The sequence below is a fragment of the Lithobates pipiens genome, unplaced genomic scaffold (genome assembly GCF_037356315.1).
Source record: "Lithobates pipiens isolate NorthernLeopardFrog02 unplaced genomic scaffold, aLitPip1_a1.2 Scaffold_10, whole genome shotgun sequence".
Lineage (NCBI taxonomy): Eukaryota > Metazoa > Chordata > Amphibia > Anura > Ranidae > Lithobates > Lithobates pipiens.
Window position 1 is genome coordinate 225,112,004 of NW_027507686.1, and position 144,179 is coordinate 225,256,182.

Consider the following 144,179-nt stretch of genomic DNA (forward strand, 5'->3'; position numbering starts at 1 on the left):
TAGGCACTCTTTATCACATGGCGTGGAGTTGTCCCAAATTGGGGAACAGCAGGGGTCACCTTGAGCTACAGCAAGCGGGTCCAAGCAACAGAATCCATTGATCTGCTTACCTTTAAAGTTCCTCTAAAGCCCCATACACACTATCAGATTTTCTGCTGAGTTTTTTTTTTCCTTCAGAATTACCAAAACCATGTAATATGAGGTCAAACATTAGGAGTTTCAATTTGTATGCAATCAGGCAGGCCCTTCTACTACATGGTTTTGGTAAATCTGATGACAAAAATCAGCAGACAATCTGATAGTGTGTATGGGGCTTAAGTCTCTGCTAAATAAAAGAGGAGCCAATCTTCAAACATGCTGCCTGTAAAGGGTGGGTCACAGGTGGTGCATGTTGAGTGGCTCACCCATGGGTGGCCTCAACTGAGCCACTCAGCTTGCTTTCGTCTGCATCTTTCCTTTACAGCTTCCATAGACAGGGGGGAATGGGGGTTTTACCTGGACTAGCACATTGCACCCCTGGATGAGAACTCGCTCATTGCCAATGCTTACTAGCCCACAGCATTGCAGTAAGTAAATGTATCACTGTTATGCAGGCACAATCACTGACCTTTCCATACAGGGACGCTGGAGAAATCAGCAATGACAGGGGAGTTCTCCACTCTTCTGTCACCATTCACACACCTGTACACAGCACTTCCTCCCACTCCAAAGAGCTCATCCTCAGGACTCCTGGGGCTTGTAGGATTGTCGCATCAATTTCCATGAAAACCAAGAAAAAAACGAAACCTATTTGTGTCAAAATACTTCATTAAAAGAGCTTACATAGATATAAAATGTTTTTATATAACATAATTATAAAATGACTTCAAGCATTTCAACACATACACCAAAGACTAAACTGCGAGGAGTTTCCAGAACAAAATACTAAAATATTTAACATCCATACACTAACTTTTTTTATAAAATAAATTCTAAGCCCTACAGCAGGTCATACAGTAACCACTTCAATACCGAGGACTTTCACCCCCTTCCTGCTCAGGCCAATTTTCAGCTTTCAGCGCTGTCGCACTGTGAACGACAATTGCGCAGTCATGTAACACTGTACCCAAATGAATTTTTAAATCATTTTCTTCACACAAATAGAGATTTCTTTTAGTCCAGAGAATCACAAGAGAGATATACACCACTGCTCAAACGCAGGTCCTGGGAACTCAGAGATAATTGCTCCAGGTGAAGGGATCCGGGTGCGAGCCACAGCATGCAGATAACGTGGATAATGACAGGACTCTGGACGGCCGCACTCCAATGCTAAAATGATGCTTTGTTCAAATAATATTTAGGACACAGCAAATTACATCACAGCAAAAGATGCTAACAGTTGACGCGTTTCGCACTAAGGCTAGTGCTTACTCATAGCTGGTACCCCATAGCACACTGCATGTGTCCCCATATACTCTCCATAGCACACTCCATGCTTCCCCAATACACACTCCTACACCCCAAAACACACTCTATGCATCCCCCATATACTCTCCAATACCCCATAGTGCACCCCATGCATGCCCCATACACTCTCCTATACCCTATAGCGCACTCAATGCATCCCTACACACACTCCTATACCACATAGGTTTAATCAAGTACATAATTCCAGATCTAAGCTACATTACATGATGTAAATCACTTTTTTTTGCACTGTATATTCTTCCCTGCTTTCTTGTGGGAAACGATGATGCCACATGTTGTACCTAATTTGCAATCTTTGTTCTGTACTTGGAACTTTTCCATTGTATGTTACTGTTTACCCAATAATACCTTTGTGCAAAAAATAATAATAATATCAACAGGCAGTTGAATACTTACATGGAAATTAAATGCTTAACATACAACAGGGGACATGAAAATCCAGACAGATATGAAATTCAATGACATTGCTTTGATTTAGACCATCATTTTAAGATGATGAGGCTCCCCTTAGACCTGGTTCTATACAAATCTCCGCAAATTGACAATTGCTCACCATGTGTCAGGAGCACCGGCAACCACTCCCTTTATGCACATTGTGGATACAACATGGGCTGTTCCTTCCTCTGACGGGCCCACTGCACCTGAAGAAATGTGCAACCCCAATGACATGGAACATTTCTTCTTAACCACTTGCCGCCCGCCCTATTACAAATTGACGGCGGCAAAGTGGTTTCATTATCCTAACCGGACGTCATATGACGTGATTAGGATAATAAGCCGCTGCGCGCCCCCGGGGGCGCGCATCGCGGCGATCGTTGTTGCGGGGTGTCAGTCTGACACCCGGCAACTACGATCTCGGTAAAGAGTCTCCGACGGAGACTCTTTACCATGTGATCAGCCGTGTCCAATCACGGCTGATCACAGTGTAAATGGGAAGAGCCGGTGATCGGCTTTCCCTCACTCGCGTCTGTCAGACGCGAGTAGAGGAGAGCCGATCGGCTGCTCCTCTGACAGGGGGGGGTCTGTGCTGATCGATTATCAGCACAGCCCCCCCCGAGGATGCCCACACTGGACCACCAGGGACACCACTAGACCACCAGGGAAAAGGTAATAACAATTCATAATCCTCCCTAGACCACCAGGGTGCCAGTCAGCACAATGGGTGCCAATCAGTGCCCATAATGGATGCCAATCAGTGGCCACAATGGGCATCACTGATTGGCATGCATTATTGTTTGGCACTGATTGGCATCCATTACTATAACACCGATGCCGCCTATGAGTGCCCACCTGTGCCGCCTATGAGTGCCCACCTGTGCCGCCTATGAGTGCCCACCTGTGCCGCCTGAGTGCCCACCTGTGCCGCCTATGAGTGCCCACCTGTGCCGCCTATGAGTGCCCACCTGTGCCGCCTATGAGTGCCCACCTGTGCCGCCTATCTATGCCCACCTGTGCCGCCTATCTATGCCCACCTGTGCCGCCTATCCATGCCCACCTGTGCCGCCTATCCATGCCCATCCGTGCCGCCCATCCGTGCCAGCTATCAGTGCCAATTTGTTCCACCTATCAGTGTCCGTCCGTGTCGCCCATCCGTGTCGCTCATCAGTGCCGCCTATCAGTGCCACTTCATTGGTGCCACATTGGTGCCCATCAGTGCCCATCAGTGTAGCCCCATCAGTGCCCATCAGTGAAGGAGAAAACATACTTATTTACAAAGTTTTGAAACTGAAACAAAAAAACATTTTTTTTTTCCAAATTTTCGGTACTTTTTTATTTGTAGCGCAAAAAATAAAAACCGTAGAGGTGATCAAATACCACCAAAAGAAAGCTCTATTTGTGGGAAAAAAATGATAAAAATTTCATTTGGGTACAGTGTAGCATGACCGCGCAATTGTCATTCAAAGTGCGACAGCGCTGAAAGCTCAAAATTGGTCTGGGCAGGAAGGTGTTTAAGTGCCCTGTATTGAAGTGGTTAAACTTCAACTAAGGTGAACCCGTGCAAAACAAAGCAAAAGGTTCTTTTTTTGGTGACCATCCACAAGTTGGCCCTGTTTGTGTGCATTTTATATCCATAGGCGGATAATATAATGAAAGACGGGTCATACAAGAATTTTTCCGCCTGGGTGTATGAATTTACAGTACATGTAGAGAGGGATAGACTGGTGGGGTTAGGTGGAGTTCTGCAACACAAGCGGGGCTGACAATGCTGGTTGGGATTTTTAGTGCAGCAGAGGAAGGAAGCTGGGAAATCTGGAATTCTGTCAGATCAATAGCTATTTTTTCTGAGAGATGTGCATGCTCTGACAAGATAAAACAAAAAACTTTTGGATAAAGTGGTGAGTGTTTGGAACCCGGGTCTGGTTTCTAATGTTCTCTCTGTCCCTGGTGGGCAGATTTACACTGTGTGTTGGTAACCATTTACACCAGGATTGAAAGTGAGGAAAATTCTAAATCACGAGCTGTCACCAGAACAGGAATAGTGACATTTTCCAATGGGAATACTTTTTCTATTGACAACGAATAGGAGGATTTTCCCCTTGCTTTGTAGAGATTTCCTCCTGTTTTGCCGACAGGAAGTGAAAGGAAATCTCCCCAATGAGACACACATGGCAAAAAATAACATAAAAAAACCCCAAAAAAACAGCAGTTTACCTTTCACGCTATTAAAAGGGGTGGCCTTTGGATATTCCTTATTTTTGTGAGCCTTGATTATCACAGGAATTACACCGTACTATTGCCTACAAGGAAGATTGGACCCCCCAGCCTTTCTTCTACCCAACATGCCCCAGTCCTGTGGTAAAAAAATACCAAGGGCATGAACAAAAACATAGGGCTGGAACTGTGTGCCCCAATGGACCCCAAGAAATTGATTTTATGGCATGTAAAAAAAATATATATATTAATATAATATTTATATATATATATATATATATATATATATATATATATATATATAAATATAATGTATATGATACATCCAAAAGCAGTCAAACTTGGGCATTTGGAAACAGCTTAAAAAAAACAAACAAAAAAAAAGACTAGGAACTGCCTGCAGCCCAGGGTCTATTTGGATTACCAATGCCCGAATCTGAATGGATGAGGTGGGGTGCCAATACTACCACAGGCGCGAGAGTATTGAGGATCAACCTTATGCTCCAGACCAGGATAGAGATGGTAACCCCCAGAGGTAAACGTGGCCAGAAACCAACCCCGAGTCAGTAAAAGCTGAGCAACCAGAAGAAATGGAACAATAACAATCTCGGGCATGTTGGGTAGAGGAAGGGTTAGACTGGGGGGCTTGTTTTGGAAATGATCAAAAGTTGCAGGGTGCCAAGTCAGGGGGAATAAAGGGAAAAAGGTGGTTTATTATGTTAATCACCAGGGGGTCCCTGTCCCCAGGTGAGTAGCCAAGAGGGCCCCAGTCCTCAAGGGAGTCCCTGTCCTCGTGAAAGATAGAGTGTGATATTGGGTGGACTCACCATGACCAAGTCTGCAGGTCCCTCATTTATGGTTGTCTGGGCTCCCTCCAGCAGCACGGATAGGAGATCAGCATATCCCCAGGGAGCACAGCTACAGCTTGACATGCTCTATCTACAGCACACTTTTCAAAAGAACAAAGAGTACACAGAACAGTGGCGTTGCGTCCATAAGGGGTGCAGCCCCATCTCTCCTGGCACCACTCTTTATGCATAGATAGATTCATGCATTGCATTGTAATCCTGAATTACAGTGGTGGGGTATTTTTTTCAAGCACCTGATTAGAGCCATAGGCTCTAATAAGATTCCAAAAAAGGTGAACAGGGGGCGTCATTCTGTGCGTTCGCTGTTCATTTAGAATTGTGTTAGCAAAGCAAAGGAATTTGATTTGCTAACACGGAACCGCCTCTTAGCCAATCAGGTGCTCGGGTCTGTTACCTGATTGGTTGAAACATCAGGAGCAACGTCAGGCGCTGTGATTGGATGCCTGAGAGAGGATGGAAGACATGGAGGAAATTTATGGGTACAGTGGCTGCGATCGTTTTATAGCAGCAGGAGTGGCACTGTCACGAGCAGACAGGCAGGAGGACAGAGGAGAGGAGAGCTTCGGATGACAGAGGCAAGTAAACTGACCAGGGTGTCAGGGCTCAGCAGCCACGATGAACCGTGATCTGTTTCACAAAGGGGAGGGCAGAACAAGGTATTTCAGGTGATATGGGGGGTGGGGGGGCCAAATAACACAGCACAAACACTGTGCTGCATAACATGTTTTAAACTGAAGTTCCACTCAAAAGTGGAACTTCCGCTCAAGGTAAGGCAAGGGCTCCCTCCTCCTTCCCCCACCGCCGGGCCAGTAAGAGAGTGCAGCGTGCTTCACGCATGCACAATAGAGACCAGGCCCTGAAGCCGCAATGCTTCACTGTTGGGTTACCTTACCAGCAATTGCGGCAGCAGCAGCACCCCATAGCTGACGGAAATGTCACCTGCGGCGCCGACATCGCTGGACTCCAGGACAGGTGAGTGTCCTAATATCAAAAGTCAGCAACTACAGTATTAACACTTTTTAAAGAGCGATTATGACAGCTCCTTATTTGTATTATCCCCCTCCCCCACCCGAAGATTACAGAGGTGGGGGAGGCATGGAGGATTTCTACTAAAAGAAGAATCAGCACAATGGACACATCTTAAAGTTGTAATCTCTTGTGTTATTTTCACCTCAATGCATCCTAATTATTTATTTATTTATCCCCCCCTCCGGTGCTGTGTGTGATCTTCTTTATTTAAAACAAGCTGTTGTGTTCATTGAAGATGCAATCCAGGTAAGGATAGGAGTATGAAATATGCTCTTTTGTGTTGCACAGATTACAGTTCCTGTTTTGGGTCTACATGGAATCTCTCTGATCGCTGGAATCAGGATTATTTAGTGATGTGAAGCGCAGGGCCAGCTACAATTCAATGTCTTTGGTCCACTTTTAAGTGGTAACTTCACTTTTGTGGGGGAAAAAAAAGCAAAAAAAAACAATAAATAATACAGCGTGTACTATTGCGATACAAGTCATGTTGTACTTGAATGCTATTAAAAACAACCTTTCCTTTTCAATCTGCAGCCGCTGTAATATTCTATAAATGCAAAGCAATATGGCTGCATGGAGTTGTTCTGTACACAGAATGTGTACTGACCCCTCCCCAGAGACATCATTTCCTGCTTGTGTGATTGGCTCACCAGCTTTCCCAGAAGTCTGCACCAAGATACAAGTCAGATTTCAGGCATCCCCTGCAACAAAAATGTCATTTTAAGTCTGGGTTCACACTGCAGCGGTTTATGAGAACGGATGTGATTCGCACCGCACTGCAGTGCACATCACATCCAATCTCTGTGCGATGCGAGTTCAGCCATACAGATAGTTTGGCTGAATTCGCATCGCACACAGCCCAAACTCGCACAGGACCCTTTTTTTTTGTCCGCAGCAGAATCAGATCGCATGGGTGTTCACACCATGCGATCCGATTCCTGTCCGAGTTTGCAGATCGCACTGCGATATGCGAACTGATCTGGGGGTGTCATTAACATTTCACTGACACTCCCAGCAGTTCGCATAGGGCAGTGTGAACTGCTGCCGGGAGGTATGTGATGCGGGAACCCGCCGCGGATTTGCGGAATTCCCGCATCGCTGCAATGTGAACCTAGCCTTAATGAGATATTTCCAATAGGAACACATCTAAAGGGATGCAGGCCCAGCAGCTTTCCTAATTAGTGCCCCACAGCTGACTGATAATTATGAAACCACTTTCATTAGACCCACTCAGTACAGGAACACAGACAAACACACATGGGATTTCTTCAGAATGTGAATGGATCATGCAGCTGTGTGCCAAAATCAAAGAGACAGGAGGATATATACAAAGATATTTTATATATATATATATATATATATATATATATATATATATATATATATATATATATTTTTTTTTTTTTTTTCAGACACCCTAGAGAATAAAATGGCAATCGTTGCAATACTTTGTCACTCCGTATTTGCGCAGTGCTCTTACAAATGCAATTTTGTTTGGAAAAAAGATGCACTTTTTGAATAAAAAAAAAAAAAAAATAGGACAACAGTAAAGTTAGACCAATTTTTTACATTGTGAAAGATAATGTTACGCAGATTAAATTGATACCCAACTTGCCGCGCTTCAAAATTGTGCCGGCTTGTGGGATGGCGACAAATTTTGATACTTAAAAAATCTCCATAGGCGAAATTTAGAAATTACTACAGGAGTGGGATGTGAGTTGGGAGGCAGGATTGGGGGACATATCTGTAGTGTATACTATCACTTTGAATTTTTGAATTGGATATACTGATGCCAAGTGACTCGCTGCTGCAGGCACCTTATAGCTTATCCGTATCTAAATGTGATTGGTGGGGCTGCACTGCTGTAGTGACTGTCAAATTAATTTATGCAAGAAAGCTAACTTAACATTGGTGTGCAAGGATGTAAATAATGGTAATTCAAATAATGTGACATTGAGCAAATAAATATATAAAAACGTGAGAACTCATAATACAATCCATACCACTTTAGGTGATGATTACAGTGCAATAAATATTTGAAAAAAGAGGCAATATTCAATGATTGCTATGAAGACGGCAGAATATTAATTATGATTTATAGACTGTGATATTGGGGTGTTTAGTTCAAGTGGAAAGATGCATTTTGGTGCAAGTGAGTCCACATCAGACAGGCATTTATAGTTAAGGGCCTGGTAGCCCATGTTTATTAAAGGGAAAAACAAAACAAAGGTCCATCCAGGAATCCCACGCAGGGGTCCAAGCTTCAATTAAATACACAAAATCAAAATCTCTTGTACTATGTCTGCAGTCTCTGACCATCTCCTGTAGTCCGTCTGCAGTCTCTGATCATCTCCTGTAGTCTGTCTGCAGTCTCTGATCATCTCCTGTACTATGTCGGCAGTCTCTGATCATCTCCTGTACTATGTCGGCAGTCTCTGATCATCTCCTGTACTATGTCGGCAGTCTCTGACCATCTCCTGTAGTCTGTCTGCAGTCTCTGATCATCTCCTGTAGTCTGTCTGCAGTCTCTGATCATCTCCTGTACTATGTCGGCAGTCTCTGATCATCTCCTGTACTATGTCGGCAGTCTCTGATCATCTCCTTTATCTTGTCTGCAGTCTCTGATCATCTCCTGTACTATGTCTGCAGTCTCTGACCATCTTTTGAACCATTTCAGCACACTCTCTGACCATCAAAATATTGTCATTTTTTCAAAATTGTCGCTTTTTTAGGTTTATAGTGCAAAAAATAAAAACCGCAGAGGTGATCAAATACCACTAAAAGAAATCTCTATGTGTGGTAAAAAAAAAGGACTTTAATTTTTTTTTTGGGTACAGTATCGCATAACCACTTAGAAAAAAATTTATATTGTTTGGGGGTTCTAACACCCTAGAGAATAAAATGGCGGTCATTGCAATATTTTCTGTCACACAGTACGTGCGCAGCGGTCTTACAAGCGCACTTTTTTTGGAAAAAATACACTTTTATGAATTAAAAAATAAGACGACAGTAAAGCCCAAATGTTTTTTTTATTTTTTTTATATTGTGAAAGATAATGTTAGACCGAGAAAATTGATACCCAACATGTCACGCTTCAAAATTGCGCCCGCTTGTGGAACTTTTACCCCTGAAAATTATTCTCGCTCTACCAATCGCAGCAATAACACACGTGTGGTTTGCACACTGTTTTCATATGTGGGCACTGCTCACGTATGCGTTCGCTTCTGCACATGAGCTCGGCGGGACAGGGTGCGTTTCAATATATTATATATATATATATATATATATATATTTCTAATTTATTTTACCTTTTTTATTTTTAAACTGTTCTTTAAAAAAAAATGGTATCACCTTTTTTTCCTATTACAAGGAATGTAATCATCCAATTCATGTATGTGTTTGTTAACCCAAAAATCTCCATTTTTTTTTTTTGTTTGTTTTTCTGTAAACTAGATAACAGGGCCATTTCCTAGTGGATGTGTATTGATTTTTACTATAAAATAAGGATATTGTTTAGCGTTGCAAAAAAGAAAATCCGACCTCCTCCTCCCCTTATAGTCGGCCAATACCTCTCCTTCTTTGTAAGATGTTAAATAAATGACATCAAACTCTGGTTTAAAAAAAATAATGTGTTTTGCCATTTCATTTTTTTTCTTATTTTCTCCAGACCAGGACTATAAAACGTAGCTACAAACTCAAAATATAAAGTGACCTGCCTTGCGTGCGCAGAAGCGAATGAAAATGTAAGTCGAATGTAAACATCTCTTGTAATAGGAAAAAAGCATGACAGGACCTCTTATATATGAGATCTGGGGTCAAAAAGACCTTGGATCTCATATTTACACTAAAATGCAATAAAAAAAATGAAATAAAAAAAAAATAAAAAAAAAAAAAAAAATATTGCTATTACGTTTTGACGTCGCTTCTGCCCAGCAATGGTATGGAGATGGGTGGGGGCCATCTTCCCCTCACTCGTTTCCATGCCAAGCCAAAAGGAGGACTCCATCGTCTCCACCGGTACCGACGGCTCTGGTAAGTGGCAGAGACCACCGGAGAGCGGCGAATCCGCCCACAGAGACCACTATTATCGGAAACCGGGCCGCTCACTGAAGAAGAAGATACGGGTTTTTGGCAGCTATCTGCTACCATAACAACAATATCCCTCTTCAAAATGCCGACGTATATCAGCGTGAGCCGGTCCGGAGGTAGTTAAGCAGCGCCATCACATGTTACATATTCATAACATTTCTGTTGTTGATGTGAGAACACATAGGTGATAGCAGCAACTCTCTGTTCACTTTCCTCTTTTACGTTTACATTTTATTTTATTATATAATATTTGTTTTTGTTGATAGATACAGATATATCACGTACCATTAGGTGGCAGCGCGCAACTTGCATATATGTTTATTTTACTGTTATATTTTGAGTTTGTGGCTATATTTTGTACTCTGCTCCTCCATGGATGATTAGCTGTCATTGTCATTCTGTCTGCTTCTTGGATGGTACAGCCCTGAGAAATTGGCACTTCTCTGATCTGTCCCAGAAGTACTTCAAAAAGAAGGTGAAGGAGACCGAGGATATCGAACCCCCCCAGACCGCTACACTTGCTGAGTGAGCGCTATCAGCCCATCACCCATGGAGGTAAGTACAGTGGGGAGGGTGCTGGGTGTTCATTTACCTCTTCATTTTTTCTGACAAGGTTGTCATTTTATATAATAGATAACGGTGAGTGTTTTTCTGTTATAATTTGAATTTGTGATCACATTTTGTAGTCTGGTCTGGAGTGCTCACTTGAGACCCGCTGGCACTTTCCGAATTAAATTTAAAATGTAAACCAATGCCCTATACTCTCACCCCACCTGCCCTCCTTCCACCCCCTGCACTTGCCCCGAGGGTGAATAGCTGTCATTGCCCACACAGCCAGTGAAACTGATTTGAAGAGGTCTCTCTCCAATCTCCCCCCTCACTCTCCTCTCAGCCCCCCTCCTCCCCCCTCTCTCTCACTCCCTCTCTCAGCAAGACCTCTCCCCTCCCTCTCTCTGTTCCCCCCTCCCCTCCTCCCCCTCTATCTGTTCCCCTCTCTGTCCCCCTCCCTCTCTATCTCCTCCCTCTCTCTCTGTCCCCCCTCTAGCTCTCTCTGCCCCCCCCTGTCTTCCCCTCTCTTTCCCCTCCCTCTCTATCCCCCTCCCTGTCTCTCTGTCCCCCCCGTCTCTATCTCCTCCCTCTCTCTCTCTCTGTTCCCCTCTCTCTCTCTCTCTGTCCCCCCTCTAGCTCTCTCTGCCCCCCCCGTCTTCCCCTCTCTTTCCCCTCCTCTCTCTTAACACCCCCTCTCTCACACACACTCTCTGTGTGGAGCACTCAGTAGTGATATAGGTAGAAAACTTCAAATTCTATGAGGCTGCAGAAGTAGTCTTGGTTGTCTTTGATGAGAGTAATCGTGTACTCTAGCACCTCCTGCACCCTTTCATTTGGGTATCCTTGTACACCAGTGATGGTGACAGTCTTGTCTGGGGAGAGCACCCATTCAGCAGCTTTGACACAGCAGATGGCCTGCAGTGATGGAGGGATAGAGCAGTAATAGTACTCTGTCAGGCAGAGTTTAACGACTGCTTTTGCACATCCCATCAGCATATGGTTCTCCTTCACTGTCTGTGCGGTGAGCTCTGCACTGGCCATCCGCTTCATGATGAGATGCTCCAAGAAAAAGTTGGTGGTTGGAACAATTAGCCGGTACTGGAGTTCCCTCATGATCATTGCCTCCATAGTCCACATAGTGGTGTTGGTGTAATACGTGTAATATGTGCGAAAATTCCGAATCAACTGGTGCACTTCGTTGGTATATGTTTCTGATATTTTCAAGGCAAGTACCATTGAGGTGACGGCCATGATGTTGTAGGTGGACTGATTCACCGTGAGGTTAAGTAGGAGCCTGTCCATGTAGTTTATGGCCAGACACAGGGACTCCAAGCTCAGGGATTTCTTTGAGTGTGATTTGATCAGTCTGAGCACCATCTTCCTTCGGTCTTCTTCATCCAGTTCTGTATAACGAAGACAGTTGTCAGGTAGGAAGTAGTGTTCAATGCTCCGATTGTAGGCATAGCTTTCATTTCCATATTCCATAAGGTACTGCAGGTCTCTTCTCAGACTATGGAGGTTATATGGTTCCACACATGGGTTCATTGTGCAGATAGGTGATTCATAGGGACTCAGCATTTTGAAAGCGGGTTCAACAGGAGAACTAGACTGGCTAATTGCTCCTCTGTCATCCACTTTTCTTTTGCTTGGCTGAGTGAACTCCTCTAGTTCAGATGTGACCTCCTCTCCATCGGAATAGCTTACAGTACTGCTAAGCTGTGAGCTGCTGGAGGAATCAGACTGAACAACTGCGTCTTCATCAGAATAGGTCACTCCGGGTTTCAGCTGAAGTGTTAAAAGTGGAAAGGTCACCTCTCCATCGGAAAGGCTCACCTCTCCATCGGAAAAGGTCCTCTCTCCATCGGAAAAGGTCCCCTCTCCATCAGAAAGGCTCACCTCTCCATCAGAAAGGCTCACCCATCCATCGGAAAAGGTCACCTCTCCATCGGAAAAGGTCACCTCTCCATCGGAAAAGGTCACCTCTCCATCGGAAAGGCTCACCCATCCATCGGAAAAGGTCCCCTCTCCATCGGAAAAGCTCACCTCTCCATCGGAAAGGGTTTCAGAACTGTCCAGCTCTGAGATTATGGCTCCATGAGACTGAACAGCTTTGTCTTCAAAGGCATAGGTCACTGTAGTGTTCAGCTGAGATGTTTCAAGCTGAAAGGACTCCTCTTCATCAGAATAGCTTACAGGACTGCTAAGCTGCGAGCTACTGGAGGAATCAGGCCGAACAGATGTGTCTTCAATTGAATAGGTCACTGTAGTTTTCAGCTGAGAAATTTCAGGCTTTGACCCCTCTTCATCAGAATAGCTTATAGGACTGTTTAGCTGAGGGCTGCTGGCTCCATCAGACTGAACAGATGTGTCTTCATCGGTAATAGGAGTGTTCAGTTGAGGACTACTGCCTCTCTCAGAATGAACAAACTCCTTTACATCAGTATAGATCACTGGAAGTGTTTCCAGCTGAAGTGACTCCTCTGGTTTGCCATTAGTGACAGTTGGACAAGCGCCACTGGGCACAATGGGCACATCATGGTGGAGAGAGACAGCAGACTGATATGTCTGTTGTGTTCCAGTCACTAAAGGCTTAGATGTAGATTTTGCCTGTGACTTGGGACAGTAAGCTGTCTCATCAACACAAGTGCGTTTTTTTCTACAGCAGTTTCCCATCTTTTCAGGAAATAACAAAGAAATTGCAAAATAACCAACTCGCCAAGGTTCAGAACTAACAATATGCTGCTAACTCCTTCTCCTGTCACTGCTGATCTGCTCTAGTGGCTCTCCTGCACAGCTGTTTATAGCCACAGACCTACTATGATGTCATCACCAACTGTCACAGTGGGCTTCCTACTATGATGTCATCACCAACTGTCACAGTGGGCTTCCTACTATGATGTCATCACCAACTGTCACAGTGGGCTTGTTGCCATGGTGACAGTAAAAGTGACCTTTGCTTTCAGGCAGACACTGCATTTCAAATAGAAATAAAACTCCAATAGTCTCTGATGGTTTATTTGTAATAACCGCATAACACAATACTAGTGATGCACCGAAATTTCGGCCGCCGAAACATATCGGCCGAAAATGCCCTTTTCGGCAATTTGCCGAAAGAGAAAAACGGCCGATAATGGAGCCGAAAATGGGGTGTGGCCTGGGTGGGGGCGGGGCTCCGCCCCCGCCCTGGTGACGCCCATCATGGGGGGTGTGAAGCGCAGGAGAGCCACCTCCGCCGCTTGTTGGATCACAGCGCCGGGAACATCACAGCTTTCATTTCAATTGCTGTGTGTTCCCGGCCGCGCACCGTCACACGCAGCCCCTCCCCCTTGTCCGGGCACTTAGATAGACAGATCATCCGCAGGATTGGACGGATGATCTGTCTATCAAAGTGCCCGGACAAGGGGGAGGGGCTGCGTGTGACGGCGTGCGGCCGGGAACACACAGCAATTGAAATGAAAGCTGTGATGTTCCCGGCGCTGTGATCCAACAAGCGGCGGAGGCGGCTCTCTTCCCTACACAGGCTGCAACAAAAGGGGACACACAGGCTGGCTGCAACAAAAGGGGACACACAGGCTGGCTGCAACAAAAGGGGACACACAGGCTGGCTGCAACAAAAGGGGACACACAGGCTGGCTGCAACAAAAGGGGACACACAGGCTGGCTGCAACAAAAGGGGACACACAGGCTGGCTGCAACAAAAGGGGACACACAGGCTGGCTGCAACAAAAGGGGACACACAGGCTGGCTGCAAAGGGGGGACACACAGGCTGGCTGTAAAGGGGGGACACACAGGCTGGCTGTAAAGGGGGGACACACAGGCTGGCTGTAAAGGGGGGACACGCTGGCTGCAAAGGGGGACACGCTGGCTGCAAAGGGGGACACGCTGGACACAAGGGGACACGCTGGCTGCAAAGGGGGACACGCTGGACACAAGGGGACACGCTGGACACAAGGGGACACGCTGGACACAAGGGGACACGCTGGACACAAGGGGACACGCTGGCCGCAAAAGGGGACACAAGGGGACACACTGGCCGCAAAAGGGGACACAAGGGGACACACTGGCCGCAAAAGGGGACACAAGGGGACACACTGGCCGCAAAAGGGGACACAAGGGGACACACTGGATGCAAAAGGGGACACACTGGATGCAAAAGGGGACACACTGGATGCAAAAGGGGACACACTGACTGCAAAAGGGGACACACTGACTGCAAAAGGGGACACACTGGATGCAAAAGGGGACACAAGGGGACACGCTGGATGCAAAAGGGGACACAAGGGGACACACTGGATGCAAAAGGGGACACAAGGGGACACACTGGATGCAAAAGGGGACACAAGGGGACACACTGGATGCAAAAGGGGACACAAGGGGACACACTGGATGCAAAAGGGGACACAAAGGGACACACTGGATGCAATAGGGGACACTGGCCTGCAATGGGGGACACTGGCCTGCAATGGGGGATGCCTCCTGTACCACGTCCTCTGTCTCTGACCATCTCCTGTACCGTGTCCCCAGTCTCTGACCACCTCCTGTACCGTGTCCCCAGTCTCTGACCACCTCCCGTACCGTGTCCCCAGTCTCTGACCACCTCCCGTACCGTGTCCCCAGTCTCTGACCACCTCCCGTACCGTGTCCCCAGTCTCTGACCACCTCCCGTACCGTGTCCCCAGTCTCTGACCACCTCCCGTACCGTGTCCCCAGTCTCTGACCACCTCCCGTACCGTGTCCCCAGTCTCTGACCACCTCCCGTACCGTGTCCCCAGTCTCTGACCACCTCCCGTACCGTGTCCCCAGTCTCTGACCACCTCCCGTACCGTGTCCCCAGTCTCTGACCACCTCCCGTACCGTGTCCCCAGTCTCTGACCACCTCCCGTACCGTGTCCCCAGTCTCTGACCACCTCCTGTACCGTGTCCCCAGTCTCTGACCACCTCCTGTACCGTGTCCCCAGTCTCTGACCACCTCCTGTACCGTGTCCCCAGTCTCTGACCACCTCCTGTACCGTGTCCCCAGTCTCTGACCACCTCCTGTACCATGTCCCCAGTCTCTGACCACCTCCTGTACCATGTCCCCAGTCTCTGACCACCTCCTGTACCATGTCCCCAGTCTCTGGCCACCTCCTGTATAAAAATATTTTTTAAAAACAGTCATTTTCGGTATCGGTTTCGGTTTTCGGCCTAGTGTATTTTTCATTTTCGGTATCGGTTTCGGCACCAAAAAACCCATTCGGTGCATCCCTACACAATACTGCTTACATTTTTAAAAAGCCGCAGTGCTTTCCCTGACAATGATTTCCTTATGATATCTGTGAATGGTAATTACATTTCTGTAATTTGTGATAGTCTCCCCCCCCATCCATTTCTCCTCATATACACCACATTCCATACTAATCCTGGGATCTATTCCATCCATTCCCCTCCCCCATCACACCACACTGACCCCTCACCTATATATAGTATGGGGGCTCATAGGAAACCCGAACCCCCCCATCTCCTCTACTGCACCCCCTGTGTGCTCCTTATATACTCTCCTATACACCATGTTTCCTATTCCCCATACACTCTTCTACAGCACACTCCATGTGTCCCCCATGCACTCACCTATACCCCATAGTGCACTCCATGCGCCCACTATACACTCTCCATAGGTTTCCTATAGACTCTCCTATGCTTCATGTGCTTCCCATACACTCTTGTATACCACACCCCATGCATCCCCCATACACCCCGCTGTACTCACAGCACACTCCATGCAGTCAGTTGTCTTCTGTACTTCTCGTTCTCCCGGGGAACCTCCAGGCTCCGCCCCCTCCTCCCAGGCTGTCTCTGACATCTGGCCAATAGTAGTTCTTCCCTGACACGTGACACCCCGCCCCTTCAGCTGAACAAGCCACTCACAAACTTCTTGAAAGTTTATGGGTTTCAATAAAGTTTTCCTGATACAAGCTCTTGCCTTCTGGGAAGTGTAGTTCGCAGCTGTGCCGGCCGCCCCCCACACAGAAGAGGATCTGAGCCCGGAGGACTACATCTCCCAGAGTGCAGCGCGCCGCCCCGTGTTCTGTATTAGGCACATAGGCAGCAATTGGGGAAAGGATTAGTGTCGCTGTGCCGGGATGGAGTCGGACCCTCTGCTCGGTCCTTTGCATCGGAGTTGGTGTGCGGAGCCGGACTTCATCGCCTCCCTGGAGAAGAATCACCGAGACCGGAGCGGATCCGCTTCTTCCTGTGGACATGGGGAGTCCCGGGACAGTAATGGTGAGAGCCGCCCTGTGATTGGAGGCTGTGCGATCCCAGACAGACCATCTACACACTGCATGACTTCTCTATTCCTCTCCTATTATACTAGAGATATAATAGTACATACAATAATGTCATCTATATGTAATATTATACTCTATAATGTCATCTATATATAATAATATACTCTAGAACCTCATCTATATACAATACACTATAATCTCATCTATATTTAATACACTATGATCTTGCTCTATATATCATTTTATTTCTCCTACAATGTCATCTATGTATAATATAATACTCTATATAATGTCATCTACATGTAATATAATACTCTATAATGTCATCTATATATAATATAATACTCTATAATGTCATCTATATGTAATATAATACTCTATAATGGGCTACACAATATAATGTTGCTTTTGCACAGTTTCTTACACATAAATAATGTGATCTGTACAGCCATAACATTATGACCACTGAGAGGTAAGGTGTATAACACTGATTATCTTGTTACAATGACATCTGAGCATCTGTAGGATGTGCTGGAAAAACAAACCCAGTCCATGGAGGCCATACAGCACAACTTACAGGATCTGCTACTGATGGCTCAGTGCTGGACACACAGCATGGGTGCCCAACCAACTACAAGTCTGGAGGGCCGCAGGTTGAGCATCTGTACAGCACACCTTCAGAGGTCTAGTGGAATCTGTTGGATCAGGTCAGGGCGGTTTTGGCTGCAAATGGACCTATTCAGTATTAGGAGAGCGGTCATAAAGTTTTGGCTGATTACACCAATTTGTGTATATTTTTAATTTTGCATAGGCTTTAACCTAGAGGGGTGTATTTTATTTATTTTCAATTTTACCCACGGGGGGGGGGGGGGGGGATAGGGAAAAATAAATATAGTCATACAGAAACTATTGTTCACGGCTCCCAGAATCAATTTTCTGAAAATCGCTCTACTCCAGAGAATAATTTATTTTGCTGCGGCTAAAGTTCCTTTAAGGCGGAGTTCCACCCAATTTGGAGAAGTGGTCTTTACCGAAAGACCTCCTCCACCCCTCGTTTTTGGATATTTAACATTTGTTTTACTTTCTCTCGTACCCTTTTATAAGTGTATGTGTGTGTGTGTATAAAAAAAGGTAAGTACCAGGGGAGTATACACACACACATACATACATACATACATACATACATACATACATACATACATACATACATACATACATACATACACACACATACACACACACATACATACACACACACATACACACATACATACACACATACATATATATATATATATATATATATATATATTTTACTTTTTTATATATACCATATTGGGACAGTGACAACAACTGGAGTTTTGTCTCCACAATGGTTCTTCCCAGAGAATCGTTTTTAGAAGTACTAAGTGTACTTCCAATCCAGCCGCCGGGCCGTGGCCAAGGATGTCGCATCCTCTTCTAGGACCTGTGTGTGTCCCAGAAGGCAAGCTGGCCATTCACAAAGCGCTGCGCACATGCAGAAACTGGCAGTGAAGCCGCAAGGTTTCCCTTAGTTGGAATGGTGGCACCTGCACCCAATCCAATGGACGGATCAGCCTGGGGGGAGGGGGGGGTCACATAGCGGGCTCCCTGGACAGGTAAGTGTCCTTATTAAAAGTCAGCAGCTACCGCGTTTGCAGCTGCTGACTTAAAAACAAAAACAAAAAAAAAACAACATTTCGGCTGGAACACCGCTTTAACAAGACAAGGGATTTTGCTGTCTATCAATTTGTACTTTCAATTATTTTATTTACTTGGTTATTAGCCCCTAGCCAAGTGCTGTCCACTTGGTCTTAATATGTTACTAAACCCAGGAGCCTGTATTCACTATATCTGGTCTCCCGCAGTACACAGAGAATGGAAATTTAATTATTTCTGTAAATATGAACTGCTAAGTACCTTTTCTCATTAGCAGTATATAGCAGTCTTGTGACTTCTATCAGTGTCTGGTTAAAGTTTTTTATAGGAGGAGTTTTCTTTTGGCTCTGACTGTCCTATGAGGCTGCAAGACCTCTGACCTTCTGTCTGGCCAGTGCTGATTGGCCCTGTGCTGATCACATGAACTCTCCCAAGAAAAATAATTCTGTTCTATCAGCCGATGGATTGGGGACTGTGTAAGAAGTGGAGGATCAGAAAAAATAGGGTCAAACATCCTTTTGCAGAGGATGATCACCTTTTAGAATCCACAGCAAGTAGAACAAGCATGCTCTGCTGCATATACAGACTGACTTTAATGTTGTGGGTTTAGTAACACTTTAATCAGCCCATAGATGATTAAATTTTCTAGAAAATCTCTTTATTTCCCCCATCAACACAGTCTGTGTTAATGAGGGAATGCCTTCCACAGAGCTATTGTATTCTGCCAGCAGGGGGCGCGGGGAGCCTTCCCATCCAGCAGACCAGCGCTTACTGGTAGCGGCTGTAGTCACCAGCAGTAATCGAATCTAGTTGTACCCAATTTGATGGATGGATTGACTTGGGTATAGGGCTGAAACAGCTAATCGATTAATTGACAATTAATCGATTACTATTTTCATAATCGATTAATCGGCCAGTAACATAATGGGTTAAAAAAAACCTAAAGTGAGCCCTTTAAAATACAAAAATAGCAAATAATCGCTACTGCAAATATTACTTTCATGTTCTACATTAAAAAAATGAACCCCTTTTACGTAGTGATTATCTGCTTTTTCTACCATAAAGGGTATGTTACTAAACATCTTAGACCTGATTCACATCTATGTGTTTTTTGTTGCTTTTTGCAGAAATGCACTACAGTTCATTTACATGGTTTCCTATGGGACACATTCACATCTGAAAGGGTCAGGGACTTTTAACGCAAAATGGTGCTTTATTGGTTCAATATACTTCAATGGAGAAGCTGCAGAAAAGCATGTAATGCGTTTTTGCAGCAATTTGTGTTTTTTAATCTGCCCAAAAAAATGCAAATTGCAGTAAAATCACGTGCGCAAAAATCAAAACGCACGGCAGAAGCAAACTGCATAGGTGTGTACCGAGCCTTATTCTGGCCTCACAGATCAATTTTCGGATGAGAATATTCAGACGAAAAATCTTTGTACATTCGCTGAATGAAAGAATTTTGTTTGAAATTTTCACTTGTTTTTAAAATGAACGTAATATCTGAACAAAAACCACATACACTGTCTGAAAATTCCTTTGACTAAGAAGTTTTCTATTATTTCTAAATTTTCCCATCACTGTGGTTGAAAATGAACATCAATTTTACCCACTTTTTTTATTTTATTTTTTTGTTAAGGTTATTAATCGATTAATCGAAACAATAACCGGCCAACTAATCGATTTATAAAAATAATCGTTAGTTGCAGCCCTACTTGGGTACAATCAGCCTGCTCATACATGGATCAGACCTTGGCTGATTTCAGCAGGAACAATTTCAATTCGTGTATGACCAGCTTTATACTCGCCAGCAACCTTCACTGCACAGCACCACACATCCTGTCCTGCAGAATGGGCGGCTCTGTACTGCATGTTTGTCCTGCAGCCCCATTCATTCCTATATGGCAGCCTCAAGTAGTCCCTCCAGAGTGCTTTTTTTCCATGGGAAAAATACAGATCGCTTGGCCAACAGTGTCGTCCTCTGTGGCACCTGACACATAGACAGTAGTGTAGTTAATGCAGTTTTAGGACAGATGGATCCCCACCCTTCCTTTATCATATGACAGTGGTTATGACATGTATGTCTGCTGGCTGATTATAATTATACACAAACGCTGAATCATTATCTCCACATGAGCACAGCTCTCATCAAATGAATATAATTATATTGTATACTGAGGAGGGGCCCATGGAGCGACGGCTCAGCACTGCGATTTCCACCGATCAGACAGAACGACTATATATTGGGACACAGATATGTCTTGTATGTGAAATGCTGCGTGCTCTCTACATATTAAAGAGGAAGTAAACCCTGATGAGTTTACTTCCTCTTTCATTCCCTGTAAAGGCAAAGCATAATGGACTACTATGCATCGCATAGTAGTCCATTATGTGTCACTTACCTGACACAGGAGCCAGCGAAGTCGCCGCTGTCCCCTGTAGTCCGCCGCATCCATCTTCTTGGTGGGGTCTCGCAGCTCCGCCGCTGTCATTTGGCGAAGCCGCGATGACGTCACTCCCGCGCATGCGCACGGGAGCCAACACGCGCGGCAGCTCCGTCTCTGAGAATGCCGCGCTCAGTGCGCCTGCGCGCCGCTGTCTATGGCGCATGCGCCATAGACAGCGGTGCCTGTTTTCGGGCAAATATCTCCTAAACAATATAGGTTTAGGAGATATTTCTTGGCCCACGTACACACGGTCGGAGATTTTGGCAACCAAATCCGTAGAATTTTGCCTGTCGGATTTAGTCCGACGGATTGTGTCCGAAACTGTTGCATACACACGGTCGGTCCAAGTTGGCGAAAAATCCGATCTTTCAGAACGTGATGACGTAATTTCGTTACGATGGGACTATATTCAGGCTAGTAGCCAATAGCTTTGATGTAGGAATTTGATCTGAGCATGCGTGGCACTTGGTCCCATCAAAATGCTCTACACATGATCGGATTAGGTCCGTCCGGCCCAGTTGGTCGGGAAATATTTCGGGAAATATTTCCAACATGTTGGAAAATTTGGTCGGACGGAGATTCGGACGGAATCGGTCCGATGCATACCACACACAGTCGGATTATCTGACGACACGGTCCGATAAGACTCATTCCGACAGATTCTCCGACCGTGTGTACAAGGGCTTGGACCTACAGGTAAGCCTTTAATCTAGGCTTACCTTTAGGTCAAAGTGGTTTGTAAGGGTTTACAACCACTTTAAAGGTTCCAGTCAAATCCTTTATTTTAGATTTGAGTACAGTGTGATCCGAGCCTATGAGTACACCCATGCTGGGGACCATATTCGCCCATGCAGGGATGCACAGATGTTCTACACATCCCCGGGTAGGCAGTCCCACTGATGTCTATTGGGGTACAGACGTACGCGTGCGGGTCTCTGAATACAGACTAAGAACAGGGCATTACAGGCTCCAAGAGTGCCGACTATGCCCTCCCCTTCAGCCCAGCTCTTCCAATCATAGAAGCTGTACTACAGCTTCTGTGATTGAAACGTGATCTATGAATGGAGGGGACAGACCTATCAATCAATCTGCCTGTCCTCCATTCATAGAGCCTATACCTTTTCAGAGAAATTGTAGTATGGCTTCTGTGATTGGAGGAGCTGGGTAGAAGGGGTGGGCATAATTGGGCACTCTTAAAGTGGTTGTAAAGCCACTATCATACCATCCTGCCATCCCTTCTGCTAAATAAGTACATGCGCCGCCCGATATGTGTTTTAGAAAAAAGATGCCCATTTCTACCCGATTTCAGATCATCTCCTGGCACTCCCTTGACTCCTCGGCTCTCTTCTCTAAGGGGCTGACAGCTCCAGCGGGCACGGTCAAGAACTCCTGATGTTGACCAGGAGGAGAGAGCCGAGGAGTCATGGGAGTGCTGGGAGACGATCTGAAACCGGGGATGGCATGATAGTATGATAGTTTTATAGCGACAGGAGTGGCACTGTCAGGAGCTGCGGATAACGGAGGCATGTAAACTGATGATCTGTTTCACAAAAGGGAGGGCAAAAAAAGGGAGGGCAAAACCAGGTATTTCAGGTGATACGGGGGGGGGGGGGGGGAGCAAATTACACAGCACAAACACTGTGCTGCATAACATACTTTAAAACGAAGTTCCACCCAAAAGTGGAACTTCTGCTCATCTGTAACCTAACCCCCCCCCCCCTCCTTCCCCCGCTGTCAGGCCAGTAAGAGAGTACAGCGGGCTTCGCGCATGCGCAGTAGGGATCCGGCCATGAAGCCTCAATGCTTCACTGCTAGATTCCCCTACCGAGAATGGCGGTGGCAGCACCGGATAGCTAATGGAAACGTCACCTGCGGTGCCGACATCGCTGGACTCCAGGACAGGTGAGTGTCCTAATATCAATATTCAGCAGCTGCAGCATTAACACTTTTTAAAGAATAAAGAGACCATATGACAGCTCCTTCTTTGTATTACCCCTCCCCCCCCCCCCACCACCATCACACCCGAAGATTACATAGGTGGGGTGAGGGGGAGGCATGGAGGATTTCTACTAAAAGAAGAATGGACACATCTTAGCCACTTGCGGTCCGCGCTATAGCTGAATGTCACACAGTGCCGACCTGAATTTCCGGGAGGCCACTATAGGACGTCCTCCCCTTTACACGCTCTCCATGTGCCCCCTGCAGGGTCGCGCACAGTGCACGCTGTGATGACCGAGCCACAGAGACTCGGGTGATCACCGATCCGAGTAAGGAGCCTATCCCGTCCCCTTACCACATGATCAGCTGTCAGCCAATGACAGCTGATCACGTGTGTAAACAAAAGCTTGGTAACTGGCTTTTTTTTTTCTCTGCGTGAGGAGAAAAAATGCTCAAGGGGCATCGGTCCTGAAGAGGAAGGAGGCACATCTGCCAGTGCCCACCACTGCCACCTATCAATGCTCATGAGTGCCACCTATCAGTGCCACCTAGCATTATGGTCTTTCAGTTTAACCCATCACTGCAGCCTCATCCGCGTACATCAATGAAGGAGAAAAATTACCTGTTTGCAAAATTTTATAAAAAAATCTAAAAATATGTAATTTTTTTTTCTCTTTCTTTTTTAAATTCGGTCGTTTTAACAAAAAATAAAAACCGCAGAGGTGATCAAATACCACTAAAAGAAAGCTCTATTTGTGGGGAAAAAGAAAATTATAAAAATGTAATTTGAGTACAGTGTTGTATGACCACGCAATTGTCATTCAAAGTGCCTCGGCGCTGAAACTTGGCCTGGACAGGAGGGGGGTTTAAGGGCCCAGTAAGCAAGTGGTTAAAGGAGTTGTAAGCCTTCATGGGTTTTTTTTTTTTTTTTTCACTTTAATGCATCCCCCCCTTTTTTATTTATTTATTTTTTTTTTCTTTCCCCCCCCCAGGTGTTGTGTGTGATCGTCTTTATTTAAAACAAGCTGTTGTGTTTATTGAAGATGCAATCCAGGTAAGGATAGGAGTATGAAATATGCTCTTTTGTGTTGCACAGATTACAGTTCCTGTTTTGGGTCTACATGGAATCTCTCTGATCGCTGGAATCAGGATTATTTAGTGATGTGAAGCGCAGGGCCAGCTACAATTCAATGTCTTTGGTCCACTTAAAAAATTGCAAATAAAGAAAAAATAATACAGCGTGTACTATTGCGATACAAGTCATATTGTACTTGAATGTTATTAAAAAATTACCTTTCCTTTCCAATCTGCAGCCGCTGTAATATTTTATAAATGCAATGCAATATGGCTGCATGGAGTTCTGCACACAGAATGTGTACTGACCTCTCCCCAGAAACATCATTTCCTGCTTCACATAATGGGAAAGGGGAAAATATGGAACTTTAAATGAGGTCATAGCCTCCATCCCTATCAAATGTAAGGCAAAAATTAAAAGCGAGCTGGGCGGGACTTTATATGAAGTACGGGGTTAAAAAGAGAAAAAATGGCTATTGAAAAGATTATGGGTGCTTTGTGGCTTCCGATACGGCGCCTACGACTGCATGGTTATGTGTAAGTGACTATTAGGTGGGTTTTTCAACCTCCCTATGTTCCATTATTGCAATTATTAATTTACTACTACTCTGTATTTTCAGACCAATCACGAGCTTGCTCCTGATGAGCGGCAGTAAGCCGCTAAACGCGTAGAGCTACTAGTTGCCGTGTATTCTGGTACCCCAATTCCAACAGCATTGATTTTTGAAATACTGTACAAATCATGTTTTTTTTTCATTAATTCACTGCAACAACCAAGAAGTCATAGATTCTTGTAGTTGCCATACTTTATGAATTGTCCATTCTATTATTATTATTATTGGTTATTTTATGAATATAATTGAGGTGCGCTTTTATAACTTATTCTGTATCTGTCATTACAATATGTATAAAGTGAAATGTTGATGTCAACGATTTGTCTGCCCGCGTACCTCTCCAATATACATGTAATCATGCCTTGCTAGATAAAAAAACTAATAAATAATCTTTTCAATAGCCATTTTTTCTCTTTTTAACCCCGTACTTCATATAAAGTCCCGCCCAGCTCTTGTTTTTAATTTTTGCCTTATAATTTTCTGCTTGTGTGATTGGCTCACCAGCTTTCCCAGAAGTCTGCACTAAGATACAAGTCAGATTTCAGGCATCCCCTGCGACAAAAATTTCATTTTTGGTGAGATATTTCCAATAGGAACACGTCTAAAGGGATGCAGGCCCAGCAGCTTTCCTCATTAGTGCCCTGCAGCTGCCACAGCTGACTGATCATTATGAAACCACTTCCATTAGACCCACTCAGTACAGAGGCACAGACAAACACACATGGATCACTTCAGAATAACAAAAGGTAGGAATTTGCAACACAGCTTGTTATAATCCTTGCAATATAAAGAGATCACCCAGAGGGAGTGTATTTTTTTATTTTTTTTTCTCAACAAAAGTGAGTTACACTTAAACTACTTATCCTCATGGCTCTTTGATAACTGCATAGGATAAGCCTTTTGTTAAAAAAAACAATAAATGCACCCATGTAAGGAAAAAAAAGTGCATTAATTGTTTTACATTGAACCCTGCAGAGTGTTATCACTGTTGCAATGCATTGTTTACATACGAGCCCCAGGTCTGTACAGAGGTAAGCACCTATTGTGAGGCTGGAGGATGAAATGAATGGAGTACAAGTACAGTGACACCACCACATAATGTTCTAATTAGATCCGTGAGTTCCTCTGCTGTAGTGGAAGATGGGACTTGTAGTTTTTCCATTCTCAGATCCCTGTGAATGGATCATGCAGCTGTGTGCCAAAATCAAACGGACAGGAGGATGCAGGTAGTAGCACCCTGAATCAGTGGGGGTGCAGTTCCAAGATGATGGGGGGGGTTTGGGTAATGTGTCCTTGTTTTATGTTACACCCTCAATATAGTTATAATATGAAATATGGTCAGAAAGATAAACTAAACCTTTCACGCTTTATTTAACCCCGTAGCTGCCACTAATTTATGACATACGTCTGTAGCAATATACTCCCTGCTGGCTGCTGTAGAGAACATCTGTCAGGTGGAAGCGATCTGGTGGCTGTACAGCTACTGGATCGCTTCCACGGGTCCCTGTTAGTGCGACCGACCAACCACCACCATGTAGAGCTGGGGAGACATCAGGGGTCTAATTGCTGGTTGTCTTATGTAGGGAACCAACAATAAATATTATAAACTGATGAGAGAGATGACAGTATTGAGCGATTAATAGAATGTGTGCATGAGGGGACTGCTTTGTATTGCTGGAATGGGAATGCTTTGTTTAGTATTTATTTTGTGACCTGTAAGTGTTCTTTCTTCTCGCAGTATCGCTCCATAGACCATCGTGTTGATCTGTGTTCTCTGCAGCTCTATCGATGGTATTATTCTGATCTGTGCCAGTGGTAAGTAGCTCTTGTTTTCCATTTATTGCTTCTTATCTATCTTACTTACGGTCCCATTGTGTCTCCTTCCCCATTATTCACTGGGCATGCTCTGTGGGCTGTATGTTTCGGCACAGTAATAAGTGAAGATGGGTTTTAAGTATATCTTCAAACAGATTTTTTTTTTTTTTTGTTTTTTTTTTTACATAGAAGTGTTAAGACATCTGTTGAGTTTCTATTAACGTTTTACCACAGAAATTTCACTTCCCGTTCCATAACCACATAGGAAGTTAGGAGGTTAACCATCCACAATATGGACAGCAAAAAAAAATTAAAAAATCATGGAGATATCTCAATCGCTTCCTGTTTCTTTGACCATGTTGGGGGGGGGGGGGGGGGGGGGGGTCCATTTTAAAGACGTTGAATCTGACAGTTCCCCCCAGCTGGTTGTCATGGAGTCATACCAAAAAAAAAAACCTGGCTCCTAGATTCAAAGAAAACTTGTCAAGACCTGTTTTAAAATACCATTCCGCTCCAGTTTGTAATAGTGCTGATTGCCACTTTAAGAAAGCTGCTGGCAAAACTCAGCCCTGTTTGAAGTTTGTTGAAAGCCTGCTAGCAGGTTGCATAATCTCTCTGCTTCCATGCTACAGCCGAAAGACAGCTACAGTGCGGACCTAAATTGCTGGGAGGGCGTCCATGTACAACCTCCCAAGCTTGCGCTGCCTGTGCGGCCCCCTGTGTGGCACGGGCGGCGCACTCTCTGATCAGTGAGCCCCTTACTATATGATCAGCTGTCAGCCCCTTACCACGGAAACAGAAGCCAGTAGCTTGAGGTGAGAAAAAAAAAAGCTGATTACCAGCTTGTGCAAACAGGACATCGGTCCCACACACTCCACACCCACTGCTGCTAAGTAGTGACCACCAGTGACTGGGACGATGCGGCTCGGCTGTTATTACAAACAACGAGAGGGGACACCCTTTCTCCCCCCGCCTTCTGCCGCTCACCAGGGCTTTCCCGTCCCACCAAGAGGACAGAGCAACCAGCCGGCACGTCAACCAGCTGGCCGAAGACTTCGTTCGGGTCTCGGATCTAGTAATCCGGAAGCAATGTCATGACATCACTTTCCCGATTACTGGCAACTTAAAGGCGCCAGTTTAAAAAATAAAGTATTTAAAAACGCCGATCTTGACGTTTTGAATCCTTTGAAGTGCAGAGGAGGGGTTTTTGGTATTATAGACCCCCCCCCCCGATCTCTCCATAAAGAGTACCTGTCACTACCTAGTACTGTCACAAGGGATGTTTACATTCCTTGTAACAGCAATAACAGTGATAAAAAAACAATGTAAAATAGTGTAAAAAAAAAATTGTTTAAATGAACAGATCGGCAAAAAATATCGGCACTGGAAAAACAATTTATCCGTCGATCCCTACTGTAAAGTTAAAGTGATTGTAAAATCTTTTTATTTTTTATTTTTTCTATTAAAATGACAAGCATGTCATACTTGCCTGTTCTGTGCAGTGGTTTTGCACAGGGCAGCCCAGACCCTCCTTTTCAGATTGAGCTCCTGGTCCCTCCCTCCCTTTGAGTGCCCCCCACAGCAAGCAGCTTGCTATGGGGGCACCCAAGCCGAGCTGCAGCTCTGTGTATCCATTCAAACACAGAGCCGCAGTTTGGCCGCGTCCCTCTTTCCTGATTGGCTAACTGAGTTTGACAGCATTGGGAGCTAATGGTGCCGCTGCTGTGTCTCAGCCAATCAGGATGGAGAATCCTGGATGACCAAGGCAATCGTGGACATCACTGGATTGAGATGGGGCTCAGGTAAGTATTAGGGGGCTGCACACAGAAGGCTTTTTATCTTAATGCACAGAATGTATTAAGATAAAAAATAACTTTCTGCCTTTTACAACCACTTTCAAATTAAGCATTTAAGTTAAACTTTAGATTTTGACATTTCTGTTTACTTTTTTAGGATACTGAATGTGACCATATTTGTGAATTTGGCTCTTGCCTTCATTGAGAAGCCCTCATCTCTAACTGTAACCTCAGACGTTCGTTACCGCAAAGCAGCCTGGGAACCACCCTGCGGAGTGACTGAAAGCGTGGAATTTGTGACTTTTCTTGTATTTATTGCTGACTTTTCTGTAAAGGTAATAACCATTCCTGTCTGGCTCGCCTAGAATGTACCGTACTGGTGACCCCACAATAGGGATAAAACTTTTTCGCAAAAGGGAGTTTAACAAGACACGTGGCCACTCATTAAAATTAGAAGAAAGGAGGTTTAACCTTAAACTATGTAGAAGGTTCTTTACTGTAAGAGCAGCAAGGATGTGGAATTCCCTTCCACAGGCGGTGGTCTCAGCGGGGGGCAGGGATCGTTTCAAGAAACTATTAGATAAGCACCTGAATGACCACAGCATTCAGGGATATACAATCTAATACTGACATAATCCACATAGGTTGGACTTGTGTCTTTTTTTTTTTTCCAACCTCGCCTACTATGTAACTATGTAATGTATACATACATTTATAACTTTACAACAGCAATGGGTTATTAAAGTGAACTTGTCATCATAATGAAAGTCCATTTAAAGTGAAAGTTTACCTTTAGTAACTTTGTACAAAAATCCCCCTATGCAATTCCAGATCCCAACAGTACATACCAGCGTCCTTTATTTGCTCCTGGTTTCCTTTTAAACATGCAGTCATGGGGGGGTATTCCACAGAGATGGCCCCTCAATCTTCCTCCCTCATGCCATTTGCAAGTCAAGCTGGATGCCGCATGTCCAGGCATGCGTTTTGTAGTGGTCAGACTATGCGCATGTGCAGTGCGCTCTTGCCTTCTCAAGTTGCAGTGCTTGAGCTTGGCTGCTGCAACCATGGGCATTAAAATTAATATGGAGTTGCCTTTGTGATAACACCAGCTTCTACTCTTTTGGGAAGGCTTTTCACAAGATTCTGGAGTGTACTTGAGGAATTTATGCCTGTTGGGCCAAAAGAGCTCAGTTGCTGATGGTGGATGAGAAGACCTGGCTCACAATTGGTGTTCCAATTCTTCCCCCAAGGTGTTCAGTAGGGTTGAGGTCAGGGCTCGGTGCACTCAAGTTTTCCACACCAAACCCATCAAACCATGTCTTTATGGACTTGGGTTTGTATACCGGGTCACAGTCATGCTGGAACAGAAAAGAACCCTCCCAAACTCACCACAAGGTTGGAACCTCATAGTTCTCTAAAATGCCTTTGTGTGCTGGAGCATTAATTGTACCCATCATTGAAAACTAATTTTGAAGGGGTGCCTACAAATGTCTGGCTTTGTAGTTTATGTATTATTATTTATTTTTTATTTTTTTACGTAAAATTTAATTCCATCTATGTCTCTTTTTAGAGTTATCTAATTGGCTGGAATGAGTTTATCAAGAACAAGTGGCTGCTGTGTTACATCCTGGCGCTCTCGGTTTCCGTTGTAGATTGGACAGTGTCTCTATGCTTCATGTGCAGAGAGGTAATGGACATAAAAACTGCATCAAACTATAATTTCTTATCTTGAAAGTATTATTATTTTTTTTTTTATAAAGTAGATCTCCAGACAAACTGTTAAATACACAGTAAGATGATTTGTATCTGTTAGATGCAGAGATAGATGCAGCCCTGTTAGACAAGTTGGTGTCCTGACATTCATGTACTGCAGCAAAGCAATAAAGCTTTGTCCCCTCCCCACTACAAGCATGTGATTGGGCCGAGAAGGAGCAGCGGTAGACTGAGTTCATCTTTGTTCTCTCCTCCTGTCCGCAAGTTCTTTGTCAGCACACTCCTAATTGGCCTCTAATGCTACCCCTCCCTCTCCCAGCCTATGTTGTACTGTGCAGAGGTTTGCAGGAGGATGGTGCCAATTCAAATGTTGGCACTTTTTACTGTATTACAATTTACAATATAATTTTAAAGGGAATCTTCACCCTCAGTAGAGACTTCTTCTTTCATAAACACAATTTACGATGCTCAGTGACCGCTATGAATGAACAAAGTCAGTGATCACTGAAAAGGAAGGAGACGGTAAATGACAGATTTACCGGCTCCTTCCTCTGCTCTACTTCCTGAAAGGTCAAGCACGGAGGTTGACAGTCGGGGATGATCGGTGCAGCACTGGGGGGGGGGGTGGGGTTTACAATCGCTGATCTCCCTGTATAGATTTTTGCTTTATTAAAATCTATACAGGGAGATCGGTGATTGTAAACCCCCCCCACCCCTGCACCGCACCGATCATCCCCTGACTGCCCAGTTATCGGATTAAGCATCGGAGCATTTGCCCGAGTACGAATACCAGGCAATTGCTAGGTATTTGTTCAACTATACTCTAGATTATAACATAAGTGCATTATTTGAGAGATGTCTATCTATATCTATATTACACTTGGAGTTGTGCTTTTTAGTATGTCAAAGCCACTTAGAAACGAAAGGTTCCAGCATTCTCACATTCTGTTTATAGTAGTAATAAAGTATAAATGTGTTTTACTTTTTTTTTTTTTTTTTTTTATGCAATCTCTGCATTAAAACACCTGGCTCCATGTCACCGTTGCAGCGTCGCTCTCCTTGCTTCCTGCTTTTGCTGGAGAAACTAAAGACAGCAGAGCCGTAAGCTCCTGCTGCCGTCAGTCAAACCCCTGTAAGGTGGCAGCAGGGGCATGACTTACTGGTGCTGTGTGTGTCTATAGACATGACTTTAATGTCACTTTAAACGTTTGTAATCAATTACTTAAAATGCATTGGATCGCAAAATGTGTTCTGTGATCCCATGTTGACCACTAGTGTATCTGAAGCACATCAGTATTATGGGTCACACTGTTATGTTAAAGTGGTTTTGTTATTTGAATAATACATTTCTCTCTGCCATGTTCTTTATGTTCGGGATTTATCATTCTCAGGGAGTGAGAATTAGAAGACTCCTGAGGCCTTTCTTCCTTCTCCAGAATTCATCTCTCATGAAAAAGACTCTGAAGTGCATTAAGAGAACCCTTCCAGAGATGGGGAGGTAATAAAACCAGACATTGCTCTCCTACTCTACTGTTTAAAGTATATGTAAACCTCTGTCGGGTTACTATTGCTGTCTGTCCTCACTGGGTATATTCCCTCTTTCTCTTTTATCTTGGTGACCATTGTCCACAGGAATAGGAAACTAAAACTTCTATTGATGATAAATTACATACAGCCCAAGTATGGTGTACCATCATCCAATTTAGAAGGGAAAAGAACTGGGAGGTCAGTCCCCAACCGATCACCCATAAGGGGAGTTTTAAAGGACTATCTTGGTGCCAACTTATACAGCATATACTTGAGGTTTAATAACAATATTACATTCTTTATTAATGCAAAAAAACTGAATATTCAAATACTTAATGATAAACATCATAAAATATGCATGGTAACAATCCATGTATATCACCAGTATGCATGTCCCCTGCTAGGGAGGATCAGGATATGGTGGGTTTCCACTGATGCCATTTGTTCTCAACATGTCTCACAGATTTTTATTTTATATATATATATATATATATATATATAATTATACTCATAAGTTTTTACATACCCTGGCAGAATTTGATTTTCTTGGCCATTTTACAGAGAATATCAATAACAACAAACTTTTCTTTCACTCATGGTTAGTGTTTGGCTGAAGCCATTTATTATCAATCAACTCTATTTACTCTTTTTAAATCATAATCACAAAAAACTGCCCAAATGTCCCTGATCAAAAGTTTACATACCCCAGATCTTAATGCAGTGTATTGCCCCCTTTAACCTCAATGGCAGCTTGAAGTCTTTTGTGGTATTAGTGGATGAGGCTCTTTATATTTTCAGATGGTAAAGCTGCCCATTCCTCTTGGCAAAAAGCCTCCAGTTCCTGTAAATTCTTGGGCTGTCTTGCATGAACTGCACATTTGAGATCTCCCCAGAGTGGCTTAATGATATTGAGGTCAGGAGACTGAGATGGCCACTCCATAACCTTCACTTTATTCTGCTGTAGCCAATGACAGGTCGATTCGGCCTTGTGTTTTGGATCATTTTCATGTTTGAATGTCCAAGTACGTTCCATGTGCAGCTTCCTGGCTTTTTTGATAACATACTGCATTCATCTTTCCATCAATTTTAACCAAATTTCTTGTGCCTTTGTAGCTCACATATCCCCAAAACAGCGATCCACCTCCGTATTTCACAGTAGGAATGGTGGACCTTTCATCATAGGCCGTGTCAACTCCTCTCCAAATGTAGTGTTTATGGTTGTGGCCAAAAAGCTAAATTTTGGTCTCATCACTCCAAATGACTTTGTGCCAGAAGGTTTGAGGTTTGTCTCTGTGCTGTTTGGCGTGTTGTAAGTGGGATACTTTGTGGTATTTGCGTAGTAATGGCTTTATTCTGGGTGACTCAACAATGCAGCCCATCTTTCTTCAAGTGCCTCCTTATTGTGCATCTTGAAACAGCCACACACCACATGTTTTCAGAGAGTCCTGTATTTCACCTGAAGTTATTTGTGGGGTTTTCTTTGCATCCCAAACTATTTTCCTGGCATTTGTGGCTGAAATTTTAGTTGGTCTACCTGACCGTGGTTTTGGTTTCAACAGAACCCCTCATTTTCCACTTTTTGATTAGCGTTTGAACACTGCTGATTGGCATTCTCAATTCCTTGGATATCTTTTTATATTCCTTTCCTGTATTCTACAGTTCAACTACCTTTTCCCGCACATCCTTTGACAATTCTTTTGCTTTCCCCATGACTCAGAATCCAGAAACCTCAGTGCTGCACTGGATGAAAGATGCAAGGGTCTGTCAGGAGTCCAGAAACTCACTGACCTTTTATATACACACACACACACACACACACACACACACACACACACACACACACACACACACACTAATTACAAGCAAACAGATTACAGGTGAGGATGGTTAAATTTAATAGCCATTCCTTTGTGTCAACTTGTGTGCATGTTATCAGGCCAAAATCACCAGGGTAAACTTTTGATTAGGGTCATTTGGGTAGTATCTATTGTGATTATGATTTAAAAAGAGTAAACGCAGTTGATAATAAATGGCTTTAGCCAAACACTAACCATGAGTGAAAAATATTTTTGTGTTATTCATATTCTCTGAAAAATGAAAAAATAAATCATAAAATTCTGCCAGGGTATGTAAACTTATGAATAAAAACAAATAATGTGCTAGATTTCAAATATATGCTTCATAATAAACTCCAATGAATAAGTGACAAATCGTGATCTTAAAAAAAAAAAAAAAATATATATATGTTTAAAAAAAAAGTCCACATGCACAATAATAAACATAAATGTACAGCTCTTGGATGCTGAAAGAGATGTGAATAAACTCAATCCGTGCTCCGCGACAGTCTCTGCAAGGAATAAGTGCTGACAGATAATCACCACCACCTCCGTGTGCAATGCCTGTTCACCTCAAAGACCCCGTTTGGGTCTATTGGCACATTCAGTAGTAATCCACACTAGAATCTGCTCGATTGTACACAGGTTTTCAGCTCATGGCTCCAAGATTACCAGGACTTCTCCATAAGACATAACTTTCTCCAAATTAAGATATAAGGCTGGATTCACACCTATGCATTTTTAGCGCTTTTTGCATTTTGCAGATTTGCACTGAAGTCCATTTACCATGGTTTGCTATGGCGCACATTCTGTAGTGCAAATATGCAAAAAGCACTAAAAATGCCATAGGTGTGAATCCCAGACTAAGTGGGAGTCATGCTCATAAGTATGTAGTCCTGGCAGTTCTACTGTGTCCCATGGGCTCCTTGCACTATCCCGGGTAGCTGGGAAAGGTTCTGGTGTGACGTTGTCCTTCTGCTGCTATTCAACACAACATCACTTACCCGTGACCCAAGAGTCGCTGCACCACTGGGGTTCCCCCACGGCAGCTAAGGGGGGCGTGCAAAAATGAATGGACGTCTATATTAAATAATGATGGTGTATCAGTAGATAATATATAACCATGAAGGGACAATTGGGAAGAGAGAAAGGGGGGCGGAAAAAAGGAAGAGGGTGGGGTGTGTGTGTGTGTGTGTGTGTGTTGTTGTTTTTTTTTTTTTTTTTTTTTTTTTATTTATTACTAATAAAGAATTGAATGTTTTTATTAAGCCTTGAGTATATTAGTTGGTACCGAGATAGTCCTTTAAAACAATTGGTTGGGGACCATCAACAGGAATAGAGTGGAAATATTGAAATGGGGACACATTCCGATGCCAGCTGTATAAGAGGGGATTTCCCCCTTCATTTTTGCAGATATTCCCTTCCTTCCTACTGTGTCTTTAGGAAAAGAAGTGAAGAGAAATCCCCCTGTTCTCACATGGACAGGAAAAATACTGACCAGGGTATTAACCATTTCCTCCAAAAACAAAAAAAAAACAAGCCCTTGGCTTTATACACACATGAATCTGATTTGCATGTTCAATTATATCTAAACACAAGAACAAAAATGTAGTGGTATATTGCAGCTTACCATTCCTCAGACTCTGAAAATGTTTAGCATGTACAGGAAAATAATGTTCTCTTTCTTGTGTAAACTACTAATCCCATCACCCCCATTTGTAATGGAGATGCACAAGGCCTGTACATGTTTTGTAGTCCAGCCTGGGTGACAACCATGGCTCCCTCCGTGGATACAGTAGAGAAAAAATGGAATTGTTATAGAATGGGAAGTGTGCCATTTTCAGGACTACCAGAAAAAAATCTGGGGAAGAAAAGCAAAAATGAATGCAGCCCCCAGATTTTAGGACACTGGTAAGCTGCAATATATTAAATTTTGGTTTTAGGTTTAGATATGCTTTAGGCCAGGGGTTCTCAACCCTGTCCAAGTACCCCCAACAAGCCAGGTTTTGGGAATTTCTCTTAGATGAAATAGCTGTCCAAAACACCAAGCCATTGACTCTGATTTAAAGCACCTGTGCAAGATAAAAGAAAACCTGCAAACATGGCCTGTTGGGGGTACTTGAGGATGGGGTTGAGAACCAGTGGCCCTCAAGCTGTTGCAGAACTACAAGTCCCATGATGCATTGCAAGGCTGACAGTTACAAGCATGACTCGCAGAGGCATAATGGGACTTGTAGTTCCACAACAGCTGGAGGGCCACAGGTTGAGCACCCATGTGTTAGGCTGCCCACCCACGTGGCTATCAAATTGGGGGAAGCAGCTGTTGTTTTCCCATAGACCTGAATGTCATGCCTGCACACAGCACCTGGTGGCTCCAGACACCTAAAGACATGGCCCACAGACTACAGGTGTAAGCACCTAATGTGAATAAGTTCTACAACTGCATTATGGGTAGAAGGGTGGGGCTTAGCAGAAAGGGAGCAAGACTTTGGGGGCTGTGCGTTTTTTAGATGTTGCTTAGCATTTCAAATGTGCTAGGAATGAATTGCTGCAGTGGGACTAAACGCATACCATTCTGGTAAATCAGTATTGTTTATGTCAAGGGAGGCTTTTTCAGTGTAATTGAAATCTTAAACTCTGACTTCTTCATATAACTGTTCCTAAATCCCCTTGCTTGTGACGACTGAATTCAGCAAAAGGTGTTTTCAGAGATGCAGGAAAAAAACATCTGCCATACTGTCTCTTAAATTTTTTGATTAGACCACTCATTGCTAAATGTTATGGAGGTGTCCTTCTAGGTCAGTGATGGTGAACCTTGGCACCCCAGATGTTTTCGAACTACATTTCCCATGATGCCCATGCACTCTGCAGTGTAGACGAGCATCATGGGAAATGTAGTTCCAAAACATCTGGGGTGCCAAGGTTCACCATCACTGATCTAGGTAAATAGATATACTGCAGTATCCATAATCCCCCCTGAAGAGGGAGCTGAAGTTCCCTGTTAAACTGCAGCTTCCTGGTGTCCAGAGGGATTAGGCGATATAATGCTTCAGATTTTTGCCCCCACAATATGAATTTCAAGGTGTATTGCATGTTTTCAAGGTAATTTTTTGTTTATATGGTTATAGACTTGCTTAGCTGAAGGTAATGCTTTTCATTGGTGAGCGGTGTAATTATGCATGTGTGTTATTTGTAATGAGACTAATGCAAAGATTTGTTTCTGAATAGTGTGATGCTGCTGCTGGCTTTGCATCTGTGCCTTTTCACCATGTTTGGTATGCTGCTGTTTGCTCATGCAAAGGTAACCAACTTACTAATGAGATATAAGCTCCTACGTTCTACTACAGTTTTAGGATGATGGCCTATTGCTGACCCATAAGAAAAAAAAATGCCATAAGCTACCAGGTGTGAATTGTAGGTTAAGACTAGGATTGCACCAATACCACTTTTTTAAGACAGAGTACAAGTACCGATACTTTTTTTCCAAGTACTCGCTGATACGTTTTATGTTTTGTGACAGTTTTCAAAACACAATACAGACTAATGATATCTTTGATATGCAGCACTTATGGGCAATGATGGGTGGAACTGATGGGCAGGCAGTGGCAATGAAATGCAGCACTGATGGGTGGAACTGATGGGCAGGCAGTGGCAATGAAATGCAGCACTTATGGGCAATGATGGGTGGAACTGATGGGCAGGCAGTGGCAATGAAATGCAGCACTTATGGGCAATGATGGGTGGAACTGATGGGCAGGCAGTGACAATGAAATGCAGCACTGATTGCATGGGCAATTGTTGGCAGCCTGGCGGGATAAACGAACGAAGAGAGGCAATCAATAACCGTCACGTTGTTCAATCTGTGGCGGAGACTGGGGGCCGTCAATTACGTTAATGAATGTGATGGCCCGGATCACACTGCTTCCCCCGGCCAGCTTACCTTCCGCTGCTGCCAACCTGACTGTTGTATTAAAATGGTGACTTTAATAGGATAAGATTAAAAACGCTTACAAGATGATAGAAGCTGCATGCTCGTCAAAGTAAAGTGCAATCCTGGCATTTCACATGGCTCTGTGGGTCCCACTGCTGTTCTGCATAGCTGGAAAGGATTGAGAAGCCGGCTGGCATGGATCACAATGTATCTCCAGGAGCAAAGGAACCAAACAGCTACTTGGTTCCTTTTGCTCCTGGATGAACACGTTTTGATGGTGTCAGTGGAGGGACGTTTGATCGTTGGTGTCGGTGGAAGGAAGTGTAAGCGATCGTTGGTGTCATTTGGAATGGGTCACCCCGTTCAGATCGGCACATGCCGCACTCCACGGTCTTAGGAAAGGCCGCGGCTTCGGCCTAGTTCCGGAGCGGCGGCCATCTTGGTGCACCTGTCGGTGTTTACAATGTGATCACTCCATCAAATGACAGAGCGATCACTTGTAAACCGGCGTCATGATGACGCTGGTTCCTCTCTCCCCTGTGTACAGATCTGTACAGTGGAGGGGAGAGATCGGATGGAAGCAGCGCTGTGGGCTACATCTGTAGTGCCCACAGCGCTGGTCTGTGACAATTGCAGTAACAGCCATCCCTCCATACTCTGCCCATACTCGGCGATGCTCAGCCAATATTACATTGGGGGAGATTGTGGATGTTACAGTGGGGACTATATGGTGGTGGAATTTTCACAGGTTTTTGAAAATTCTATTTGCTGATCCGAAAAATGATCCGATCCACAAGTTTTTTTTAATCTGTTGCACCCCTAATGTTTGGCCAGCTTAAGTGTCAGTGGACAGAAAATTGTGCCCCATCGTTGGTGTCACTGGGGGGAATTGTGCCTCAACATTGATGTCATTGGGAGGTACTGTGCCCTATCGCTATCGCAATATCATTTGGGGTATTGGGCCCTGTTGATGGTGTCAATGGGCAAAATAAGTATCCTGTTGATGTTGGTAACAGGAAGTTTTCCCTATTGTTGGGGCCAGTGGATAGAATAGTGTCCAAAGGGCCGCAGTTTGAAGACCCCTGACCTAAAGGCAATATAAGGGACTACATACACTTTAAATAGAAGGAAATCTGTATTAAAGAGTAAGAATGTTTGAAGTGTAAGTGTAAGTTTACTGAGAAACCTGAATCCGGGATCCTTGTTTAAAGCCGAGGTTTCCTTCTTGTGGAAATGACTGTCGAAGTTTAGGTGTTGTCTCTAATTGGTCCATCTGAAGAATGGCAAACAATATAGTCTGTTTCGGTGTCTAGAATAGTTTGCACACTCCCTTATTTACGGTGCTGACGTGTTGTGAATAGTACGATGTCTGACCTTTCTATGCTCTGTATTGCTTGCAGGATTCCAGTCTGGACGTGGAGTGGCTGAGATATTTCCGCAATCTGCCCGACTCGCTTACGTCACTCCTGGTGCTGCTGACAACCGCCAATAATCCAGACGGTACGGTCTTATTTTTCATGTCTCAACGATCTGAGACAGTAGAACAAATTCAGAATAATTATGTGCAAGAGGCATAGATTCATGTAAAACTGAGACGTAGGATACTGTTGGCATTTGCTTTTGAATCGCTGTATACCTGAAGGCCCCTTTCACAAGGGCTTGAGCATCCAATCAGATGCGCCTGAAAAACGGACAGGCGGACCTGATCGGATGCTCAATTCATCCCTATGGAGCGGCGGATGTCAGTGGTGACACCCGCTGCTAACCAATCCTGTCTGCCAAATGCAGACGGATAGTGGTCCTATTTTCCATCCGTCAGGCGGATCGGCTTATAAATGGACAGGTGGTCCATTTTCATCCAATCTCCCCATAGAGGAGAGCGAGACTCTGTCCGTCTGCACAGTGAGCGGACATGGATCTGTCATCCAGCTGCTTAGCAGGGATCCCGTCCCATGTGAAAAGGGCCTGAACCCCCTTCAATCTCCACAATCTGTTTTTTTTTTTTTCTAATACATTTCCTTCTTTCATACTTACCAGTCCACTCTTTGCACATCTCCTAAATGTCAAGTCCACTCCTTTTATGCACAAACCATCAGGAACCAATGGGGTCCTTTCACACAAGTGTTCTGTTTGTTTCATCAGTTAAAGCGGAGCTCCACCCACAAGGGGTACCTCTGCTTGTTTACTTCCCCTTCCTCCCCCACGCTGCCACATTTGGCTCCTTTACGGGGGGGTACCTGTTTCTGACACGTACCCATCCCCACTTCGGAGTGCCGCAAAGGTCTTCCGGGCGTTCGGCCCCCTTCTTCCCTCGCCGCCGACCCAGTCACAAAGAGCAATGCGCATGTGCAGTAGGGAACTGGCTGTGAAGCCACAAGGCTTTGCTTTTTGTATTTTATTTTTTTTACATCCACTCCCAATGTAAAATGGACAGCTTGTCTGTTTTTACATCCCTTGTTCGTTCCATTTTTTTTTTTTTAACAGAAGAAAAAAAGGGCTTTGATCCCTTCCAAAAAACAGATTTTGAAGGAAGCGGATGTAAATGGATGTGTGTCTTTGTCCCTTTTTTCTTTCTTTTTTTTTTTTTTTTTAATCTGTCAACCGTACACACGATCGGAAATTCTGCCAGCAAAAGTTGGATGTGAGCTTTTGGTCGGAAATTCCAACCGTGTGTATACTCCATTGGACTTTTGCTGGCGGAATTCTCGCCAGCAAAAGATTGAGAGCAGGTTCTCAATTTTTTGGTTGGAAAAAGTTCCGATCAGAAATTCCAAACGTCTGTACCAATTCCGACGCGCAAAATTCCTACGCATGCTCGGAAACAATTTGACGCATGCTCTGAAGCATTGAACTTCATTTTCTCGGGCTCGTCTTAGTGTTGCGTGTCACCGTGTTCTTGACAGTCGAAAGCTCCGAGAACATTTGTGTTACAGTGTGTATGCAAGGCAAGTTTCAGTGGGATTCCGTCGGAAAAAAACATCCACGTTTTTTCCAACGGAAAATCCGCTCGTGTGTACGGGCCATTAGCGTGGTTCCCCATAATATGAGAACTATGGCGGCTATGACACAGATCATATACATGCTGGAGGCTTTATTTAGAAAAACATTGTTTCAGCTTGCAGAAGCCACTGCAGCTTGTAGCTGACAGGGGTGCCTCTGTTTAATACTGTAATTGCCTGAGACAATTACAGTATTAAGAGTTTTATTAATACATTTTATTTTTTATTTTTTTTTGAATGCTATGACTTAAAAAAATAAATGATTTAGGAAATAAAATTTATTTTCAGCAGAAGCTACTTTAGATTCTTACTATGAACCTTTTAAGGTGAACTTTGGCTTTACAGCACACCTAATTCTAGCATACTATAGTCTCATCATTGACCTGCGATTTTTGTTTGCATTAGTACTGAGAATGTAAAATGTTTCTGTCTTCTTTTTATAACAGTGATGATTCCAGCCTATTCCTACAACAGAGCCTATTCCTTGTTCTTCATCATCTTCACAGTTATAGGTGAGTGTTCAGGGTGGAATCACAGCATTGGGAGGTTTTATTGCTGTGCTGCTAATGTTGCTACAATTACACCCTGCCATTTATGTGACATATAGGTAACCGGCTAAACCAGTAACGCCACTTATATAAAAAAAAAAAATTGATGTTAAGAGGCACGTATTTCCTTGTAAATTAGAATGCAGAAGGGTGTTCTGAAATGTTGATGAAATCTTGTCACGCACTCCCCTCTACCGCTTAACATTAATACATATCCAGCCAATCAAAAGGTGAAAGTGCATAACAATGTAGTGTGTGGGTGTTTTATTTTTTATTTATTTTTATTTTTTTGTAGCAAGAATTATCAGGAATGTCCCGTGGATGCATATTTTGTTGGGCTAAAAATGTGGTTAGAACCAACGGCCATCAACTTATCTATAATGTCCTTTTTCTTTTCATTATAATGCACAGAAGTAAATGTGAGCTTTTCTGGTTTTTATTTTTTTTTTATTTTTATTTTTTTATTTAAATGTAGAGTTTTTCATTTACAATGTAACATAGAAACAAATTGTCACAGGATACAGATGATCCATAAAAAGAGGGAAATGAGGTAGGACCAAAACCACATTGTTACCCAGGAGAGAGGCCATTAATAAGCATTTTAACCACAATCCGTATTGACAGAGAAGTATAGCCAAAGCTGTTTTGGCCCTACTTCTCCTGTGGATCGCATGAGTGTAATTCCCTCTGCGCTCCTGTGACCCATTTTCAGTCGACAGCGAGCTAAAGTCTCCGGATGTTGTCATAAGGCACTGGATCAATCCCAACGTTAGTCAGGATCCACCCATAAGCCTGAACCAGCAGCTGGCTCAGCCCCTCAGCAAGGTGCTGGGAGACTCAGCCAGCCACTCTTGCCCCCTCCACAGCCCAGCTCTCCAGTAAGCACTGGAGGGGCAGAGAGCCACTAACTATTTGGCACTGCTCTCCACACTGGGCGGAGGGGGGGGGGGGGGTGGCTGTGTGATCAGGCAGGGGACAGATGCAGCATTGATCCACCTAGGTAAATATACATTTTATTTTTTTTTTATTTTTTTTTTTAAACTTGAACTTCTCTTTTAAGAGGAGATTCTCAACAGTAAGCAATAGAGGGGTACATCACCTCTATCCATCTGGACCATATTACATCAAATGCATGCATGGTGTTTTTGAAGGAGGTACTGTCTGTATGCTTTTTCAAATAGAGTAGACATATTTAATTCTGAGTACCACTCCTTCAGTTGGTGGATGGGCAGACCCCCACTTTAAGGCTAGCATCTTTAAAGCTACAAAGAATGATCTAATGGCTAAAGGTTAAAGGATACGTTTACCTTTGTACAAAAAATAGTAAAGACATCTTTGTGAGGATGCCTCACAGATGCTCAATTTAGGTCAATGCTTGGCCAGTCCATCACCTTTACCCTCTGCTTCTTTAGCAAGGCAATGGTCGTCTTGGAGGTGGGTTTGGGGTCGTTATCATGTTGTAATACTGCCCTGCGGCCCAGTCTCCGAACGGAGGGGCTCATGCTCAGCTTCAGTATGTCACAGTACATGTTGGCATTCATGGTTCCCTCAATGATCTGTAGCTCCCCAGTGCCGGCAGCACTCATGCAGCCCCAGACCATGACACTCCCACCACCATGCTTGACTGTAGGCAAAACACACTTGTCTTTGTTCTCCTCACCTGGTTACTGCCACACAAGCTTCACACCATCTGAACCAAATACATTTATCTTGGTCTCATCAGACCACAGGACATGGTTCCAGTAATCCATGTCCTTAGTCTGCTTGTCTTCAGCAAACAGTTTGTGGGCTTTCTTGTGCGTCATCTTTTAGAAGAGGCTTCCTTCTGGGATGACCAATTTGATGCAGTGTGCGGCGTGTGGTCTGAGCACTGACAGGCTGACCCCCACCCCTTCAACCTCAGCAGCAATGCTGGCAACACTCTTACTTCTATTTCCCAAAGACGGGGGAGAGAGTGTTTCAAATGTGCTCTAAGCCTAGCCATACATTATGCAATTTTCTTAACCACTTCCTACCCGTCATATAGGAAAATGACGTCCGCAAAGTTAAGTTATCTTGATTTGGCGTTCTAAGACGTCAAGCAGAACTAGCCGTGAGTGCGGCGATCAGTAGTTTGGTGTGTTGCTCTGACACCGCATGTCCGATCTTGGTAAAAAGCTTATGACGTAGGCTCTTTACCATGTGATCAGCTGTGTCCAATCATAGCTGGTCACATTGTAACCAGGAAGTGCCATTTATCGACATTTCCTCTATTCACACTGACAGGGCTAGAGTAGAGGAGAACCGATCGGGGGGCTATCCTTACAGGGAGGGGTCTGCGATGATCGGTGCAGATCCATCAGGTTTGCCTACGCGTGCCCATTAGAGATGCCCATCAGTGCCGCCTATGCATGCCCATCAGTGAAGGAGAAAACTTGCTTATTTACAAACTTTTAATACAAAATTCTTTTTTTATTTTATCTTTTTATTTGTTTAGCAAAAAAGAAACCCCGCTGGTGATCAAATATCACCAAAAGAAGGCTTAATTTTGGGAAAAAATTATAAAAATTTTGTTTGGGTACAGCGTAGCATGACTGCGCAATTGTCATTTAAAATACAACAGCAATGACAGCTAAAAATTTGGCATGGGAAGGAAGGGGGTATAAGTGCCCAGTATTGAAGTGGTTAAAGAAAATTGCTCGCTTCCCCCATCAACACAATCATTGTTGATGAGGGAATCCCTCCCACTGCACTATTTGTATTCTGACAGCAGGGAAACCTCCCTCTGTCAGAACACAATGATCAGTGCTGCTGTCTATAGCCAGCAGCAGTAATCCGTAAAACAAAAAAAAACAAAAACAAAAAAATAATCGGCAGGCTGGTTGTACTGAAGCCAATCTATTTTAGTACTACCAGCCTGCCCGATGGATTGCATGGATGTAAACCCACTCTCATTGTTTCTAAACTACTGCAATATTGGTAATCTAGAAGGATATACATGCCTCCTGCATGTATACTTATCTGTCAAATGTCTCCCCTCTGTCTGCTATGGGACCCAAAAAAACACAGATTTTGTGGGTGGGTCTGTTTTCCAGGGCTCAGTGGGTGGAGTTGTGATGTCAGTAGACTCCTGCCCACCTCTACACTCCCCTAATCAACATGCATTTTCTTCTGTGTATTTCTTACACTGAACTTCTGCTATGATCTCTAACATCCAGTCAAAACCCAGAAAAGTCCCCACATGACTTCAGCATGTCAAATCGTGCTGAGGTGTTGAACAACCAATCCTCGCAGAGCAGCAGAAGAAAGGAGTGGGAGGGAATTAAAAAATAAAGCATGTCTCTTAGGCCAGTGCACGAGATATGTAAATCACCTGTCACTCACGGCAAGGGGGAGGATTTGACAAAGTTTTTCTGTTTGTCAAGATTTATCTCACTGAACAATAAGAGGATTGCTAAGAGCTGGATTAATTTTGTGACAAGACTGGGCTCAAATGATAGGAAATCTTATACTCTACATTATGACATAAAAAAAAAAAAAATATATATATATATATATATATATATACCGTATATACTCGAGTATAGGCCGACCCGAATATAAGCCGAGGCCCCCAATTTACCCCCAAAAAACTGGCAAACTTATTGACTCGTGTATAAGCCGAGGGTGAGACATGCCTGTCCATCCCTGTGTGTGTGTCCGTCCATCCCTGTGTGTCCGTCCATCCCTGTGTGTCCGTCCATCCCTGTGTGTCCGTCCATCCCTGTGTGTCCGTCCATCCCTGTGTGTCCGTCCATCCATCCCTGTGTGTGTGTGTGTGTCCATCCATCCATCCATCCCTGTGTGTGTGTGTCTCCATCCATCCATCCATCCCTGTGTGTGTGTGTCTCCATCCATCCATCCATCCATCCATCCCTGTGTGTGTGTGTGTGTATCCATCCATCCCTGTGTGTGTGTGTGTCTCCATCCATCCATCCGTGTGTGTGTGTGTGTGTGTGTGTGTGTGTCCAGCCTACCTGTGTCCCGAGCCTTTGTCCCGAGCCTCCGTCCCGTGCCTTGCCTCCGTCCCGTGTCGTGCCTTGCCTTGCCTTGCCTCCGTCGCGTCCCGTCCCGTCCCGTGCCGTGCCTTGCCTTGCCTTGCCTCCGTCCCGTGCCCTCTTCGTCGGCGCCTCGGCGGCCATTGTAAAATTCAAAAGCCGCGCCTCCGCCTTCGCCTGTGATAGGCGGAACACTGAATTTCCCAGCAGCCTGTGTTCCGCCTATCACGGACATCGTATCATCCTCGTCCGTAGTACGAGGATGATACGATGTCCGTGATAGGCGGAACACAGGCTGCTGGGAAATTCAGTGTTCCGCCTATCACAGGCGAAGGCGGAGCCGGAGGCGCGGCTTTTGAATTACAGAATGGCCGCTGTCTGTCTGCTCGACACGCTGATCGAGCGGGCAGACAGCGATGACTCGAGTATAAGCCGCTCAAAAAAGAGGCTGAAAATCTCGGCTTATACTCGAGTATATACGGTAATTTTTTTTTTTTCGGGTTTACATCCACTTTTAAGTGTTCTTGGCTGATCCAAAGTAAAACGTCTTATAACCACTTTCTGCTTTGTTACCTGGCTTTAATTTTTTTAATTTTTTTTTTTTTTTTTTTTTTTCCCATTGCTTTCTGTATTACACAGGCAGTCTTATTTTGATGAACTTGCTGACAGCCATAATCTACAATCAGTTCCGGGGCTATTTATTGGTGAGATTAGTGTTACAAATTTTATGAAAACTGTAACTAAGAAAAAAAATAATTTTGTATTATAATAGATTACTGAGCAAGCGCTAAAATGTGATCTGAAGGTTCATGCCACAGTATTCATTTGCAGATCTGGTGCTCAACAACCTTGTAGAATAGAGCAGGAATGGCTTGTGATTACCCAACAGGGCCTATTCACAATTGTTTGTTTTTCTTCATTAAAACGCATTAATTTTACTGCATGAAAATGCAATTCTTTGCGTTTTTTTTTTTTTTTTAAAAGAACTGGGGTGCGCATGCATGCGGAGGGTGAATGGAATGGTGGATGTTGGAAAGCCTTTCCAGAATAGTGAAGGCTTTTCAAGCTTCAAAGTTAGGTGTGTGTAGGTGAGGGCCCATGATTTTGTCCCACAAGCTCATTTAGGTGTGATGGTCAGGTGTCCACAAACCTTAGGCTGTACACTGGGGTTGATTTACTAAAGCTGGAGTGCAAAATCTGATTCAGCTGTGTATGGTGGCCAATCGGCTTCTAACTTCAGCTTGTTCAGTTAAAGAGGAGCTGCACCTTTAAAAAAAAAAAAAAATATATATATATATATATATATTAAAAGCCAGCAGCTACAAATATTGCAGCTGCTGACTTTTAATAAATTGACACTTACCTGTCCCAGGGTCCAGCGATGTCGGCGGCAGATAATAAGCAATCGCTCGTCTGTCTGCTGCCCCCGCCGCCATCCTCTGTCAGGGAATCGGGAAGTGAAGCATTGCGGCTTCACTGCCCGGTTCCCTACTGCGCATGCGCGAGTCGCGCTGCGCGTCTCTACTGGTCCCCGCTGTGTCCTGGGAACTGTGTGTTTCCCAGAACACAATGGGGGGGCATCTGCGGCTAGCTTGTCCCGGAAGTGGGTGCAGATACCTGGATTATCCAGGTATCTGCACCCCCCTCCCCCCTGAAAGGTGCCAATTGTGGCACTGGAGGGGGGGGGGGGGGGGGGGAGGGATCAGATGAGCGGAACTTACACTTCAGGGTGGAGGTCTGCTTTAAGCTTTGACAATAAAACCTGGAAACTGATTGGTTTCTATGCAGAGCTGCCCAGATTTCACACTCTCCAGTTTTAGTAAATCAACCCCATAGTATGTTTGTTTGCTTTGGGCACACTGTGTGAAATTTCAGTTTTTATTTTCAGTCAGCCAATTTATGTTCACATTGATTCTTTTTTTCTTTTTCTTTTCTCTCCCTCAGAAATCTGTTCAGGCCTCCCTGCTTAGACGACGGTTAGGAATTAGAGCTGCCTTCGAAATTCTTTCCTTCCACAGAGAGATCACATCGCACAATTGTGATCAGGCGTAAGAAATTACATTTTTAACTCCTTATCGTAGACTTGCTTTGCCTTTGGAAATGCAAACTGATGACTAGTCAGCGGTTAGGCTTTCCGTGGCCCTCAGAGTGGTAGGCGGCTTGGGGGCGCCCGGTGCCACAGATGGGGATGCCCAGCGCACTACACTGTTGCTGATGTTGTATCCATCCCCATTGTAGAGATTTTCTGTTACTTCCTGTCCCCTTGATTTCCAATCACTCAGACGGGAAATGAGGTACAATCTGATGTAGGTTCTAGCCTTCCACGCTCTTGTCTTTAGAAAATTAAAAGAAGTATGGCCAAAGCTTTTTAGGTCACGCTTCTCTTCTGAGTCACAGGAGTGCACTTGCTCTCCTGTGACCCAGAATCAGCTAATAGCGGGCTATTAATTAGTTATGTATTGTTATTTACAGCAATTTATTACGCTGTGGTAATGATGTGTTGGCATTTAGCATTGGGTAGTGCTTTTATATTCTGATTTTCATATTGCCTGTGTCAGCTGATGTCACCGAGCAGCTCCATGCTCTGGAAAGATCCCAACCATATTGTAGGGAGCCACCCAGCTGCCTTATTGACATCTGGATTTGGCTCTAGGCAGCTGATCATCTGCTTTAGACATCTGATGTTGCAGCTGTTCCCCACTGGCTCCAAGCCAGAGAACTGAGTGATCGCATACAGTCAGGTCCATAAATATTGGGACATCGACACAATTCTAATCTTTTTGGCTCTATACACCACCACAATGGATTTGAAATGAAACGAACAAGATGTGTTTTAACTGCAGACTTTCAGCTTTAATTTGAAGGTATTTACATCTAAATCAGGTGAACGGTGTAGGAATTACAACAGTTTATATATGTGCCTCCCACTTTTTAAGGGACCAAAAGTAATGGGACAATTGGCTGCTCAGCTGTTCCATGGCCAGGTGAGTGTTATTTCCTCATTATCCCATTTACAAGGAGCAGATAAAAGGTTCAGAGTTCATTTCAAGTGTGCTATTTGCATTTGGAATTTGTTGCTGTCAACTCTCAATATGAGATCCAAGGAGCTGTCACTATCGGTGAAGCAAGTTATCATTAGGCTGAAAAAAATAAAACCAACCCATCGGAGAGATGGCAAAAGAACACACCGGTGAGCACAGCAACCCCAAAAGACCCGGAAGACCACGGAAAACTGTGGTGGATGACCAAAGAATTCTTTCCCTGGTGAAGAAAACGCCCTTCAACAGTTGGCCAGATCAAGAACACTCTCCAGGAGTATGTGTGTCAAAGTCAACAATCAAAAGAAGACTTCACCAGAGTGAATACAGAGGGTTCACCACAAGATGTAAACCATCGGGGAGCCTCAAACAGGAAGGCCAGATTAGAGTTTGCCAAACCTCTAAAAAAAAGCCTTCATAGTTCTGGAACATCCTATGGACAGATAAGGCCAAGATCAACTTGTACCAGAGTGATGGGAAGAGAAGAGTATGGAGAAGGAAAAGAACTGCTCATGATCCAAAGCATACCACCTCATCGGTGAAGCATGGTGGTGATGGTAGTGTCATGGCATGGGCATGTATGGCTGCCAATGGAACTGGTTCTCTTGTATTTATTGATGATGTGACTGCTGACAAAAGCAGCAGGAAGAATTCTGTTTCCAGCAATATTATCTGCTCATATTCAACAAAATGCTTCAGAACTCATTGGACAGAGCTTCACAGTGCAGATGGACAATGACCCGAAGCATACTGCGAAAGCAACCAAAGAGTTTTTTAAGGGAAAGAAGTGGAATGTTATGCAATGGCCAAGTCAATCACCTGACCTGAATCCGATTGAGCCGGCATTGCTGAAGAGAAAACTAAAGGGAAAATGCCCCAAGAACCAGCAGGAACTGAAGACAGTTGCAGTAGAGGCCTGGCAGACCATCACCAGGGATGAAACCCAGCATCTGGTGATGTCTATGCATTTCAGACTAATCGACTACAAAGGATTTGCAACCGAGTATTAAAAAGGGAAAGTTTGATGGATGATTGTTAATCTGTCCCTTTAAAAAGTGGCAGGCGCATATACAAACTGTTGTAATTCCTACACCGTTCACCTGATTTGGATGTAAATACCCTCAAATTAAATCTGAAAGTCTGCAGTTAAAGCACATCTTGTTCGTGTCATTTCAAATCCATTATGGTGGTGTATAGAGCCAAAAAGATTAGAATTGTGTTGGTGTCCCATCATTTATGGACCTGACGGCTTCCACGGCTGTCACTCAAATTCAGTCAATCAGGCGAGAGGGGGCAGGGTCAGTTCGGGGCTCTGTGTCTGAATGGATACACGGAGCTCTGACTCAGCTTAGGTGCCCCTATAGAGCTACTTGCTGTGGAGGCACTCGATAGCAGGGAGGGGCCAGGAGCAGCCATGAGGGAGCCGAGAAGAGGAGGATCAGGGCTGCTCTTTGCAAAACCAACTGCACAGAGAAGGCAAGTATAACATGTTTTGTTATATTTAAAAAAAAATTTTTTTTTTTTAAAACAAGACTTTACAATCACTTAAGTTACAACTAGCATGCTTAATCGGCTCGTTGCTCTCCATTCCGAGCTGATTAAGAACTGAGAGATCAACTGTTATGTGATTGCTCAGTTCTTGGTCTTGGAGCTAGTGTTGAGGCGAGTATGTTTGTTTTTTTTTTTTTTGTTTTTTTTATATATCCCTACTTTTCAAAAAAATGTTTTGGATGAAGTTCAGCTTAAACTGAATCCGTGATCTAAATAAACTTTCTCTTTAGGGCCTCTGTCGACTGTGTGACCTTCATTAAAGTCTTACAGGATGTTAAAATGGATGGCTACTGCAAACTAGCAATCACCGAGGTAAAATCAAGAGGTGGGTGGGTGGGTATGATTGGCAGTAATGTTTTCTTTTTGTTTTGTTTTTTATTTAAAAAAAACGTGCTTTTAATTTCATTGTAGAAAGCAAGATGCTGCCCCAGCGGTGTCCTCTCTGCAGAGCAATTTCAGAAACTATTTGATGAACTCGATAAGGATCCGGTCAGACAGGTGAGTTGTATATAGGTTTGGGAGGACGCATGCAATCCTGATTTTCTCTTATTCATTAGGGACACCATATTACTTTTGGATATATGCCCTGCCTGTGAGAGGGAAGACATTAGAAAAGTTTCTTCCTTCTTTTAAGCTGTACCTCTGGTGTTGCTTTTACTTAGTGGTGCAGCAACAAGGGTCCCTGTCCTTCTCCCACAAGATACCATATTAACTTTCATTCATTCATGAGAGCAAAGCATGACCTGGTTGTCGCACTGTATACTCAATCTCCTGCGCTCGAAAGTGGCGCCAAGGGTCTAATGGTCCAGCTCAAAGCGGAGTTCCACCTTTTTTTTGTTGTTTTTGTTTTTTTGTTTTTTTAGTTTATTAAAAGTCAGCAACTACAAAAAGAATAGCTGCTGACTTTTAATAAACCAACACTTGCCTGTCCCACAGTCCTGCATTACACCCCCCCCCCCCCCCCCCAAAATAAATAGAAAATGACATGCCAAATGTGCCACTTTTGGGTGGAACTCCGCTTTAAAGGAGTTGTAAAGACAGATGTTTTTCTTATCTTACTGCAATTTATGCATTAGGATTAAAAAACAAAAAACCTTCTGTGTGTAGCAGGCTCCTCGGCACCCCCCAATTACTTATCTGAGCCCCATATCTCCAGCAATGCCCAGGAGTGTCTAAGCCGCCTGGGACACTCCTCTTGATTGGCTGAGACACAGCAGCGGTGCCATTGGCTCCCGCGTCTGTCACTCAAATTAAGTCAGACAATAAGGGGAGAGGGGGCGGGACCAGTTCGGGGCTCCGTGTCTGAATGGATACATGGAGCTCTGACTCGGCTTGGGTGCCCCTATAGAGAGCTGCTTGCTGTGGGGGCACTCGATAGCAGGGAGGGGCCAGAAGCAGCAAAGAGGGACCTGAGAAGAGGAGGATCCGGGCTGCTCTTTGCAAAACCAACTGCACAGAGGAGGAAAGTATAACATGTTTTTTATTTTTTATTTGTTTTAAAAAAAAAAAACCAAAAAAAAACTTTAAGCTAACATGCATTGCAGGCCTCCAGGGACTGTGGATATTTGTTTATGTACAGCACTACAAAACAACAAAGCGAGGGCACAGCAGCCTTATGCGTTATCAGAGAGCCTACATGTGTCTGTATCATAATCTATATAAATGTCATTGTATACCTTTTTTTGTCTTTTATGACTTGGTTCTTTTATTGAACAGATTGCTTTTGTAACATGTTTTTTATATGATAGAATCATTTTCTGGTCACTTTCAAAGTCCCAAGTGTGTGTGTGTGTGTGTGTGTGTGTGTGTGTGTGTTTGTTTTTTTTTTTTTTTTTCTCTATGTTCTTGGGATGTTAGCCGCAAACATTTGATACTGCAGGTCTTGGATTTTCCCAACGCATTATCATAATACACCATTTTATTAGTGAATAAAGGCAAATGAGAAGATAAATACTTTGTCATTGCAACACAAATTACAATGAACTTCTATAAAAGCTCCACATGTATGTAAACCTATAACATCCTCAACATACACACATGTAAAAAGTTTGCTCCCCCCCATATAAAAAGCCTAAAAGGAGCCACCGCAGCAAAGTCAAGTGAACTGCAGTTGGATAATATTCAAAATGTCCATTTAGAGCAGGGGTCTCAAACTGGTGTCCCTCCAGCTGTTGCAAAACGACATGTCCCATGAGACATTGCAAGGCTGACAGTTAGAAGCATGACTCCACAGGCAGAGGCATGATGGGACGTGTAGGTTCCCAACAGCTGGAGGGCCGCCAGTTTGAGACCCCTGATTTGGGGCCTTTATAGCTCTTGGGAAGAAACTTTCCTTAAATCAGTTTGTCCTCTCCTTTTATGTTTCTGAACCTCCTGCCAGACAGCAGGAGCTCAAAAAGATAGTTTCCAGACTGGGACGGGTCACTCACTATTTTGCCTGCCCTGCTGATACAACGAGACTTTCAGTTTTATAGAAGTTAAACTACACCCCACAACCTTCTGCGCAGTATTTATTATTTTTTTGAAGGGAAGCTTTTTCTGCTAGTGTGCAGTTGGCATACCAGGCTAAAATACAATATATCAGCATGTGATAGACTGACTCTAAGATGTTTTTTTCCCTAGGCCATTTTTACTGTGAAGTCTCAGGAAATATAACCATTGCTGACACTTCTTGGTGACAGCTGTCATGGTTGACCAGGATAAATGTTCTGAAATATTAATGCTTCAAAACATACCCGCTCTACCAATTCTCTCACTGTAAATGGAACCATGTCAGTCTTGCTCTTCCTATAATCCATTATTAATTCCTTGGTCTTCCAAGTGTTTAGGGACAAATTGTTTGCCTCACATCACTCTACTTGGTTACCTCTTCTCTATGCTTCTCATCTCCTCTTGTGATGCAACCTACTATGGTGGTATCATATGTGAATTTGATGCTATTTGTAAAAAAGCAAGGAGTACAATCACAAGTGTATAGAGCGTAAAGAAGGGGGCTCAGTACACAACCTATGCTGACCACACGCTGGGAAGAAACATGCTTACCCAGTTTGACCAGCTGTGGGCGGTCTACCAGGAAGTCCTTTATCCAAAAGCAAAGGGAACGGGGCAAATTCAGCTTCAACATCTTCTCCACCAATAGATCTGGGACAACGGTGTTAAAATCTAAACTATAGTCAATAAACAACATTCTGACGTAGTTGGCAGAGTGTTCCAGATGACCTCAAGCCACATGTAGTGCAAAAGCAAGAGCGTCCTCAGTGCTTCTATAGGCTCTGTACGCCAATTGATGAGGGTCAAAACTACCTGGTAATGCTCTTTTTATATGTTATAATCCTATGCATTAAGTTGAAAAAACTTCTGACACTGACCAGCCTCCTAAATCCCGCTCCCCCCGCCCATTTTTCTCACCTAAGCCCTTCGATTCCTCAGCGGAGACGCACTCTTCCTCTTTGCCCGGGGTTCTCGGCTCTTGATTGGATAGATTGATAGTAGCCCCCGCTGCTATCAATCAAATCAATGACGCGGGGGGCAGGGCTGAGTTCAGCATTCTGTGTCAATAGAGGCAAACACTGGCCCGCAAGGTAACCACAAACCGCCCCAATTTTATTATTTGTGAAGTATATGCACGGTAGGCTTCAGCCTTGGTATATGTATGGTTTAGCGCAGCTTATATATTTTTTCTTTTTCTGGTGTTTAATCAGCCCTAATTCCTTATTGAGAAACCAAACCATGCATCTTAGGCATTGCTAAAGATGGGCAACGCAGTTTTGCTAAATCTCACAATAAATGCAAGGACGTTGTACGGTGTGCCATATCTTGTTTGCCAGTTGGATAACTGCTGCCATGTTCGCAAAGGAGAGAAATCAAATTATTTTCTGAAATGTACCTGTAAGAAATGAAGAAATGTGGTGACGTTTTTTTTTTTTGTTTTGTTTTTTTGCAGCACCCGCCCCAGCCTGTGTACCAGTCCAGATTCTTGCAGATTTTGCAGATCGTTGGAAGCCATCGGTACTTCGACTATCTGGGGAACATTGTGGCTTTGGCCAATCTCATTTCTATCTGTGTAAGTAGCAGACACAGAATACAAGTATAACAGGGGGAGGCCTCCTCCTCACAACCTGTCATTTTATTGTACTGCATGCCTGCTTGCTTAGGATCCTCACCCATCTCCTCTTAGGCCGCGTACACACGGGCGGACTGTTCGCCCAACTTTGTCCGCTGAACAGTGTTTCAGCGGACAGTCCGCTCATGTGTGGGCTTCAGCGGACAGTTTCAGCGGACAGTCTGACGAACAAAGTTTTTTTCGGAATTCCCGTAAGACAGTCCGCTGAAACTTGGTTTGAGCGGACAGTCCGCTCGTGTGTAGGCTTGTTCATCAAACTAAGTTCCGCGCATGCTCAGAAAGGATTTACACGCCGAAGGTTGCATTGCAGTGTATAGGACGTCGTTTTTCGAGTCCCGTCGTACGTGCCGTTCACGTCATCGCGCACGCTTTCAGCGGACTGTTCGTTCATCGTGTGTGGTCAAGTCCGCTCATGCAAATTTTGAGCGGACTGTTTGTCGGATTGTTTGACAAACTAAGTTGGGCGAACAGTCCGCCCGTGTGTACGCGGCCTTACAGTCATCCAAAAGGGCTTAGCTAAACAGAAGTGTAGCCAACCTAAAGTGGTTGTAAAACTCAGACATGAAATGTGAACAAAGCTTATCCCTCTATAGCAGCTGTCTCCAAACTGCGCCCCTTTTCTTTCCTTCATCTGGCACTTGAGGCATAATTCCTGCCACTGACACCAGCAATGGGGCACTGTTCTCTCCACTGACACCAGCAATGGGGCACTGTTCTCTCCACTGACACCAGCAATGGGGCACTATATTCTCTCCACTGACACCAGCAATGGGGTACTATTCCCTCCACTGGCACCAACTATATTTCTCCTCCCTAATACCAAAGATTGGGCATTGTTTACTCCCACTGGGCACAGTCTGGCCCCCCTAAAATCTCAAGGACAGTAAACCGGCCCTTTCCTTACAAAGTTTGGAGAGTCTTGTTTTATAGTGTGTACTTGTCTCAATCCAGAGATAACTACACACTGTCTGCTGCTTTGTTCCTCTGCTATTAGCATGAATCGCTTCTGACAAGTTTTCCTGACGCCAAGAGAAAAAAAGGTGACCGGGTATGGATCTCCAGCACATAGCCTGTGATTGACAGCTTCAGCTCTGTTGCTGTGTGAAGGGGATGTGTCCCTTCTCTCCAATCAGCTTTCAGACCTCTCCTCACTGAGCTCTTAAAGTGGTTGTAAACCCTTACAACTAACTTTGACCTACAGGTAAGCCTAGATTAATGCTAACCTGTAGGTCCAAGAAATATCTCCTAAACCTACTTGGTTTAGGAGATATTTGCTGAAAGACAGGCACCGCTGTCCACAACTGGAGGGCCGAGGTTGCCTACCACTTGTCTATATGTTGATTTCAGTTAGTCAACCAAAAACCTCACATTTCTCTGCTTGCTTTCATAAACCTGAGGTCCAATTATCCAATCCTATTTGTTATAGCGCAGTTCTGCATCAGCTTAGCATTTTCTATTAATGAGACCTAATAATATAATCCAAAAGGATTATATTATGTTTAGTAAACCTTCACTGATTTACATGATATACATGATATATCTTATTTATTTACATACAAGGAATTTCTCATGCAGCATGCCATAGATATAAGCTGGCAACTCAGTGGACTGAAACGTTGAAAATCTTTATTGGCTACACAAGTACATCCAGTAAAACAATGCTAACGTGTTTCGACCGACTTTGCCTTACTCCTAGCATGTTATGAGTAAGGCCACAGCGGCCGAAACACGTTGGCATTGTTTTATTGGATGTACTTGTGTAGCTGATGGAGATTTTCAACATTTGAGTCCCCAAAGTTGCCAGCTTGTATCTATCGATCAATGTTAAAATGTATTGAGGGACTGCACATCCCAGCCACGAGCACTAGTTTTCATCCTTGGATAGCATCGCCAGCAATAGTGCTTGGGTATTGCATTCAGCGATGCAGCCTACCATAGAAGCCATAACCACAAATTATAATAGACTTTTCTAAATGCTTTAAATGTTAAATTGTAAAATTAGTCTGGCTGTGCGGTTACTGCAATGTGCTTATTATTGTTGGTTTTGTGTTTGACCTCATTGGGGGAGTTGGTGAGCACCTAGAATATGATTTTCTTGTTATCTGATGTCTGTCTAGGTTGTCTTGATGATCGATGCAGAGAAAGCTGGGAGTGACCGCGATGACTTCTCTTTAGGAGTAGGTACCTCCTTTTTGTTTGTTACATAACATGGCTTTAACGTGATATAATTATTTAGATTGTGACTAAACCCCTGGAGCCCAACACGTGGCCCACCACCCCTTTGTGTGCAGCCCGCAGGCTGTTGGGCACCAAATAGAAAGCAGAGTGCTGGAATATGCTTTGTTTTCCCATGCCAGTACTGAGAGAGAGAGAGAGAACATCGCTGGAGCCTGTGATCAGGTAAGAGGGGGTAACTTTCACCGCAATGCCCTGCAATAGAGAGGGGGGTTAAATGGTCATTGGCTCACTGCCTGTGATTGACGGGCAGTGAGCCAGTGACTCTAACTGCGGTGTCTCTACCAATGAGTGGGCGGCGGGGGTTGTTAATGGTCACTGACACACGGGGTTATTTTTTTTTGCATCCACCTCAATCCTGCGGGTTGTGTTTTTTTTATTTTTTATTTTTTTATTTATTTTTTTTTTTTACTCGCTGACACCAATGTTGGGAGTTATTACTGCATCTGCTGACTCCAATGCTGCTGTTTTATTGCTGCCACTGACTCCAACATTGGGGGGGGTTATTGTACTCCAACTTCTATGATGTACATTGTAATACGCTGTAGTAGGACATTTTTTGGACGTTGCGATACAAAATATGCGCTGCTATTGCGCGGCCCTCTGGCAATGTCAGGGATTGCACATGAGTCCCTATATCCTTTCTTAAATTCACCACCACTGTTCTAAACCCAAGGATACATATGATTGATTGTCATGGTGTTTATGTGCTTGGGAACCAAACTGATTTGTTCCAGATCATTATCTGAGACCTGTGGCTGTCATGGTCTCAGATTAGTTATGTCTCCTAGTTCACAGCTGACGCGTAGATTATCAACATTACAGCCCAAATCCTGGCATGAAAAAAGGACCTTGCAGTGTGTGTGTGTGTGTGGGGGGGGGGGGGTGGGTGGCACTGTAAAGATAGACTACAAGTCCCATCATGCCTCTGGGAATAATTGTACCTGCCAGCCATGCAATGCCTCATGGGAAATGTAGTGCCACAACAGCTGGAGGGCCCCAGGTTGCTTACCCCTGGTCTATGATATATACCTGGTCTTTGGTGGATCTGAGTGTTGGAAGCGATTGTGTATTACAGTCTATCCTTGCAGTGCGCACACACACACACACACACACACACACACGCATTGTAAGGGTTAAGGTGATTGTAAAGGTTTAATTATTTTTTATTTAAATTTTTTGAAATAAGAAACCTGTTATACTAACCTGTTCTGTGTAATGGTTGCCTACCCCTGTCATCGACCATAAATGGCAAGGATAACATATATCAAGAACGCTCAGCCAATGCAGCCCTTCTCAGATTGGGGAATCCAGTAAAAACTAGTAGAAAACACACAGGAGGGCACAAAGGCATTGCCAGAGATTTATTATAAAAATGTAGATCGATGAGCACTCGCAAAAGTAGAGGAAATTAAGGTGTAAGAACATAAGATATACTCCAGGAGCAGGAATCGTGTTGCCTACTAAACGGTACCATTGTGCTAATGCGTTTCAGGGGCACATCTCATGTTGTTATGCCTTTGTTGCCTCTACTCTTGTGATTACTCATTTGTCTACATTTTAATTATTTATTATAAATCTCTGGTAATGCGCTAGGTCAGGGGTGCCCAACCGGTGGCCTGCAAAGCCCTCGGATGTGGCCCATGACCTCCTGCTCTGGGATGGTGGGTCAGCAAGCCAAGATCACGGGTTGATGACCCGCTATCCCAGAGCATTAATGTTGTGGATGGAGCCAGCGATAGAGGAAGAAAGCTGCTGCAGAAGGAGCAGAGCCGCATAAGCCGATCCGGCTCTTGTCCCTGGCGGCATGATGCCAAATGCACTCCTAATGCCACATACACACGACCAGACTTTCTGTCAGCATTAACACTGACGGTCTTTCCGATGGAGTTCCGCAGAAACGGACTTGCCTACTCACGATCACACCAAAGTCTGTTTGTTTAGAAGGCAGTGACGTACGACAAGACTAGAAAAGGAAATTCAATAGTCAGTAGCCAATAGCTGCCCTTGGGTCATTTTGGTCCATCGGAATAGCATACAGAAAAACAGTTTTCCCGATAGGAATTGATTCCGTCGGAAAGATTTAAAACATGTTCTATTTCTAGGTCTGTCAGAATAAAAAAAAAAAAAAAAAAAAAAAAAGTCAGATGAAGCCCACACACGATCGGAATATAGTTACATAGTTACATAGTTAGCCAGGTTGAAAAAAGACACAAGTCCATCCAGTTCAACCTTAAAAACAAATAAATAAAATAAAAAATAATCGTACAATCCAGATACCCAATTTTATGCCCACAATTGATCCAGAGGAAGGCGAAAAAAACCCAGCAGAGCATGCTCCAATTTACTACAGCAGGGGAAAAAAAATTCCTTCCTGATCCCCCAATAGGCGATCGGATTTTCCCTGGATCAACTTTACCTATGTTAGTACCTAGTTATATTATGTACCATCAGGAAAGTATCCAAGCCTTTCTTAAAGCAATCTACTGAACTGGCCAGAACCACCTCTGGTGGGAGTCTATTCCACATTTTCACTGCTCTAACTGTGAAGAAACCTTTCCGTACTTGAAGCTGAAATCTCTTTTCCTCTAGACGTAAAGAGTGCCCCCGTGTCCTCTGGGTTGACAGTACAGAGAACAACTCAACACCAAGTTCACTATATGGACCCCTAATATATTTGAACATGTTAATCATATCCCCCCTTAATCTCCTCTTCTCAAGAGTGAATAAATTTAGTTCCTCTAATCTCTCCTCATAGCTGAGTTCCTCCATGCCTCTTATCAGTTTGGTTGCCCTTCTCTGCACTTTCTCCAGTTCCCCGATATCCTTTTTGAGAACTGGTGCCCAAAACTGAACGGCATATTCCAGGTGAGGTCTTACTAATGATTTGAACAGGGGCAAAATGATATCTCTTTCTCTGGAGTCCATACCTCTCTTAATACAAGAAAGGACTTTGCTCGCTTTGCAAACAGCAGCTTGGCATTGCATGTTGTTATTGAGCTTATGGTCTACCAAAACCCCCAGATCCTTCTCCACTATGGATTCCCCCAGTTGTACTCCCCCTAGCATGTATGATGCATGCATATTCTTAGGCCCCAAGTGCATAACTTTACATTTATCAACATTAAACCTCATCTGCCACATAGTCGCCCAATTAGACAGAGCATTGAGGTCGGCTTGTAAATTGGAGACATCCTGTAAAGACGTTATTCCACTGCATATCTTGGTGTCATCTGCAAAGACAGAAATATTACTTTTGATGCCAGACCCAATGTCATTTATAAAGATGTTAAAAAGTAAGGGTCCCAACACTGAACCTTGGGGTACACCACTGATAACCTTAGACCATTCAGAGTAAGAGTCATTAACCACGACTCTTTGAATTCTGTCTTCTAGCCAATTTTCTATCCATTTACAAACTGATATTTCCAAACCTGTAGACTTTACCTTACACATGAGCAGTGTGTGGGGAACTGTATCGAATGCTTTTGCAAAATCCAAGTATACCACGTCCACCGCCACCCCTCTGTCCAAGGTTTTACTTACCTCCTCATAAAAAGAAATCAGATTTGTCTGACAACTTCTGTCTTTCATGAATCCATGCTGTCTGTTGCTTAAAGTGTTATTGTTCAGCAAGAACTCGTCGATGTGGTCTTTTATTAAACGCTCCAGTATCGTCCCAGCTATAGAAGTTAAGCTAACAGGTCTATAGTTACTTGGTAAAGACTTTGATCCCTTTTTAAATATAGGCACCACGTTCGCCCTGCGCCAATCCAGTGGGACTATTCCCGTCATTAATGAGTCCCTAAAAATTAGATACAATGGCTCTGAAATTACAGAGCTCAATTCTTTTAGGATCCGTGGGTGGATGCCATCAGGTCCAGGTGCTTTATCCACCTTTATTCTGTCTAAGTATTTCTGGACCATATCCCTTTTGAGCCATTGTGGATCATTTGGGGCTGTGTCACTATCACCCCCATTATGGACATGAGCTCCCCCATGCTCTTTTGTGTACACAGAGCTGAAGAAAGTGTTTAATAAATTAGCCTTCTCTTTGTCCCCAGTCACCAACTCTAGATTGTTTTGTAAAGGGCCTACATGCTCAGACTTGACCTTTTTACTATTAATATATTTGAATAATTTTTTGGGGTTTGTCCTACTATCTTTTGCAATCTGTCGTTCGTTTTGAATTTTTGCATCCTTGATTTCCTTTTTACATATACTGTTAATTTCTTTGTAACATTTAAATGACACTAGTGATCCTTCATTTTTATATTTTTTAAAAGCTCTTCTCTTACAGTTTATAGCTTTTTTAACTTTGGCCGTGAGCCACATAGGTTTTGTTTTTAGCCTTTTAAACTTATTGCCCATGGGAATATACTTTGCAGTGAGGTCCCCAACAGTCTTTTTGAAGAATTCCCATTTCTGTTCTGTGCCCATTGAAGCGAATATTCTCTCCCAGTCTAAGTCCTGGAGAGTAGCCCTCATCCTTGGAAAATTAGCTCTCTTGAAGTTAAGTGTTTTTATCTTACCCGTATGTATTTCTTGTTTAGCGCTAACATCAAAGGAAATCATGTTATGATCACTGCTACCCAGGTGTTCCTTTATCTGGACATTAGTAATAAGCTCTGCATGGTTTGAGATTACCAGGTCCAACAGAGCTTCATTCCTAGTTGGGGCCTCAATAAACTGGACCATAAAATTGTCCTGTAATAGGTTTATCATTTTTTGCCCTTTAACTGTCCCAGCAGTGCCATTACTCCAGTCAATTTCTGGGTAGTTAAAATCCCCCATTATTATCACTGTCCCAGCCCTTGCAGCCCTTTCCATCTGTGCAAGGAGCTGAGTCTCCACCTCCTCATTCACATTGGGTGGTCTATAACAAACTCCAACGATTAACTTTGAACTACCCCCATCTAAATGCAGTTCCACCCATAATGCTTCGGACTCATCACACTCTCCATCCACCAGGTCCTCTTTCACACTTGCTTTGAGATCACTTCTCACATAGAGACAGACCCCGCCACCTTTCCTTTTTACCCTGTCTCTCCGAAAGAGTGCATAGCCAGGAATATTAATAGCCCAGTCATGTGAGGATTGAAGCCAAGTTTCAGCAATACCGATTACATCATAGCTCTCCTGATGCACCACAGCTTCCAACTCACCTATTTTGCTTGGCAGACTTCTGGCATTGGTGAATAAACACTTTAATGCATTATTACATTTTGCTCTAGTGTGTTTCATATTATTTTTAGTAGTACAAATTGCACTATAGTTTTCAATGGCTGTTTGCAACATGGGAAATTTCTTGACACCTGCCATATCCCACCCCCCATCTATCCCCATTCCACCCTCCATTAATGTCTGACCCCTAACTGACCTGTCTGCCCAATGTACTTCTGGTTCACCCTCCCCCCTCAAACCCAGTTTAAATACTCCTCCAGCCTTCCCATAAACCTCTTCCCCAGCACAGCAGACCCCCTTCCATTCAAGTGCAAACCATCATTAGCATATAGGTTGCACCCCAATGAAAAGTCAGCCCAGTGCTCTAGAAACCCAAATCCCTCCTCCCTACACCAGGTCTTTAGCCATGCATTCAGCTCTCTAATCACCCCCTGCCTTTCCTGTGTTGCGCATGGCACAGGCAATATTTCAGAGAATATCACCTTGGAGGTCCTACCCTTCAACTTGCAGCCTAGTTCTCTAAATTGATTCTTGAGGAGCCTCCACCTTCCATGTATACGGTCATTGGTTCCAACGTGGACCAAGACTGCTGGGTCATACCCAGCCCCTCCCAGTAATTTATCCACCCGGTCCACCACATGCCGAACCCTAGCACCAGGGAGACAGCAAACTATTCGGTTGAGGCGATCCTGGCGACAAATTATTCTATCAGTCCTTCTGATTATAGAATCCCCTATAACCACCAACTGTCTAGGCCTTTCTGCACTCCCTTCACCTCCTCTACTAGATGGGCTGCTCTCCCGGCTGTTAGGGGGAGCAGTGACATCTAGGGCTGCCACCTCTGTGTTTGTCACCTCCACATTTTCACCCAACTCGGCAAATTTGTTTTGATGCACAAACACAGGACTGGCCTTCCTTTTCTGCGAGCCCCTTCCACTCCCTCTAACTACATTAACCCATCTTCCTACGTGATAATCCTGACTTGCCCCTCCACCCTCCACATCAACCCTACTGACCACCTGCTCAGCGAGCAGAGGACCCCTTTCAAGGTTGTCCTTTCCACCCAGTGTTGCAACTTGCTCCTCCAGATCTCTAATGCGAGCTTCTAGAAGGGCAACCTGCTCACATCTGTCACAGCGGTATGCTGTATGCGGTATCCAAATTATTCCGTTGGACCTTTTCTGCCAGAAAGTCGGACCGTGTGTACAATGCATTAGACAGCAAGATTTTCTACAGCCAGCTGCCTGCAGAAAGTGGATTAAAGGATTAAAAAAAGATCAGTTTATGAAATTGCAGTTTAGCAATGGGCATAATATCGGAGGTCTGCAATTGTTGTTAGGCTGCCCACACACTGATCTGCAGGGTGCAACACGGCGCACCTGCGGGTTACCTGCACTGAGCCATAGACTTCTATTATATCCCGTGGGTTTGGTGTGCTTTTACAAAGTGCACCACACCTGCAAGATATAATAGAAGTCTATGGCAAAGCAGGAAAGCCATGGGTGCACTGCGCTGCTCCCGCGGTGTGGCTACACTGCAGTGAATCGGTGAGAAGCATCCTTTAGGCCTCTTTGACATGATCAGTCTAATTGGGTCCTCCTTTCCGTTTTTTCAGGTGGACCTAATCGGACTCTCTGTTCACCTTTTATGGAGTGGCGTATGTAAACCTACTGGTGTGCATTTACACCCTCCCACCTCCAATCCCATCTACTAAAAAAAAAAAAAAAGGGGTATCTGTTCCCCTCCATCTGGGATGATCGGATCGGCAGGCCCATCGAGCAGAGCAGTCTGTGTCCGCTTTCCATATGCGGTGTGGACACGGACCTGTCATCTCCCCGTTCTGCTCTGCATACAGATCCCCTACTGAGCAAGTACATTCTGTCCTCTGTGAAAGGGGCTTGATAGAGGGATGAGGACAGCAAGGGCTTGTTTACATTACATTGTGGCCAGCGAACGGTTCATAAATCACTAAAGTGTTCCTCGCTCTTAAAAAGGTTGAGCGTCCCTGCACTAGGGTTTTGCACCCTCCTGTGTGTTTGTTTTTCTTGTAGACGAGACAAATTCCTGGATTTGGGATTTAATCTACATCCTAGTTGTTAAAGCACTTGGTATTTTGTAACTGTCAACTCCATTATCCGCAGGCCATCAACTGTTTCTTCATCCTGTACTACGTTCTGGAGATGAGCCTGAAAATCTTTTCCCTGGGAATAAAGAACTACCTCTCCTATCCAAGCAACATTTTTGATGGATTTCTAACATTCATCTTACTGGTAGGACATTCTTCTTGGCTGGAGTCATTGTGTGTGCTGTGCATGTTTTCTGGCGTTCAATCCCAATTCCTTCCAAAACGATTTTTTAGTTTTGAACAAAGTGGGTAAGGGGTGCATATCCAAACAAGAAGGCTGCTCCAGGTCAGACGGGAAGCCTGAGGATCTAACAGGTGCCTCCGCATGCGATAAATAACAGACATGGCTGCACTCTGTAATCGATCAAAATTCTTTTAATAGAACATCCCAAGTTTTGACAAAACAGAGAGCTGGTAGACGCGTTTCACACACTTCAGGTGCGCTTAGTCATTACCAACGACTAAGCACACCTGAAGTGTGTGTGAAACGCGTCTAGCAGCTCTCTGTTTTTGTCAACACTTGGGATGTTCTAATAAAATTATTTTTGATCGATTTACAGAGTGCAGCCATTTCTTCTATTATTGGGTAAGGGGTGCAGCCGCATGGAGTATGCACATGACGCAAGGGAACTGGGCCATTCCGCTCTCGGCAGACTTGTGGCTTTCTCAGCTGTGGTGTGGTTAAGGGTGAGGTCACAGGCATGGAGAAGTTACCGGAAACCTGTGCTGACACAAATACAGAGGAAGCCATTTCCTAAGAATCTTCTTCTAGCTGTCGCAGGGTCTAGCAGTTTCTTAGTCAGGCATAGAAAAGTTGGAAATCCTGATCTCCATACTTATTGTGGGTCAGCAACTACAGAACACCTCCCCTCTCCTTGTCTCCATAAACTTTTTTTGGGGGGAGGGGGGGGCATGGAGAAAGCGGAGAACAATGTAAATTATAACAGCAGGCAGACCGCATCAGCTCAACAGAATGTTTGTTTCTTTTTTTAATTGATCCTTTTTTTTTTTTTTTTATTCTTTTTTTTAAATCCTTTTTATTGCTTTATTTTCTTTTATTTTTTACTGTTGCGTTAAAAAAAAATGTACCAGCATTATCATTTTTAATGTCCTTTTGGATGGGGGGGAAAAAAATGGAATAAGTGTATATACTTTTTATCTACAGTAACCTTTTCATTTCTATTAAGCTGATTAAAACAATATAAGGCTGGGTTCACACTGCAGCGATGTGGGAACGCCGCAAATCCGCGGCGGGTTCCCGCATCGCATGCCTCCCGGCGGCAGTTCACACTGCCCTATGCGAACTGCTGGGAGTGTCAGTGAAACGTTAATGACACCCCCAGATCAGTTCGCATATCGCAGTGCGATCTGCAAACTCGGACAGGAATCGGATCGCATGGTGTGAACATCCATGCGATCCGATTCTGCTGCGGACCAAAAAAAGGGTCCCGTGTGAGTTTGGGGCGGGTGCGATGCGAATTCAGCCATACTATCTGTATGGCTTAACTCGCATCGCACAGAGATCGGATGTGATTTGCACTGCAGTTGCTTCTCGTAACCGTATCCGCTTCTCGTAACCGCTGCAATGTGAACCCAGCCTAAATGTAATTTTATATTTTTTTGATTTTTTTCAGTCTATGGAATGCATTAAAAAATCATTTTTACAAGACCATGTCACAAAAGAAAGTTTAAGTGTTTTATCCTAAAAAGGACAATATGGGGGTTCTTTACTGAAGCTGGAGAGTGCAAGATTTAGTGCAACTCTGCATAGAAACCAATCGGCTTCCAGGATTTATTTGCCAAACTTTAATTGAAGAAGCTAAAGTTAGAAGCTGATTGGCTACCTTGCATAGCTGCACCAGATTCTGAGTGCACCAGATTTAGTAAGGCTTTATGTACACGGGACGTTTTACAACCTCCCCTGAATGATTTGACTTGACAGATAGTTTACTATCTTTAAAAACATCAATTTTGCCACGTTTGTAAGCGTTTAAAAAAATTGTTTTGTGCAAATAGTCAAAAATGAAAAACGCCTGTAAATGAATTGCGGCTAAATGCGATTTACCGCATTTACAAGCTGTTACAGGCATCTGAACATCTGTCCTGAATGCATTTCTTTGCTTTCCAAAAAATGCTTCTAAACTCAACTGGCAAATGACTATAAACGTCCTTGTGTACATGTACTGATAAGATAACATAAAGGAGAATTCAGGGGCTGCTAAAAAAAATGCCCAACTGCTCCTAAATGTCTGCTTACCAGCAGCATTGTACATGAGGAATAAGGGTGCTAAACAGACATTTAGGAGCAGTTGGGCATTTTTTTCAGCTGCCCCTGAGCTCTCCTCTGTTAACTTATCAGTACATGTACACAGGGTCATTTACAGTAGTTTCTAGGCAGTTGAGTTTAGAGGCTTTTTTTGTAACGCAAAAAAAAGGGGGTTCAGAAGCTGAGTTTAGAGGCATTCCAAGGCATTTCTACAAATTGTAACTGGTGTTTAGCCACGTTTCGTTTTACAGGCGTTTTTCATTTTTGGCTATCTTTTAAAAAAAAAAAGAAGTATATGTATGTATGTGTGTGTGTGTGTGTGTGTGTGTATATGTCTGTGTATATGTATATGTATATATATATATATATGTGTGTGGTGTGTGTGTGTGTGTGTGTGTGTGTGTGTGTGTGTATGTATATATATATATATATATATATATATAATTTATTATGTAAAGACACCAAAACAGACGTTTTAAACGTCTGTTACTCTATGTAAAGTTAAATCGTTCAGGGGAAGTTGTAAAAACATCCTGTGTACATGAAGCCTTAAAGTGGTGTTGCCACCAAAAAATAAAGTGCTTAAAATTCTTTAAAAAAATTATTGGGAAACAAATTTTTTTTACTCACCTATAAATACCTGTTGCTAGGGGGTCCCTCGTAGTCTGCCTTCTTCCTTGCCCAGGCTGGTGACATCACTTCCCCTCCCACCTCAGTCATCTGGGACCGGTCACGTGTCCCAGATGACTGTGCGGCGTATCACGGGGCCGCTCGCGCATGCGCAGTGGGTGCCTGGCTGTGAAGCCACAGCCGGGTGCCCACAGTACGCTGGGAACGAGGGGGGGCTTCGTTCCCCTGCATCACTGGACCCTGGGACAGGTAAGTGTCCGATTATTAAGTCAGCAGCTGCAGTATTTGTAGCTGCTGACTTTTAATTTTTTTTTTTTTAAGCCGGGAGTTCCGCCGTTTTTTTTTTTTTTTTTTTTTTTTTTTTTTTTTTAAAGCCAGCAGCTACAAATACTGCAGCTGCTGACTTTTAAAATAAGGACACTTACCCGCCCAGCGCGCCCGCGATGTCGGCACCTGAAGCCGATCTCTCGATCGTCTCTCGGGTGCTGCCGCCGCCATCTTGGGTATGGGAATCAGGAAGTGGAGCCTTTCGCCTTCATTTCCCAGTTCCCTACTGCGCAATGCGCGAGTCACGCTGCGCAATAAGGATAGTCCCCGCTGTCTCTGGGATCCGTGTGTTTCCCAGCAGACAGCGGGGGACCTTCGGAAAGGGGCGTAGATTCTGCGGAAAGGGGCGTACCTTCTGCAGAATCTACGCCGGAAGTGGGTGCAGATACCTGTACTGTACAGGTACCTGCACCCCCCTCCCCCCTGAAAGGTGCCAATTGTGGCGCCGTAGGGGGGGAGGGTTCCAATGAGCGGAAGGTCCACTTTAGGGTGGACCTCCGCTTTAATCTCCCCCTATATGTGTATGTTTTTTTTAAAGAATAGTTCAGGAACAGATGCATCAGCCCCACACCCCCCTTCCCTGATTCCCTGTTGTGACAGCGAGCAATTCTCCCACTCGCTGTCTTAATTTAAAAAAAGCCGTGTATGTGCAGGGCTCTGCCCACCCGGCCGTGTCCTTCATTTTTTTGAGTTCTGTGAATATGAGAACTACAAGTACCAGTGGGCCGGTCGGCTTGTAGTTCTCAATGAAATACCACAGTGCTGTTGAGCGCACTCTGCTAGTTCTTGGAGTCTTCCTGTCAGATTGTAACTGCTGGGCAGACAGCTTACACAGACCGCCTGCAAGAGCTCTGCACTGCACCCGTGTTTAGTGATGGCCGAACGGTTCGCCCGGCGGTCGTTTCGCGGCGAATTTCCGACATTCGCGGTCCGCACGTTCGAACGCCTTTTTCCGTCGTTCGCCGCGGCGGACTTACGTGTTTAATGTATACAAGAACTTTAACCTTTGGTGACACGTTTATCATGTGATACAGGACAGCCAATTGAGACATGACAGCACATGGACACTTGTACATTCCCCCTAACCTATAAATACACCCGATCCGGTGGCCATTTTACATTCTTTCTTCTGTTAAGATAGGGACAGGTTCCTGTGTGGAGTAGGGAGAGATAAACCACTAGCTATTTGGTACACAAAAGTTCTTTTCAGGACTGGTATAGGTGTTAGGTGTTGATAGGTTTGCTGTGCTGCTGATTCTTGCAGCAGCCTGAGTGTCTTTTGTTAGTTTAGAGAAAGGGAAAGGACGGTGTATGCTACAGGGACAGCCAGATTAGTCTTTCATCATCATCATCATCATCATCATCATTAGCTGTTACTATCAAGGTCCACAAAAGAGCTGTTCCAGTAACCACTAATCGTTCTCTTTTTTTGCCAATTTGTATAGGGACAGGAAGGAAGCAGTGTTGTCAGGCAGTGAGGGTAATTTTAAAGACTTGCTGTTATTATTAGTTCCACAAAGGTTCTTTTCAGGACTGGTATCAGTGGTACAGTAATAGGCTTGTACATGTATAATATTCTTTCTTCCAAATATAGAAAGGATATTATACTTGACTGCTGCCCTTCTGCTGCAGTCTGCTAAACATTCACAACTCACTTGTTCCACAAAAGTTCTTATAAGGACTGGTAACTTGGTATAGGGTGCTACGGTACATAGGCTTGAGTGCGGTACAGTCTGCTGTTCTGTAAGGACCGCTATCGGTCCACAATAGATAGGGTTGACGTGCACCACTGCTGACCGCTGCCCTATACTGCAGCAGTCCTTCAGCGGTATAGGGACTGACGTACAGTCTGCTAATCACTAACACACAACCTGCTTGTTCCACAAAAGTTCTTATAAGGACTGGTAACTTGGTATAGGGTGCTACGGTACATAGGCTTGAGTGCGGTACAGTCTGCTGTTCTGTAAGGACCGCTATCGGTCCACAATAGATAGGGTTGACGTGCACCACTGCTGACCGCTGCCCTATACTGCAGCAGTCCTTCAGCGGTATAGGGACTGACGTACAGTCTGCTAAACACTAATACACAACCTGCTTGGTCCACAAAAGTTCTTATAAGGACTGGTAACTTGGTATAGGGTGCTACGGTACATAGGCTTGAGTGCGGTACAGTCTGCTGTTCTGTAAGGACCGCTATCGGTCCACAATAGATAGGGTTGACGTGCACCACTGCTGACCGCTGCCCTATACTGCAGCAGTCCTTCAGCGGTATAGGGACTGACGTACAGTCTGCTAAACACTAATACACAACCTGCTTGGTCCACAAAAGTTCTTATAAGGACTGGTAACTTGGTATAGGGTGCTACGGTACATAGGCTTGAGTGCGGTACAGTCTGCTGTTCTGTAAGGACCGCTATCGGTCCACAATAGATAGGGTTGACGTGCACCACTGCTGACCGCTCACCTATACTGCAGCAGTCCTTCAGCGGTATAGGGACTGACGTACAGTCTGCTAATCACTAACACACAACCTGCTTGTTCCACAAAAGTTCTTATAAGGACTGGTAACTTGGTATAGGGTGCTACGGTACATAGGCTTGAGTGCGGTACAGTCTGCTGTTCTGTAAGGACCGCTATCGGTCCACAATAGATAGGGTTGACGTGCACCACTGCTGACCGCTGCCCTATACTGCAGCAGTCCTTCAGCGGTATAGGGACTGACGTACAGTCTGCTAATCACTAACACACAACCTGCTTGTTCCACAAAAGTTCTTATAAGGACTGGTAACTTGGTATAGGGTGCTACGGTACATAGGCTTGAGTGCGGTACAGTCTGCTGTTCTGTAAGGACCGCTATCGGTCCACAATAGATAGGGTTGACGTGCACCACTGCTGACCGCTGCCCTATACTGCAGCAGTCCTTCAGCGGTATAGGGACTGACGTACAGTCTGCTAAACACTAATACACAACCTGCTTGGTCCACAAAAGTTCTTATAAGGACTGGTAACTTGGTATAGGGTGCTACGGTACATAGGCTTGAGTGCGGTACAGTCTGCTGTTCTGTAAGGACCGCTATCGGTCCACAATAGATAGGGTTGACGTGCACCACTGCTGACCGCTCACCTATACTGCAGCAGTCCTTCAGCGGTATAGGGACTGACGTACAGTCTGCTAATCACTAACACACAACCTGCTTGTTCCACAAAAGTTCTTATAAGGACTGGTAACTTGGTATAGGGTGCTACGGTACATAGGCTTGAGTGCGGTACAGTCTGCTGTTCTGTAAGGACCGCTATCGGTCCACAATAGATAGGGTTGACGTGCACCACTGCTGACCGCTGCCCTATACTGCAGCAGTCCTTCAGCGGTATAGGGACTGACGTACAGTCTGCTAATCACTAACACACAACCTGCTTGTTCCACAAAAGTTCTTATAAGGACTGGTAACTTGGTATAGGGTGCTACGGTACATAGGCTTGAGTGCGGTACAGTCTGCTGTTCTGTAAGGACCGCTATCGGTCCACAATAGATAGGGTTGACGTGCACCACTGCTGACCGCTGCCCTATACTGCAGCAGTCCTTCAGCGGTATAGGGACTGACGTACAGTCTGCTAAACACTAATACACAACCTGCTTGGTCCACAAAAGTTCTTATAAGGACTGGTAACTTGGTATAGGGTGCTACGGTACATAGGCTTGAGTGCGGTACAGTCTGCTGTTCTGTAAGGACCGCTATCGGTCCACAATAGATAGGGTTGACGTGCACCACTGCTGACCGCTCACCTATACTGCAGCAGTCCTTCAGCGGTATAGGGACTGACGTACAGTCTGCTAATCACTAACACACAACCTGCTTGTTCCACAAAAGTTCTTATAAGGACTGGTAACTTGGTATAGGGTGCTACGGTACATAGGCTTGAGTGCGGTACAGTCTGCTGTTCTGTAAGGACCGCTATCGGTCCACAATAGATAGGGTTGACGTGCACCACTGCTGACCGCTGCCCTATACTGCAGCAGTCCTTCAGCGGTATAGGGACTGACGTACAGTCTGCTAATCACTAACACACAACCTGCTTGTTCCACAAAAGTTCTTATAAGGACTGGTAACTTGGTATAGGGTGCTACGGTACATAGGCTTGAGTGCGGTACAGTCTGCTGTTCTGTAAGGACCGCTATCGGTCCACAATAGATAGGGTTGACGTGCACCACTGCTGACCGCTGCCCTATACTGCAGCAGTCCTTCAGCGGTATAGGGACTGACGTACAGTCTGCTAAACACTAATACACAACCTGCTTGGTCCACAAAAGTTCTTATAAGGACTGGTAACTTGGTATAGGGTGCTACGGTACATAGGCTTGAGTGCGGTACAGTCTGCTGTTCTGTAAGGACCGCTATAGGTCCACAATAGATAGGGTTGACGTGCACCACTGCTGACCGCTCACCTATACTGCAGCAGTCCTTCAGCGGTATAGGGACTAAGAGTTTTGTCACAGGGTCATTTAAAAAATGACATGCAGAGGAAGAGGCAGGCCCTTCCGCAGGGGTGGTAGGGGTAGGGCAGGAGCAACAGGCTTGAGCCAAAGTGGGAAGTTGCAGAAGGTGCGTTCAATTACTTTAAAGGATGCACCAGACTTGGTTGAGTGGCTCGCTCAGCCTTACTCTTCTGCACCCTCCTCATCCTCTCGATCTGCACCCTCTTCTTCACTCTCTGCTATGTGCACCCCCAAAGACACTACCACCAACAACACGACCACCACCACCACCACCACATACCTTCCGCTTGAGTCACTGGAATTATTTTCCGATCCATATCAAGAGGACATTTCTGATGCGCAGCCACTCTTGGTATTGGATCAGGAAGAGGAGGTAGCAACAAGCGCTACTCAGCAGTCTGACGCCAGTACCCAGATCAGCCCAAGGAGGAGGTTGGTCCCCGGTGTTGCTGCCTACTCTACTTATAGCGGTGGGGAAGGTGACGTTGATGATGACGTGTCTAGTGATGTCACGTGGGTGCCCACAAGAGAGGAAGAGGAGGGGAGTTCAGAGGGAGATATGGACCAGCAGATAGGGAGGAGAAGCAGCAATGACTTACATTGCACAGCAGGGACAAAGCAGACTGCAAATGTATCAGGAGCGAGTCATCGACCATGTACGGTCACATCTGGCGCTCCCAGGACACCGGCACATGGCTCCGCAGTGTGGGCTTTTTTTAACGTGTCCGCTGCTGACAATAGCGTTGCCATCTGCAATCTTTGCAGTCAACGCGTTAGTCGCGGTAAGCCCAATACTCACCTAGGGACGACCGCCTTAAGAAGGCACATGAGCAGCCATCACCGAGCCCAGTGGGAGCAACGGAACACACAAAGCCACACTGCAGGCTCTCACCGTCCAGCCTCGTCTTCTACTTCTCCTTCTCCTCTCTCCTCACAATTGTCCTCCACTCCACCTTCCATCACGCCAAGCTCACATTTTTCTGCAAAAAGGCAGGCTTCCGTGGGCCTAATGTTTGAGCGTAAAAAAATGATGACGCCGGATAACCCTCTTGCCCAACGGTTGGCGGCTGGCTTGTCAGAACTCATAGCCCGCCAACTACTGCCATATAAACTGGTGGACTCGGAGGCCTTTCGCAAATTTGTGGCCATTGGAACACCACAATGGAAGGTCCCAGGAAGGAAGTATTTCTCAGAGAAGGGCATCCCAGAGCTATATGGCCATGTTCAGCGGCAAGTGAATGTATCTCTGGCACACAGTGTCGGTGCCAAGATACATCTGACCACAGACACGTGGTCTAGCAAACACGGGCAGGGAAGGTATATCAGTTTTACTGCCCACTGGGTGAACCTTCTGACGGCCGTCAAGCATGTAACCCGTGGCACCCGTGTAGATTTGGTTTTACCGCCACGGATTGCATGCAGGCCTGACTCTTCTTCTCCTCCTCCTACTCCATCCTCCTCCCTCTCCTCCTCAGCTGCCTCCTCCTTTTCCGCTGCTAGCGTCTCTTCCACTGCACCGCCCAAGCTCCCCAGAACCTATTCCACATGCCAGGTGAGACGTTGCCATGCCGTGCTGCGTCTGTTGTGCCTGGAAGCAAAGAGCCACACTGGCCCGGCACTCCTTTCAGCTTTGCGTTCACAGGCAGATGAGTGGCTAACACCGCTCAATTTGACAGTTGGTAAAGTGGTGTGTGACAACGGTGCCAATCTGCTTAGCGCATTGAAACAGGGCAAAATCACGCACGTGCCGTGCATGGCACACGTCTTAAACTTGGTCGTGCAGCGATTCCTTGTCAAATACCCTGGGGTCCAGGACATCTTGCGGCAGGCAAGGAAAATCTCGGCCCATTTCAGAAGATCTTACACGGCCATGGCTCGCCTTGCTGACATTCAGCGGCGACACCATCTGCCGGTCAGACGTCTTATTTGCGATTGCCCGACGCGATGGAACTCAACCTTCTATATGCTTGATAGGCTGCTCCAGCAGAAACGTGCAGTTAACGTCTACCTGTATGAACTCTGCGAAAGAAACGGTTCTGGGGAGCTGGGTTTTTTTTCACCGCGCCAGTGGCTGCTCATGCGCGACACATGCAGACTTCTGCGGCCATTTGAGGAGATCACCAAACTGGTCAGTCGCAGCCATGGCGCCATCAGTGACATGGTACCTTATGCCTTCTTTCTGGAGCGTGCATTGCGTCGTGTCATTGATCAGGCTGTGGAGGAGCAGGAGCGGGAAGATGAGGAAGTCGCAATGCTGGATGAATTCCCAGGGGGGGCTACTCTATCTGAGACAAGTCAACAACAGGAGTCTGATGAGGAGTCAGAGGAGGATGGTGCCGGGGCGGATGAGCAGGAGCAAGAAGAGCATGCTTTAAACCTTTCTGGGATCCCTGTTGTGCGAGGATGGGGAGAGGAGAATGAAGAGGACGACATTATCCTGGATGATGAGCAGGAGCCAGGCCACCACACCGCTTCCACTTTAGTGCAAATGGGGGCCTTCATGCTCCAGTGTTTTAATAGGGACCCCCGTATAAAAAGCATGAGGGTCAAGGACCAGTACTGGGTGGCAACGTACTTAGACCCCCGGTACAAACACAAAATGGCGGAAATGTTACCGCCGTCGCAGAGGGCTGTCAGAATGCAGCACTTCCAGGCCTTGCTTCGAGAAATGCTGCATTCTGCTTTTGCGTGCGCTGGCAGAGGAGCAATTCCCACTCCCAGAGAAGGATTTGCGGGTACCAATCCAACAGCGCCTGCAAGAAGAGGCCGGTTTGAAGATGTGTTGGTGACTTCGGATATGAGGTCATTCTTTCAGCCGACCCATCGACAGGTGTCATCCGGATCCAGCATCAGGGAACGCCTAGACCGTCAGGTGTCCGACTACATTGGGTTAACGGCCGATGTGGACGCTCTGAGGAGTGATGAACCCCTAGACTACTGGGTGGGCAGGCTTGACCTCTGGCCAGAGCTTGCCCAATTTGCAATCGAACTGTTGGCTTGCCCCTCATCCAGTGTCCTGTCCGAAAGGACGTTCAGCGCAGCAGGGGGGATTGTGACCGATAAGCGTACTCGCCTAGCTCACCACAGTGTTAACTACCTCACATTTCTAAAAATGAATGAGGCATGGATCTCGGAGGAATTCAACACATGTGATCAGTAGACCATGTATATGTCTATAAACAATTTTTGGAATCAAGCACACAGACCTTCTTAATTCATTTGGCTCACTTCCCTGACCCAAAAAAGCACACCGTACTATATGCCCCTACCCTCCTCTTTGAAGAGGTTGAGCGGTGTCATATTTCTACTGGGGCTGCTTATTATGAGGGGTTCCCACCATCCCTGTGCTGTGCTGACTTCCTCCTGGGTGTTCTTATTATGAGGGGCTCCCACCATCCCTGTGCTGTGCTGACTTCCTCCTGGGGGTTCTTATTATGAGGGGATCACACCATCCCTGTGCTGTGCTGACTTCCTCCTGGGGCTGCTTACGGTGCTGCTGTCAGCGCTGTATGTCACGGAGCTGCTGTCAGCGCTGTATGTCACGGAGCTGCTGTCAGCGCTGTATGTCACGGAGCTGCTGTCAGCGCTGTATGTCACGGAGCTGCTGTCAGCGCTGTATGTCACGGAGCTGCTGTCAGCGCTGTATGTCACGGAGCTGCTGTCAGCGCTGTATGTCACGGAGCTGCTGTCAGCGCTGTATGTCACGGAGCTGCTGTCAGCGCTGTATGTCACGGAGCTGCTGTCAGCGCTGTATGTCACGGAGCTGCTGTCAGCGCTGTATGTCACGGAGCTGCTGTCAGCGCTGTATGTCACGGTGCTGCTGTCAGCGCTGTATGTCACGGAGCTGCTGTCAGCGCTGTATGTCACGGAGCTGCTGTCAGTGCTGTATGTCACGGAGCTGCTGTCAGCGCTGTATGTCACGGAGCTGCTGTCAGCGCTGTATGTCACGGAGCTGCTGTCAGCGCTGTATGTCACGGTGCTGCTGTCAGCGCTGTATGTCACGGAGCTGCTGTCAGCGCTGTATGTCACGGAGCTGCTGTCAGCGCTGTATGTCACGGAGCTGCTGTCAGCGCTGTATGTCACGGAGCTGCTGTCAGCGCTGTATGTCACGGTGCTGATGTCAGTGCTCTGTATTACGGTGCTGCTGTCAGTGCTCTGTATCTCCTGCACCCTCTTGTTTGCCTACCCTGGTCCCTGACCTTCCCTCTCCTCCATTGCCTTCATTAGCTCCATAGTCCTGAATTGTCAGAACAATTTCCCAAATAAAAAAAAAATGCTTGTAGTTATCGATCCCAAATTCACCTCATACATGTATTATGCTATTGTCCAGGTGGTGGGACTACGTGCTACCCCCTAATAATTACCCCGTGGCCGCAAATTCGACCTAAAGGTTTGCGAAATTCGCCTCCCATTGAAGTCAATGGAGCCCGCGGCGAACGGTCGTTTTCGCGAACGTTTGTGTCCGTTCGCGTTTCGCGTTCGCGAAACGTCCCGTCGGAAGTTCGTCCATCACTACCCGTGTTCTGCTCATTGTGGGTGCAATGCTTTACAGGCTTCTAGTAAACAAACAAATAAATAAATGCACACTTTTGCAGAGGAAAAAAATAATAATTTTTTTTCATAAAAGCACATCGTTTTGCAGAAAAAAATAAATAAAAATGATGTGCTTTTATAAAAAAAACATTTTTTTTCTTTTTTCAAAGGTGAACTTAGAGGAAGTAAACCCTAATGGGTTTTACGTACTTTTATTTTATTTTTTTTCCCTGCAAAGTAAAAGCATAATGGGCTAATGTGCATTGCATACTAGCCCATTATGTGGCACTTGCCTGCAAACGAAGCCTGCACTGTCCCCAGTGGCCACATCCATCTTCGCCCCTCTTCCTTCCGGGGCCGTGGACTCCGGCTCTGTGACTGAGTGGATTCACATGACGTCACTCCCACATATGAGCACAGGAGCCGTCGGTCACGGCACTTGCGTTGATTGCATCATCGGCGCAGTGTACAGCAAATATCTCCATCGTGTTTAGGAGATATTTACAGTACATATAGGTAAGCCTTATTATAGGCTTACCTATAGGTACCTGTGACGGAGAGGCTTAGAACCACTTTAGTATTGACCAAGTTCTTTCCGAATCGATAGCAGAAATGTAAAAATTGCTCTGGTCCATCAAGGGTGTACAGGTGTGAGAACTGATGTAGTTAAAAAGCATATAAGCCAGTTCTAAAATGCTAGATATGTGAGCAGGGCCGGGACAAGGGGTGGGCAGGAGGGGTGGCTGCCCTGGTCACTGTGGTATCATGTGAGTTGGGAGGGCGCCACAAGGAGACTGGGGGGAGGGGACTTGTGCTGAAAGGGAGAATTTTGGGGGCGGCAGGGGGTAACTATTGTTCTAGGAGAGGAAATTTGGGAGGGGGAATGCTAAGAGTGGTGATTTAGGGGGATTTGTGTTGGGAGGGGGGACAAGGGGAAGAAGTTTGTGCTAGGAGAGGGGATTTAGGGAATTTGTACTGGTAGGGAAGAATTGAAGTTGGTGGGGGGGGAGAAGATGTGTACTAGGAGGGAAAATGTTAGGGGTGGAGGATTGATTTTTTTTATTTTTATTTTTTTTTCTGCTGGGGGGGGGATTGCTGTTTGATTATGTGAGATATAACTGGGCTCCAAAACGCATCAGGCGACTTGTCTTGCATCGCAGGTTTGGTACATATGGCTTTTTCCATCTTCGATCATTAAATCCATTCTCTTGTAGGTGTTGGAAATTGCTACATTTGCTATATACAAGTTCCCACATCCTGGCTGGTGAGTTAAACTGTTTTCTTTACTTTTCACCAATACACAATCTACTACAATGATTAGAATGAAGTGACTCTAAGGCCTGATTCACATGGGCTTTAGCTGGTATAAGAGCAATGTGAACAGCAAGCTTTGACAAAGCATTTGTAGAGCTTTCAGCAAGATTTGCCATTCAGCTCCAGTTTGTAAAATGTTGAACATTAGATCCTAATGGGGGCGTTGGTTGCCACTTTAAGCAAGCTGCTAGCAGGCTTTCAACAGGCGTCAAGTGCTGAAGCCTGCAAGCAGCCTCCTTAACCACCTGCTGTCCGCCATATATCAAAATAACGTTGGCAAAGTGGTTGCAATATCCTGACCGGACTTCATATGACGTCTTTCAGGATATCAAGCTGCTGTGCCCCCGCAGGGGGAGCACAGCACAGCGATCAGTCTGACACACCGCAACTCCTATCTAGGTAAAGTGTCTGACGGAGACTCTTTACCACGTGATGAGCCGTGCCCAATCACAGCTGGTCATGATGTAAACAGGAAGAGCCATTGATCGGCTTTTCCTCACTCACTTCTGACAGACATGAGTAGAGGAGAGCTGAACGGCTGCTCTCCTGACCTGGGGGGGGGGGGGGTGTCTGTGCTGATTGTTTATCAATGCAGCTGCCCCTCGGATGCCCACCCAGGACCACCAGGATGCTGCCTGGACAACCAGGTATGGCCACCACACTGGACCACCAGGTATGCCACCCTAGACCACCAGGGAAATGCCAATCAATGTCAAAGTAAAATGCCTGCCAGTGCCACCAGTGATGTCTATTAGTGCCACACTTAAAGCGGTTTTGTACAGAAAATTGCAAGTTCGTCTTATTCAAATGGCTTTGGAACATAGATGCAGTTATGACCATTGAAATAAAATAATATGCAGTATTTACCTTTTTTATTTTTTATGTTTATGCCGACTTCCGGGCTCTCCTCCCGTGGGAGTAGGCGTGTTTATCGGCTTCGCAATGGTCCCTGGGAACTTTTTTAGCTATTTCCCAGGAATCAATAGGGGACACAGTCATGCCGAAATCTTGTGAGATTTCGGAAGGAGGACGCCAGTCACGTGACGAGGGCATGTCCGAAATTGCCATTTTGAAAGTGGGCAGGCAGCTCTAATTGCCATTACCACTATAGCACACGAGGCAAGAGGAAGGAAAACAAAGAGGACACTCAAGGAGAATGTGCGAGATGGAGCGGTGAATGCTGGGAGCTCGGCGTCATCGCATCCAGGAAGTAAATGCCTGTGGGCTTCAAACGCCCACAGTGAAAATGGAAACCGCCGGACTGCTTTTTTAAAAGTTTTCCTTAGCAATGAAATCGTCAGGCCGGGGGTTAAAAAGACACTGATCGTGACTGCAAAGACACAGTAGGAATCGCCCACCAATGACACAGGTAAAAAAAAAAAAAAACTGCAGCGGCATACCGCTATAAGTACCATCAGTGCAGCCTTTCAATTCCCACCAGTGCCCCCTATCAGTGCCCAACAGTGCCACCTAATGGGTGCCGCCTTATCAGTGCCCATCAGTGAAGGAGAAAACTTACTTATTTACAAAATTTTATAACAAACTTTTTTTTTCTTTCAAAATTTTTGGTCTTTTTTTTTATTCGTTTAGCAAAAAATAAAAACCACAGAGGTGATCAAATACCACCGAAAGAAGAAAGCTGTATACGTGGGAACAAAATGATAGCTGAATTTCACTTTAAAAGCTTCAACAAAGCTTGCTGAAAGGTCCCCAAATACTTTGTCAAAGCTTGCTGTTCACACTGCTTATACAGAGCCTTGAAAATGTATTCACACAACTCGAAATTGTCCACGTTTTTGTCATGTTGCAACCAAAAACGTATTTTATGTGATGGATCAGGTGTAGGGAACCTTTTTGGCTGAGAGAGCCATGAACGCCACATGTATTAAAATGTAATTTCGTGAGAGCCATACAATATGTTTAAAACTAAAACTAAATACAAGTAAATGTGTGCATTTTATGTAAGACCAACACTTTTAAAGTACAATAAGTCTCTGAATTAAACAATCAGGTGTTCTTTATTAAGAGATAAATCACAGAACAAAGAAATACGGCAAAGTTGCCGAACATGACATGACCGCTGAATTCTTTTTAATAACCTTGTTATGCTGTTGCTAACCAATGATGAATAAAGTACTTCTTACCGTTAATGCGACTTCTGGTGCTGCATGGTATTGCTGATGGCTTTGTAGTCTGGTTGATACGCGGTGAGGTTACGCTTCATGCAGGCGAAGAGACTTCCATCCGTTAATCGTGATCGTAGGTTGGTCTTAATGTTCTTTTCTTTTTTTTTTTTTTTTTTTTATCGACTAATTTTGATTAATTATAACTGTAATATCCACATGCTCTCCCCCACTGTAATATCCACGCCCTCTCCCCCACTGTAATATCCACGCCCTCTCCCCCACTGTAATATCCACGCCCTCTCCCCCCACTGTAATATCCACGCCCTCTCCCCCCACTGTAATATCCACGCCCTCTCCCCCCACTGTAATATCCACGCCCTCTCCCCCCACTGTAATATCCCCGCCCTCTCCCCCCACTGTAATATCCACGCCCTCTCCCCCCACTGTAATATCCACACCCTCTCCCCCCACTGTAATATCCACGCCCTCTCCCCCCCCACTGTAATATCCACGTCATCTTCCCCCCCCCACTGTAATATCCACGTCATCTCCCCCCCCCACTGTAATATCCACGTCATCTCCCCCCCCCACTGTAATATCCACGTCATCTCCCCCCCCCCACTGTAATATCCACGTCATCTCCCCCCCCCCCCCCCTACTGTAATATCCACGTCATCTCTCCCCCCACTGTAATATTTCTTACTCTGCTTGCTTACCACTAGCAGGCAGATCCAGGAGCAGATGAGGCGGGCGGTGATGATGGTGTCAGCTCGCCGCTCACCTAGGCCGCCGCCAGGTGTACCAAGATGGCCACGGCTCCGGAGCTAGGCCAAAGCCGCGGCCTTTCCTATGGGCTCAATCCGCAGATCGGCACACCACGCGATCCGCTGATTGAATTGCAAGAGCCAGATGTAGCCATCAAAAGAACCACATCTGGCTCGCGAGCCATAGGTTCCCAACCCCTGTGATAGACCAACACAAAGTGGCACATTGTAAAAAATGTTGAAAACCATTTATCATTTTCCTTCCACTTCACAATAAATATGTGAAAAGTGTGGTGTACATTTGTATGGTGCCCCCCTGAGTCAATACTTTGTCGAACCACCTTTCACTGCAATTACAGCTGCAAGTCTTTTTGGGGATGTCTCTACCAGCTTTGCACATCTAGAGAGGGACATTTTGCCCATTCTTCTTTGCAAAATATTTCAAGCTCTGTCAGATTGGATAGAGATCATCTGTGAACAGCAATTTTCAAGTCTTGCCACAGATTCTCAGTTGGATTTAGGTCTGGACTTTGGGCCATTCTAACACATGGATATGCTTTGATATAAACCATTCCATTGTAGCTCTGGCTGTATATTTAGGGTTGTTGTCCTGCTGGAAGGTGATCCTCTGCCCCAGTCTCAAGTCTTTTGCAGACTCTTAACAGGTTTTCTTCTAAGATTGCCCTGTATTTGGCTCCATCCATCTTCCCATCAACTCTGACCAGCTTCTCTGTCCCTGCTGATGAAAAGCATCCCTACAACATGAAGCTGCCACCACCATGTTTCACAGTGGGGGATGGAGTGTTCAGGGTGATGTGCAGTGTTAGTTTTCCGCCAACAAGTTTTGCTTTTAGGCCATAAAGTTCAATTTTGGTCTCATCTGACCAGAGCACTTTCATGTTTTCTGTGTCCCCCACATGGCTTCTCGCAAACTGCAAACAGGACTTGTGGCTTTTTTTTTCAACAATGGCTTTCTTTTTGTTATTCTTCCATAAAGGGCAGATTTGTGGAGAGCACGACTAATAGTTGTCCTGTGGACAGATTCTCCCACCTGAGCTGTGGATCCTCCAGAGTTGCCATGGGCCTCTTGGCTGCTTCTCTGAATGCTCTCCTTGCCCGGCCTGTCAGTTTAGGTGGACAGCCATGTCTTGGTAGGTTTGCAGTTGTGCCATCCTCAATCCATCATCCTAAAATGGCGAGAACAGTGATCTGTGGGATATTTTTTTAGAACCTAACCCTGCTTTAAACTTCTCCATAACTTTTATCCCTGAACTTTCTGGTGTGTTCCTTGGCCTTTATGATGCTGTTTGTTCACTAAGGTTATCTAACAAATCTCTGAGGGCTTCACAGAACAGCTGTATTTATACTGATATTAAATTATACACAGGTGGACTCTATTTACTAATTATGTGACTTCTAAAGGCAATTGGTTCCGGTAGATTTTAGTTAGGGGTATTGGGGTAAAGGGGGCTGAATACAAATGCACACCACACTTTTCAGATATTATTTGTGAAAATGTTCCTTCCACTTCACAATAATAACTTTGTGTTGCTCTATCATATAAAATCCCAGTAAAAGACATTTATATTATTGGTTGTAACATGACAAAATGTGGAAAATTTCAAGGGGTATGAATACTTTTTCAAGGCACTGTATAAGCTGAAGCCCATGTGAAACAAGCCTAAGTGTGTACAGTTAATTGAGCTACTATTATCTGCTGCTGTTCTCTGTAGTCTTATATCCTTTATTGAAAGGAATTCAGATTTATAGTGGTATTTATATGTAATATTTCCCTAATCGTCTTTCAGGACAGCCACTATGAGAGATAGACTCCTCCTCTTCCTCTGGAAACACTGCGCCAGCCCATAAATTCTTACTTCCCCTGCCGGACCTCAGTTATTAGTGTTTCCTCCGGCGGGGAGACACTGTGCAAGGAACCAGGCCGATCAGCTGGGGAGGCTGTGGCCGTTTTTTCGTTAAAAGAACCCGGTTGAAAGAAGCAGGGGCTTCGTTTGGAGAAAGCTGGGTTCAAACCGTTCGAAACCAACGTCCGCGTGTCGGACGGGTCGAACGGTTTACTTACCTCACCAGGTACTGCCACCCCTTCCGAGTCGAGCGCGGCTTCAGGTCGTGGGGGACTCCTATCGCGTCTACAGGGACGCAGCTGGCAAGCCGTTTGGAAGATTTCCCTGTACATGGGTACAGTCCGCCCCTTTTTTTCTTTGAACCGAGCGGGCCGAACGACGGGCGACGTCGTATCCGGCGGAAACGAAGGCTTGACCTCGAAATACGATCGACTTCCGGTTCCGGGTCGTGGAGCTGATAGGAGGGCCGGGCACAAGCTGGAGATGAGTTCAGAACGTGCACAGGCAACGTGGAACTCTGTAGTAAGCAGCCACCTGCAGTCATGTCGGAAGCTGAGGCTCAAACGACAGACTCTATCTCCAGCATTCCTAAGGTAAGAGCGCCCTGGGGAGGGGTACTCTCTATCTAGGATCCCCCCACCCCAATGTATGGTTCGATCATGGGTGGGGGGGGGCAGACCCCCTGGGTGGCCAGGGGGGAGGGGAGGCTCAGATCCCTTCGTTTTAAAAAAGGGTCTAGTGCACTCCCAGGGTTGTATCCCGAGCTTTTGATTGACTTTGTCTTTTCTGTTTTTTTTCTTTTTTCCTTTTTTTTTAGAAAGCTACGGAAAAAGCTAGGTCTACGCATAGCTCTAAAAAGAAGTGTGCCTCCTGTAGGGACATTTTAGGGGAATCTTGGACCAAAGTGTTGTGCAAAGGCTGTATTGACTCCCTCGTTAGGGAAAGGGAATCTGAACAGGAGTCAGGACTAGCAGCTTCAGTCAAGGAGCTCTCGTCCACCTTCTCTTCTTTTAGGTCCCTTTTTGAAAAATTTCAGCTTCCCACGGGTCCATCTCCCCAGGATACAACCCCACCTCTAGCACAGAGTTCTGCTCCAGTCCAACCTGCTAGTACAGGGGGGACAGAGGTTGCAGGCCCTTCAGGGACAGGTAGGGAACTTCCAGACAGTTCCTCTTCCGATTCCCAGGAGGGTTCCGAGGGGGAGGACCAGGACGGGTCCAGGAAAGCCTCCAGATATGTTATCCCTTGATGAGGTAGAGGACCTCTTAAAGGCAATTTATGCAACCCTCGGTATCCAGACGGATAAAAAGCCCCTAACCCTGCATGACCAAATGTATTCAGGTTTAGGGGAGCCAAAAAGAAGGGTGTTTCCAGTACACAAAGTTTTAATGAAAACAGTTAAAAAAGAGTGGCAGGATCCGGAGAGAAAACCCTTTTTATCTAGATCCCTCAAAAGAAGGTTCCCATTTTCAGAGGACCCGGCATGCCTTTGGAATAAAAGTCCCAAATTGGATGCCGCGTTCTCCCAGATCTCCAGACACACAGATTTGGCGTTTGAAGACATGGGGGCCTTGGCAGAGGTCATGGACAAAAGGATTGACTCCCTGCTTAAAAAGACGTGGGACTCGGCTATCGGCAATTTAAAGCCTGAAATGGCAGTTACAGTTGTGGCTCGCAATTTAGAGCACTGGCTCTCACAGATCCAACAACATATTGAGGCAGGCACAGATAAGGAAACCATTCTGTCATCCTTCCCTACTATGCTGCGAGGGATCACTTACATAGCTGATGCCTCTGCTGAGTCCGTCCGCATGTCGGGCAGAACGGCGGCTCTAGCCAATTCGGCCAGAAGGGCCCTCTGGTTAAAAACATGGCCAGGGGATAATGCCTCCAAGATAAAGCTATGTGGGATACCCCTGACGGGGGACCTCCTGTTTGGCCCAGGGCTAGAGACGGTTCTAGACCGGACAGCGGACAGGAAAAAGTCCTTTCCTCTCAAACGGAAAACCCCCGTACCAACAAAAAAGGGGTTTCGCCCGCAGGGGCGTAGGGAAACCTCTAAACCAGAGGGGAAAAAGAAAACCTGGCCCCAAAAAGGCAGGGGCAGAGGAGGGGCGATTTTTCGCCCTCCTATCCAGCCCCGTAAAACCCAGTGACTTTCCAGCTACAGTGGGAGGAAGACTGGGGGCCTTTCTTCCACAGTGGGAGACAATATCCCCCAATCAATTTATTTTAGGGGTAATAAGAAGGGGGTACCTCTTGGAATTCCTAAGACCACCCCCTCAAAGGCTCCTTGTCACGCATCTTCCCAGGTGCATGGTAAAGGCCGAGGCCTTGCTAGAAGCTCTGAGGGAATTGGAGAATCAGGATGTTATTCTCAGGGTCCCAAAAGCAGAAGAGGGAAGGGGGTTTTATTCTCACATCTTCATAGTGAAAAAACCCTCAGGGAAGTTCAGGTTGATCCTGAACTTAAAGCCCCTGAACGCTTCTGTGACATACAAAAGGTTCCGCATGGAATCGATCTTTTCAGTAAAAGCGCTTCTCCCCCACAACTGCTTCATGGTATCTCTGGACTTAAGGGACGCGTATTTACACATCCCTATAGCGGAGGCCTCGCAGAGGTTTCTACGCCTTGCCATAGATCTGGGCGGAGAAACAGTACACTTTCAGTTTCAGGCCCTGCCATTCGGGCTATCCTCTGCACCCCGCATTTTTACCAAAGTCCTGGCAGAAGCCATGGCCTTTCTTCGGCTCCAGGGGGTATGTATAATTGCCTACCTGGACGACCTGCTTCTGTTTGCAGCATCCCCAACACAGTTGGGCAAGGATCTGGATCTAACCAAAAGGGTCCTTACAGACCTGGGGTGGCTTCTGAACTTGGAAAAGTCCAGCCTGATCCCCTCACAACAGATCTCCTATCTAGGTTTCCTGTTGGACTCAACACTGTTGAGAGTTTTTCTGCCAAGAGAAAAGGTACGAAAACTGGACAGTGCGGTGGCCTCTCTTCAGAGCAACCAGCTGGTTTCCATAAGGGTTCTGATGTCAGTACTGGGTCTTCTTACATCCACCCTTCCAGCAGTGCAGTGGGCAGGGTTACACTTTCGTCCCCTACAGACCTTCATCCTAGGGGTGTGGGACCACAGTCAGGAGGCCCTAGACACCCTAGTACATATTCCCCACCAGGTAAAGAGATCCCTCTGGTGGTGGAGGAAAGTGACAAATCTGTCGCAAGGTCGTCTGTGGCTCATCCCGGTTTCTCGGGTAGTAACCACAGATGCAAGTGGAAAAGGTTGGGGGGCACATTTGGGTTCCCTTCTAGCCCAGGGCACTTGGGAGGACGGCGAGTTGACTCGATCGTCCAATTGGAAAGAACTAAGGGCAGTGGGACTAGCCCTCAGATTCTTCAAAGTAGAGCTCCGGGGTCACCACATTCAGGTGCGGTCGGACAACTCTTCCGTAGTGGCCTATGTGAACAAACAGGGTGGCACCAGAAGCGGAGCCCTGTTGTCTTTAGCGACAGAGATTCTGTCCTGGGCCGAAACCTACACCCTTTCGCTCTCAGCCGTTTTCCTGAGGGGAGAGGAAAACGTAGTAGCAGATTTTCTCAGCCGAAAGAGGCTGAGGGAGGGCGATTGGGTTCTCAACCAGGAGGTCTTCAATCTCATAGTAAAGAGATGGGGGTCTCCAGAGGTGGACCTGTTCGCGTCCAAAAACAATGCAAAAACCCACTGTTTTTTCTCCCTAAAAAGGGGAGAGGGAGCTCTAGGGGTGGACGCTTTGAGCCAGAATTGGCATTTCAGAACTTGCTATGCCTTCCCACCTCCAGTGTTGTTGCCAGCAGTTCTGAGAAAGTTTCAGATGGAAAGCACATCTTTGATTCTGGTGGCTCCACATTGGCCAAAGAGAGCATGGTTCTCAGTGCTAAAGCAATTGGCGGTAGAACCTCCCCTGCTCTTGCCCCCTCGGGAAGATCTCCTCTCTCAGGGGCCAGTCCTATGCCCACAGGTACGCCAGTGGAAGTTAGCGGCCTGGCTACTGAGGAGGGTTTATTAAAATCTAAGGGATTTTCACAGAGACTAGTTTCTACCCTCCTGGACAGTAGGAAAAAGGAAACTCGCCAGATCTATGAAAAGGTCTGGTTGCGTTTCAACAAATGGTGCGCAGAGAACTCTTTCCCAGTACGGAGCTCCTCCGCAGTGTTGGAATTTTTACAATGTGGGGCAGATAAGGGCTTATCCATTAGTACCCTTAGGGGTCAAGTATCAGCCCTCAGTGTTTATTTAGAGGATCATTTGGCTGCCAACCCATGGGTAGTCAGGTTCTTTAGAGCCCTGTCCAGACAGAGACCGGTCCAGGGTCTGTCCTTTCCCAGATGGGATTTATCTTTAGTTTTGCAGAGCTTAACTGGACCCCCCTTTGAGCCTTTAATGGAGTGTCTTCTGAGAGAGCTTACTCTAAAGACAGTGTTTCTGGTAGCAGTGACAACTGCCAGGAGGGTCAGTGAGATGGAGGCCTTATCAGTCAGGGCTCCCTTTTGCGTTATTTTTCCGGATCGGATAGTTTTGAGGACCGATCCAGCCTTTTTGCCGAAAGTGGCATCCAGCTTTCATAGAAGCCAGGAAATTGTTTTGCCCTCTTTTTGTCCCAATCCCTCCGGTGAGAAGGAACTAAAATTCCATTATTTGGATGTTAGGAGATGTATCCTACACTATCTGGAACTGACCAAGTCATTTAGAAGGTCAGATTCCTTATTTGTTTTGTTTTCCGGGGCCAGGAAAGGTTGTAAGGCGTCCCGGCGCACTATTGCTAGGTGGCTCAGAGTAGCCATCGAGCAGGCTTATTTAGTTGCAGGGAAAGAAATCCCAGTGGGTATTAAAGCACACTCCACTAGAGCTATGGCAGCCTCCCAGGCAGAAAGAGCGGGAGCAACGCCAGAGCAGATTTGCAGAGCAGCAACATGGTCCAGCTATTCCACTTTTGTAAAACACTACAGAGTGGATCTGGTGTCGGCAGGTGAGCAGACCTTTGGGCGAAAGGTCTTGCAAGCTGTAGTCCCACCCTAACTGGTAAGTGCTCGCTTATCCTCTCATAGTGGCTGTCCTGAAAGACGATTAGGGAAAATTAGAGTTACGCTTACCGGTAACGTCTTTTCCAGTAGTCTTTCAGGATAGCCCTAGTTCCCACCCGAAAATTGGGGGGAGTCTTACAAAAGACCAGAGCGCAGCAAGATAATGGTATTTGATAAATATGTTATTAATGTGTTCTTGTGTCTCCCCAGCTGGCCGGAGGTATTCTCGATATAAACTGAGGTCCGGCAGGGGAAGTAAGAATTTATGGGCTGGCGCAGTGTTTCCAGAGGAAGAGGAGGAGTCTATCTCTCATAGTGGCTGTCCTGAAAGACTACTGGAAAAGACGTTACCGGTAAGCGTAACTCTAATTTTTCTTTCTTTAGGCTGGGTTCACACTGCTGCGGTTACGAGAACCAGATGTGATTCGCACCGCACTGCAGTGCAAATCACATCCGATCTCTGTGCGATGCGAGTTCAGCCATACAGTTAGTATGGCTGAATTCGCATCACACCCGCCCCAAACTCGCACAGGACCCTTTTTTTGGTCCGCAGCAGAATCGGATCGCATGGGTGTTCACACCATGCGATCCGATTCCTGTCCGAGTTTGCAGATCGCACTGCGATATGCGAACTGATCTGGGGGTGCAATTAACGTTTCACTGACACTCCCAGCAGTTCGCATAGGGCAGTGTGAACTGCCGCCGGGAGGTATGCGATGCGGGGACCCGCCGCGGATTTGCAGCGTTCCCGCATCGCTGCAGTGTGAACCCAGCCTAAACCTTCATTTTTTTTTTTAGAGGGGTTTTATTTACGGTGAGTTTTTAAGGAAAGCTACAAAGTTGCTGGCAAGACAAATAAAATCGCATATCAACAAATGCACATTATACCAGCATATACCTGTTCATGCTCTTCGGTTCATACCACACTGCCATAGGTAAAGAAGACATATTGGCAAGTAACAACCCCATTAAACAATTTAGCCAACTAATGAAGTAGGAAGTGGCATAGGGGGTGATTTTATGAAACCCTTCAGCCCCGGAGGATTTGGCTGCAGAACTACCAGACCATTTTTTTGCAATTCGGCACTGCATCGCTTTAACTGATAGTTGCACAGTCATGCCATGCTGTATCCAAACAAAATTGACGTCCTTTTTTTCCCACAAATAGAGCTTTCTTTTGGTGGTATTTGATCATCTCTGTGGTTTTTATTTTTTGCGCTATAAACAAAAAGTCGACTATTTTTTTTAAAAAAAAAGCAACCTTTTTTTTTTAATGGCAGCGATCTGCAATTTTTATCGTGACTGCGACATTATGGAGGACATATCGGACATTTTCGACACTATTTTAGGACCATTGTCATTTTATACAGAGATTAGTGTGATAAAAATGCATTGATTACTGTGTAAATGACTCTGGCAGTGAAGGGGTTAACTGTGTCCTAGGGAGTGATTCTAACTGTGAGGGGGCCGGGCTACAACACGCAGGACAGTAATCGCTGCTCTCGATGACGGGGAGCTGTGATCACTGTCCTGTCACTAGGCAGAACTGGGAATGCTTTTGTTTACAAAAGCATCTCCCCATTCTACTTCTCCATGACACGATCGCTGGAAGACCGGCGGATATCGATTCCATGGGACCCGTGGGCACGATCATGGAGCATGCGACCAGGGCGTGCACACTGGCATGTCGGGAAATTGAAAGGGACATACAAGTGTGCCCATTTGCCCAGCCGTGCCATTCTGCCGACGAAAATGTATATGCGGCGGTCGGCAAGCGGTTAAAGGCAAATAGGCCACGCACTTTGCAAAGTGCAATTGTACTTTGCATGTGCAGTTGCTCCAGAGCTTGGTAAATGAGCAGAAGCTTTGCTGACTTTCATCATCCAGTCATGTGCAAGCAAAAATGCTGTTTTTTGTATTAATTTTCCTTACACGTGATTGGATATTCTTTGCAAAGTGAAGCTCTACCTCATGTACCAAGCTCTGGAGCAACTGCACATGCAAAGTACAATTGCACTTTGCAAAGTGCGTGGCCTATTTGCCTTTAACCGCTTGCTGACCGCCGCATATACATTTTCGTGTGTACAGTCTATTTACATTTAGTAAATGACCCCCATAGGGTTAGTGTCAGCCTTCCAGGTTGGGTCTCCAAGTGCAACGGTCCAAAGTTGCCAAATTTTGTACTATTTATTTATTTTTTTACAAGCCCTGTCATTATACAAGATTTTAAATTCAGGTATGAGATCTTCTAGAATGAGGATGTACTCTTCCAACATACCAAGATTAATTTTCTGGCATAAAACAATATGGACCAGATTACATTTTATTTTTTATTTTTTTTTGGATGTTGACTTAAAATTGTCAACCAAACCAAGCAGGCCAACCTCAGGGATTTTTGTCACCATAAAGTTGAGAATCTCCTCCAAACAATTGAATATCTGGTCCCATAGTGCCAGTTCACCTCCGCTTTTTTATTTATTTTTTTATTTTATAACCCGTCCACCCAACACATCCAACGTTGTCTTGCCAAGATCCTCTTCTTAGCAGCTGTTGCTCAGGTCCCGAGCCACCATGTTTGTGACATCATCAGGATTCCCAACAGCTCTTCTTGCTTAAGCCGTCGGACCTCCTCATGAAGCCTTAGCACTCAGGACATTTTGCAAACTCTCCGAGAAGCCTTTTTCCCTCGGCAGAAAAAAAAAAACCTGGCGCTTGTAAAAGTGTATTTCTAAAGCTCTTACAGGCTTTTAGGTGCATTCACAGGCATCAACAGCTTGGGTGTTCATTTTGGCCAGAATAATGTATTCATTGAAATTAATGCTTGAGCGCTAACCGTGCCTAGCGTTCATGCACATTTAGGCGCTTTTAGCAGCGTCGTGCATTTTTTTTTTTTTTCTTGCCAAAATGATGCTGCTCCTGGATGCACTGGCAGTGGGTTTCTTTTCCTGCTGATTAAAGCCATAGTGTGCATAGGGGCGTTTAGAGGCAGGAAAAAAGAAAACAGACTGCCCCTAGGAGCAGCTATAACGTCCAGTGTGCATGAGGCCTGATGTGCTGCTAGGCCTGCCCCCCTCCTCATCTGTGAATCACTAAGGTCTCCTGGGATGAGTGCTGTACATATCCCAGAAGGCACAGCAGGGCAATGATGTGTATTGGAGGCGACACTGAACTCTTTTTGGTTAAAAAAAAAAAGGAAAATAAAAGCCGGTATACAGGGAGTGGACAGGAGGTCCTTTCAATTTTATAGTTTAAGATCTGCTTTAAGTTTTAGGAGAAGCAGTGAACCCAAGCTGGTTTATTATTTTTATTTTTTGCTTGCACTTTCAAAAACTGCCAGCAGTGGGAGCTCCCATACAGTATTTTTTATGGTGGGTTCCTTTTAAGGTTTGTTCTATTTGTTCTGAAAGCAAACCATTCCTTTACACATTCAGCAGCAAAAAAACGCATACCTTACTGCTACGTCTCTCTGCTAAGCCTATGGGAAATACTCGCCCTTTCTGGATATGGAGGGGAGGCACGCATGCGACGCACTCATCTCCATATTTGATAGTCCCGTGCTCCTTTTAAATGCCCCGGGGCTGCCAGAGGGCTGGAGAACATACAGTATCCCTCTGTGAGCTCCAACATATAAACTGATTTTACATTGAAAGCTGGATTATGATATCCCGTCCTTTTTTACTGTGTATTCCAGGAAACCGGACATGCAGGGCCTCTTGTCTCTCTGGGAGATGGTTCGTCTTGTCAACATGTTTATCGTTTTCCGATTTCTAAGAATCATCCCAAACATGAAGGTCGGTGCATCGTATTTAGGATTTTCACCCCCTAATCTACACTTCCTAATACTTCTTGCAAAGTTGGGTGCAAAAAAAACAAAAAATTGACAAAAAGCCACATGGGTTGATTTACTAATGGCAAATAGACTGTGCACTTAACAAAGTGCAGTTGCTCCTGAGTTTAGTAAATGAGGGGGAGCTCTGCTGACTTCCACCATCCAATCATGTGCAAGCAAAAATCATTTTTTTTCCCCTTGCGGGTGATTAGGTATTCTTTGTAAAGTGGAGGTTTATGAAGCTCTGGAGCAACTGCACTTGCAAATCTTATAGTCTGTTTGCCTTTAGTACTGTATTTATTGGCGTATAACACTCACTCTTTCAGCATGAAAATCTGGTGGAAATCACGTGTGTGTGTTATATGCCAATACTTTTTAGCTGCCTCGGAGGGGACGGGGAGGGGGGGTGGGTTGAGCGCTGTCAGATTACATACAGTGAGAATCTCCTGTTTACTTGGCGGCCTCTGTAATAGGAAGTCCCGTCTCCTGGGCCACCATTGGACCACTGTATCATAGGAGATTCTCACTGTATGTAATCTGTTGGTATTTGTCCTGCCCTCCTCCCTCTAGGCTGCAGATGGGCATCGATCAGGCTGCATCGATGTGGACTGATGAGGCTGCATTGATGGCAATGGTGAGGTTACAGATGGGCACTGACCCTTCGTTCCTAATTAAAAGATTTTTTGCTTTTTTCCTGAAATTTCCCTCTTAAAATGAATGTGCGTGTTATACACCGATAAATACGGTAAATCCACCCCACAGTTCCTCACTGAAGCAGAAGAAATCTTTCGCAAGACAGATATTTAGACCGCAATATTTCACTTTCAGTAGTGTGTTTGTTTTTTTTGTTTTTTTTATTGAAAGTTCCACACAAGGTAATACAAATAACTTTTTTACAACCATAATGCTGATAAATGTTCAACATATCGCACATGTAGAAATACTTTTCCTTCAAGAGACAGGCAAGTATAATACTGTATTTATTGGCGTATAACTCTCACTTTTTCACCATAAAAATCGGGTGCAAATAGCGTGTGCATGTTATACGCCAATACAAAAATTTACGTTTTTCCCTGAAACTTCCCTCTTAAAATGAATGTGCGTGTTATACGCCGATAAATACGGTACTTCATGACATCGAGTAGAAAGTTCCCCACGGTTTCCCCATCTCTCAGGTGAAAATGCCAACAGACATAACATTAAAACCGTTAATTTGCTCCTGTCTAAATTGTCCCTAGTATGCATGAATGTAAGTTGGGGACCTTAAATTGTAAGCTCCTTGAGGCAGGAACTGATGTGAATGTACAATATACATGTAAACCTCTGCATAAATTATCAGCGCTCTATAAATGCCTGAAATAATAACAGGAGTTGACATTTATTGTTTGGCTTGCTGTATAAAGACAGTGGTAGATTGTATCGGCATGTCCTTGGTTGCTTTTCATGGTGTAACATCCAAGTCGTTTTACCTTTTTGTAGATGATGGCTCTAGTAGCGGGCACATTGCTGGATTTAGTGAAGAATCTTCGGGCATTTGCTGGAATCCTTGTGGTAAGTACCTTTTTTATGCTGATGCATTTTCCAGTATTGGCTGTTTATACTTTAATGTAAATGAACAATATCTTTCTATGAAAATGATTGGAAACTCTCAGATTTGAAGCTGCATAAAATGCAAATGTACTATGAGGTAAGAGTAGCCCTGAAGAAGTGAGCAAAGCCACTTGCCATTGCCACCTTCCTATCCTAGTCATACAGTAGAGGACACAAAGCTTGTACTGTAATCATAGACATTCATGGGTTCTATGCTGGCCACCTTCAGGTGATTGGACGCTGGCAAAAATCTTGGCTAGGGTGTCCCTGGTGCATGCTCATATAATCTTGCCCACTCTGATACTCCCAGGTTTTTTTGCCATTGTCTTAAGTTGATGGAACTTTCCCTTAAGGCATTTTAATCAAGATCTTACTGCTTATTGTGCTGGGCTATGTAGAAGTTTACTGATCAGTAACCCTCTGTGTTTACCCTGGGGACTGTACCTAGACACTAGGCTGTGAGGGCCACCCTGTAATGTTTGCTTCAGGCTCTGTGTCCTGCATTAGGTGCTCACCTTGGCACACTGTAGCAATACATGTAGTTAGCCACTTTATGGTGCTTTACATATCCAAGGCTGTGGTCCATCCCCATGGTTCTTTGTCCCCTGATGATTCTTGGGTGGGTATGACCACCATGATGGGTGACTCTGGATCCCTAACGGGCTCGATGACATGGATAAGGTAAACTCTGGGACAAAGGGGCCTTATAATGGGTGCTCTTTCGACTGACTACAACAGGGGGTCTCCAAACTTTCTAAACAAAGGGATGGTTTACTTCAGACCTTAGGGAGTCAGACTGTGGCCATTGGGAGTTGAAATTGTTCTGGTGTCATGGGGAGTAAACCGTGTATCATTGGCATTAAGGGGAGGATTAGTGCCTTTTTATAGCTAATGTCAGTGGAAAAATAGTGCCCCATAGACGGTGTCAGTGGGAGGAATAGTGCCCCATAGTTTGTGTCGGCAGGTGGAATAGTGCCCCATAGTTTGTGTCGGCAGGTGGAATAGTGCCCCATAGTTTGTGTCGGCGGGTGGAATAGTGGCCCATAGTTGGTGTCGGCGGGTGGAATAGTGGCCCATAGTTGGTGTCGGCGGGTGGAATAGTGCCCCATAGTTGGTGTCGGCGGGTGGAATAGTGCCCCATAGTTGGTGTCGGCGGGTGGCATAGTGCCCCATAGTTGGTGTCGGCAGGTGGCATAGTGCCCCATAGTTGGTGTCGGCGGGTGGCATAGTGCCCCATAGTTGGTGTCGGCGGGTGGCATAGTGCCCCATAGTTGGTGTCGGCGGGTGGCATAGTGCCCCATAGTTGGTGTCGGCGGGTGGCATAGTGCCCCATAGTTGGTGTCGGCGGGTGGCATAGTGCCCCATAGTTAGTGTCGGCGGGTGGCATAGTGCCCCATAGTTGGTGTCGGCGGGTGGCATAGTGCCCCATAGTTGGTGTCGGCGGGTGGCATAGTGCCCCATAGTTGGTGTCGGCGGGTGGCATAGTGCCCCATAGTTGGTGTCGGCGGGTGGCATAGTGCCCCATAGTTGGTGTCGGCGGGTGGAATAGTGGCCCATAGTTGGTGTCGGCGGGTGGAATAGTGGCCCATAGTTGGTGTCGGCGGGTGGAATAGTGCCCCATAGTTGGTGTCGGCGGGTGGAATAGTGCCCCATGGCTGGCGTCGGCGGGTGGAATAGTGCCCCATAGTTGGCTGGCGTCGGCGGGAGGAATAGTGCCCCATAGTTGGCTGGCGTCGGCGGGAGGAATAGTGCCCCATAGTTGGCTGGCGTCGGCGGGAGGAATAGTGCCCCATAGTTGGCTGGCGTCGGCGGGTGGCATAGTGCCCCATAGTTGGCTGGCGTCGGCGGGTGGCATAGTGCCCCATAGTTGGTGTCGGCGGGTGGCATAGTGCCCCATAGTTGGTGTCGGTGGGTGGCATAGTGCCCCATAGTTGGTGTCGGTGGGTGGCATAGTGCCCCATAGTTGGTGTCGGCGGGTGGCATAGTGCCCCATAGTTGGTGTCGGCGGGTGGCATAGTGCCCCATAGTTGGTGTCGGCGGGTGGAATAGTGCCCCATAGTTGGTGTCGGCGGGTGGAATAGTGCCCCATAGTTGGTGTCGGCGGGTGGAATAGTGCCCCATAGTTGGTGTCGGCGGGTGGAATAGTGCCCCATAGTTGGCTGGCGTTGGCGGGAGGAATAGTGCCCCATAGTTGGCTGGCGTTGGCGGGAGGAATAGTGCCCCATAGTTGGTGTCGGCGGGAGGAATAGTGTCTCTTACATCAGTGGGATGAAAATAGGGATGCATCGGTACTAGTTTTTAAGACCGCGTACCGATACCTTTTCTCAAGTACTCTACGATACCGATTACCATTACCTATTTTTAGTGTCGTGTGACATTTTTGTTTTTACAGTCTTTTTAGCAGTCTCTTTGAATTATCAGCGATTTAAACAGACCTCGGATGTTTCACCTTAGAGAGCGAAAAAAGGAGATTGAGGTCATTGCCCTCAATCTCCTTCTCTGCAGCCTCAGCTACACAGAATGAATGGACAGAAATAGCTCTGTACAGAGCTTCCCGTTCATTCACAAACTGAAGCATAGTAAACACACTTTTTACTATTTCTCTGTTATGAATGAACAGTCAGTTATCTGTATACACTGTCTCTATTCATTAAGAGAAGGAAGAGGCCAGTCCATTTAGGTAAAAAAAAAACTACAAGCCAAAAGGATGTTGGTACTTGTAGTTCATTCATTCACAGAACTCTGTGGATGATTGATGCGGTCATATGGGCAGCGCCCCGCACGGCTACGCTCATTTCAAAAAGTGACACCTGTTACGGGGACCTGCTCCCAGTACTGCTGTCATGGGGAGGGGAGAATCGGGCAGTGGCAGGATATGTTGCGCGTTTCACCCTAAAAACAGAGGACAGAGGCCTTCAAGCAACAAACTGCACAGATTTAGCCAGATCCAGAGATCCTCCACCCTTCACAGTATATCCCCTGGTGATTCCTTGGACTACATTCATGCTGATTTATGCCTTGCCTCTGGTAAAGATTCTTATTTTTGGTTTCCTTGACCCTTTTTTGTGGGCCTCTTGATGATCTATGAATACAAGCCACTGTGCGATTCAGATAAAGGGAACTTTGACTTGTCTGTGAATTCCCTGTCTTGGAGTACAGTAGAGGGCACAGGACGCTCCCCTCTATTTCCTGTTGTCCTTATTGCTTGCTAAAAAAATTTTTTATTAAATTCTCACGGAGTAGGTGGGGTTATTTGGTGGGGTTATACACACTTGCTGCCTTCACCCTGCTTTATTAGCAATACTGTTAGGTGATCAGCAGGAAGAGCCCGCTGTGTTGAGACCTCTCCTTGATCTGGTGAATGTGTCAAAAGAGCTGTAAATGGGATCCTAGTGGTGGTTTATTTTACAGCACATTCACCAGATCAAGCAGAGGCTTCAATGTACTGTAGAGCGTTGCTCTGATCTCATAACCTAATAATCGCTAACAATTGAGGACGACAGAATGCAACCATGGTGACTTTAGGCCTGGGGAAATGACTGAGCTTGCCACGGCCAGAACACCAACCATCTGTATAGCTAAAGTTGGTTGCTGCATGAAAATGCAAAAAGATGATTACTGCAGATGGCAGATATGCATTGAAACACGAACAGCAGCATTGGTTAGCATGCCTTACTTTTTTTCTTTTTTGTGCGTGTTTGACAGGTACACTTTAAAGAGGAGCTCCAGTCTGAGCAAAAACAAAAAATTGGCAGCAGCTACAAATACTGCAGCTGCTGACTTTTAATATAAGGACACTTACCTGTCCAGGGATCCAGCGATGTCCGCACCCTGAGCCAATTCTTCAGTTGGCTTCGGATACAGGTGCCATACAGCCATCTTCAGGCTTCACAGCTGGTTTCCTACTGCACATGCGTGAATCATGCTGCACTTTCTGAATAGTCTTGTTGGCTTATGGGACCTGTGTGTCTGAGAAGGCAGCGGTGGGAGAGGAGAGGGGGGGCTGGCCATACTCAGAGATTGCCGCTGCGATCTTACCCAGAAGTGGGAGCAGGTACCTTTTTTTTCAAAACCAGGTACCCCCCCCTCCCCAAAAGTGCCAAATGTGGCAGTGGAGGGTGCAAACAAGCAGGGCTTCCTCTTTTGGGTGGAGCTCTGCTTTAAATACCTGCCCAATCCACTCTTAAAGGAAGTTCACATTTTGCAAAAAAATAAATGCACTTTTTTTTTTTTTGCAGGTAAAAAAAATGGATTTTCTTTTGTTGAGGATCTGTAAAGTAGTGCACACATGACCAGCAGACCATGGGTGTAATGCCATGGTGCTGCAGACTGCCTGTGTAGCTGTCTGCCCGAATCTGATATGGGCAGGCAGTTACACATGGGCTACTTTCAGACTGGGGTGTTGCGGGCATCGGTGGTAAAGTGGCACTATATTTAGTGCAGCTTTACCGTAGTTTTAGCGGCCGAAAAAGGGTTACAACGATGCCAGCGGTTTAGAGGGGCTGCCCCATTGTTTTCAATGGGAAAGGGCGCTTTAGGAGCGGTGAATACACTGCTCCTACAGCGCTGCAAAGATGTGGCTTGCAGGAGTTTTTGTACCGCCATGCAAGCACACCGCTCCAGTGTGAATGCCCTCAGGCTTTCACACAGGAGAGGCTCTATACAGGTGCTATTTTTTAGTACTGTAGCTCCTGTAAAGCACCTCGGTGTGAAAGTAGCCACAGACAGGAAGCTCAGTTAACTACCTAGAGCAATCCATAGCATTCTGGTAGTTCAGTGAGAACCTACAACCCGACAGCCGTGAAGGCTGACAGTACTTGTCGTTTTCCCATTCACGGAACACTGAATGAATGATGTGGGTGGAAGAAGATCCTCCGCTTGCTTGCACAGTGGGGATCAGTGAGGGGTGCAAGGGCTGGTGCATTTGCAATATTGTAGGTTACACCCTGAATATGGGTGTACCAGGTTTCAAAAGGTGAATTTATCCTTTAAGCAGCCCATAGGTTGGTGTTGTGTTTTTTTTTTTTTTTCCCCATTTAATGGGTTAAACAAAAAAGCACTAAATTCCTCCATCCACACATTTTGATATGGATGGGGAATCCTCCCTGCTGAGTTATTGTGTGACAGTGGGGAGATTCCCCCCACCCACCATCCAGAATACTCAGTGCTGCTAATAGCCTGTCGCCCATGGCACAGATGGAGCAGGGGGGAAAAAACGTCAGGCTAATTGTACACAAGTGGATTATAATAAAAATAAAATGCTCAAAGTCCTTTTAAAACATTTTGGATTGGTGGATCAAGCCTGCACCAATACATGGATTGAAATTTGACTGGTCCTGCTAAACCCACCGAATTTCAGTCCGGCCGGCTTTAGTACTTGCTGAATGACTCTAATTTCGGATTCAACTTATCGGAAATTTCAAATGGTGAACTGGATTGGTGGATTTAAAAAAAAAAACTGAAAAAATCAAGTTGGGTTTATGAAAGCTGAATATTAAAGGGGTTCTGCACTCATAATAAAACATTTGCCCATTCTGTTGCCTCTAGTTCATATATTTCATAATGCCACCTGTTTTTTTTTTTTTTTTTTTTTTTTTTTTTGGATTCACCTACCTTTTGTAATCTGTAGTAATTTATTTTAAACCCCTGCGGCGATGGGCGGTCTCTTGCGGGGATCGGCGTCATTTCCTGCTGAAGCCCGCACTGTCTCCTGCGATCTCGTTGAAGTAATCCCAGGAGACATTGCGGCTAATGCACCCGACATCTCGCGAGATTTCGGGTGCTACAGCCGACATCTCGCGTGATTTCGGTTATTACAGCCGAGATCTCGTGAGATGTCGGGTGCATTAGCCGCAATGTCTCCTGGGATTACTTCAACGAGATCCCAGGAGACAGTGCGGGCTTCAGCAGGAAATTACGCTGATCCCCGCAAGAGACCGCCCATCGCCGCAGGGGTTTAAAATAAACTACTACAGATTACAAAAGGTAGGTGAATCCAAAAAAAAAAAACAGGTGGCATTATGAAATATATGAACTAGAGGCAACAGAATGGGCAAATGTTTTATTATGAGTGCAGAACCCCTTTAAGTCTGCTGTAATTTCCCTTGCTTTGTCTAAGCTTGATGCTTTAGTTGGGGCATCAAGAGAAAACACAAATCGGACGTGCTCTGCCAATTGCCTTATCCTTATCCTTATTACACTTTTTGACTCTCTGTGTTTGTATTTAGGTGGTATACTATGTTTTTGCGATCATTGGTATTGACCTGTTTAGAGGTGTCCTGCCGAATCCAAGGAACACAAGGTAAATTGTGGTTCCAAAAATAATCGTTTGGGCTTAAAATATTTTAATACATTTACCTTCTTGGATAAAAACTTAAACTCCTATTTTCTTGTGTAATTTCTTTAGTTCTCCAGCTAATGAGAACTCCACCAACGAGACCTCACAATGCGGGACCTTTGAGCAACTCGAGTATTGGCCGAATAATTTTGATGATTTCGCTGTAAGTCCTGCAAGCAGCTCCTCTTCTGTAGCAGTGATTGTTTCACTTTGTTTATCATCTTTACTTTGTGTTTCAGGCTGCTCTTGTGACGCTGTGGAATGTGATGGTGGTGAATAACTGGCAGGTGTTCTTGGATGCCTTTTCCAGATATACAAATCCGTAAGTAGCCACAGACAGGAAGTTGCTTCATAATAAAGCCAAAATTGGATTATGCTTGCACTAAAGCAGCGATGGCGAACCTTTTTGAGCCCGGGTGCCCAAACGGCAACACAAAACTAATTATTTCAAAGTGCCAACACAGAATTAAACCTACCAGAGGCTTCGTACAGAGGAATGCGACTGATCATCCCTCTGAATGAGCCCTAAGGGACCAAAATCATACGATTCTGCCAGATTCGCTCAGAATGCAGGGTCCAGGGGTGCATTACACTCAGCATTCAGGGTTCAGCGGTGCGTTGCGCTCATAATGCAGGATTCAGGAATGCGTTGCACTCAGAATGCACTGTGCAATATACATTGACCTACCTGACACATACTTCCTGCATTACTTACACCCCCATCCCCCCCCACACACAGTACAATGTAGATCGGAGGATCCATTATCTTCCATACCTTTCCATGGCCTCAAGATTGTTTCCTTCAGAAACTTGAAAATGAGGATCGTCCTTCATCTGTCATTGAGAATTTTAGTGACTGGAACATCTGTATACAATGCAAATACAAACTTTCTTTATTCTTCATTTAGTGGTCAACTATGTGTTGTGTATTGTTTTATTTTCAGATGGTCAAAGTTGTACTTTGTGGCATGGTGGCTGGTGTCTTCTGTCATTTGGATTAACCTCTTTGTCGCTCTGATTTTAGAGGTAAGTTGTTATTTGTACTTATGTTTGTGGTACTTCTAAGACTCCATGCACACTAAATCTCAAAAAATCTTTTTCTGGACGCCAGATTGCTGGCAGAAAACGCTGGTTGAAAAACGTGCTTTTAAAGCGGGAGTCCGCGTTTTTTTTTTGTTTTTTTTTTTATTATTTTTTTTTTTTTACTACAAATACTGCAGCTGCTGACTTTTAAAATAGTGACACTTACCTGTCCAGCGAGCCCGCGATGTCGGCACCCGAAGCCGATCTCTCGATCGTCTCTCGGGTGCTGCCGCCGCCATCTTGGGTATGGGAATCAGGAAGTGGAGCCTTTCGGCTTCATTTCCCGGTTCCCTACTGCGCATGCGCGAGTCGCGCTGCGCAATAAGGAAGGACCCGCTGCCTCTGGGATCTGTGTGTTTCCCAGCAGGCAGCGGGGCACTTTCGGAAAGGGGCGTAATCTATGCCCCTTTCCGCAGAGGGCTATCCCAGAAGTGGGTGCAGATACCTGTACTGTACAGGTACCTGCACCCCCCTCCCCCCTGAAAGGTGCCAATTGTGGCGCCAGAGGGGGGGAGGATTCCAATGAGCGGAAGGTCCACTTTAGGGTGGACCTCCGCTTTAACAGTGTTTTGTACTAGCGTTTATGAGCGTTTATTAGCATTGGCGTTTGTGTATTTTTATTGAAAATGCCCATAAGAGGACACTCCAAAAATCCCACAGTGCATTCCAAACTCCCACAATGCATTGAAAAAAATAGGATGCTGAGCACTAATTAACGCGGGTTTATGAGCGTTTATTGGCGTTTGGCGTTTTTTGGCGGTGAAAAACTGCACTTTGAACGCGAATTTCTGGCATTTAGAAAAAAGCCCATAAACTCCACTGCTCATTAAAGCTGAAAAAAGTCCATGTGTGCATGGACACACAGGCTAACATAGAATGGAGTTTATGGACTTTAAAAAAAAAAAAAAAGCCCAAACTGCAGTTTGAGCTCCAGTGTGCATGGAGCCTAAAGCTTAAATCTGGCATTTCTTGAAAGGTAAAAAAATGAAAATGACCTCTTGCCTGAAAGTGCAGCGTAACAAACGGGAACCGGATATCTTTTTTTTTTTTTTTTTTTTTTTTTTTTTTCGATTTCAAATGATTGCATCTGATTCGTTGTTGTTAAAAGATAGGTGCGCCTTTAGCAACATGTTACACCAAAAAGTTAGGGTGCATCATGTTGCTAAGCACCAGCCCCCTCGCCAACCCTGCCCCCCCTGACCAGGTTCCTCTCCTCTACAGCCATTGGCACATTTAACATCATTGTGGCTTTGCCTGCACAGGACATTCGTTCTCTGCGATCTGTAAATAAATAAGCTTGTAGTTCTCAATGGTCTATGGTCTATCAGTGCTTTTGTAGTTCATTGACACTTCCTTCAGCTAACTAAAAGCCGGTACAGAGGTGTGTGTGTGTGTGTGTGTGTGTGTGTGTGTGTGTGTGTGTGTGTGTGTGTAATATATATAATTAGACCACTTTAATAGGTACACCTTGCTAGTACTCTCTTTTGCCTTGAGAACGGCCTTCATTCTTCCTGGTATAGATTCAACAAGGTGTTGGAATCATTCCTCAAAGATTTTGGTCCATAATGACATAACATTACGCAGTTCCTGTAGATTTGTGGGCTTCACATCCATGATGCGAATTACCGTTCCACCACATCCCAAAGGTGCTCTATTGGATGAGATCTGGTGACTGGAGGCCATTGGAGTACAGTGACCTCATTGTTATGTTCAAATCATCTCACCACTGGTTTCTTGATCTTTGTGACATGGTGCATTATCCTGCTGGGAGGAGCCATCAGAAGATGGGGACACTGTAGTCATAAAGGGATGGACATGGTCAGCAGCAATACTCAGGGCGTTTAAACAGTGCTCAGTTGGTAACAAGGGGCCCAAAGTGTGCCAAGAAAATACACACCATTACACCACCACCAGCCTGACCTATTGATAGAAGGCAGGATGGATCCATGCTTTCATGTTGTTTACGCCAAATTCTGACCCCACCATCTGAATGTTGCAGCTAAAACCGAGACTCATCAGACCAGGCAACATTCTTCCAATCTTCTATTGTCCAATTTTGGTGATCCTGTGCTAATTGTAGCCTCAGTTTCCTACTCTTAGCCGACAGGAGTGGCACCCTGTGTGGTCTTCTGCTGCTGTAGCCCATTTGCTTCAAGGTTCCATGTGTTGTGCGTTCAGAGATTCTGTATTCTGCATACCTTGGGTGTAACAAGTAGTTATTTGAGTTACTGTTGTCTTTCTATCTTCTCAAACCAGTGTGCCCATTCTCCTCTGACATCAACAAGGCATTTTCTTCCGCACAACTGCCGCTCACTGGATATTTTTCTCTTTTTTCTGACCATTTTCTGTAAACCTGAGAGATGGTTGTGCGAGAGAATCCCAGTAGATTAGCAGTTTTTGAATTAATCGGGCAGCCCTTCTGGCACCAACAACCATGCCACGTTCAAAGTCACTTTTATCCCCTTTCTTCTCCATTGTGATGCTTGGTTTGAACTTCAAGTCGTCTTCACCATATCTAGTTGCCTAAATGCATTGAGTTGCTGCCATGTGATTGGCTGATGAGCAATTTGTGTTACCAAGCAATCTGAACAGGTGTACCTAATATAGTGGCCAGTGAATGTACAGTTTTGGGGGTGTGCCTATGTCAGTAGGAACGGACTTTCCAGCAGCTGTGTCTGCTAGAATTGTACAAGCCTGGTGATGTCACAGGTAGTAATAAAAGCTTCCTATAGGAGAAATTCACAAAAAAAAAAAAAAAAAATTGCTGGGATGCTCCTAAGAGAAATGCTCGGGGTATACAGTGCATCCAGGAAGTATTTACAGCGCTTCACTTTCTCCACATTTCATTATGTTACAACCTTATTCCAAAATTGGATTAAATTCATTATTTTCCTAAAAATTCTACAAAACATACCCCATAATGACAACGTGACTGAAGTTTGAAATCTTTGCAGATTTATTAAAAAAATTAAAAATAAAAATTCCATGTACATAGTTCACAGCTTTTACGCAATACTTTGTTAAAGCACCTTTGGCACCAATTGCAGCCTCAAGTCTTTTTGAGTATGATACTACAAGCTTGGTACACCTATATATTCTATTTTATGCAGTTTCTCCCATTCTTCTTTGTAGGACCCCTCAAGCTCCATCAGGTTGGATGAGGAGCGTCGGTGCACAGCCATTTTCAGATCTCTCCTGAGATGTTCAATCGAGTTCAAGTCTGGGCTCTGGCTGGGCCACTCAAGGACATTCACAGAGTTGTCCCATAGCCACTCCTTTGTTATCTTGGCTGTGTACTTAGGGTCGTTGTCCTGTTGGAAGATAAACCTTTGCCCCAGTTTGAGGCCCAGAGCGCTCTGGAGTAGGTTTTCATCAAGGATGTCTCTGTGCATTGCTACATTCATCTTTCCCTTGATCCTGACTAGTCTCCCAGTACCTGCAGCTGAAAAACATCCCCACAGCATGATGCCTCCACCATTCTTCACTGTAGGGGATGGTATTGGTCAGGTGATGAGCGGTGCCTGGTTTCTTCCAGACATGACGCTTGTCATTCAGCCCAAAGAGCTCAATCTTTTTCATCAAACCAGACAGTTTTGTTTCTGATGGTCTGAGAGCCCTTCAGGTGCCTTTTGGTAAACTCCAGGTGGGCTGTCATTTTGATTGTAATGAGGAGTAGCTTCTGTCTGGTCACTCTACCATACAGGCCTGATTGGTGGAATGCTGCAGAGATGGTGGTTCTTCTGGAAGGTTCTCCTCTCTCCACAGAGAAACGCTGGAGCTCCATCAGGTTCTTGGTCATCTCCCTGCCCTTCTCCCTGATCGCTCAGTTTGGCCAGGTGGCACACTCTAGGAAGAGTCCTGGTGGTTCCAAACTTCTTCCATTTACGGATGATGGAGGCCGTTGTTCTCATTGACACCTTCAATGCTGCAGACATTTTTCTGTACCCTTCCCTAGATCTGTGCCTCCATACAGTCCTGTTTCGGGGGTCTACAGACGATTCCTTGGATTTCATGGCTTGGTTTGTGCTCTGACATGCACTGTTAACTGTGGGACCTTCTATACACAGGAGTGTGCCTTTCCAAATCATGTCCAATTAACTTAACTGGACTCCAATCAAGTTGTAGAAACATCTCAAGGATGATCAGTGGAAACGGGATGTACCTGAGCTCAACATTGCGTGTCATGGCAAAGGCTGTGAATACTTATGTACATGAGATTCTTTTTTTATTATTATTATTTTTAATAGATTTCAAACAAACTTCTTTCACCTTGTCATTTATGGGGTATTGTTTGTAGAATTTTGAGGAAAATAATGAATTTAATCCTCTTTCGATTGAGGCTGTAACAAAATGTGGAAAAAGTGAAGTGCTGTGAATACTTTCCGGATGCCCTGTATTTGGGTAATGCCAATGAGTTTTTATAGCTCTACAGTTGAATTTCTTTGCATTTTTCAACCATAACACTTCTTATACAGGTATATAGGATATATATATATATATATATATATATATACACTCAAATTTTTTTTTTTTTTTTTTTTTTTTAGAACTTTATCCACAAATGGGATCGCAGTTACAGGCACTCACTTTCTGCAGCCCAACAAGTAGAGTACCACATGACAGTCCAGCTCATGTTCAGGTAAGATGGGTACCAGTTCTGTCATTTCCTGTCTGATGCTGTAAAGCAAGGCTGTGAGATAATTTGTTTTACAAATCATGTGGAATACTGTTTGCTGTATTATGCCCATACAGGCTTATGACATATCTTCAAAGTGATGCAGCAGCCTCATAACTGTGATCACTTTCACGCAGCCGGCTGCCCTCCTCCCGTGGTTCCCAGGCCGTCCCGTGCTTACTGACACCCGGGAACATATCCGCCGGCAGGGGAGAGAGACTCTGCAGTGAGGCTGAGGAAGATCCATGCCTCGATCTCACATGCAAACAGACTGGAAGTGATGTCTCTTCCGGTTTCATACGCACCATTTCCTGGCCAGTACAGCCAGGGGACACTTCTAACCAAGCAGATCTGTGCTTTGTTAGATGGTGTGAAGAGCTGGGGAGACATTGAGGTCCATTAGAGCCCTAATGTCTCCAAAAAGAGTACCTGTCTCCTTCCCAGTGCTATCACATAGGGATTTATTAAACCCTTGTGATAGCAATCTTGTAAAAATAAAGGAAAAAAGTTGAATAAAAAAAAAAAAATTGCCAAAACCCCCCGTTGCCCTGCACACCGGCGCAAACGCAAGCCCTGAGTGCATGCAAGTATGTAAACCGCAGTCACACCACACATGTGACCTATCGCAACGAATGTCAGACTGAGGACAAGAATTCTAGCAAAAGAGTTACTAGTTAACTCTAAATGATGAGCTGTGACAGCTTCTAATCTAAAGCATCACCTATGCTGATTTTTGGGCACCATATTTTTTGGCAATATCGCGGGCACCCTCAATTTTAAAACTTGGAATGTTAGGTATCTATTTACTTGATGCAACATTGTCTTTTATATTTTAACCGCTTCCGGACCGCCCGCCGTCATTATACAGTGGCTTTTTGAAGTGGAATATCATTGTTATGGCAGCAGCTAGCTGCCATAACCCCAGTATCCACTTCTTTAGTGGGCGGTCCGCTTTCAGATAAAAGTGGTCTCAGCAGCGGATTTGCTTTGAGATCACTTTTATCGGTGGTTGGAGAGGCCCCTCCCCCCCTTAGCAGCTTACTAGAGTCGCTGGCTGAGGTGATTGGATACTGTCCCCTCTGTGGTATGGAATGGATCTGAGTGAGGGGAAGAAGATTCCCTCCCTACTCCATACCATTGCAGAGCGGAAGCGACAGCAAAATGTCACTTCCGCCCATAGCTCTTAAAGGCCCATTTTTTTTAATTGGTTGTTAGTTTGTTGCATTTTAGTGTAAATATAAGATCTGAGGTCTTTTTGAACCCAGATCTCATATTTAAGAGGTCCTGTCATGCTTTTTTCCTATTACAAGGGAGGTTTACACTCCCTGTAATAGGAATAAAAGTGACACAATCTTATTTAAAAAAAAAAAGTAAAATAAGAGAAGACAATAAATTAAATATTTTTTAATGCGCCCTTCCCGCCGAGCTCGCGCGCAGAAGCGAACACATACATGAGTAGCGTCTTCATTAGAAAACTGTTAAAACCACAGGTGAGGTATCGCCGCAATTGGTAGAGCGAGAGCAATAATTCTAGCCCTAGACCTCCTCTGTAACTCAAAACATGCAACCTGTAGAATTTTTTGAACGTTTTTTAAGGGTAAAAGTTTGTCGCCATTCCATGAGCGGGCGTAATTTTGAAGCGTGATATGTTGGGTGTCAATTTACTGGGCGTAACATCATCTTTCACAATATAAAAAGAAATTGGGCTAACTTTACTGTTGTCTTATTTTTTTTATTCAAAAAGTATATTTTTTTCCAAAAAAAAGTGCGCTTGTAAGACTGCTGGGCAAATACGGTGTGAAAGAAAGTATTGCAATGACTGTCATTTTATTCTCTAGGGTGTTATATTTTTTTTTTCTTGTAATGTTTGGGGGTTCTAAGTAATTTTCTAACAAAAAAAATGATTTTAACTTGGGCCAGGTCCTTAAGTGGTTAAACAAAAATGGATATTATATGGTGTGGTTTTGCACTAGAACTCATTTTATATTTGTTTCTGGAACATTTGCATTTAATGAACAGTTGTGAAAATATCACGTGAAACAACAACTATCGCCTTTTTATTCTACAGGGCCACTGCTTTCAAAAAATATATAATGTTCTGGGGGTTTATGTAATTTTATTGCCAAAAATTTTGATTTTTACATGTATGCGTCAAAAAAAAAAAAAATTGCTCTGGAGTGGAAGTGGTTAAAAAAACAAAAATAGTTTTATTTTTTTTAGTCTTTTAAAAAAAATTCAGCAAACGATTAGTGAGGAAACAGTCGTGCAGAGGCTATTGAGAATCTGAAAATATAAAACCATCTCTCATTTCTTTTGCACAGTGTAGTATTAGCTTTAAAATAAAGTGGAAATCCTGCTGCTTCAGATTGTACATCACCCACAGGGGAAGCATGATGGCCTAAATACAGTGCTTTTTCTCTCAGCGTACTTTAGGGGTGCAGGAGAACTAGCGTATAGGCATTTCTACTATGAGGTTGGACATAAGTTAAGGTCCTTCAAAGCAAACGTTGTGCAAAGACTAAGTTGGTTTTCTTAAAGCGGAGGTCCACCCTAAAATGGACCTCCGCTCATCTGATCCCTCCCCCCCTCCGGCGCCACAATCGGCACCTTTCAGGGGGGAGGGGGGTGCAGTTACCTGGATAATCCAGGTAACTGCACCCACTTCCGGGCTAGCTGCCTGCGGAACGAGCGTAGGTTACGCCCCCGTTCCGCAAGCGCCCGCCCCCTTCAGGAAGTGCCCCGCTGCCTGCTGGGAAACACACAGCTCCCAGAGGCAGCGGGGACCGTCCGGATTGCGCCGCGCGGCTCGCGCATGCGCAGTAGGGAACCGGGAAATGAAGCCGAAAGGCTCCATTTCCTGATTCCCATACCCAAGATGGCGGCGGGACCCGGCCGCCGAGCGAGCGATCGGCTTCGGGTGCCGACATCGCGGGCGCGCTGGACAGGTAAGTGTCACTATTTAAAAGTCAGCAGCTGCAGTATTTGTAGCTGCTGGCTTTTAAAAAAAAAAAAAAAAAACGCGGAGTCCCGGTGGACTCCCGCTTTAAATAAATTTAAAAAAAAAACAGCTATCTGTGTGGAAGCAGTGGTCTCTCTGCAGGTGTCTGCCCGGCCCCTGCTAGCTCAAAGTTGGATCTCTTCAATCAGCAAAGCTCATATACACCTTGCTGATTCGAGAGCTCCAGCTCTGACTCTGAAGGGAGTATGTCGAAACTCTGCACAGAGACCACTGCTTCCACAAAAAACGGCAGGAGTCCTTCTCTACAGCAGGAGAGAGGACTTTCAGAAAGTTCTGCTTTAATCACTTACCTACTGGACACTTAAACCCCCTTCCTGCCCAGGCCAATTTTCAACTTTCAGCACTGTCACACTTTGACAATTGCGTGGTCATGCAACACCCATATGACATTTTATCATTTAGTTCACACAAATAGAGCTTTTTTTTGGTGGTATTTAATCACTACTAGGTTTTTCTATTTTTTGCTAAAGAAATAAAAAAGATAAAAAATTTTAAGAAAAAACATATATAATTTTTTTTTTTTTGTAGTTTTGTTATAAAATTTTGCAAACAGGTAATTTTTTCTCCTTCACTGGTGAGACTGCAGTGATAGGCACTTATGAGGCGACACTGAGGCAGGGACCGATGTCCCTGTAACAGAAGCCGGTTACCGGCTTTCTGCCTCTCTCCTCACACTGATCTTGAGGGGGGAAAAAAAGCAGATAACCGGCTTGTTTACTTCTGTGATCAGCTGATCATGTGGTAAAGGGCCTGCTGTGATTGGCCCTTTACCCTGCTCTGTCTTCAGCCGAGTCGGAAGGAGTCGGCAGTCACAGAGCGTTCCGCTCATGCGACATCACGGTAGGACATCTACTGATGCCCTCCTGGCACTGGTGACTGGTGTTATTTTGCTAAAGCGTGGGTGGAAAGGGGTTAAAGGAGAAGTATGGCCAAAGCTCCTGTTGGTCAATCTTCTCCTGTGGGTCAGAGGAGTGAACTTGGCTCTGCACTCCTGGCACGCAGATTCATCTGACAGCAGACTGATGTCTAGGCTCTGCAGATCTCCCGTCAACAATGTCCGGATCTGGCCAGAATTCTGACCAGCAGTTGCCTTAGCCTCTCATCGTACCACTGAGAGCTTGAGCCACTCTGGCCCCCACTACAGCCCGGCGCTTCAGTTCTCATTGTAGAGCCAGCAGGGGGCAGACAAGATTTTTTTTTTTTTTTTTTTTTTTTTTTTGGGGGGGGGGGGGGGGGGAGTTTTTCCTTCCTGTCCCAGAGAGGCATCTGAAAGTAGGAAGATATTTATTCAAGACAAGGTTTGCTAATTCATTAGATTTCCCTTCTCATATACAGTGCCTTGCGAAAGTATTCGGCCCCCTTGAACTTTTCAACCTTTTGCCACATTTCAGGCTTCAAACATAAAGATATAAAATTTTTATTTTTTGTGAAGAATCACCAACAAGTGGGACACAATTGTGAAGTGGAACGAAATCTATTGGATTTTTGAAACTTTTTTAACTAATAAAAAAATGAAAAGTGGGGCGTGCAAAATTATTCGGCCCCCTTGCGTTAATACTTTGTAGAGCCACCTTTTGGTGCGATTACAGCTGCAAGTCGCTTGGGGTATGTCTCTATCAGTTTTGCACATCGAGAGACTGAAATTCTTGCCCATTCTTCCTTGCAAAACAGCTTGAGCTCAGTGAGGTTGGATGGAGAGCGTTTGTGAACAGCAGTTTTCAGCTCTTTCCACAGATTCTCGATTGGATTCAGGTCTGGACTTTGACTTGGCCATTCTAACACCTGGATACGTTTATTTTTGAACCATTCCTTTGTAGATTTTGCTGTATGTTTGGGATCATTGTCTTGTTGGAAGATAAATCTCCGTCCCAGTTTCAGGTCTTTTGCAGACTCCAACAGGTTTTCATCCAGAATGGTCCTGTATTTGGCTGCATCCATCTTCCCCCTCAATTTTAACCATCTTCCCTGTCCCTGCTGAAGAAAAGCAGGCCCAAACCATGATGCTGCCACCACCATGTTTGACAGTGGGGATGGTGTGTTGAGGGTGATGAGCTGTGTTGCTTTTACGCCAAACATATCGTTTTGCATTGTGGGCAAAAAGTTAGATTTTGGTTTCATCTGACCAGAGCACCTTCTTCCACATGTTTGGTGTGTCTCCCAGGTGGCTTGTGGCAAACTTTAGACGAGACTTTTTATGGATATCTTTGAAAAAAGGCTTTCTTCTTGCCACTCTTCCATAAAGGCCAGATTTGTGCAGTGTACGACTGATTGTTGTCCTATGGACAGACTCTCCCACCTCAGCTGTAGTTCTCTGCAGTTCATCCAGAGTGATCATGGGCCTCTTGGCTGCATCTTTGATCAGTCTTCTCCTTGTCTGAGCTGAAAGTTTAGAGGGACGGCCAGGTCTTGGTAGATTTGCAGTGGTCTGATACTCCTTCCATTTCAAAATGATCGCTTGCACAGTGCTCCTTGGGATGTTTAAAGCTTGGGAAATCTTTTTGTATCCAAATCAGGCTTTAAACTTCTCCACAACAGTATTACGGACCTGCCTGGTGTGTTCCTTGGTCTTCATGATGCTCTCTGCGCTTTCAACAGAACCCTGAGACTATCACAGAGCAGGTGCATTTATACAGAGACTTGATTACACACAGGTGGATTCTATTTATCACCATCAGTCATTTAGGACAACATTGGATCATTCAGAGATCCTCGCTGAACTTCTGGAGTGAGTTTGCTGCACTGAAAGTAAAGGGGCCGAATAATTTTGCACGCACCACTTTTCAGTTTTTTATTTGCTAAAAAAAGTTTAAATTATCCAATAGATTTCGTTCCACTTCACAATTGTGTCCCACTGGTTGGTGATTCTTCACAAAAAATTAAAATTTTATATCTTTGTTTGAAGCCTGAAATGTGGCAAAAGGTTGAAAAGTTCAAGGGGGCCGAATACTTTCGCAAGGCACTGTACCACTGACAACTCAAATGTTGTATTTCGTACATCACAGGACACAGAGGACATTATTATTATTATTATTATTATTCAGGATTTGTATAGCCAGCAATTTTTATATTCATTATTATACTGCCACCTTCAGGTAACTGGACACAGGCCCAAATATATATAAATTTAATTTTGGTACCGTGTTGCATGACCGTGCAATTGCCAGTTAAATTAGCTCAATGTTGAATAGCAAAGAAATTGATCTGGTTATGAAAGGAGTAGAACCTTTCCAGTGATTAAACCTGTCAGAGGGTCTAACCTTTCCAAATTTAATCCAAAACTGAAGAAAAGCCAAAAATGTTTTCTTTGCAATGCTTTTACTTATTATAAATATGTATATTCTGTGTGAATTGACAGGGAAGACTTGGAAGAACCAACAGATGAAGAACTCATGGACAGGTTACATCATCACCCTCACCTTCATCTATCCAGATGACCTCCATTGTGTACAGATAAGAGGGACCAGAACTGGAGATGAGGAGTTCCAGTCTAAGCTGCCATACCAAGAAAACCACTTGCTGCTTTTATTGATGTGGAAGTGATGTGATCATAGAAGTGGTTACACCTACAATGTGCTCTCCGGTATAATGACTAAAGACTCCCCAGTACACACTAGTGCCTTATTCTGCCCCCCCCCCCCCCCCCCACGGACCATTCTTATGGACCTTTCTCATTCCTGGGGGGTGCTTTACTGCAGACAAGACTTTGATTTTACCCCAGGAGCGATGAGGCACCTTCATTTTTCCTCTTAAGTATTTTATGTTTTCAGTTCATTGTTTCTTTTAACTCAATGTCTCAGGGGAACTGGCATACAGGTCACCCGTGTACAGCAGGTATAGCCATTTGACAGGTCAGTCCTCCAACCAAAACCCAGTTAAGATAAGTCAGCAGTTGGCCATGTCCACCAGATGACTCCTATATCTCTGAGCTTTGGTACTATCATTTCCTGCTGTTCCAGTACCTTTTTCATTAGTGTTCTCGACCCCATACAGTAGTTTCCATAAACTAAATCCATTAACAATCCTGCAAGGATAGTGGGACCCTCTTGAACCTGATGCAACAGATGTGGAAACCACTGACCTTTTAACATGGCTACTTAGAGATAAAGCTACCATATTGGTTCAAGTTGGTATATGTGCTTTAGGGGATGTGGGTGCCATCTCTCATTTATGTCCATTATCTCCTGATCTATTAGCATCATATAAAAAAAATGTCTATTTAAAGCTAAATGCCAGGATTCTTGAAAAAGCTACACTTCCTCTTACTCCCCCCTTGCCGTCCTCATGTCCAGTGTAGGGCCACTGGTCCTGTATTGTACTGGATGATGCCAGCATTTGACCTCCAGCTGTAGCACCTTATAGAAGAGGCTTTGGGGGACTAATCACACAAAATGGTGCCTTAAATCTTCAAATGACAAGCACCGCTCTAGGTGGACTCGCCATACATTGGCCCCCTCCACTGTGCGATTAGGTGGTGGTCCTATCCGTGATTGTCATAATCTGAGCATCCAGAGAACAAAGGTTGACCGCACTTCAATGGCCAGGGAAATCCAAACTTTATTGTATAAAATCCATGTCACAAAGACATCAGTTTCCAGATGCAGGATGACAGCAGTTGTTAGTGCGTTTCATACAGAATGAAACGCGTTAACATTTGCTGTCAACCTTTGTTCTTTGGATTTACAAATGGTGCCTGCCAGGATGAGGAAAAAGGTAGGTATTTCACCTTATCCCTTTACTCCTAGACGGGCAAGGGTACATTTTTTTTTTTTTTTTTTTTTTAGGAATCCAGGTTCAGCTATAACTACAGAATGTGCACAGGTTCCAGGATTTGCCCCTGGACACGGATTTTAAGTGAATTCAGATTTATCCAATATTTATTTAAAAAAAAAAAAAAAAAAACATTTGGATGAACTCCATTTACAAATATTCATGTTTTATGTAGACCTCTACAGATTTAATACAGGGATCGTCATTCAAACAATATTCCTTAGTTCCAAACACGTTTTAATGCCATTAATCAGCTCATTGAGTATATTTTTCAGCAATATTTAAAGGGAATTTCCACTTCAAAGAGTTTGTATTTCAGAGTTTATTTTTTATTGCCTTTTGGATATTTTTTTTTTTCTTTTTCTTTACATAGTTTCCTTAAAATATATGTATTAAATTGTATTTTATGGTGGGCATAGGGGAAGGGGTCATGTGCAAAGTTTAGTAGCCAACCTATTTTGTTTCCTACTTCTGACTCCAAGGAATGAACACCTGATTGGTTGCTGTGGGTTACAGAATTATTCACATTGTCACTGTTCTCTGTTGTGCCTTATTAATTGACAATATTCTGAAACCAAGCCAATAGGAGATGCCTTAAAGGGAACCCATCATGCGAAAAGCTGCTGTCCCGTGCATCCTTCTGAAAATGCTAATTGCTTGGCCGATTTTGGCTCTAGTCTTTGTCGCTGATCCCAGGACAAGCATGCAGCACGTAAAGGTGGCATTAAGTAATAAATCTTGATCTAAATACTGATCTGCATGTTTACACAGTCTGTGACCCCAAGGATTGAGGACAGGATGACGGTCCAGTAATTGGCATGCAATCGGCAATGCCAGCCTCCATGCATGTCATTACAAGCTTCTCTTTAAGCCCAACTACAAGAATTAGAAAAAAAAAAAATCTACCCTTGCATGGGTAAATGCTTGTTCTATCTAGTGTCTGACGCTGCTATCTTCTCTCTGAAGATCCAGTTTGTGAGCGGCCCTTCAGCATCACGTACAGCGTAGGGCCTTTAACCCTTTGTTGTACATGGTGGTGTCCAGCAGCGCTTTACAGAAGAGGCTGCAGAGGACCGGTCGCACCGCTGGAGTGCGGAATAAGGTAACTATTTTCTTATTCCAGAACCCCTAGATATAACAAGCACTTAACCCATGCAGTGCAGGGGGCACCATGGTGCAGGTAGATCTTTTATCATTTCGTAATTTGGGCTTTAAAGAGACCCTGTCACTTCTCCTTTTCAAGGACAGCACGTTCTAATCACTGATCCACGCTTCTTCCCCACTGCAGTCCAGCCTTAGTAAGCTATTACTGCTTACCTGGGCAGATGATGTCGATGCCCCTCCCCATACGTACCTGTGTTCAGGCCTGGCGATTGACTGCTCAGGCCCCTAGCACTGGCACACTGGGGTCATATGCTCCTCAATACGTGGAAGCATGGAAGGTAGAGATCTCTGGAGTGGGAAGGAGTAAGGAGCAAAGGATAAGTAAATGCGCCTTGCTGGATCAGGGATAAAAGAGAAGTGCTGTCATTTTGCCCTGAATTAGCAGGTGACGGTGTCTCTTTTTAACTCCTTAATGCCGGCACCTCCCAGCCCTTTTAAGAGATTTTTGATCATGCGAGCGCCGTTATTGGCTTTCTCAGCAGTCACATGATTGGAAAGCTCCCGCTCGCAAGTAGAGATCGTTGGCTTTCCGTTAGCTGTCGGTAGCTGTGCCGGGAGCACGTAGGGCGCAGCACAGCTCTGTTTACATGCTGGTAGGCCTATATGTTTACCGCTAAAGTAGAACTATAGATAAAACTTTTTTTTTTTTTTTTTTCATTTTGAATAAAGTAAGGGAGGTTTAACCCCTGTAAGGTTTATTTTTGGCATTTTTTAGATTCACCTTCACTTCCTGTCCCATAACCAAAACAGGAAGTGAGAGGAAATCCCCGCTAATTAGGGGAATCCCTTGGGGACCCCCAGGTCACCAGAACTAGTGCCCTCATTGGAAGATCCCTATTACTTTTTCTGAGGACAACCCAAAATTTGGGATTTTCTTTTACGTATAAATAAAAATGGTAAACCAGACAAATGGGGAGGAGGGTGAATCTAATTGGTGAATTTGAATCCCTCTCAGCTCTATCCAAAACTAAAAAAAAAAAATGTTGCCTCAAGTTATATTTTAAGTGGACGATGTGCCATGTGGATTAAATTGTCACATTTTTTGGTGTCATCACTGGACTGCCCTGAAACTAGCATAACTAGAAATGCACTGCCGCTATAAAGAAGTCATCTGTCCATCTATGATGGGGAAAACTGGGTTCTTATTGGTCATTCCACATTAATGCAAAAAAAAAAAAAAGTAACATTCCACCACCCAATCATTTTTTAGAATCCAGTTATGGGTGGACTCTCTTCAGTATGAATTCTATTTTATTGCCTTTTAGACTTGGCCATCATGCATTTTGTCATTTAACAAGCCATGTTTTTGTAGCACTTTAAACCATTTTTTCTTACCTTTTTAAATTTGTGAGAAGCACTTTTTACACAATGAGGTTGTTTTGCGGAAGTCATAGTTCTTATCCAGGGATGAATGTTGTATTTTTGAATTGTTTATAAATGGAATAGTTTTGGACCAATACATTGCAGAAGGAATTAAAAGAATCATTATTTGCACTTTTTACTTTTAACCAAAAGGATAAATAAAACATTTCAAAGTTTTACTGGGATACTGACTATATTTTGATTTCACACATTGCAGTTTATCTTTGGTAATTTTTATATGCTCACACGGTGTATGCTGACACTGATCTGCAGCTTAATCTTAAAACAATTGCAAAGGCTTATTGTTTCCTAAAATAAGCACATTATACTTGCCTGCTCTGTTCAATAGTATTGCACAGAGCAGCCCCATATGTCCTCTTCTAGGGTCTCCCACTGGCACTCCCAACTCCTCCACTTCTGTGTGTGCCCCCTTAGCAAGCCGCTTGCTATGGGGGCACTCCTGTGGGCTTGCTTCCGTACCAGGCAGTGTGCATCCATAGACACACACAGCCCAGCTTGTCCACACCCCCTGCACACCCTCAGGATTTGATTGACCGTGGCAAGAGCTAACGGCTTCCTCTGTGTCCTGTGAGGAGAGCAACACAGACCAGTGCTGCTGCACACGAGCACGGGGCTGGATTGAGGTACGTCGTATAGGTATATAGGGAGGTTGGAGGGCCGATACTACTACTGAGACATTTTTTAAGTTTATGCAGGGAATGCATTATGGTAAAAAAAAGTCTTGCCTTTAGAACCACTGTAACGCTTGCTCTCCTACTCTAGCCTTGAACCCAAGTGCAATCCTTTCCTTCCTAACCCTTTATCTTAATTAGAATACACTCAATATACATCAGCGATGTTATGTATAGAGTGTTAGGGCTACCATCCATGGATGAAAATTCAGCAGGGACTGGCTGAATTGTGATCCATGTATATGGAGGCTGGTTGTACACAAGTCTCTCAACTTACAAGCGCAGACTTGGCAGCCAAACAAGCTGCTGATCAGGCCTGTGCATGTAATTCACACTGGAAAAAATACCATTGTAGGTCCAGTTCACTCATGTTTTTTTTTTCTTGGACTCCCAAAACGCATTGGATAATTTTTGGATTGTACCCCTGACTTTTTTTAATGAAATAAAGTTGTATCTGGACCTCTTAGCAGTGGTGTGGCACTTCAATTTTCATTCTCGTTGCATTGCATGCTAATGCTGAAGAAGGCTCCTAAATAAATGCAGTCCAGGTCCTATGGGAAAATGATGCCTAGCCTGAAGATTTTAGACATTAAAGTTAAACACACAGGAATTATTATTATTTTTTCAATTCCCCTTTAAATGCCTGTTGCTAGGGGGGTCCCTCGTAGTCTGCCTCCTTCAGTGCCTGGGCTGGTGACATCACTTCCCCTCGGTGCAGGAAGGGCTCAGCTCTGCCCCCTCCCTCCTGTCAGTCATCTGGGACACGTGATGGCTCCCAGATGGCTGCGCGGCCAATCACGGTGCACAGTGCCGCTCACGCATGGGCAGTGGGTGCCCGGCTGTGAAGCCAGGTGCCCACAGTTGCAATCCCGGCGCCGCCAAGAGGAGGGGGGCACGAGCAGGGCTTCGTCTCCCCCCCCCCCCCACATCGCTGGACCTTGGAGCAGGTAAGTGTCCGATTATTAAAAGTCAGCAGCTGCAGTATTTGTAGCTGCTGACTTAAAATTATTTTTTTTTTAAGGGGAACTCTTCTTTAAGCCCTGGTTCACATTGGTACGTTTTTGACATGTCAAATCGGCTGCAATTGCTGGCAATAACACTGTCCTAATCGGTGCGATGCTGCATTTGTGGCACCGCACTTATTTCAAAAAGTAGTCTCTGTAGTACTTTTTGAGATTTTTTTCAGGCTGCGGTTTACATTGACAACCTGCACAGATGTCTCTGAAATCGTGACTGACATGCGGGTGTTGAACTCGCGCGGCTTCATTCCCGCAGCTCAGTGTGAACCTGGGCTAAAAAAAAAGTTATACAAACACTGTGGCGTAGAGACTAACAAAGAAACCACTGCATACGGCAGAGGTCCCAAAAATTCTGACACTCATGGAAGTGTCCGATTTGAAAGAGCCTTATCCTCTTATCTTTTCAGAGAACACATTTTATAGTTTGATTGTTTTTTGCAAGACAAACTGCACAATTTCATATTTCTTAATCACAGGACACAGAGGGCTTCAAATTCATCACTACTTAGGATATGCTGCCACCTTCAGTTAAAAGGCCAGAAACCCCTCAGGTCCGCTAAGCCCTCAGTCTTTGGCTAGTGTACTTGGGGTATGGATGTGCCTGAGATGTCTCTCTGAAGATTTCCTTCTGCAGGCTTTAGGTCCCATATTTCCTGGCCTGTTTCTAACACCCAAGATGGGGAAACGGAAGAATTCTGCTACGGCCTGCAACCCAAAAGAATTTGAAAAAAAACAAGTGTTGCGTTAAGTTAAAAACAATACAACAGCAGTGAACTGGAATTGTTAATATGTGGAACATATAGACATGTAAAATACGAGCAAAAATATTCATATGTGAAAAAATTACAAATCAGTAAAAATGGTAAAATATAGAATTCAAATGGAAATGCATCAAATGAATAAACTTCCTAAGAAGTGTGTCCATCGAATAGATGACTTGTAGTTCTTCTATAGAGAGGATGATGGTGCAACAAGATGAAGCAAGCTGTGGGCCTGTAAGGACGGGGAGGTCTTTTGTTACAAAGATATAGATGGGTACTCTTGCTGGAAAAGGTGGAGATGCTTGCCAGCGGCAGTGGGTCAATCAGGCTCAAATAGGCCGAATGCCTCGAGATTGAGAGTTGTACTGACTCAAGTAAGGCTGGGACCCAGAATATGGCCACTCTGTGATGGGTTAGGTCCACTCTTCATCTGTATGGATATAACCGAAAGGCCAAAATTCTGATAACTCTCCAGGTACCAAGGGTTTGCCACCCAATGGGAGAGCGTCTGGCGACCGGTGGTAGCAAAGGCTCAGTCAAACAAACATCCGCTGCCACTTATTCAGCTTCAGCTATTACACCACTCCAACCTTCCAAGATGAGGCAGGTTGGGGTGGTGTAATAGCTGAATTAGTGCCATGGGATGTTTGTTTGACTGAGCCTTTACCTACCAGTGTCAACAGCTTCCTTCTTGTATTGGTTTAGCGCAGGTATTTCCCCAATTTTTTTCTTGTAACCAAAAGAATTACCCGGCCCCCACGCACAAGAGTAGGGACAGCCTATAATGATGCCAGTCAGGTTTCAATGCATCCGGTGCCCTTGCTGGCAGAGTGCTCTACAGGTTCAGGACAGCGAGTCCCTGTGGGACACACCCATTGTGGGGGGTGGATATTGGGCTTTCTGGCCCTGCTGAAATAGACCAGTGAGTGCCTTTGATATGATAGATTATGGGGCAGTGCTCCCTGTGTGGGAGGGCATTTTTCCTTGTGGAGCGACATGTGGCACAGCACAAAAGGGACAGGCCAGCTCATGGTCCATTTTACCATTTTTCGAACATGGAAGCAAATGCGTTCAGAGCTCCTGGTATCCCTACACAACAACGGACAGTTTGGCAATCCAGCGACATACTGTTTCAGCTCTGCACAGCTGCAGCAGCCTCTGGTTTTTAAGACACAAGGCACCGCAAGTATTTGGACACGGGTCTTGAGGTGACTTGACGTGTTCAGGCATAGTCTGACACTTCTCAGCTGGGTGACAACATCGGTATAGGAATGATTGGATGGCTGCACACTCAATACTTGGGGGGGAAAAAAAAAGACTTTATTGTAGAAAAATGTCCATAGCAACAACCACAACTGATCAGGCAGGGGAGGGAAAAAAGGCAGGTAGGCGCATTTCACATGGAAGTTTGTGCTTTTGCAATACCACAGAAATCGGTTGTTGTTTTTATGGGCATTGTTCTTCAATAAAGCCGTTTTTTTTGCAAGTATTGAGCGTGCAGCCATCCAATCATTCAGATGCCTAAGAGGCTGCAGCAGTGGCAGGGCGTGCACCTCAATTGCTGTGTAGGCTGAGCATTATGGCCAGCAAACATCACCTGTCAGCAGCAGTTTCTTATTGGAAGAAAAGAATGGCTGCACACCACAGGAACATTCCAACGATTTTATTCCAAAAAATGGCAATAAACAGCCAACAAAGACAGAGTGTCCGAACCCAGGAGGTGATGTGTGCGTTTCACACTGACCTCAGTGCTTCTTCAAACCTTCCTTGGTTTGGCGTCTTCCTTGTTTGAATCGAAAGCAGTTTCTTATTGTAGAGACTTGGGTGGCCACATCCTTCTGGGTTTCACAAGCCCATTAGCCTTCAGCAAGTCATAGCTTCCCTCCGGCAGAGAGGTGGGGGAGAAGGATGATGGGGTGCAGGGACTGTAAGTACCATCCCGAGCCCCCAAATTCTCAGGTTCCAGAGGCAAATCCTCTTCACAGTGAAGGGAATCACACGGGTTGGGGTTCGGTGCTTTTATTGGCCCTCATGACCGGCTGGACCCAGGAAATCAGATGACTGGGTCTGCAGCATGCTGTCCAAACACTACAAACTGTCATTTTGACATCCATCCGCCTCTCCACCTCAGCCAATCAAAAGAAGCTTTGTACTCAGAATACAAAGCTGCCTATGAATGGCCGAGCAGTGCTCGGCCCAGCTGTATTTTGTTCCGGACGTGGAAGAGGGAGTTCCAATCTCACTGCTAAAACACAGCGCTATATACTGTATGTAGTGGAGGCTACACTCTTTTTTTTTTTTTTTGACGGTGGGCACACCTGTCAACCAGCTTGGCCCAGATAAACTAATTAAAGTGACAGGAAAGGTGGGAATCGGCTTAAAGGGTGTTCTTAGAAAGACCATTGTCCCGAGGGATCATTGCACCAGTATTAGAGGAGGAGAGGTCTCGCATCTTCTATTCTTCCTGTTCATTAGGTTTTTTCTTTGTTTTTGTTTTTTAAACTGCAAATACAAAGCTGTTGAGACCTAATACATATAAGTATGGAATTGCAGGCCAACTGGACAAAAATGATCGTCTTCCAAACAGTTCAAGATATTACAGTGTGTTAATAAGAGAACCATATATGATCTTGAGGCTCTTACATGTTTTCAGTATAAGACCTCTTACACTGAGGTAGTTTTCAGGCATTTTAGTGCTAGAAATAGCACCTGTAAAATGCCTCAAAACTGCCTCTCATTCTCTGTAATGGGTACTTTCACACCCGGGCAGTGCTCTTGCGGGACGTTCGGAAAAGTCCTGCAAGCAACATCTTTGGTGAGTGCTGTATACAGCGCTCCCAAAACACCCCTACCCATTGCAATGAATGGGCAGCTCTTCCGAAGCACCGCAACACAGGAGTTTTTAACCCCTTCTTTGGGGTTAAAAGCACCTCATTAGTGGACAAAAAGTGCAATCTAAACAGCAGTAAATCACCGCTTTTTAAATTGTGCCAGAGAGAGAGAGGGAATGCAGTGTGATGGGTTCCGCAGGGAGGATCTATCACATGGAAGTAGCCATAACATTTATTGGTATAGGGGCAAAATCCACCACTTCCAGGTGGGTACTTCAGCTGTCGCATGATATCTGGTGAGAACGGCCAATTGGGCAGAATGATAATACTTCTGCAAATATTGGACCCACAAATCATCCTGAAACCTACTGACTGAGGGTATGTTCGGTTACTCTTGGTCTTTGGCAATGCCAAATATACTTTAGGAGCTGTTGCTGAAGTTCCCATAGGAACTTCAGAAACAGATGCAGGATTTTCTGCAAATATGTCATCTTAATTGCCACTATACCGCCAAGAGAGTGGATAGTTCTTTTAGGCAGTTATCACATGGTTTTGAGTTTACTGTGAACAGATGTATAGTTAGTAGTATAAAGGGAGTGATAAGAGGGAGTAGGATAGATCCTTAAGTAGGAGAGGCATGTAGATTCCCAGTGATAAGGAAAATAATTTTGCAATATACCTACCTGTTTCCGTGATAGGAAACAGTTTAATATTTGGGACTTGGAATGATTAATATAAAGGGTGGAGATTTTACTAAATTGGTTAATTAAAGCAATCAAGTTGAGAAGCATGATAATGGGTTTAGTAACAAACAACACAATATTGTCTGCAAACAGACTCAACATGTAAGGACATCCTGCTTTACTGAGACCTGATCTCCTGATGGTTTCTGATGAGTTGCACTAAAAGCATTATGGCAAGGGCAAAGTCATGGCTTCTATTCCAACCTGTTCATGGCTCCTAAGCCAAATAGTGAATTCTGGCCTATTCTGGACCTTGAGGCTCTCAACAAGTTACTGAAAGTTTGGAAATATGGATATCAAGGATGCCAACCTACACATTACAATTTTTTCTGATCCCACCAGCAGTTTGGAGAAAGGTTTGGTTGAGTGTAGAAGCTTCAAAAGTTGGCCTTGGTTCCGACTCAACATCTGGAGGACTTGGGTTTAATCCTAAGCATGACATAGGTACTGCTTCTGCAGGAGAAATGCATGTCTCTTTAATCCCAGGTGGAGTCCCTGAGGTCATTGGAAAGTCCCTTGTTGCGGGCCTGTTGGGGTACATACTAGCTGCCTTTGAATCGATCCCCTATGCTGTGCTTTACTCCAGAGCTCTTCAGCTCATTATCCTGTTGGTATGGGACAAGCATCCTTGGATCTGCCTCCCAAGACTAGGAAAGCTTTGGAATAGTGGATATCCACACGGATTCTGGAATCCTTGCAGTGAATTGGAAAATTGTCACAATGGATGCCAGCCTGTTGAACTGGGGAGCTGTGCTAGAGAATATATAATTTCAGGGAATGTAATCGTAAGAGAACCAGAATTTGTCGATCCAACACCCTGGAACTTCAGGTGCTTTAGCTAGCTCTCAAAAACTGGTCGGTCTACTTTTTGGGTCTTCTCATCAGGGTGCAGTTGGATAATGCCATGGCTGTGGCATACATCAAGGAAGGACAGGAAGTTGGGCTGTTCAGGACTTTACGTTCCTGTCCTCTGCGTATACATTTCCAGTGTGGAAAATTGGCAGGTGGACTTTCTCAGTCATTGGCTGCTGAATTTGGGAAAACAGGCCCTTGACCACCTAGATGGTTGTCTGGGGGGGGGGGGGGGAGACACCAGATATGAATCTCTTGGCATCCAGATTCAACAACAAACTAGACAGGTGTGTGTCCTAAACCAGGGATCCTCAGATGTTTAAATGGATGCCCTGTGAACTACTTGGGATCTGTTTCCTTAATCTGTACCTTCTCTCAACTGCAACTTCTTCCTTGCCTGTTGTGCGTAGGATATAGGTGGAGAATATTGCAGTGATTCTTATCACACCTACTTAGCCAAGAAGAACGCAGTATGCAGACATCATAAATCTCTTGGCAAACAAGTCAGATCAGCCAGATTACTATCACAGGATCCGATCCCTAATTCTGCTTTACAGACCCTGGTTTTGATGGTATGGCTGTAGAAGCCCAAATCCTGAGGGATAGGAGTGTTTCTGACTCTGTAATCCCTACCTTCCTCAAAGCAAGAAAGTTGATCTCCAAGAAGGTGAACTGTACATGGAAAATGCATTTTTCCACCTGGTGTGAGGCTTGTGAGTTTCTTCCCTAACAGTATGTTGTGGGCACATTTCTGGATTTTCTCCAGCCTTGTGTGGAGATGTCTCTGGCTTTAAGTATCAAGGGACAGATCTTGGCCTTGACCATTTTGTTTCAGAGATCTATCACATCTCATTCCTTTGTAAAAGCCTTTATGCTGGGTGACTCATGAATTGTTTAGTGTGCGCCCCCCCCCCCCCCCCCCAACCCTGGTCTTTGTGGTGAACTTAACTCAATCTTGTCTGTTATGCAGACTTCTTTTGCAACTCTTTGAGAGATTTTCTTGTCACACCTCTTGCGCAAAGTTGTCTGTTTGGATGCCATTACTTTGGCTCACAGGGTCTCTAAGTTGGCTGCACTTTCTTGCAGAGAACCTTTCCTGGTTCTTCAGGATAAGATGCTGTTGGGGCCTTTGTCCTCCTTACTGAAGGTGTTTTTTTGTTCCAGGATGCTTCTAGAACCAATATTTCTAGGTGGATTAGACAGCTCGTTTCTCAGGCCTAGGGTATCGAGGGCAAGATTCCCTCTTTTCCAGCCAAGCCCATTCCACCATTAGCGTCGGTGCTTCTAGGTTCAGCATCAGGCTTCTTTTTTTCAGTTTGTAAAGCTGTAACCTGGGCTTCCCTTCACACATTTACTAAGTTCTTCAAGACAGATGTTCTTGTCTCTGTGGTTTCTCATATTTTTCAGGATAGTCCATGTAATCATAAATACAAAGTGCCCTGTGATCTATGATTAAGGAATTAAAGTTTGTTTCCCCTCTTTGTGCTACTCATTGCTTGCTAGAAAACCAACACTTGGCTGAACCGGGAGGCGTTATTCCTGTGGGGGGGGGGGGGGGGGGGGGGATCCTGCCTCTTATTTTTGGCCAGTATGCATTAAGTTGAAGGTGGCAGCATAACCCAGGTAATCATAAATATGAAGTGCTGTATATTTTTTGATGTACTTCAAGAAAATTGTTTTACAGGTAAACAAAAAATCAAAATTTTCTTAAGTTCTTTGCTTCTTGTGGCTGAACATAGCAACAGGGGAGTGCTTGAGTATTGAGGAGCATATTGTTTTCTCCTTTTTCCCCTCATGCACTAGTATGATGCTTGTTAACTCAGCTTTGTAAAAGAGGCCCTGGCCCTATTTAATCTCCAGCTAGAGCAATTCATACGATTTGGGTTCCTTACCCCAGGTGATGTTCATTTATGTTCTTGTAATGTACACCTTGTTCAGAAGGACTGACCTCTGCTTTCATAAATTAGATGAAAGAGAGCAGCAAAAGCAAAGATGGAGAGACTGGGAATGCTGAGAACTTTGGATAGAAGAATTGGAAAGTGCAGAGAAGGGACATTTTGACAAACATTTGGGAGACGAGAGGAGTTGGTAAACTAGAGGAGACCACTGACAGTCAGAAGGCGTACTTCGTGATGAATCTGGGAATAAGAACAAGAATAGAAGTTATTTCCTAGGAAAGAATGAAGGAGAATGAAGAACAGGGGGGGGGGCAGCAATTATATAGAAGATACCTAGAGTCAGGGGCGGACTGACCATTGGGCCACTCGGGCACTGCCCGAGGGCCCCGTGCTACTAGGAGGCCCCATCAGGGTTGCTAGCCTCAGTAAAACCAAGGAAAGTATGTGAAAATCTGTGGTTTTTTTTTTACATCTGTCTCTGAAATGTCCCTTACTGACATCCTTCTGGTCTAAAAATCCAGAGATTATAGCTGCCCCACCTCTCCAGTACATTCTCAGCCAATAGAAACATGTCTGTGTATACTGTGTGATTGTATACTGTGTGTATGTGTTTGTGTATACTGTGTGGCCCCATAATGTCTGATTGCCTGGGGACCCCATGAGTTGTCAGTCTGCCCCTGCCTAGAGTGAAAGAGGTCAGTGCACCACTGATCCATCCAATAAAAGAGAGTTGAAAGAAGATGCAATAATGAAGAGTTTAAAAAGTGGACAGTGGGTGTAGAACAGGGGAAGCGTAGGGTAAGGTTGGGCCTGCACGAAAGGGGCTCATTTACATTTGCTTCCACTTTAACACATTAAAGTGTATACCACTTCAACATGCATTTATGATTCTTTGGTGATGCTCTTTTGAAGCTTTAATGAAGCTTGGCAAATGCCACGTGTGTGTCGATTTTCCTATTTCTGGCGGTGGCGGTGTTCCCGAGTCTGGCTCGGGGTGGAAGTTTTGTACCAAAAGCGGTAACCCCGAGCCAGACTCGGGACCGCATCGCTGAATGCAGGAGGAGGTTTACGTACCTTCTCCCTTGGATCCAGCGATGTACGAGCGTCTCGTCCTCCGCTCGATTCATCACGGAGCGTTGCGACGCACGGGCATGGAGATCACCAAATTCAAAAAGTGAAACACACAGTATACATACAGTATAATGTAATCTTACAGATTACATTGCTGTATGTAATTATTTCACATCCCCTTTGTCCCTAGTGTTCTGCCCAGTGTCCTGCATGCAGTTTTATATTATAAAAACTGTTCTTTATGCCTGGAAACTGGAGATTGTCCATAGCAACCAAAACTGTCCCTTTACATCAAAAGTGGTTTTAGACCAGCTAGAAAACAGCGATAATAAATTGGAATCACTCGCAGAATTGAGCGATAGTGATTTGTGGGGAGATCCGTCATCAAATACTGAAAAGTAATGACAGTGACAATTCTGCAACTGAGCAAATTTCTGTGTTTTTGATTTGATTACATTATTGAATAATTTTTATTATTGTTATATTATTTGGTATAATTATTTACTCTGGTTTGGACAGATTTAAAGAGGAAGTAAACCCTGATGGGTTTACTTCCTCTTTCATTCCCTGCAAAGGCAAAGCATAATGGACTACTATGCATCGCATAGTAGCCCATTATGTGTCACTTACCTGACACAGGAGCCAGCGAAGTCGCCGCTGTCCCCTGTAGTCCGCCGCATCCATCTTGCTGGTGGCGTCTCGCAGCTCCGCCGCTGTCATTCGGCGAAGCCGCGATGACGTCACTCCCGCGCATGCGCACGGGAGTCGACACGCGCGGCAGCTCCATTCTTGGAAATGCCGCGCTCAGTGTGCCTGCACGCCGCTGTCTACGGCGCATGCGCCGTAGACAGCGGTGCCCGTTTTCGGGCTAATATCTCCTAAACCATATAGGTTTAGGAGATATTGCTTGGACCTACAGGTAAGCCTTAATCTAGGCTTACCTGTAGGTCAAAGTGGTTTGTAAGGGTTTACAACCACTTTAAGTGAGTTATTCCTAAGAATTACAGGACTACAATATAAAATGCCAAATTTTCAGCACCTAAAATCCGAAATAATCATACCGCCAGGGAGGTTAAATGGGTCCAGTAGAAGCCTGGCTTAGGCCGCGTACACACGATCAAACAAGCGGGTGGAAAAGTCCGGCAAACTCAAGTCCGCCACATAATCCCCCCGTGTGTAGCCTCCGGCATACTTTTTTGACCCGAAAGTACAGCGGACTTAGAAAGTAGTTTTACACTCCAATCTTCCCGCCGGACTCGCATTTCGGCGGACAATCTGGCCGTGTGTATGCCAGTCCGCCGTACTTTTGAAATGAGCGGACTTTTCCCACCCGGAGAAAAGTCCGCTCATTTCGAGCGGGTCTCCAGGTAGGCAGGGCCCGCGAAGGATACGTCGCTGGCCCCGCCGCCTGGTATGGACTTAAAGGGGAACCCCAACGCTGAAAAAAATCGGCGTGGGGGTCCCCCAGGTCCACATCAGACTCTGGTCCGAGCACACTACCCGGCCGGCCAGGAAAGGGGGGGGACGAGCCAGCGCCCCCCCCTCCTGAGCCGTACCAGGCCGCGTGCCCTCAACATGGGGGGTGCCTTGGGGAAGGGGGGCCGCGCGGCCCCCCCACCCCAAAGCACCTTGTCCCCATGTTGATGAGGACAAGAGCCTCTTCCCGACAACCCTGGCTGTTGGTTGTCGGGGTCTGCGGGCGGGGGGCTTATCGGAATCTGGGAGGCCCCTTTAATAAGGGGGCCCCGGATACCACCCCCCCATGTGAATGAGTATGGGGTACAATGTACCCCTACCCATTCACCTGTAAAATAAAGTACAAAAAAAACACAACACACAAGATAAAAGAGTTTATTGCACAGCTCCAGGGGTCTTCCGTCTTCGGGGGTCTTCTCGCCGGACTCCTCCGCTATCTTCTTGTAGCTCTTTTACTAGCGGAGGAGCCCGGCTTTCTTCCTCGCCGCCGGCCTCTTCTTCCGACTTCGGGGGTCTTGTCCCCCTCTTCGGTTCTTCTGCCGGGCCACCACGCCTTCTTCTAGCTCTTTTACAGGCGGTGGCCCGGTCTTCTGTCGCCGCCGCCGCCGCTGCCTTCCGTTCTTCTGTTCTTTTCTTCTTCAGATGTTGCCTCGCCGAGTCCTCCGCTCACAATGACGGGGACCGGGCACGCGGCGACTTATATAGGGACAAGGGGCGGGGTCTTCGGTTGATGTCACATGGGTTGTTGTCACATGGTGACCCCGCCCCCTTACGATGTCACAGTCCCGGAGGATGCTGGGACTGTCACCATGTGACAACAACCCATGTGACATCAACCGAAGACCCCGCCCCTTGTCCCTACATAAGTCGCCGCGTGCCCGCGTGAAAAGAACAGAAGAACGGAAGGCAGCGGCGGCAGCGGCGGCGACAGAAGACCGGGCCACTGCCTGTAAAAGAGCTAGAAGAAGGCGCGGTGGCCCGGCAGAAGAACCGAAGAGGGGGACAAGACCCCCGAAGTCGGAAGAAGAGGCCGGCGGCGAGGAAGAAAGCCGGGCTCCTCCGCTAGTACAATAAGATAGCGGAGGAGTCCGGCCAGAAGACCCCCGAAGACGGAAGACCCCCGGAGCTGTGCAATAAACTATTTTATCTTGTGTGTTGTGTTTTTTTTGTACTTTATTTTACAGGTGAATGGGTAGGGGTACATTGTACCCCATACTCATTCACATAGGGTGGGGGGGCCGGTATCCGGGGGCCCCCTTATTAAAGGGGGCTTCCGGATTCCGATAAGCCCCCTGCCCGCAGACCCCGACAACCAACGGCCAGGGTTGTCGGGAAGAGGCCCTTGTCCTCATCAACATGGGGACAAGGTGCTTTGGGGTGGAGGGGCCGCGCAGCCCCCCCTTCCCCAAGGCACCCCCCATGTTGAGGGCACGCGGCCTGGTACGGCTCAGGAGGGGGGGACGCTCGCTCGTCCCCCCTTTCCTGGCCTGCCGGGTAGCGTGCTCGGACAAGGGTCTGATGTGGACCTGGGGGGGGACCCCCACGCCAATTTTTTTCGGCGTTGGGGTTCCCCTTTAAATCCATACCAGGCGGCGGGCCAGCGACGTATCCTTCGCGGGCCCCGCCTACATGGAGACGCACTCGAAATGAGCGGACTTTCCTCCACGTGTGTGATCGAATCCGTTCATTTCAAAAGTAGGGCGGATAGTATGGCGGACTTAGTACGCCGTATTAGTCCGCTGAAAAAGTGGCGTGTGTGGGCAAGTAGCCCATTCGGAAAGTCCGACGGACAGTCTGGCGGGAAGTCCGCCAGACTAAGTACATCGGACAGACGGCTACCTGTGTACGCGGCTTTAGTAGCACCTCCACTCAGTAGATCCCCAGCTCATTAGTACCCATGATCAGCAGATTCCTTGCTCCGTAGTACGCCTAGTTCTGCTGATACTCCACTCAGTAGTACCTCCAACTTTGCTCATCCCCTGCTCAGTAATAACTCCCAGCTCTGCTGATCCTCCACACAGTACTAAATCCCAACTCTGCTGACCCCCCATTCAGTAGTAACCCCCAACTCTGCTGATCCTCCTCTCTCTCCAGTCCCTGCTCACCTTCTTACTACTCCACACTACACACCAGATGTGACATTTGCGTCTGACACTTCCAGAAATATACTGAATACTGATGAAGCAGAAGTGACTGCTGCAGACATCTTTTTGGTCTGCTTGTTGGTTTCTCAGTGCATCTTGGGATATCTCATACCTGCAATACATCAAAAAATAAATAAAGCTAATGCTGATTAAAAGCCTCTCAAGAGCGTCAGGTTCTGTAAGCAAGCATTGTTATAGACTTCTATGGAGGCTCTTTGAAGACTCTTTGAAGTGCCAAGAAAGTGACCTGGGGTATACTTTCTGAGGTGAAGCAAAGCAAAACATCGGTGGTTATTTACAAAAACAGCATAGTGCAAAAATATATAGAAGTAACCAAAACAGTATAGTTTTCCCTATAATGTTCATATGTGTATGTGTACAGGAATATACTTAGTTTAGTGCTTACTAGTTTAAATATTTTTAAAGTAGGAACTCTGACTAATAAATATGTTTATTTCTGAATATTTGCTACAGAATTCAACTGACTGGTTTCTGGATTGTAATTGAAAACTGCCTAGTCAATTTAACAATGTATTCTTCTTAATCTCCACAAGAGGGAAGCATACTTTAAGTATTAACCAGTTTATTCATTGTCCTGCCAACTTTATCCACTATTCTCATATTTCCTCAACAATTTCCCCATCATTGCAATGCACTTCTTCTCTTTACAGATTTATGTGTCACAATATATGAGTGCTGGATTTTTAATCACAAAAGGTAAACAATGGGGTTAATTTACGAAAGGAAAATCCACTTTGCACTGCAAGTGCACTTGGAAGTAAAGTCGTAGATCCGAGGGGGATATGCAAGGAAAATAAAAAACAGCATTTTAGCCTGCACATGATTGGATGATAAAATCAACAGAGCTTCCCCTCGTTTTAGATCTTCCCCTTAGAGTTAGAGAGACTGCACTTGAAAGTGCACTTATAAGTGCACTTATAAGTGCACTTGCAGTGCAAAGTGCATTTGCCTTTCATAAATAACCCCCAATGTCTCATTTTTAAATAGAGCCCAACTATCACGCGGTGTATTGCAGAGTATAAATAGAAGCATTCATATCAGGCTCTGCCCAATGAAGCTTACAATCAGATGTCCCCATTACAGTGATATGAGCAATCTCACTTTGGGAACAATTTGGTCAGGACGGAGCCTGGTTAAATCTCTAGAACGATTTTGGAAAGAAACCCGAGCACATCTGGGAGAGTCACATTGACACGGGGAGGACATACAAACTTTATTCTAAATTCATGGACTGGCATATCGCCCAACATTTTGAAATGGGAATGAGGGACACCTACTACCAAATGTATGTAGGCATAGGACACGCCCCCTGCCACACCCCCTTAAAGGAGAATTAACCAAAAAAAGGTTAATTAAATCCACAAGTGCTTTTTTTACCACTACTATTCCATTATATTGGCTTTTAAAATTACAAATGCAGCAATTTAGAATTTGAATGAAAGGTTTAGCACTGGAAAACACTTTTTGAAAGATAAAAAGTGCGTTTTATATACAACTATATAGATCAAACCAAAATGAGGGACAAATGAGGAGGAATGAGGGACAGAGGGACATTGCTCGAAATCAGGGACAGTTGGGAGCTATGGACTGGTCAGCACAGAAAAGAGCGGGTCCAGTACTGCAAGCATGGTGAGCACTTAGCAATGGTGTTCTGTGGTCTGTATTGTGATGACCTACAGATACGCTGTTACCGCACTGCATTTTACATGTTACTGCCACTACACTTCTGCTGGTTCACAGTGGAGATGACAGTGTCCACATTTCTAGTAAGAATCTAGCTGTACAAGCCTGATGGAAGTCTCAGTTTAACCACTTTCCAACTGCGTTATAGCTGAAAGATGGCCACAGCACGGTCATCCACCTCTGGGAGGGCGCCCATTTATGTCCTCCCAGAACCTGCGCCCTGGACACTCCCTGGGGCATGCTACGGGCGCACTCTGTGACTGCTGTCCTTTGAACACGGCAATTACAGCGGCCCTTTACCATGTGATCAGCTGTGTCCAATCACAGCTGATCACAAGTAAACAGACTTGCCAGTTATTGGCATTCCTTTTATCACACCCTGGGGGTTATTTATGAAAGGCAAATCCACTTTGCACTACAAGTGCAAAGTGCACTTGAAATTGCACTGAAAGTGCACTTGGAAGTGCAGTCGCTTTAAATCTGAAGGGTAGATCTGAAATGAGTGGAATCTCTGCTGATTTTATTATCCAATCATGTGCAAGCTAAATGCTGTTTTTTATTTTCCTTGCATGTCCCCCTCGGATCTGCAGCGACTTTACTTCCCAGTGCACTTGTAGTGCAAAGTGGATTTGCCTTTAGTAAATGACCCCCTCTGTGCCTGTATGAGGAAAGGAGAGCCGTTAACCGGCACGACTGTCAGTACATTGTTTACACTGATAATCAGGGCAGCCTCATCAGTTCAGCTTATCAGTGCCCATCAGCAGGGCAGGACTTAGGGTGGTGGGGCCCCTGGGCTTGAGTCACAACACGCACCGGCGTATAACACGCACCCAAAGTTTAGGAGGGGATTTTAAGGAAAAAAACTTTTAAGAGGGAAGTTTAAGGAAAAAAACTTACATTAAAATGCCCATCAATGCACCCTTAACAGTGTCCATCTGCAGCCTTGTCCATCATTGCAGCCTTGCCCATCCATCTGCAGCCTTGTCCAGTGTCATTGCAGCCTTGTCAGTGTACCCTTGTCATTTGCAGCCTTGCCCCAGTGTCATTTGTAGCCTTGTCATTGCAGTCTTGAAGTTTAAAAATGGCTCCGCTGAGATACATCTCGGCGGCTTTCGGGTCCTCTTGGTGGCCCTCGGGTCCTGTCGCAGTCCCGAGCGGAGCAGAGAGTATCCGAGTGTACTTGGCTTGGCTCACGTTGACGCCCAGTCCCTGTGTTATGTCCATCATAGGGCGGGACTGGGTGTGACTGTGAACGGAGCGGAGCCGAGTACACTCGGCTATGTATCTCGACGGGGCCCCCTATTTGGCGGGGCCCATGGGCTTGAGCCCAGTCAAGCCCAATGGTTAGTCCTGCCCTGCCCATCAGTGAAGAAGAAAAATTATTTATTTGCAAAATTGTATAGCAGACACGGATGCCGCGTACACACGGGCGGACTGTATGACGTACTTAGTTCGTCATACAATCCGACGGACAGTCCGTCGTACTTTCGACTGAATGGACTTGACTACACACGGATGCACAAACAGTCCGTCGAAAGCTTGCGCAATGACGTGTACAGCACGTACGATGGGACTAGAAATAGGAAGTCCAATACACAGCAAAGCACCCTTCCGCCGTGTAAATCCTTTCTGGGCATGCGCCATTCTTAGTCCGTCGAACTAGCATACTGACGAGCGTATTGTCCGCTGAAACCAAAGTATGACGGACAGAATTTTGAAAAATCCGAAATTCTTAGTACGCCGGACTGCACGCTGAAAAAGTCCGCTGAAGCCCACACACGAGCGGACTGTCCGCTGAAATGTGTTTCGACGGACTAAGTACGCCATACAGTCCGCCCGTGTGTACGCAGCATAACATTTTCAAAATTTTGGGTCTTTTTTTTAATTTCACAAAAAAATGAAAAACCTTGTGGTGAATAAATATCCCCAAAAGAAATCTCTATCTGTCTTAAATAAATGACAAAAATGTCATTTGTATACAGTGTAGCATGACCACTCAATTGTCATTCAAAGTGCGATGGCACTGAAAGCTGAAAACTGAAAGCTGGCCTGGACAGGGAGGGGGCAAAAGTACCCAGTATTGAAGTGATTAATCCAAATCGATCAAAAGAAAAAGCTGTGCAAAGTCTAACAGTTGGTTTTCCCTAAAGTGATTCTCGAGTCCTCCATCATGTGCTATGGGGGCAATCGTGCGCTCGCTCCTCAGCCCTGCCCTATGTATGCATAAGACACAGAGTGGGGCTTGGCCCCACCACCAGCTTCCTCCTCGTTGGCTGTGATTGACAGTTGCAGGGGCCAATGGCTACCACTGCTGTATCTGAGCCAATGAGGAGGGAGAGAGCATCTGCTCTTGTGCACATCACCGGATAGAAATATGGTTTAAGAATGTATTTACTGTATGTGGGGCTGTGGAGGGAGCTGCGTGCAGAGGTTTTTTTTGTCACCTTAATGCATAGAATGCAGTAGGGTTAAAAAAAACTGCCTTTAGAAACCACTTTAAAATGCAGCCACAGCCGGAGTAGACAAGCCTGTCCCCCGCCAGAATGCTGCAGAGAAGGACCCTTTCTCTTTGCCTGGACACAGTGGTCTCTGTGCAGAGGCCTTACACACCTACTGCTGAGTCAGATCTAGAACACTACAATCAGAAAAACGTATGCTACAAGAGTTCTAGTCCTGACTCTAAACAGGGGATGTGTCAGACCTTTGCAGAGAGACCGCTGCTTCAACACAGAGAGCAGGGGTAATTTTCTGCAGTATGTTGGCAGGGTACAGGCATTTTTCTAAACAGGCTGTGGCTGCTTTCCAAAGAAAACCAACTAGAGTGTTAACTCACATTTTGTTGGAACCACCTGAAATGTATTTAGCTGAATTAAACTAAAAAGTCGCATTGATTGGAATGGCCACCATTGAAATAAATGTGTTTCCACTTGTCATGCCACTTTGTGTCGCAAGCAGCACGGCAAGTCACAGCAGTGTGAACCAGGGCTAAACCAGGCTGAATTTAAAAACCTCTGCAGTCCAACTTGCTGCTTGACACCCCCAAAGAATTTTAGAAGCTGCCACTGCTGACCAGCTTGTGAAGATGCTACTTGCCTGGCTATTATGGTGACCCCACTGACTTTAATGTTTTCTAAGCTCCTGACCCAGAACAAGTATACAGATCAGGAAAGTCCAGGTAGGGTCAGATGTTTTCACTTGCATACATGTTCCTAGTCTGGCAATAGTGCTTTTCAGAAGAAGTCAGCATTGGCAGGCTCCAGGTCTCTCTCAGTAGAAGGTTTCCTTGAAATATTTGTGTCCATGAATTCCTTATGTGGTGTACCATGTCTTCTCCGTATCATAATCATCAGCTTATGGCCTGCAGACAGGAAGCATCTCCACAAAAGCTCATTTGTAGTAGACAAACTCGGCGAGGAATCAGCTGATCGCGTTTGGTCATCGGTTTCCGATCCTATGGGCAGGAATTCATGAAATGCTGGTATAATAGGAGCATTCTTGTAAACCCAGACAACATGACCCAAATATCCCCCAAATATTTAGTAGGAAGCTGGAAACCCAGATGTGACATGTGATGAATTAGTCAAAGTTTGGCACTGACTTCACCAGATAGCAACGCCTGCAAAACCCTGGAATGGCTAGAGTGTATTGTGCCCAACACTGATACATTTAAAAACAGTGCTCTTGGTTTAATTTCTCCCAGATAAGCAATTTGCATGGAGTATGTCTGTTCCCCAGAGCTTTTTATTTGGGTGCTCTAGTGTCCTTCTACTGTCTAAAGCAGCCATTCTCAACCAGGGTTCCGTGGAACCCTAAGGTTCCTCCAGAGGTGGCTAAGGGTTCCTTGAGCTGTGGCTGATTTACCGTTTTTTTTGATGGTGCCTAGTTTTGAGCCAATGCCACCTGGAGGAACCAGGGGTATGACACCAATGATATTTATAGCTCTCTGTAAGGGGGTCATTCTTCTCACTGACCACCAAATTAAGGGGCATTGTTCCCACTGACCCCCAATTAATGGGTTTTATCAGGGGTTTCTCGATACCTGAAAATTACTTTAAGGGTTCCCCTGGGGTAAAATGGTTGAGAAAGGCTGGTCTAAAGACATAATGGTAGGTTAACCAAGTTCCTTCTAGGATGGGAGTGACGTTGACCAAAAGTATGAAGTAGCAAATTTCACAGATAGAAGATGATGCTGGTATCATCAGTCCGGGTAAATCAAACTTCAGTAAGAATATTAATAAGTGGATTAATTTACATAAAGGAGGGTTGGTTGTAGTGTGAGGGTTATAAGGAAGGTTACAGTGGGGTTTTAGAGAGGATTAGTGTTGGGATTAAAGGCAGGGTTAACATAGAACTATAGGCACATGACTAGTGTAGTCTGAATGTTCCCCTTATATTATTCCTTACCCATATCTTCCCCTATTAGAAACGAGACCACACCATAGGTTGGAGTAAACTGGCCACAACAGCCTTTATTAAACATAACTCAAAATTCACTCCAATAACTTGTAAATATGAAAATATCTAAATATATATAGATATATAAATATAAATAACTTTATTACCATTAAACCACATTAAATAACATTAACTGCCCATTCTGGTGATCTCTGACGGTGACCCCACTTAAGCCAATACCAAATCACTGCGGTACACCTCACCAACTTCCCAAAGGCCTCCACCTGTGACCGGTCGGAGACAACTTCCGCCAGTGAACATAACCGTATTCCCTCCAACGTTCAGGAATACCCAGAGGGGCCGATCGTTAGATGAGCCCCCCACACCCTCAGATCCCTTCTGAGTACCTGTCTACCGTCAGAAACCACCAGAAAACACACCGCCAACACAGGAAAACCTTCAGCTGCCGTGACAACCGACGAAACCTGCAAAAGAAGAAAAGACCAGCAACAAACGACACAACAAAACAAACACATAACAGTAGGGCGGGAGGGCGGGAAAAACTGCCTCCTCTGTGTCACGCTGGGATCCGAATGATCCCCTAAAGCCACACCCCTCCCTTTTATATGACCCCTCCCCTACACTGAACTTGCTTCCTGCAAACCTTTTTTTTTACTCAGCTCCACCCATAAAGCTTAACCCTCTGTGTCCCTCATCCACACTGTCATGTCCAGCACTCCTTATATCATTGCATTCATAATCCGTGCTTCTCTTGACTAGTGTAGTCTGAATGTTCCCCTTATATTATTCCTTACCCATATCTTCCCCTATTAGAAACGAGACCACACCATAGGTTGGAGTAAACTGGCCACAACAGCCTTTATTAAACATAACTCAAAATTCACTCCAATAACTTGTAAATATGAAAATATCTAAATATATATAGATATATAAATATAAATAACTTTATTACCATTAAACCACATTAAATAACATTAACTGCCCATTCTGGTGATCTCTGACGGTGACCCCACTTAAGCCAATACCAAATCACTGCGGTACACCTCACCAACTTCCCAAAGGCCTCCACCTGTGACCGGTCGGAGACAACTTCCGCCAGTGAACATAACCGTATTCCCTCCAACGTTCAGGAATACCCAGAGGGGCCGATCGTTAGATGAGCCCCCCACACCCTCAGATCCCTTCTGAGTACCTGTCTACCGTCAGAAACCACCAGAAAACACACCGCCACAGCCCGAAAGGGTGACCCCCTCAACCTTGAGGGCCACCCCACACCCTAAGAGCTATGTTGTATACCCTCCTGCAGACCCAATGACCAAAGGTCAATACCCACGTCCGACCCCCATCCTGGTTTTGTTGATGCTTACCATGGACCTAGCCCACCTCCACACCGATCTGCCCGCAATGACCTACCAAACCAAAATGGTACCCGGGAAGCGGACTCGTAAGTGCAAAACATCCGCCCTAACATCAGCTAAGATGTCCCTTTCCTTCCGTATGCCCAGGTCGTTGCCCCCTGCGTAAATGACCAACACATCCGGGGGCCTGTCCCTCATTGCAAAGCGCTCAACTTCCTTCATCACACGCTCCCACCGCATGCCCGGGAATCCCAACCACATCAACCTAGCCTCCCCCCAGGAATTCCCAACGGCCCGCCTGCCGGCTGAGCATCACCTCTCCCGGCCCCCCAGCACACGTCCGAGTGCCCTAGGATCCAAACGAGGCGTGAGGAACCTCCATCTGAAACGAAAAACATAACACAGAACACATAACAACCAACCAACGTAATATACCATAACACCTGTAACTCCCAACCCCATACTGCAAAACACTCCCAGCCGCGCCCCAGCTCACCCCAGGATCAACTGCGGCCGGACATACGAACGGAACCTCTTAGATTCCCAATGACCGATCCGGCGAACAATCGCCTCAGCCAGCCCACATCGGGCAGCCTCAGTGGCCGCCCCAATACGGAAGGAGTGCGACGAGTACTCCCGGTCGTCCAAACCCACAGTCCGCAGGCACCGTTGAAAACTGACACGAATTGCAACCTAGAGAGAAAAGAGCCCCCCGCATGCAGCAAGAAAGGCCCCCCCCCTCCAGCCGCACCGCCCGAAAGGCCCTTACCGCCACCACCGGGCCCACTGCCGAGCCCGGTCAAGGCAAACAGTATAATCACCACTCCCCTGCCCAGCTGGTCAGGCTTGGACCTCCGCCACCGTATACTCACCCGATCAACAGCCACCTGTACATCCTGATCCAACAGCCCCACAGCACCCCGTTTAGACCGACACACCAACTCCCCAGTCCCAAACGCCCCATAAAACGCCAATGAAAAAGCCGCTGTGAACAGGATGGCCTTGTAAGCGGAAGAACAAACTTCCACAAGCCGGGAACAAATCGCCACCAAGTTATCACACTTCACCAGCCTGTGCGCCTCCCGACCTTTCCGTTCCCTCCTATACCCCTTCAAGGTTTGCCGCACCCAAAAAATCTGCATTCCCGTCCGGCTCTCCCCACAGCTTAAACAAAAATGCCAACCCCGCCAATTTCCGATCAATCGACGCAGGTGCCAATCCCATCTCAATGTTCCCTGCCACCCAATACAGCACCAACCAGCGCTGGTCGGAGCCCCGACCAACCGCTCCAACCCAACCATTCTGACCACACCCCAGAATAGGCCGCCATCGTGGACCCACTCAAAGACCCCTGAATCCAACCTGCGGCGACTACAAGGGCATCCCCCACATCCACCCAGGGCAAGACGCCCTCGACTCCTCCGTTCTCGGCGCCAGATCCCGGAACTCGTCCCACTGAAAACGAGAGAGCGAGTTAGCCAAATAATTAGGTATGTGCACTGCCGAAACGTAAACATTGAGCCGTAAACACCGAAACACCAGCTGCCGTAGCAGCCAAATGGTTGAGGACCTGAACCACCCCCATGTCGTCTCAACTAATGCGCAACTTCATATTACGGAACTCCTCCCCCCACAGCTCCAATACCAACACCACCAGGAATAGTTCGAGCAGAACCAGGTTGCCCAACAACCCCGCCACCTCTCAAGATCGCGGCCAAGGTTCAGCACTCCACCGTCCCCGAAAATACGCCCCATAACCCGCCGACCCAGCCGCGGCAGCGACCAATTCCACATCGAAATTGCTCACTGGCCCCGACATCCACATGTCCCGCCCGTTACAAGAGGCTAGGAATTCAAGCCACGCCCGCAAATCTTCCCTGTGTTCCTTCCCGCAGACGCACAAAATGGTTAGGCACACTCACCCCGGCCGAGGCTGCCGACAGCCGACTGCCGAACACCCACCCCCATAGGGATGATCCGGCAAGCAAAATTTAGCTAGCCCAACAGAGACTGCAGGGCCCTCAACCAGACCTTCTACTATCCTTGCATCTCCGCCAATTCCATCTTCCGATCAAGTAATTCATTCTCGGGCAATCGACACTCCATTGCCCTCGAATTGATCACTATCCCCCAAAAAAAAACTCAAGTCCGTAACTGGTCCCTCCGTGTTATCCGCGCCAACAGTACCCCGAACTTACCTGCAATGTGCTGCAACGTAGACAGAAAAATCGCACCCACACTGGAGGCAGGCGGGGCCCACGCACAGAAAGTCATCCAACTAGTGGACGACCGACTCCAGGCCCGAAACGTCACTCACCACCCACTCCAAAATGAGCTAAACGCCTCAAAGTAGGCGCAGGAAATGGAACAACCCATGGGCAGGCACTTACTCATATAGAACTGGCCCCGCCAATGGCACCCCACATCTGCCTTGGCCATAAGAGCCCCGCATCCAGAAAGCCTGACCCACCTCACCGCCGCATCAAAAGACGCGTATGAGACCGTACACGCATCAGGGCCGATGACGTCATTGACCGACCCCCCTTTAGGAAAGGACCAGTGATGAATCAAGCGAAATTTCCCTGGCTCTTTCCCAGGAACTACACCCAGCGGGGACACCACCAGGTCGCCCCACGGTTGCACTTCGAAAGGCCCACCCATCCGGCCCAACGCCACTGCCCTGCCCAAGTTTTCGCCTACCACCCCCAGGGTATACCAAAGCCGATTGAAAGTTCCGGGCCACTGGCGGCACCTCCGCCAATGAACAAGGAATCCTGAAACCATCCCGAAACTCCGAAATCAACCCCAGCGCCGCCTCACCATCCGGATACTCACTCAGGAAAGGAAGCATCCTTCCCAGGGTTACCGGCGTCATCCCTTACGTGAGCAACATCGCCGGAACGCTTTCCGTTCCTGAAACAGCGGGACAGTGCGAGGGCGCAGCCGCAGCACTCGTGCTTAAATCGGCACGCTTTCCCGAATTTACAAGCCCCCCGTTAAAGGGCCAGCACACACCCCACTTTTTCCCGGCCGGCAGCCCTGAGGACAACACACTCCCGCCCCCCCCCCTGAAGAAACGGAGCAGGAGTCCGAGCCGCAGACATAAGCCTCATCCAGCGGCTGATGTCCTTGCGGTCCCAGCATAGTTCCGGCCGCACCGCTTACCGCTGCCCGGACTGTTCGTCATAACGCAGCCATGCCACCCCCCCCATACACCCGATAAGCCCCTCCAATCGTGTCCATATAGCAGAACAACGCCGAGCCATGCTCGGGGTTCGTCTCCCCAATCATGCTAGCTAAGCCAGCGAACGCCTGAAGCCAAATGGAGAAAGTGCGCAGAATCAGCCGATACCTACGCTTCTCCTCGTCGTCCTTTTGGAACCGTCCGGCTTGACCCTATCCAAGTTGAACTTCTCAAGGGGGAGCAACGAGAAAATCTCCACATACTCACCCATGCCAATATTCTCCCGCACCTCCTGCTTCAGGCACGCCCCCACCGGGCTATCGAATCAACATATGCTGCGCACCGGGCAGCATCCGCAACCCTGACCACATCGGACCACGCCCCAGGTTCCGTGACCACCGGGGGGACCCCCGTGCCCCCAGGCCCCATGTCTACCACCCCCCCAGAAGCCGCAGCGGTCGGGGGGTCCACCACCGGCGTGGTCCCGGACCCCCCACCCCCCGACCCTGGGCCCGCAGCCATCCAGGGACCCACTTGCGGTGCCCCCGAACCCCCGGCAAACTTACCCACCAGGGCCCGCAGCCCCTCCAAGAAGGTCCTGCAGCTGTCCGTGGGCCCCCCCCCCAGGGCGACATGCCCCACCCCCGCCGACCGGCCCTCTGCCCCCATCCCCTGCCGTTCTGGGATACCGGGTCCCCCAGGAAATCCCCCCAAGGCTTCCGTCAGAACCAAAGGATCACGTGACTTACCTGGCCGCACCGGGGCCTTGCCGACAGTCATGGTTCCGTGCGCTGCATGTGAAAATTCCTCCTCCTGCGACAGCTCACCCTCGGACTTGTCCTCCGCGGTGCGCGCCGGGGGCACCGCCATCCCCCTGGGCGAATCGCAGACCTCCTGGTCAGCGCGGTCAGGCGCATCCCGCAGTGCCTGTGGCCCCCGACCACCCCCGGCATGCTGGCGTCCAAGACCAGCCCTGCCAGGCACCTCGGTGGCTCTCTGCATCCCACCCGCCCCATCCCGGGAGCAGCGACCCCCCCCCCCATGCCAAACCCTGCCCCCCACCGCGCGTGTCCCCACGCTGAAACCCCCAGTCCGAGGATCCCCCCTTCCGCCACACCCCCAAGGCGGCTAGACCCAGAGCCCCCCGCCCGTTCCCCCCCCCCCGTACCCGGCGCCATTTTTCCGCGAGGTCCCGCCCCCCTCCGGTCGGCGGCGCAATGACCACCCAGACCAGGGAGAGCCAGGCACCTTCCTCTTCGCCGGGGGGACCGAGCGGTCGGCCCCCGGGCTCCGACAGTCACGAGGTGGACGAGGGGTAGGCCCCGGGGAAAAAACGCGCCGGAGGCCGAGACCTCCGCGCATGCAGCAGCGCCTCACCTGCATCACCGACATCCTCCGCGGTGTCCTCCTGGTCCCCGCACGGTCCCGCAGCCACTCCGCTCCGCTTGCCTCCGCCGCCCGTCTCAGCCTCTTGAAAATCCCATCCAGGTCGGCCATTACAGAGGAGCAGAGAAAAACTGCCTCCTCTGTGTCACGCTGGGATCCGAATGATCCCCTAAAGCCACACCCCTCCCTTTTATATGACCCCTCCCCTACACTGAACTTGCTTCCTGCAAACCTTTTTTTTTACTCAGCTCCACCCATAAAGCTTAACCCTCTGTGTCCCTCATCCACACTGTCATGTCCAGCACTCCTTATATCATTGCATTCATAATCCGTGCTTCTCTTTTTTGGGGGATTTATGAGTAAGGGAGGGTTATAACACCGTTGGATATTGTTTTCGACCCATGTGTCCCATTGGCAAGATTCCCCATAGCCAAAACAGGAAGTGGGAGGAAATCCCTTGGGGTCTCCCATTTCACCAGAACCAGCGTCCCCATTGAAAATTCCCCTCTATTACAAATCTGGGGGACAACCCAAAATTTGAGATTTTGTTTTACTTTCACTTTTATTGATAGCATTAAACAGGACAAATAGAGAGGGAGAATTACAGGGGGCACAGACTTCACAAAAAAACTGATAGGTGTTCTAATCCCTCTTTACTCTATCCAAAACAAAAAAAAGTCTTTAGTTAAACTTTAAAGTGGTTATTAGGCTGAAGGTTAGTGTTTTAGTGTGGAGGTTATAGTGAGGGTTAGTGTTAGGGTTAACTCCTTCCTGCCTGTCCTGGTGTCCCTTTAAACAAGATTGGTGATCATGTGACCACTGTCACGGTAGTCACATGGCCAGAAGGCTGTCCCACCAGCTACCGATATTTAGCCTGGACTCTGACAGCTTGGTCTTTGTGCTGAAAGAACACAGTGAGTGCGTAGGAGATGTAGTCTATATTCTCCAGTGTAGGTTGTGCTCAACCACAGCAGCAGTGGAGGAGGAGAAGTCAAGAGGAGCATGGTTCCTCTATGGTTTCCTGGGTCACTGGGGCAGTTGAATCCGATCCGGTTGGATGTTTACAAGCCCATGTGACTATGGCAGCCATCTTGGGTCAGGGAGAGTCTATTTAAAGAAGTTCACCTTTTAGAACATGTTACTTGTTCCACCCCATTTTAGGGTGGAACATGTATCATGTTCTCAGTGCTGCAGCTGATCCCCCCCCCCAATATGGGGAAAAGAACCCCGTACTAGCTGTCACTGTCTGAAAACAGTACGACCACATCATTCACACACACAGCTCTGTGTGTTTGAATGAATTACAAGCCCCGACATCCTTAGCATCAGCTTGTAGTTCTCAATGACCTACCACAGCGCTGTGGTTGTTACATAGGTTGAAAAAAGTAGTCTAGTAACCCACAAAAAAAAAACTACAATCCCATATATACAATCCTATGCCCACAGTTGATCCAGAGGAAGGCGAAAAACCCAGCAAAGCATGATCTAAATTGCAACAGCAGGGGAAAAAATTCCTTCCTGATCCCCCGAGAGGTGATCAGATTGTACTTGTTCCAGACAAGTAGGGAAAGTCTAGAATTCTCCACTTCTCCTGGGAACTTCCCTGCTTGGGCAGGGACCAGCATGGCCACATTCCACCCAAGACGAACGCGTCTTAGTTTTGCTGAGATCTACTCTGCTACAATTTGCTATTCATCTGTGAGTGTTCCCGATTGTTGTGAATGGTTATATTTTGACTACAATACAAGTTCTTTCTGTTGCATCTGGACTGTGTGTAAGTTACTGTCGCTGCACCCTCTTACAAGCACACAGCGCATAAACACCAGCTTCTCTGTGGCGCATATGTGTGCGCCATGTTTGTGTTAAAGCCCATTCTTTTGCTGCTGCACATATGTGTTGGGCAGTCGAAAAAGGGTTAAAGTGATTATTAGGTTCAGGGTAAGACCCCTTTCACAGCACACCGCCCAAAGCGTGGGCGGTAAAACGCTGCTATTTTTATCTGCGTTTTACCGCCGGATTTGCGGTGCATTTCGGCCGCTAGTGGGGGCGCTTTTACCCCCCGCTAGCAGCCAAGAAAGGGTTAAAACCGCCGGCAATACGCCGCAATAGCAGCGTTTTGCCGACGGTATTACAGCGCTGCCCCATTGATTTCAATGGGGAGCAGCGGTGTAGGAGCGGTAAACACACCGCTCCTTTACCGCTCGAAAGAAGCTGCTGGCAGGACTTTTCCCTGATGTCCTGCCAGCGCACCGTTGTAGTGTGAAAGCCCTAGGGGCTTTCACACTACAAACAATGGTGCAGCTTCTTTAGGGCAGATTGCAGGCGCTATTTCTAACGCTATAGCGCCTGCAAAACGCCCTGGTGTGAAAGGGGTGTTAGTGTTGGGGTTATAGGCAAAGTTAAAGCGTGTGAGGAATATATAGAGAGGTTCATTTTAGAGTTGCTGGAAGCTTCGTTCACACATATGTGAATTGGATGTGGGTTTCCCCACATCCAATTCGCATGACAGGAGAGCGTGACAACCTCTCAATAGAGCCGGTTCACACAGCTCCAGAGCGGCCGCGGTCCTGTGCATCTTCTGGTCCAATTCATGTGCAAATTCAGGCAAAAATTCAGACCTGATTCGCACCTGAATTGGTGAACAGTGACACGCCGGACCCCATGTTGGGAGCCGCGGCCACCGCATGTGTGAACTGAGACAAAGGATTTGTGTTTTAGTGTGAGGGTTACAGGCAAAGTAAAAGCAATTATTAGTTTGAGGGCTATAGGGAGAGTTCATTTTAGGGTTATAGGCGGTAAACTTTTGGTGCATTCGTTTTAGTGTGAAGGCTACTGCAAGGTATGTTTGAGTGAAGTCCTAGGTTGGGCATTGATATTTGTGCAGATAATTACCAACATCGGTTTCCCATCACTGAATAATGCTGTATTACCTGCTGCCACCTATCATATTCCAGGTCTCTGGGGTGTGGATGTTTGAATCTGATAGTGCCTGTAGGGTAAGTAGCTGTAATGCTTTCTTTGTACCAGTTGTTATGCTTAGAAGGCCTCCAGCATACTGAAAAGATCTTAGGAAATCACTAAATGCTCAATTAATAGACATTTCAAGCTGTTTTAAGGAAATATGAGGAATAAAAGTAGGAGCCACAATTGCTGACTACGTTTTGAAGTTGTAAGTCCTCATCCTTCCTTTCCTACTTAGGGAGTATCTTGAAACAGACCTGGGGCCCATGAAGTTGGAGCTCCTGGTCTGTGTACAACTTTTGTATCTTATTCTAGAAAACCAGTACTGAAAGAAATATGTGGAGTGGGCTGCCTTTGATGACCTCTTGGTGCTGAAATGATTTCAGTACTGACTGTCATACTGATCCAATAGCTTCAATACAAAGTCATAGCTATGGACACACCTGGTGGCTGCCTTCTTCTGGAATAATATTCCATAAATAGTGTGGGAGGGTCAGACACTGGATTATGAAATTATGAAGTTATCTGACCTTAACTAGTCCCTGGGAAGCTGGTCCAGAGAGTGAGGCTGGGGAGAAGATAAATATTTGGGAGGATCTGATCAAAGCTCTATCCCTCTGGGGCTTCTACCCTGGGAGGTGTTCCTGTTCACAGGGCAGGACTTACCATTGGGCTTGACTGGGCTCAAGCCCATGGGCCCCGTCAAATAGGGGGCCCCACCGAGATACATAGCCGAGTGTACTCGGCTCGGCTCACAGTCACGCCCAGTCCCGCCCTATGATGGACATAACACAGGGACCGGGTGTGAACGTGAGCCAAGCCGATTACACTCGGATACTCTCTGCTCTGCTTGGGACTGCGACGGGACCCGAGAGCCACCAAGAGGACCTGAGAGTCCCAGAGATGCGCCATTTTTAAACTTCAAGACTGCAATGACCAGGCTACAAATGACAAGGCTGCAAATGACACTGGGGCAAGGCTGCAAATGACAAGGCTACACTGACAAGGCTGCAATGACACTGGACAAGGCTGCAGATGGATGGGCAAGGCTGCAGATGGACACTGATAAGGGTGCATTGATGGGCATTTAAATGTAAGTTTTTTTCCTTAAACTTCCCTCCTAAAAGTTTTTTTCCTTACATCCCCTCCTAAACTTCGGGTGCGTGTTATACGCCGATAAATCCGATAATGTATAGAAGGTAGGGCCCGAAAGTGACTCAAGCCCAGGGGCCCCCACCACCCTAAGTCCTGCCCTGCCTGTGCATGTTCCAGAGAACTACTGCTACTAGGATTTAGCTTGTGCTATGGACTGAGGGCCTCATAGTAAACTTGCCTGTGGAAGCTCAGCTGGAGAGTTG

The 144,179-nt window shown here is 45.7% G+C and overlaps 1 protein-coding gene across 1 annotated transcript; it reads left to right on the forward strand.

Moving 5' to 3' along the window:
• Positions 1 to 16,534: 16,534 nt before the first annotated feature.
• TPCN2 (two pore segment channel 2) lies at positions 16,535 to 114,513 on the forward strand. Its single transcript, XM_077462111.1, has 25 exons — positions 16,535 to 16,917; positions 23,980 to 24,041; positions 26,414 to 26,490; positions 28,444 to 28,621; positions 29,857 to 29,973; positions 31,391 to 31,497; positions 36,590 to 36,662; positions 38,693 to 38,792; positions 40,738 to 40,803; positions 45,495 to 45,559; positions 46,800 to 46,903; positions 49,675 to 49,756; positions 49,856 to 49,942; positions 53,388 to 53,507; positions 55,685 to 55,744; positions 63,128 to 63,256; positions 76,577 to 76,626; positions 90,191 to 90,290; positions 91,808 to 91,879; positions 98,146 to 98,219; positions 98,325 to 98,418; positions 98,495 to 98,577; positions 99,200 to 99,281; positions 103,886 to 103,977; positions 110,388 to 114,513. Exons 1-25 carry the CDS (start codon positions 16,776 to 16,778, stop codon positions 110,464 to 110,466), a joined length of 2,295 nt encoding a protein of 764 aa, XP_077318237.1. The 5' UTR covers positions 16,535 to 16,775; the 3' UTR covers positions 110,467 to 114,513.
• Positions 114,514 to 144,179: the final 29,666 nt, after the last annotated feature.

Excerpts from the sequence above, each read along its gene's own strand:
- TPCN2 (XM_077462111.1), top strand. The coding sequence starts at position 16,776 with ATGGAGTCGGACCCTCTGCTCGGTCCTTTGCATCGGAGTTGGTGTGCG. Across the intron at positions 63,257-76,576 it reads TTCTAACATTCATCTTACTG|GTGTTGGAAATTGCTACATT; the intron begins GTAGGACATTCT and ends ATTCTCTTGTAG. Across the intron at positions 91,880-98,145 it reads CATTTGCTGGAATCCTTGTG|GTGGTATACTATGTTTTTGC; the intron begins GTAAGTACCTTT and ends GTTTGTATTTAG.